The sequence below is a fragment of the Zeus faber genome, assembly GCF_960531495.2.
Source record: "Zeus faber genome assembly, chromosome: 9".
NCBI classification, from domain to species: domain Eukaryota; kingdom Metazoa; phylum Chordata; class Actinopteri; order Zeiformes; family Zeidae; genus Zeus; species Zeus faber.
The window spans coordinates 23,614,546-23,758,724 of NC_137197.1; the positions used below are offsets into that span (position 1 = coordinate 23,614,546).

Sequence of the window (144,179 nt, forward strand, 5' to 3'; positions counted from 1 at the left end):
TCCTCTCGTTGTGCAGCGCTCCGCTCGAAACCTGGAGACGACTCTGGCCGTGGAAGCAGCTTGATGGTTTTAGATGGGATTTTAAAATAATTAAAAAAATAAATAAAATACCCGGCGGCCGGACTGCGACTGGTAAAAGTATTTTTATTATTATTTTTTTTAACCAGGTGAAATCATGTTTGCGAGGCTGGAAAGGCCTTTCGAGATGCAGTGCAGGAAAACCGTGTAACCGAACCAAACCAGACGAGTCAAAGTGTTGTGGTGTTGATTTTCCTGCCTCCTGGCTGTTCACGCAGAACACATTGCAATTCAAATGTGGAGATGAACAACAAAGCAGAATAAAGATCTGTATCTGCGGCTTGTGTTTTGAAGGAACTATGTTTGGCAAACCCTCTGAGTGACTAAGGATAAACAACCTAGTGGGCCGACCCGCACAGAGAGGGCTTTGTGCGCTTCTCAGACCTCGGTTTGTTTTTCCCTCTTCTTCAAAAACACATTGTCCCAATCGTGCTTTTATGGAGGACCTTTGTGAAACTTGACGGTGTAACGATGTTAGATCTGGGCCTAATAACTGTTACCGTGGCACTTTTGGATAACAGACGTTTATTTACTAGTTACAGGATCTTTTATTGGTTCTGCCTGCAAACAACCTGGAATGGATTGAGATTTAACCCAGGGTGTTTAAAAAAAAAAAAAAAAAAAGGATCAGTATTGACAACGTCCCCCATCACTGAGTTTCCTCTTTTTATCAGGATAGTTAAAGTGTTGCCGATGGAGGGAATTAATTTCAGCAGCGAATAACAAAGAAATTCGAAATCCTCCTTGACGTTCGATCTAACTAAGCAGTAGGGATGCAACGGTGTTGTCGAGCCGTTGGGTACGCCCCCTACGGGTCAATACGCACACGTGCACCGCGGCGTCACGGGGGAAGTCCACCGGACGCGTTGAGCCAGCCTACAGGCGCGGCGCCGCGCGGCGTGCAGTAAGTGCCGCTTCCTTTTGAATCCACGGTCGCTGAACTGCGCACGGTTACGCAGACTTTTCAACAGAAAGGTGAGATCAAACAACATGGAAAATATTTTTTGTAAAGAGTGCAATCAATCAAGGCGTCCAGTCGGAAAGTAACCCCCTGGGATGGCCGTGTCGTAAAGAGAGGGTGTCCCCATTACGCACGGTTTCGTTCCATAGGGGGGCGGTGGCTCACGAGGTGGAGCGGGTCGTCGAGTCATCGGAATATTGCCGGTTCGATGCCCTGCTCCTCCTGGTAGCTGCTGACATGTCCTTGAGCAAGACACTTAACCCCCTAACTGCTCCCCGGGTGCCGCTCCATGCAGCCCACTGCTCCTAGGTACGTCAGTTACTGGGATGGTAAAATGCAGGGAGATGCATTTTGCCGCTTCAGTACTTGTACTCTGTGCAATGACAATGAGCTGAATCGAATGTAATCTAAGCTAATACGCACTTGTTTCGTTCCATAAGGAGACGTAAAATAAGGTAATATAAAAAAGCTGCCGTGCGGATCGGTAGTACGTGCATCGTCTGTGCCGTCGGAGAGAGACAGGCGCGCAAAAGGCACCCGATCTCCCCCTCTCCTTTTTAGCACAACTTTGTCCCATTTAATTATTTCCAAATTTGGGTCTGCTGCGAGGGGAAGTAAAGGAAGGTGTGGGCCGTGACTTCCACAGAGCCCGGATGGAGTTATTTAAAGTGTAGGGCTGCCCATTGCGTTGTCCATTCAGAGGTGCTCAAAATTGTCCAATTCAACAGGAAAGCTGATCCCTGGGAGGACAACAATGAAACGGAAAACTGGATTTCACACTGTGGAAATGCATGACGTTATTGGTCTTGGAATGTTGCCATTGAATGACGCAGACGAGAGAGAAGCAAGAAGAAGAGCTCAACTATGAGCAGGACGCAGGCTTTTACTTTCTCTGACTTTGTGGAAACCCGGTGTTTTCACGTCACGGACGGTGAAGAAAGGTGTTAAGACGTGAGAGTGGCCGACGCTGACACGGGAGTTTACTGCGGCGCTGAACTGAAATAAAAGGAACGAATCGTCGGGTCTTCATATCGAGCAGCCAAACCCGATTCGACTGACAGAACCGAGTCGGGCACAGCCCTACAGTGGAAAATACTAAGATCGGACGTTAATCTCCAAAGTGTTAAATCAACCCACAATAAATTAGTAGAGCAAACGTTACCCCCGCCCGATCCCTCCTGTAGACCTCCCAAATTTCCTTTTTTTTTTTTTTTTTTTTCTTTTTCACTCGGGTTCATCTGGCTCTTTGTCATTTGAATCAATTTGCTCATCCGCTTGTGATGTCGGCGGGTGAGTCGAACATTTCGCCCCAGAGTCAAACAGCTTCCTCTGCTTCGTCATCGTGCCGGTGCTCCCCACGTGAGTGGGGGCACCGACGCAGGTGCAGCGTTCTGGTCCCGACTGCAACCGCAATATTTAAATATCACTGATGCAAAGGCCTCTGAGGTGAACTTTTGAGACTCGAGGCGAGGTGCGATGTGCAAACACAGTTAATTATAATTGTCTCAATTACGCCGACCAACTGCCACCAGGAGAGTGAGAGTGTGAGTGAGTGAGTGAGTGAGTGAGTGAGTGTGTGTGTGTGTGTTGCCTTTACTCCGTCTACATTTAACCCACCTCCTCTCCGCAGGTTACGGCCACACCACCCCTCTGTCCGACGCTGGGAAGGCCTTCTCCATCCTCTACGCCCTGGTGGGCGTTCCCTTCACCATGCTGGTGCTGACCGCCTGCGTCCAGCGGCTCATGTACCCCCTGGTCTACGCCCCCATCGGGCTGCTCCAGCGCTCGGGCCTGGACCCCCGGCCGGCCTCGGCGCTCCACTTCTCCCTGCTGGTGGTGCTGGCGGTGCTGCTGTTCTTCGTGGCGCCGGCCGCCGTCTTCAGCTCCATCGAGGCGACCTGGTCCTTCCTGGACGCCATCTACTTCTGCTTCATCTCGCTGTGCACCATCGGCCTCGGAGACTTTGTGCCGGGGGAGCAGCCGGGTCAGGCGTACCGGCCACTGTACAAGGTTGCGGTTATGGGTGAGTCCGGCTTGCATTCCGTCTGTCTGCAAAACTCTCCGTCCATATGAGGAAAAATATGAGTAGTTCTAGGGCTCCAGGTGCAACCCCGTGGACGGTACAGATAACATCTTCTGTAACATTATCTAACTTATTTTTAACCGGACCTCGGCAGAGAGGCCTTACTTGAATATTATTCTACAGTGCGTCTCGTCCGTCCATCTATTGATAAAGAAGGTGGAGCTCATCAGGATCCTGTTGGAGCCGCCGGCCATATCCTCACATGGTCCAGGCTCGGATTCAGAAACGTTGCGCACAATTACAAAAGATGGACCTCTGTAATAAGTTGGGTGTTTCTCGGAGGCGCAGGGAAGCTCGTCGACGATATTTACCTTAGAGGCTGGGCTTGTCATTTCAACCCAGGCCTTATTAAAATGTTGGACTGAGTGAACGCCTCCATGACTGTGTCCAGAAATTGATTGAGAAGGCTGGGATTAAGAACTGGGTTGGGACTGGTTGCAATTCATGATTAGCTGCTGGGTTTAAAATACGATGCCAGGACCGCACAAACAATATCAACATTTTAACAGTCTATACTTTTTTGTGTTTGTGTTTCTCTTTCTTTAACTGATCACCTTCATGTGATTTTTGGTTTTTGAATCGTTTTTGTTCTGACAGCGGGAAATGAACTGACACAGCAGGGATGACATTTAAAAAGTGTAAACTGCGCTCGACTGATTTCACCGCAGAAGACATGATATCCTTTGCAGTTCCTGAGAATCCTTGTTTTCTTTATCTCCATATTTGTTATTTTGGTAGAAATGTTACATTTTGACGCCATGAACCAAAAACAATAATGGTTTATATTTTAACATTTTAAAAATTAATTGCATTTCACTCATGTCACACAACCAGTATTATTCATTCGTTCTCTGTTTTAAAGCCCTCATCCCTGTGATGAGGGCTTTGTGACGTTTCCCGGTGCCGACAGGTACGAATCAGGACGAGACGGCGATTTTTTATTTTTTTTTCTTAATTTTAATTTTATTTTTGATATTGTTTGTTCAAAGCAAAGCACATGGCTCGGGTGTATTAAACCCTTTCTGGATTTCGAACCACCGACCCGCCTGGCCGCGGCCCCCGTTCTGTTCTGCTTAACGTCCAAAGGGCAGCGGCAGGACCGCACTGTGTCGGCGTCCAGATGGAACGTGATAAAAATGTTAAGAGCTCGTACCGTCGGGGTGATCAGGCGCAGACGGGGAAGACGGAGGGGGAACGCGATCGATGACCCAAACTCGGGAAATGACCCCAGTGCTCTTGGCCTGGTCTTGCACCCCTGCATCCTTTCGCTGTTCCATGAGTTTCCTAACCCTGGGGATCAATGAAGCGCTCTCCTTTTTTTATTTTTCCATTCGTGTTCTGTAGGATTCTGCCTCGCTCTTAATAAATAACTAGATAAATACATGACATTCACTCCTGCCACGCAAACCTTTTTCGTTATTTATTTTTTTTTGTCTTCCTGCTGATGATGAAATAGGCCACTTGGTGTCAAACGCGCCATCAATTTGGAACAGTGGCCTGCAGGAGTGATCAGGCCGGGGACACAGGCGACATGCAGGCCGTTCTTATTGTTTGTGAGTGTCAGAACGGTGACGTGACAGAAGATGATGTCTTCGGAGTCTCTGCGTTCGCTGTTTGCCTGGGGGGGGGCGGTCATGGGGTAGGAACGTCCGACTTTGCTCTACAGCAGTTTGAAGGGAAACTTCCCTTCCCGGGTCAAAGGAATCGCCCGAGCCCACGTGCACGTGTTGGGGTCTGCTCTTTGTTTTTTTGTTTTTTTTTATTCCCCTCATAGGTTCTCGTCGGTCTCGGAGCTTAACCCTCTGGAGAGAGGCCCACTCATCCGCAAACAGGGGGGCTTTTTTTTTTTTATATCTTACTTGCTTGGCCCGAGCTATACATTGATAATATTAATGTAGGTCATGCCATGATTGACCTGAATGTCCTCTCACAACTGAAGGAGGATTAGAGGCCACTTTGCTGGAAATCACTTGTTCTCGCTGGCTGGAAAGCACGTCCTGGGGGGGCGGAAATAACATTTTATACCCAAGGTGCTCGTTGCTAAAAGCATTTATGGTGATTCTCTGTCAATCTATGTATTCACACCTAATATGAACAAGTAAACAGTACCACACCTACTTGGTGTTACAATGGAAAATCTAATTGGTGCGGATTTCTAACGGTTGCACATCTGTGAAAACACTAGATGGAGCAAAGTAGTGTGTCCGTAAGGTCAATGGTAGAAACTTTTTTTTTTTTTTTTTTTTTAAACCTGTGCCAAGGCCTCTGTAATCCTTTATTTCAGTTGTTTAATAGTTGGCCTCAATGCAGAGTGGGGGCGGCATTGTGTGGGATGCCTGCTCTGTGGATGTGTGGAAGAAGAATAGACATGTGACTTGCACGGAGACAAAGGAACCAAAGTGTCATTGTCAAACAAAAGTGTCAAAAAAAACAACCCAAAAAAAGCCCCTCTGTACAGTTACCCAGCCACTGCATAGACGCATGCGCATTCAAAAGGGTCGGATGTTGGCAATCGAATATGCATCTGGATTCTTATGATCCTTCAGCCCTGGGCCTCTCTCCACCGCAAAGGACGGCGGAACCAGGGACGTGGTTCCTCGGGCCTTCTGCAACAGGAGGCGCTCGGTAAGTTAGTTCCTGGTCCCCAATAAGTCCTGGCTAGTGCGGTGGTACTTTTCAACGAGAGAAGTTCCTTCCGTGCAGTTACCAGGTCAGATTAAAATGAGGTCACAACCAGCTGCTGACATGTAAGTTCAGAGATGCAGCCCTGCATCATTGTGAGGGTAGCAAGCCGGGATAGAGGTGTCCGCCATTTTGAGGCGTAGGTAAATGCCCCAAAAAGCCGAATGCATGTCATCAGATCGGAAACGGAGCGCCGTTGTGACCTGTCCGGTTTGTCTCCCTCTGCCTCCAGTCTACCTGTTCCTGGGTCTGATGATGATGTACCTCCTGCTGCGCACCTTCCACAAGATGTCCGACCTGCACGGCCTGACCAGCTTCCTGCACCTGCCGCACTGCGACGACACCGAGCAGGAGGAAGGCCGGGAGCCCATCATAGCGGACGGCCCCCGGGACCGGGCCCAGTCCTTCCTGGCGGAGAAGCACGCCACCAGGCCCCTGGACCCCGGGTCCCAGCCCACGTACAACAGCATCAACAAGGGTTGAGTCGCGCCACCCGAAACCCGTCCACTACCTCCAGTGACCAACCACCCGGGTGACCCGGTGGGGTGAATCTGAAGCCTTGTTTTTGTGTTTCTGTGTCGTCTTCGTCTTTCTGTTGTCTCCTCGTCTGACGACGCGGGGCCGCGGGGAGCACGGAGGCCACGGATATGAATTTGAGAAGGGAGATTTGGCAGTTCTGTCAGTTCATCAAGATGGAAACGTTTCTCTGTGCCGCAGGAGAGGGATCCGAAAGACGTTCCGTGCACAGTTGTACCCTCCGATAAAGCACCCAAACTTTATTCGTTGTTTGGCTTTCGACCAAGCAGACTTGGCATTTGTGTCTGAGCCACGGCTCACACAGATCAGGAAGTGTTTTTTTTGTTTTGTTTTGTTTTTTTACACCCAAACCCAACGACTGACAGTGACCAAACATATTTTGTGTGGATGTTTTTATGGCCTTTTATAGTTAGGGTCGAAGGCCTACCTGAGCTAACACTCAAACTGCTGTGTATAATCAAGCCCGGTTGTAGACACATCGTAAAAAAGCACATCTCGTTACCCCCAAAATTGTTGTTGTTGGGTGGGTTCCTGTACCTGAGAAAATGGATCTTTGGGAAGTGTTTCTTGAGCGTACTCAGAACATGGGTGGTCCACTGGTATGCTGCTGCCCCCTGGTGCTTAATGGTCTGTACTGCACCGTGTCGCTGCACCTCCAAAATGGTAATAATAGGGTTAAAACGTTGGTTTGGAGGGAATCGTGCGGGAAGTAGTGCCGATGCAAACCGAGTAAACAGGTAAATGTTGGATCGTGGCAATTTGAAGTGTGACGCTGAACGACGGAAAGCCAATTAGTACTCGTCCATCTCCCTTATACATATTGTTTTGTTATTTGCGTATGACTGTCATCGATATTTTTAAACATTTAATGTGGTGTCATGTTGATTCCTTTTTTCATCCACGATCACAAAAGTAAATTTAAAATCGCACACAATTAGAGAAATACATCTCTCTTGCCATCACCGGGGAAATTGCATCCTGATACTGTAAGTTTGTATTTGTACATATAGTTTTTTCCAGACCACATTGGTGTACACAAGTTATTGGAATGTCAATTTGACTATTCGTATTGCTTAAAATTATATAATAAACTCTGCTTTGTAATATGTTGTCATGTGTGATATCTCAACATCAACACTTGTAGCAAATATTGCTGCGCTTTGCAAAATTTCTGTAAGTCTGGGTTTTTCCAAACAAAATCACTTCCATAGATTTATTAACCTTTAACTTAAAGGTATTAATACTTTCTCTCAATTTCAGAATACTGTAGCTCATGGAGATGGGGGTGAAGGCAAGAGGTACCAACATAGTTCTTCATTCTTTGATGCTCCACTGTTACTTATCCCTTTAAACAAACTGATTCTCAGTATTCTTTTTTGACTAGTTGAGATGTATGTCATTAATGGAAGAAAAAAAAAACACTCCCTCCAATCATTACGTTCCCCTGATCCAAAATTGTCAGTCCAAGTCTCACTGTTGAACTAAAGTAAAGTGGTTTGGATCAGCACCTGATACTGTTTACTGGTCCCAATTGATGGTGAAGTTTTATTGATCAATCCCGAGTATGTTTTGTTTCATGGAAATTAATATGTGGAGATGTAGAACATAAATAATGAAGTTCACAACATATGACAATTTTTATTATTAGAAACAGAACATAAACAAGGTAAAAGACATTCCAGGTTTATTAACCTTAGCCTTAGAAATATACATACAGTATTTTAGATTGGCCAGAAAGCCCAAACTAACCACAAAACTAGAAAATATATTTTAACAAAGCATTACAATAAAATAACTGCTAGGGTGATACGTTAACAATTTTAAAACACTACAAATGTAAAATAATTATAAAATACGAATACAATATTTTATTAAAATTACCCATCTTGTTATCAAGTTCATTTATAAATAATTTGACATTGCAAGATTAAGTGAGTTAAGTGGACCTTTGCATAAAAAGCAACTTTGATCCACAGTAACAAAGAGTTATCTTTACAAAAACCTGTCAGACAGGGCTAAGATTGGGCTTTTCCCAAACACAGGGCAGTGGTATTGGATGCATCTAGTACAGTTTGCGTCTTCACCCCTGAGCCTGTTCAGTCTGAGTTTGACCGTTTCTCTTAACATACTTGTGCTCACTTAAGGAACAAGACATCAGAATCTTACGGGCAACATTTCGATTTTTAAACTTTGCCTCTTGAGTAGACACCATCTTTCTTTCTCCGCTGAGGCAACACAGCTGGATGTCTGAGGACAAAAGGCTTGATTCACATTAAAGGCCATGCATATTTTTTAACAAAAGTGCAACAATTCAGAGACGTAAACCAGACCGAAAACGACCCAACAATTACATTTTAAACCACAAACAAGGGCCGGGAACCGCAGGTGGCCACATGCTGTCGACATGAGCCACGGCTGGCAACATTAACATGTTTCCCCCAGCTGCTGTAGCACGTTATCAGACTTGCCATAATACGTTTTATGGTAGAAATTAAGTCTTGGAGGCTGCTGGTCATATTTAGGAATCAGTTTGCCTGGCTGGTGGACCACGCCTTTCCCTCAGAGCCCTGGTCCAGCTTCGACACAAGTATTCAGTCACAAAAAGCATCAGGTCAGAGGCAGAGCAGGAACCATACAATAATGTATGCCATGCAACACAGCCAGAAACCATTTCATATTCATTTAAAACATTATACTGTTGTTAAAATAATAATTAAAAAAAAGACAGGATACAACTTAAATATATCTCAAAGCAATTCTCAATCTCACTTGGACCAGATATTAGAAGTTATTTCATAACTTGATATATCTTAAAAATACCTTCCTAACATCACTGTTCACCGTCAACCTTGTTCCTCTCATCACATCAACATTTTGCTTGTCTTTCAAAGCCACCACAGGCTCCATTGCTTCATCACAGACCCATGTGTTGCATGTTTGCCCAAACTCCAAGGGACCAGATCAAAATGCTGTACTGCCCAAAAGAGGAGTAGAGTAGTAGATAAACTACTTGCAGTGTAAAAACAGGTTAATTATGGGGTTACATATAATGCAACACTAATTCTGAGCGATGGCAAATAAACACACACCTTTCCCCAATGTCAATTATTTTGTATATTTTACCCTTTGGGTTATACTCCAATCGATTGCCAGAAACACTGTCCAATCACTGCGTCCTCTCAAACTAGCCTGCTTCTTTAAGTTAGATTCAAATTCCTATATCATTCATCTATATATATGTATATATAAAAAAGATTAAATAAATCATTTCTAGCACCAGATAAGAATTTAACAAGGGGTAGTGTTTTCAACTAGTCTGGTGATGACCCAATCTCCTGATAAAACAAGTTCTGCATTCAAATATAAAAAAACAATATTTGATTCTACTAATTGAGTCAGTTTCAAAGTTTCCACTTCAGTCTTTGTTTTGAACCCAAGCCCATGCGGTTGAGGAGAATTTCCTGTTGATTGATCCTCCTCCATCAGGATTCCACAAGGATCTCCATCAGGTGCTCCAACTCCAGGCCTTCCCTCCCGTGACCCTGGCCTGAGGAAGGCGAGCAAGAGGAACTTGCAGGACTGAAGGCGGAGAAGGAGGGCAGGCATATCACGCTCTGATTGAAGGAAAGGGAGAAGGGAGGAGAGGAGGAGAAAGAGATGGCGGACGGAGATAAGGGGGAAGAGGTGGAGGACAGAGGAGGGAGGTAACGCAGGTAATCGTCTCCGCCCGAGTGGCCCCCTCCTCCTGCCCTCATCCCCAGCGCCCCCATGTCCCTCTCTAGCAGGGACGTGTCTATGTCCTGGAACAGGTCATCAACGACCAGATCACCCAAGTAGCTGGACCTCATCACTTCGACGCAACTCTCTATGGCCCTGGACTCACCAACGCTTCCCCACTGACCCTTGACCCCTTGTTTGGACGCTACGTCTCCCAGAGGGACGCCGGCGGGCGCCGACAGGTTCTCCAGGGACCTCAGGGGTGTACACGACGTCGCCTGACCGAACGGGACGCCGGGGTTCCCGTCGGCGGAGGATTCCAGAGTAGTCAGGATTGAGGAGATAGCGGCCGAGAGCGAGAAATCCTGGTCGGACGACATGGACTCCCAGTCCTCGGAGTCATCCTCCATGCGAACGCTCTCATTCGGGATACCCGAGGGGCAGGTGGCCGGAGACCTGCTCGAAACGGTGTTGTGGTGGTTCGACGCTGCTGATGCACCACGAGCTCCAGCTAAATGGGTGTTATGGGGGTGGCGGTTTGGTCCTGCCACACCGTGGCCCGCGTTCTCCTTGGATTGGGGAGCGGACGCCGTGCGGGGCGGTGAGCCACCATTACCCTCCGAGGACCTGCTCGCCCCCAGACTGATTTGCCTGAGGGTGTTCGCTATTAAAACCGACCTCCGGAGACTTGGCTCGGGCAACTCCTGGCCACGCTGGTACTTGTTGAGCGAGACGCAGAACACAAACTGCCGCTGGCTTTCCAGGGCCACCGCGTTTTCCCAAATCTCCGCGTCCTCCGGCTGCAGCTTACGCTTCTGCCCCTTCATGATCATCCTTGAGATGGAGAGATGATAGATACATAAATACATTATGCATCCCTGGAGGTAAAGCGCAGTGTTGCGGCAGCATGCAGAGAATGTCAATAAACCCAAAAGTTTGCTAAAAAAAATGATGTAAAAAAGACAATATACAATGAACCTAAAAATATATATACACACAGAACGGCATTTTACAACTAACCTAAACATTTACAATGACCTTCTGTCTCAACAATGCACATTGTCGTAAATAGGACACTTATGGGACTGGGTAAACTATTAAATATAAAAAAATAGATATAATCCATACTGTGTTACAACAAGAATAGCACGGACCTGTTACGTAAGGAAACGCTGATAAACCCAAAACTCATCCGACCTGTTGATCTCACTTCCCGTCTCCCACTCCTCGTCGATACCGTCGCTCTTGCTAACGTCGTTTCCCTTCGCGGTTTAACCGATTTGAAGTTTAATACTTTTAAATCGCGCAGCAAAAAAAAAACCCAACAAAATCGTCGAGACGAACGGGAGTCTTATATCCTTATATCCTTATATCCTCATATCCTCACCCGGTGACTGGCGCCGCTGCGGGGAAAGGCTCCTTCTCCCGCCCGTGATTTGAGTTTTTTTTTTCTTTTTTTCTCTCAACGTAAGCGGTGGGGGAGGGCGGTGGAGCGTGGCATTGTGGGTAACGGCATTATGGGTAATGGAGTTTTCTTTTGCGTAGCTCGGACGGGATTGGTGGCGGCGGGTGTGGCATGGTGGGTAATGTAGTTCTTTCCTCTTCGTCCTTTTTTTTGAACGATTCTAAAAAGTCTTCAGTCCGACTTTGAGAATTTATATTTATATTTTGAAGTACAATGGTCAAACATTTCGGTCTGCGTTTTTGTCTATGTTCGTATTTGTATTTATAAACTGTTATTATTTTTAATTGCCAAGTGTTTTTTTTTCTCCTCCTTTCTATTTTAAGGTTGTCTTCACTCACTTTAATAGCAACACTTGCCCCTTTTACGTTTTAATTCTCGGTGACACTCTTCACCTGTTTTTCCAGTTCGTTTCGGGGCTTTAAAGGTGTGCTTCCCGTGCGAATAAAGCCCCTAAGAAACATAAAAGCTTGACCCGAACTGGGCCTCGGTGGCTGCGCAGAGTGGCATTGTGGGTAAGTAACTTTAAACGGTACATTTCAAATAACGCCTCCACGTTTTGCAGGTGGTGTATTGCACAGCCTTGAGTGTACGGAACAGGGACGTTGGTTTAAGTAACACAAGAAATGTTTGATTCATTTATTTTCTCAGCGATCGAGCATTGGTTTCCCCATTCCAGTCGCCGATGTCGTGCCAAAAAGTGATCATCCGCCAGAAAGTGCTTGCCGTACGCTGGGTGGGCTATGGTCTGTAAAATATAACCCTCAGGAATGAAACAGTCCTTTTGAGTCCAAAAAAACCTTTCAGTCGCAGGGTAGGAGCTACAATTACCTTTTTTTACAAGGGGAAAACGACACTTTACTGGTTTTGGCCGTTCAAAAGGCATTTCCACAGGTAAAAAGGACTGGGTGGGCTATAAGCTTTGAAATATAACACCCATGAAGTGCGCAACTCCATTTTATGAGTTGTATTGGCCCATTAAACGTATTTAAACTGGTAAAAAAAAGGACTGGGTGGGTTATAATCTGTCAAATATAACCATAAAGAGTGGAACCAAGTCATTTTGAGGCAGAACCAACCTTTCGGCGACAAGGCAGGCGCTGCGATGAGTTTTTGGCAAGGGCAAAATGACATGTTACTGTTTTTGGCCCCTTTTAAAAAGGCATTCCAACAGGCAAAACATACGCGCTGGGTTATAATCTGTAAAATATAACCCCCCTGAATGAAACCAAGTCATTCTGAGGCAAAAATGATGTTTCGGTGACACGGTAGCGGCTGCGATCACTTATTGGCACGACACCGGTCTGTATGATCGAGTTGCATTTATTCATTGATGATTGATTTATTGATTCATCGATGATTGATTCATTGCTGATTACATCACCGGTGGGTGGGTGAGGCATACCTCCAATAACGAAAGTAAACACTTCCTGTCCAGCGGAACCGGACCGAAGTGGTGAGAAGAGTGACCGAACAACGAGGACATTTGGAAGATAATCAAATAAAAATGTTAGTTTGCTGTTCTGCAGATGTCAGTAAAAAAAAAAAAAAAAGTGATCTCGTTTGACGAGCTATGACACGCTACGCGGGTCGTTTCCGAACGAGCACAGGAAAGGGTGAAAGTCGGTGGTAAATGCGGTACTTTATCAGATATGTTTACCTTGCTGCAGGTAGGAGCCGCGTCCCCCCTCCGGAGTGAAGCTCCGTTTGTTGACACCGAGTTTACGCCGAATTACGATGGCGTGACGTCAGGCGGGTCGTCGGTGGAAGAAGGGGAGAGATATGCTCAGAACACCGGAGATATTACGCCGGGATGTCGACACCCATGCCGCGGATGTTAAAGCACTCGTAGTTTGGGGTGCTGTATAACTCTCATATTGTTATAGCCGTTTTGTTTTTCCACCTTTTTGGAGTATGTTAAGTGGCCGCTGTAACTTCTGCGGACCACCGGGTGTCGCTGTGCAGGGTAAGCAGCCTGGTCTCAAACCGGCTCTGGCTCCAGACACTTTACTGTCATGCTGAAGGGCTGATGATCACCATAATGAGTTTATTCATACACAGTGATGGGAGAAGTACTCTGACCTTTTACTTCAGTAAAAGCACGAATGCCATTACACAAAATGACCGAAGTAAATGTACTGCATTGCCATTGCTCCAGTGCCTTGATCTAACTGAGCCTATAATACACCATAAAGTGCTACTGTAATTTTTATTTATTTGCTTTGCTCATCCTGATTATAATTTAGTGTAGTAAAGTGTAGGTGGTGTCAGTCGTAACCAATATTTAGAACTAATGAATCACTGATGAGCAATCCTAGATCAGCAGATCCTCATTTTTATCTGCCAAACAGGAAAGTAAAAGTAGTAAGAAATGTAGTTTAAAAAAAAAAAAGTATAGATATGTGCTTTGAAATGTAGTACAGTCAAAGCTGAAAAGAAAGTACACATACTTGAAAAAATGTACTGAAGTACTTTGCACATCTATTTATACAGTGTAGTGTAGCTTTAATTAGAAGGTGATACACACCGCTGCGTTCCAGGAAATTAATAAGAAAGTAATTTTGGTGAATTTAGTTCACAATAACTGGTTGTTTGAATAGAGAAGTCTATTCAGTGTCAATTGCTGGGTGGTACATGGCAACATCCCCCCATGTGGTTCACACACTTTCAACACAACTTCATGCACAATACGGTCTTTTATTTCAAAAGCTCTTAAAATCACAGACTTCAAAATGCAACAGCAGGCATCGCATGACATCAAGTAATCAACATTCACTTTATTCCATGTACTGGTTTTGGTAAATGAAAGATAACACTGTAAAAAAATAACCTTGGCACATTTCATTTGAAACAATTTGACACATTTAAATGAAATTTATAAATTACAACTGCCAAAGCTGCTCATATTTTATCAGAGATTATAAAAAGAGTGACAGAAACCCTAAGACATGTATTGTATTTTTTTAAAGAATGCTTTAGCTATGAATTGAATAGTCTTTTCTCCTTCATTTAATTTAAGTGTTATCATCCAGGGGCAACTACAGCTTCAAGGGCATGTCCTGATGTGTTCAGGATGAGCTGTACTCCCCACACAAGCCGACCGTCTTGCCGTCCCATTCAGAGGTGGACAGACATTTGACGAAGAAATCTCCCAGGTCGTACTTGGAGATGGCCCGTCCCTTCAGCATGTTCTCCGTCACCGTGTACTTTTCGGTCAGAGGCAGGTTGTCTGCACGGAAAGAAGGTATTCAGCGTTTAATTCGTGCCACCGAATGTCATTTAAAGAGAATTTTCAACAAACAGATGTAGTTAAATACGCTCATTTATGTCTAAACATTACACCTAGATCAAAAACTTTCAATTCTTAAATTCTCTTACGTCGTTAAAGATAATTGCTTCCCGAAATTCCTATAGGGTCTTTATTAATAAATGATAGAACTCTTGTCTTTTAAAAGTAATACTTTCTGGCCAGAGGATGAAGAATGGTCGTGGAAACAAAAACAAATAGTTCATAGACAAAAATGTGATCTTTTTTTTTTTTTTTCCTAAACTGTAAATGTCTTATTTTGTCATAAAGTCTTTTATTTCCTCTTCCTACTGACCACCGATGTGAGGGGGCATGACGGCCACATAGTTGAGCCCAGATTCTTTCAGCACAGCATGCATCCTGTCGTGGTCCGCCGTCACATCACGCAGGCGGGGCGGGACCTTGGTCCGATCCCACAGCAGAAAAGCTGGGAGTGGACAAATTTCATATCAGACGTCCTGTCACACCCTATGGTATTGGACTGATATCCAATACCAGTTTTGATATTTGTGCATATAGAGTCAATGTTTATGTTTTAATGTATATAGTTTAACAACGTTGTTGGTAACCTACCTGACATGCAGCCGATCACCTTGGTGATCCCACGAGCTTTCATGGTGTCTATAATGTTCCTGGTGCCTTCAGACATCATGGTGGTGGGGCCTGGGGGGCACAGAGCAGCACAGATCTCAGCTACTGTCAGTGACTTATTTTTCTTTCTTTTTTTTTTTTTTTAATGCGTCTTTTTTTTTTAACACAGTGACATGTTACCAGTCAAGGAAAACAGACTTAAACAGACATTTGACTTGTTCAAGTCATACATTTTTCCAAGAATTTGGATGTTCTTAAACAGCAGCAGATGAACGATTGAAGGAAGACTTTGCTTCTACGCATTATATTCTACTGTACCTAGAGTTGGATGTGGCCAAAATATTGTATCCATCGTGTCTAGCTTTGTGTTTAATTATCACACTTTATTGGAGGTATTTATATTTCATTGCTCCTGCCTTGATGTAGACTAAAGATACGCTGCGAGCACTTATGTTAAATTGAAATCCTTAAATGGGCCATTGTAGTATAAACGTATAGAGGGGAGTTAACATTAGAAAAAAAAAGTACATTAAAATAGATTGTAGATCTTGAAAAAGAAATCATACTAAACATCTGTTTATGTCAACATACTGTATGTATGTGTGAAGAAGCAGAAATACACAGAAAAATACTTTTGTGTGTTGTTGGACCGTGGTGTATTTGTTTATCATTTCTATATTTATTTGTTTGTTCCACTCTTTGTCTTACTGAGGTCGCTTCTGGTGCCCAGGACGATGATGACGGCGTCCTGGCCCTCCATGGTTTTCTTGACATCGTCTTTGTTCAGCACGTCTCCCACCACCACCCTGCTGGCCTTGTGGTCAGCGGGCAGTCGGCTCAGATCCCGCACCAGCACGGTCACGTTGTATCCTGGTGGGAAGGACTGTGAGTGCGGGGGTTTACTACCGCCTGGTCTCCAGTGGGTAACCATCGAAAAGCAAGACCTCCCCATACTGGACCACTCATTCAACGCGATATGCGCAAAAGCAGCGTATCGTGAAGGGCTGCAACTGACCATCATTTTCATAGTAGATAAAACTTGATTATTTTTCAATACTTTGATTAATTTACGCTTATTAATGTACATCATAGCATTATGGTAAAATACATTTATTTGCTGAATCCTCACTTGAACTTATCCTAACTCATCTTGAAGTCACATAATAAATGTACCCATGTGGATATGGGGAAAGACACCATGAGTGAAAACAACACAAATAAAATTGCACTACTTTAGTAAATATTTTTCTGGCACGTATCAAAAAATATATATAAGACAAATTATTTTTCCAGAGATACCTTTCTGAAAAAATAAATTTTCTACTATAATAAACTATATATATACTATAATAGCTACAGGAATAAAAAATAAAGCTTTAAAGTGAGACAAAATCTAATATAGAAATAAAATTACAACATATAGCAGAAAGATTGTTAAAAAAAAACCATTGTGTGATAGTCTGATTATAAACTCTGACTAGACTCCAAATTGTCAAATAAAAGTTAAAATCTATTTTTCATACAGTATATGCACAGTGACAATACAGCACAAGCATTTGTTTTTAATAAGATGTTGAGTTTACCAATGTTGAATATTCTTAAAGCAAGTATTACCAAAAGTAAACACTTGTGAGGGAGGGCAGAAAAGAGGATTAGACATTGCGTAACAACACATGACAGGATATGTGACTTTTGATAACTCTGTTGGTTTAAATAACTCGGTCAGAATGGAAAATGGCCTTTTCCAGAAGCTCCTACAACTCCAAAAAGAGACATCTGGAACCCACCCAGTCTGTGTGAGAGAGATAGTGAACCCCTATCACTGCCACTATCTGCTATCTGGGGGACAGGCAAGCATGACTCAGAAAAAAGCTCAACGTCTAACATGACCAAGCACTCTGAGCCTGAAGTGACCTGACACAAGGAAATGGAAATGCTGGCAAATCAAAATCAATCAAATGCAAATGAAAAAATGAAAAGTGTTTGCAGATACGTCATTTCTGGTAATGTGCTAAACTAAATATATTTGTTTGAAGCTTTCCCTCTTTTGTATGTAGGCTATAAACAAGAGAGTTCTGAACATTTCTGAATTATTACAGCTCTTAAGTTATTGAAGGATTCTTAAAATATAGGTTATTTTGCTAATTTCTATTCAACCAAGTTTAGAGATTATTTAAAATCATTGGTTGGTTTTTTTTTTTGCCTTACCTGGTTCTGAAAATAATTGAAACTCAACCTACAGATATTATGTTGATATAGTTACTGGAAAAAATAGCATCTTCAGTCTGTACAAAGTCTAACATTTTTGAACCATGAATATTAATGATCTTTTGTCAAGTGTGCCATGTTAATGTTTAGTGTGTTTCATTGGTTCCGCTCCCTCACTATTAAATACTTAGCAAGTTTAACACATTTTTTCGATTTTTCTATGCTGTCCTGCTCCACCTTATTTTTCTTGCCAAATAAATGCGAGAAATTATGTTCAGCCCTTCTTTCTGTCATTAATTTTTCCCTTATTTTTTGCTGTATTGAGATCAATTATTTTTTAATCGATATCAGTCAAATTTGTATTTAATTGTATGCATGCATGCGCGCATTTATATATATATATATATATATATATATATATATATATATATATATGCATATGCAATTTTTATTTAATTGTATGCGAATATATATGCACGCATGCATACAATTAAGTACAAATTTGACTGATATAGATTTTAAAACATCTAAAAGAAAAATAACGACAGAAAAAAAAGATTAAAAAATAAATAAATAAATATATATATATTTTTGTGTGCGTGTGTGTTTTTGGTTCTTGTCGCTGATTGGCTCTTACCTGCAGCCACGGCTCGCGGGACCGTCACCTGACCGGTCATGCCCGTGGCACCAAATATCGCGACGTTCTTGATGGAGTCGGACATGTTGTCGGTCTGCGAGCTTCAGGATGAGAGGGGTCGGCGGTAATGAGTAGTAACGGGGTTCGGGCGAAGGGCTTGAGTGGTAGCGGTGATAAGTAGAATAAGCGTCTCACTGGAAACGCCCCTTTTAGGTAACAGACACCAGCCCACTTCCGCACGGGGCTGCTTCTTCTCCTTGTTCTCACGCGGAGGTTGCCCCTCCAGGTGGACGGGACAGCGCCCCCTAGCGGCGCGTGGAAACCCACACAGCACAGCGCTATATATAGTGCTAATATGCATAATATTAACATGATGCTGACTTGTTTAACTTATTGTGCAGCTATTCATCGGGAATGGCGAGAATTCACACAAAAGGTCTCAAGTCCTACATGTGTGTGTGTGTGTGTATATCATTCGTAGCATGTCATTCGCTGGTATTTGTACGGGTGATGTGAGGTGTGATCAGTCATCTTTCACCTTATTTCCCACCTCGAACCCTACGACCTACATCTAAACCTGAGGTGCAGTTAAGTTCAAGGTCAAGTTGAGTGCGGCATGTTCAAAATAGTATACGGTATCAAATTTAGTTGGATACTGGATGATCATTTTTTTTCCTGTTAACATTCATCAAGAAAGAAAACATGAATGAATAGGTAACATAAATATAAATTCAGTAAACGTATAAAATAAGTGTGTATACACACACACACACACACACACACACACACACCCTTAAAATTAACATGATGGTTATGGTGGTCTGCACCAAATTGATGCGTTTGCCTTTAATTTGTCCCAAGTTTCTGGTTTTGATGACGGACACGCAATCTCAGAGCACTTCGTTTATGTGTTAGAAATTAGACAAACTGCGTTAACAAAAAAAAAACAACAAAAACCTTTAAAAAAAATAAAAAAAAATAAACATCAGTGTCAACGGCGTAGCCCATTGTACTTGCGTGGAAGAAAGAAAAATCAGACGCACAAGCATTTTCCCCTTAATTCATTTATTTTATTTATAGTAGCGTCCCGCCCCCCCCCCCCCCCCCCTCCCCGGCGCCGCACTGGTGCTGATGCTGAGTCCTCCAGCGTCACGAGAGCGGAGCGGGACTCGCGGGCTCGTGTGTCGGGTGGCATCGCACCGTCGACCGGCTCACAGGGCGTCCTTCCCCGCGCGGCTCCTGCGGGTTGACTTGGCGTGGTCGCTGGGGGTCCCGGACAACACCCCCCCTCCCTCCCACCCCCCCGCCGAGTGGAGCGTCGCCGTCCTCCCGATCGAAGAGCACCGGGCTCCCCCGGACCCAGCGATGCGTGCGGAGCCGTAGAAGCGGGGTTGCATGTCTCCTCCGCCCGCCCGCTGCTCCACTGACAACGGGCGGCTCGTCGTTTTGTCTCCGCCGGATAAAAGCAACCGAGCAGCTGATACCGAGGCTGAAGGTGAGTCCGCCTCCCATCTGGAAATGCAGGATCGTTTCTGGTTGTGTGGCTGTGCGTTCTCCGTGCAGAGGGTGGGTTGCACTATGCAGGGGACGCCGGCCTGCATTTGGGTGCAGGGTGCTGCAGTGATCCAAGGAGCTTGTATTGCATATCTTTTATCCGTGTCTAGGTGTGTGATCCGTGGTTTTGACAGTCTTCCTGGACTCGCCACTCTTAATGCGTGGAAGGAGATAAAACGCAAAAATACGTACGGCACGGGGAATAAGGGCCCTCGTTTTGAGAGGTATAGTGTGAATAGACCGAATGAGGTTTCCATTATTTACTGAAGTAAAGACTCTAGGCAAGGAACTCGAATTGCAGATAGTTCTTGGTGTTGTGTCCCGGTTCTCTGGTCTGATATTTGGGCCTTTTAAAGGTAGAAATAGCAACAGCAGCATTCAGAACTTGCCTTCTGGAGCAGTGAGCAGTTACCTTGTCTCACACTGGCTCCTCACTGGACCAAGGGCGTAGATGCCAGGGGGGGATGGGGGTTGTAACCCCTCCAATCTTCACAACCGGCCAATACACCCCCCATAGTCATATTATGATGACTGAAAAAATATGAAAACATCTTTATTGATCAAAAAGATAATTTCTAAACCGACCCCCCTGCATTGTAAAATTTAAGTTGCGCTAGTTGGCATGTGTGGATCATGGTGTTTTGGTCTTGTCTTTTCCCCTTAAAATTCAGGAGAAACCATCAGTGATTATGAACAAAAAAACGAGAAATCTGCCCCCTGCATGCCCACAGACCCTCCTAGAAGGGGGTGGGGGGGCGAGCTCAATGTTCAACCCCAAAGTTATACCCTTTCATCGGACACAGCTGCAGCGAGGAGAGGCGGCAGCCCCAAATCTAAATTGCTGTTAGAGTAAAAACTGACAAGGTTATCGTCCGTCACATGTGCTGTCATGGCGGCGAGCCCTGATCCCCTCGTCCGATTCTTCATCTGACCAGACCTGAAGCACCATGCGGTGATGGCGAGGGGTGGGCGGGCAGACGAGGGCCGTCGGGTCAAATGTGTCATTTTAAGGTTAAATGCCGTGCGCTCCCCACCACAGCGCAGGGGGGGCATTTTGCAGCTCAGACTCGAAATATATGCAGGTTGGTGCGCGCCGGTCCACCCTGGTCCCCCCGCAGGGAGTCTCATCTCCTTGTTATCGTTTCGTCCCGGGTGTCACAGTGAGGATGAGCCGAAATGACCCGGGAACCCTTTGTGCGCTTATTTCAGATCAACTTGTTCACACGTGTGAAACTTTTCCCGGATGGTTGGGTGTCCAGGTGTGAGTGTAAATCTGTGTGTTTGTATTATATAGGTTTCCTCTCAAATCAAATGCTTTAAACCCAATTGTATTACTTCCGGAATTATTTTAATCAACAATAAATCGCCAACAAACCGCGGGAGTTTGTCTTGGGGACATCCAGTTATGAGCAAGCAAGTAGGTGCAGCTCTTATTATTTTGTTAATCAGGGAACTATGCACAGCACTGCACACAGATAGAAAACTGTAGATGTTGGTACCTTATACTTTATGTTGGAATAGCAAATACTTCACTCAGACGCAAACAATGTATCTATATTGTATTTATCAGGCGCACATCTTGAGTTCTACAAAATGGCCACAGGTACTCGGGGAGATATTTATGAGAAAGTTTTTATATATATATATGTTTTATATATATATATGTATATATACATATAAGTATATATACATAATTGCCTATTCCATATACATAACCATATTTCCTCTATCTATTCCATTTTATTTCATTTTATTTTATTGTATTTTATTTTATTCTATATATTTCTATTTTTATTCTATAAGTATTCGACTTACTGTATTACGTTTTAGGAGTCAGTTAGTTGGTCTTTTAGAAATAAATTTTTCCTAGGACATATTGTGTGTTATCACCGGGTGCGTTGCATTACATTTCACTGCATATATGCATGAAAGTATGTATATGTATGTGAGGAATAAACCTCTTGAATCTTGAATCTTGAATCTTGAATAAGTATACTGAAATACCATAGATAGGACATAACATTTTAAGTCCTTGTCCTTGTGTAATTTACAATTTAAAAGGTCTTTATTTTGAGGTTATATTACAATACACAAGCACAAAGACTTGAAAATGTATGCCGCAACTGTAGCGTTTTAGTATATGTTTATCTTAGACTTGGACTTGTGTATTTTAAAGTTTAAAATGCCTCCATTTTGAAACAACATTAAAATACGTGTTTCGTCCGGGGTCAGGGAAATCATTCTGTTCCTGCCATTTGCAAGATATAATCAAACTACTACATTTTCACCAGTCAAACTTTTCTGTGTGTGTGTGTGTGTGTGTGTGCCCGTGCACATGCATGTGTGTGTGTGTGTGTGTGTGTGTGTGTGTGTGTGCCTGCGCACATGTGTGTGTGTGTGTGTGTGTGTGTGTGTGTGTGTGTGTGTGTGTGTAAGTGGGGATGTGTGTTACCATTAACCCTTGGGGAACGGGAGACACTGAGCTGCTGTTTGAGACTTTGATCGTCACTGGCAGCTGTCTGTCTGCAGGGAAGTGTCTCTCTCGCTCTGTCTCCGCTCCATCTATTTCCTCTCCTCCCTCCTCCCTCCCTCTCATCCCTTTCTCCCTCTTGTCCATGTCTCCCTTTTCTTCGGTCTTCATCCCGTTGTCTCAGAGTCTGGATCTCCGTTCGTCTTTCTCTCATTTTAGTTTGTCATTCTTCCTTCAGTGTATTTACTCTCTTTTTTGATCAATACAGTCTCCATTTCTTAGACAGCCCCTCTCGCTCTCTCTCTCTCTCTCTCTGTCTCTCTCTCTCTCTCTCTCTCTCTCTCACACATTCTCTTTCCCTTTCAAATTCTTGTCTTTGTGTGTATTTGCATCTGGGCGTTTGAGTATAACCTCTAAAGGAGAACGAGAGACCCAGATGTCTGCCTGTCAGTCTGTGATCAATGCTATTCTGGTAACATTAGTGCTGGAACGTCGCCGGGGAAAAAACATGCACACACACACACACACACACACACACACACACACACACACACACACACACACACACACACACACCATGTCTTTGATAATCACCACAACTCACGCGGCTTCTTCATGCGAGAGAATTCGTTTTTGTATCGGCCAACACTTTGCCGACCTCCGCTCTTAAAGGGTTGTGTTCTGTAGGCACCAACCCAACAATGCATGTGTGATGTAAGTAATTGTAGATTTGATCCAGGAAAAAAAATGTGTGTGTTTATATGGTGTGTATTAAATTATTTCATTAGTTTACACCAGTGACGTGCTCCCATCCCACTCGCAGGAATACTTTTACACCGATGTGATTTTAGATTACATTTCATTTTAAGTGTGAGACAGGTATTTAGCTTTCTATTGGCTACGAAAAGTTGACGTTGTGACCATTCCTACACCAAATTACCTTGCACTCTCAGTCAATCACATTTGGAAGCATCGCATTTGGAACCTAAACTTAATAAATAAATACATATACTAAAGCAAAACTCAAGCTGGCGCTGATGGGTAATGCCTGTTAAAGGGTTGCAACAGACATACGTACCTATCACGCTGTACCACACGTCACGCAGCGGAAACAGTGTATTACAGGGAGTGGAGAGGTCGGTGGTGACGGACAAAGGAAGAGTGGGAACAACATCTGCTCACCATCTGTGCGATGAGGGTAAAAGGGGAACAATAATCTTGAGTGGTTTAGAGGTGAAAACAGAACCGACACATGCACAAGCACATTTTTTTTACAATAGAGTATCTTGTGTTGGGACGCTGTGATTAACCAGTTTAACTATTAACCGTGTGTAAAAAAAAAAAAAAAAAAAAAAAGATTTCACCAGCCGCAGTAGCTGCGCATTCCTTGTGATAACCCCGCTTCGATGTGGTGTGTGTGTGTGTGTGTGTGTTTGTGTTGTTTCAGCCTCAGATACAGATCTCCATCCTGCAGTTAAGGGAGAAAGCGACACGGTTTGAGTCTTACGCCCCGAACTGTCAAACTCGCCGTGGAGCCGTTCGGAGCAGAGCGGCCGTCTGCGATTAATCCAAAACCTCCCAGTCAGATTGTTAGTTTGTGGGTTTCAAGACCCAGCTGCAGCGAATTGTAAAGCGCTCCGACTTAGAGACGGCACAATGCCCTTTTTTCCTTTTTCCAATACGGACACACAAACTGAGATCTCGAGTATCTACTGATACCAATGCAAATCCAATCACTCTTGACTCTCCTTAATTATTTTTGCTTTTTTTGCTTTTGCTTATCTTAATCTTAATTAATTATGTCGTATTCCTTTGTGTGCTATTTCTGCATCAGTACAGATATAGGGTGTGGGATAGGTGTCATGTATGCACGCACCCACACACACACACACACACTCACTCAGACACACTCACCCACACAATCTTATAAGGATGCTGTCAAAGCAAGCAACTTTTTTTTATTTTAATAAATGTGACTTTTCAAATCTCTTTGTGACAATACAATTTACAACAATTTACAAAAAAAAACATTCTGTCAGTCCGAGCCGAACTGTGGCAGCAAAGATGAAAGACATGTAGTCTCTACGGAGACAGGTCTTTCTTTATATTCTTAAAATATATTCTTATTAAAAATGCCACTCAGACCAAAATAGTGGGTTTTTCCGAATATTTATTTCGTACAAATATTTCAAAAGTTATTTGTAAAAAAAGAAAAATAAATAAAAAAATCATTTTGTCAGTCCGAGCCAAACTGTGGCAGCAAAGATGAAACACATGTAGTCTCTACGGAGACAGGTTTTAGACGGGGAGGTGGAAAGCGAAGCGCTGCTCTCTGAGAATCGGGGGGGGGAAAAAACAAAAAAACGAAACCGATTCAGGCATTCCGGCGTTGTCATGGCATGTGTGCAAAGGCGCAAGACGGAAGGGTTCCGGAATATAGCTGCATGTGTGAAGAGTGAAATCACTAGCGGTGCCGGAGAGGTTATCCCAGTAATTTACCTGGAACTATGTGTGAAAGGGGCTTTACATAAACTTCAACTCAAGGCCACATCAGTGGAAGAGTGGTGGTCTTGCAACCCTGAATGATCATGACTTTTCCCCGTGGGCCCACGTGTTTATGTAATAAATGATTTTCAATGTGCGTCCTATTGTCACATAGAGAATTCTTCATTAAGAATTACCTTTTTCTACATTATTGTGGTTTGGAGTTAAGTGGGGCAGGTATTTACGGAAGGCAAGACAACGCAGCGGACCCTCGGGTAAAAACAAAAACAAAATGGTGGCCATAGTTGAGGTTCTGTTAAGATTTGTTATTCATTAAAAATAAATGCTGACTTAGTCTGTATCCTCGGCTCAAAGTGTATTTAGTACAAAACAGCGACTCCATTGTTGTTTTTACAGTAGACGCATGTTAGTCTGCATATGTGTGGCAATTTGGGTGTCATGGGGGTTTATATGTGCAAATGTGTTTTTTATTTGTTTATCACACACACACACACACACACACACACACACACACACACACACACACACACACACACACACACACACACACACACACACACACACACACACACACACACACGACTCCAGTCTCTGACCTTTCTCATAGCTCCGCAGAGAGATCAGAGACAGTGTTCCTGTTGTAAGGTTTGATCTGATCTGTGTGGGATCAGCAGTCATAACACCCTGCTCTCTGAGAAAGGGAAAAGGGCAAAGGCCAGCGCCGCATCCGGATCAGTCTGCCGATAGATTTCAAATTGATTAAATGGCACTGCTTGTTTCACATGTTCTGGAACTTATTATTGAACGACAGGAGGAATAGGACGGGACGGGAGGGGATCGGTTTTAAAATGCCTCCCAACAGAGTCAGAGTAGGCGTGGCGTTTGTGTTGGGGTCGGGAGATCTGGGGACGCCCCACCTGGGATCACAGCCACGCTCATGTGTAATTACTTTGCCCTCCCTCCACCCGGGAGCACCTGGACTCCACTTGCACCACACACCGCGCAAAAGCCGCCAAAGTCACCCTCAAAACGATGCTTCTTCATACGTTACATTACAATTTCAATGTCCTCTGCCTCTTGATTCTCCTTTTAAGATGTTATTCTGAACCCAGATTGATTACCAGTGACATGACAGCTGTGTTCGAGCGGCTGAGTGTGGAGCGTCTTCTGATGTCTCTGTTGACTCCTCACCAGCGGAGTGTGTTGATTATTAGAATAAATGACGCACATGCGCGCGCGCACAACACGCCGACATATGTACACAGGCGCTCACACAAACAAGTGCATGAGAGTCGCCGGGAGCCGAGTTGATTGACAGACACCAGGTGGCTGAAATCAGGCAAGGACCTAGGCAAGGAGAGCAAAGGACACACACACACACACACACACACACACACACAGACACACACACACACACTAGAAACAAGCTAGCAACACACGCTAGAAATAAGAAAAGTGACATTTCACCATGTTCTCCGATTTTCTTTCCATGTCTCATTTCATTGTCCTATTAAAGACATACCTGAGCTATTTGGCCGTACAGTCTTGCGCCTCCACTCACGTCCCTCACAGTGAGTGCGAGTGCACTTTTATTGTCTCTGTTGGGGAAACTTTAATTTTGTCTCAGCAAAGATATGAGATATTGGATACAAGTATGGGCGTCTGGGTCCCGGAATGCGCCCGGACATAATCGCGAGGACTGGCTCATTCCCGGGGGGCTAGAAGCTCCAGACCAGGGGCTGGCCATAGCTCTAGTCCCCCCCGGGATCTGTGCAAAATCTTGGAGAGATTGGACCAGGGGAAGGCATCGGTCCAGGTCCCGGAACGCGGCCGGACATTGTCCGGGTCAAATTATTTGGACATTTGCGTTCACACATACAGCTCATCCAGGTAATGTCCGGATAATTTCAGCTTTACAGTGCATGTGTGAATGCAGCTTTGGATTCAAGGCCTGCATGCAGCTCCGCTAGGCGTGTCCGGGTGTGGTGCGGTGTTTTGCTTGACGAGGAGAGAGAGAGAGCTGCGAGAAAAAACCCACAAAAAAACAATCTTTAAATGACAGCGCCTCATCTCCAAACGTAAAACACGTTTTTTGTTAACCGGAAGGCCACAGCGCTTACAGCGTGTATTTTTCCCCATCTCTCCCCAAAAAAGCTAATCACCAAAGCGGCAGGTGCACCTTTCCTCAGACGGTCTGCTCTATCTGTGGGAGGAAGCTATAGTGGCGCCCAACATGTCCCGGCGGGGACGTCCTCTCTCCGTCTCGCGGGGAGCGTTGACATTTACTCCGCACAGCTACGCTGTTGTTGCGTTTCAGCGGCGTAAAATAACAGCGCCGTCCACGGCAGCCAGGACGCGGTGTCGCGGGGGAGTATGGAAGGGCTGAGGAGGGGAGGGAGGGAGGGGAAAAAAGAGAAGTGGGGGGAAACCAAGGAGGTGGGGGAGAAAGGGAGATGGGGAAAGAGGACAGGAATGGAAAGAAATAGATTGAAATGTCAAGGGGCAAGGGTAAAGGGACGCTCTCGGTTTTGGGGGATTACATTTTTCGTCGCTCTTGTCCTGACCCAGACGAGAACGTCACTATTGCTTTTGTCATCCCTGTGTGTCTGGAACCGAGATAGTGATGGGGCGCAGGCCAACCATGTTAGCTCAATACAAGGCTGCGGATGGAATCAACTAGCCTTGCTCTTGTGAAATTAAGAAAATACGCCTTCCGGCCCCCCAAAAGCGTCTTCGCAACAAGTAAAAAGAAAAACCTTAAAACAAGGTTGCAAGGTTGTTTTAGTTGTTTTGAATGGAGCTACATTGGGAACTATTTTTATTCTGCTTAAAGTATTTTGGGGGGGTTGCCAGTCACAAACTTCCTCGAGCCAGAACCTGAGTGTCAACAAAACTCAGCAGACTGAACTGGCAACCCTGCAGCACCAACGCATGGACTTGAAAGGGGATGTGACAGGGGGAGATGTGGAGGGAGGTGCACTTTCAATTACACACACGCTTCTCTTTTTTAACATTTAATCTTAATCTTAATCCAATAAACCCATAATCCATGGTTTATAATTGAATCCTGGATAATTTATTAAAATCTTAGGCATGCACACATGTATACACCCAATGTACTAATATTCACAGAAATAATTTTACTCTTATTTTTAATACTATTACTACTTAATACTATTACTTCTTATACTACTACTACATACACCATAACGCTAATTATTTTTAAGATACTAATAATGATGATAATAATAATAACAATTATGATTATTATGATGATTTTCCATTTTGCAAACATGTTGCTGCTTTTGACTGATAGCCTTCAATCCATTGTGTGAAGCAGTTTTTGCTGTGTATGTGTGTGGTTGTGTGTGTGTGTGTGTGTGTGTGTGTGTGTGTGTGTGTGTGTGTGTGTGTGTGTGTGTGTGTGTGTGTGTGTGTGTGTGTGTGTGGTGTGTGGTGAGATGGAGATATGGGGGAGGGGAAGCAGAGGAGGGGGCTGAAGAGAAAGAGAGAAAGGAGAGATGTGAGAGGGGGGTAGATGTGTGTGTTCTTTTGAGCTGCCCAGAGGAAATCCATATGGGCCCCCTGACCACACAAAGAAAATCTGCATCATATGTAAATATGATTTGATCATTTTTGATACTTTCCAATATATATATATATTTGGTGAATTTTTTTTATTCATTTCAAGGCATTTCATATAGTGGTGGGATTAAAAACAAAAAAAAAAGATGCAGCATTGTAATTTTTCAGCTGCATCTGCAGTAGTAGCCCTGTGTTTTGACAGGACACGTACGGTGGAACAACAGAATATTAATAACCGTCACTTGGGCTCCAATTAGCCACGCATCATTCCCTGGACACCACCCTCTCCTCTCTCGGCTCTCCTCCTCTTCCCTCATTTTTTAAATCTCTCTCTTCCTCTGTCTTCTGCCTGTATTTTATTTGCTTTTCTCAATTTTCTCTCCTATATCATAGTCACACTTTTTCACATACAAAGGTGTCAGGGTTACAATCCATACTTATATAGTTCAATGAGCGGCATTACTTGCTCAGTTGCTTCATTGCAGTTGCTTCATTGCTTGTAACAGCATACACAGTGACATTGTCATTTCCAAAGTTTATGAGGTCGTGAGGGGGTCCTTTAATTGGAGAGGTGTTTGAAAATACTGCCTTTTAATTATTTTTTTAACAACTTAATTGAATTGGATTGAGGCGACCGATGTGGGAACAAAAATGTGATCCTGCATTTCGTTTGCTATTCACAACTCCATGAAGGGAAAGTTATTTTTGGGCATATTCTTTGAGCTGTCACTGGCAAAACAGCCAAGTAAATTTTACTGTCTATTTTTAACCACGCTATGACTCATCGATTTGAAACTCTATTAATAGGTTCCATATTGTAAAAGGTCCAGATGTGGAGCTCAGAGAGGTGCTGTATGATTCATGAATGGGAAACGTATTTTTAGTACTGTAATAGCCTACACAGGACTGTTTTTCGGATGGCGGCTTTGGCTGTGTGCATGGATTTTAAATTTAGATTTTTGTAATAACTGGACTACATTTGAATGAGAATAGGAATAAGAAATACTTTAATTAATCCTGAGGGAAATTTAATTGTCACAACAGCACCTTCCTGCACACATCACAGGACAATAAAATACAATAAAACACGTTGTTAAATAATAAATAGAAAAGGTTGTTATTATACATTGTGCAGTAATTATACACATAGTATATAATACAATGAAAGTAGTGTGATAGATGAAGAGTAATTATCATCTATAGTGCAATGATTGTAAAAATACTGTAGTATAATGAAATGTGATTTAAAAAAAACATTTAATGACATATAGTGGAACAAAGCCACTGTGTCAGTTTTGATACTGATTCTGAAGCTCACAAGCACTGGCCTGTTACTTTCATTGGACAGTGTTGATTTAGACCGTTAGTTTACGGTCATTAGAGAATAATGATTGACATATGATAGATTTGTTTTACCCAGGAGACGTGCACGCTTCTAGGCCTCAAAAAAAGCAGAGAATCATGTTGCTTCTCTCTGATATCTGACGTGTTGGATGAGCCTTGAATCAGACCGACACCCAACACCAGCTTTCAGCGTCAGTCCATGCCTACTTGTAATAATAGCTCTTTGTAAAGCCTTTTCATAGCCAGTATGATGTTGGTACTTGTGTGTGTGAGTGTGTGTGTGAGTGTGTGTGTGTGTGTGTGTGTGTGTGTGTGTGTGTGTGTGTGTGTGTGTGTGTGTGTGTGTGTGTGTGTGTGTGTGTGTGTGTGTGTGTGTGTGTGTGTGTGTGTGTGCGTGTGTTGGAGTGGAGAAACTGAGGAGCCGCTGGGATGAAGGTCAGCAGATGCTCCTGCGTTGATCAGACCGACTATCTTTTGAGGTTCCCATCCTCCTCTTTACGGCACAGAAAGTGAATAGTTGACGTCCTTTTTACGGCATGAACTCTACTTAGCCTTGGGAAGGATAAACCGAGTACACATACATCGTACAAGAGTTCACGTTAATATATATATATATATAAAATTCTTATCACAATGAGTGAGATTGTTTCACTGGTTGCACATGAAAGCTTATACACAGAACTAGGAAAGAACGTGGACTTGGAAAGACGGCCTTCCAGTTTCATACTCCTCCTCCCGTTTGGTTCCTTTAAATTCTTAGTTGCTGACGTACTTAATGATGCCAGCGATGGTTTTCCAGCGCTGGTGGAGTAGTGAAGCTCCAAGTAGAAGAAGACGTTGTTTAACTACAGTTTCCAGTAGAGTCTGGTGGTTAAACTATTCAGAAAGTCAAGTCACTTTTAAGAAGTTACTTATTTTTTACTTGTTCATATGTTCGCTGGAGCTCGCCACTTTTGTCAAGGAGCTTTAAGTTCACAAAAACTACTTTTCTATCAGTGATAACTCTGCTGTAGATTAACTATTTTCAGTCTTGAGTCACCTCCCCAGCTCGGATTCTTTTCAAATTGTGTCAGTGTACGTTCACTGATTTCGGACGCTTCAGGGTTGTGATCGTGTGCTTTATGTTCGTCCTTTTCTTTGTGCATTCATAGATTTTGTTCTCGGGTCTCTCTTCTGAAAGCGATTCCAATCTCAGTGAGGGCACCCGATTAAACAGAGCTTTCAATCTGCCTATATGTAGGTACATATTGATGGACATGACACTATGTCTGACCTTATTTGTGTGTGTGTGTGTGTGTGTGTGTGTGTGTGTGTGTGTGTGTGTGTGTGTGTGTGTGTGTGTGTGTGTGTGTGTGTGTGTGTGTGTGTGTGTGTGTGTGTGTGTGTGTGTGTGTGGATCGCAGGGTGTCGGGCGAGATGGCCAATGCCTCCCCAGACCTGGACAACGCCGAAGCCCAGCGCCAGCTCAACAACAACAACCGGCCGATCAGCTCCGGGCTCTGGGAGACGGAATGCACCAGCGCCAAGCTGTTCGAGTGCTCCCGCATCAAGGCTTTAGCAGGTGAGGGAACTCACACCCGTACATCACGGAGACGCGTAGAAGACGTACGTCCCACGCCCACACCGACCCACACCGAGTCCCTGTGAAGTGGAGTGTCCCCAACTAACGAATCCAAGCTTATATAATTATGATTATCCTCATTGAAATGGTGCTTATCGCCATTGGTAAGATGTAGGAGTCAGCGAGTGGGAATATCCTAATCCCTCTCGCAGGGCTTCCTTTTTTTGGGAGAAAAAAAAAATGTTTTAATGGGAACAATTGTATCTTTCCTGAAAGATTATGCAGGTTTAAATAAATCTCAAAAGGAGGATGAAAGCCGCCTCAACGGGAGGAGATGTGACCACAACTTTTCTTATTCCTGCAGGGTTATCTCCTTTTAAAAGACCACGCATTTGTTCCTTTCTTTCTTTCTTTCCCCCTGCATTTTAATATTAAAGTTTTTTATTTTTTTTACAATCCAATTTTCCCATCTATCTATCTTATCGGCCCCTCCAGACGAGCGAGATGCGGTGCAGAAAAAGACCTTCACTAAGTGGGTCAACTCGCACCTGTCAAGGGTTTCCTGTCGCATCGCAGACCTTTACAACGACCTGAGAGACGGATACATGCTCACCAGGCTGCTGGAGGTCCTCAGCGGAGAGCTACTGGTGGGTGCACACGCATACACACACACAGCAGCATAGCACAACACGGCGGCTTTCTTTTTATTTCTTTTTTTTCATTTTTTTATTTTTTCAACATCCGGGTTCCCCCTCAACTTTTCTCAAGCCGGTCACTCTCTTTTTCTCCAAATGATGCCTTCTTCCGATGGATATCATTTTTCTTGGTCACTTGAGGCCGTGGGGATATTTTTTTAATCCGAGGTGTGAATGTTCGTCCATATCGATAGTTTACCGACCACCACTAGCTACGCTGCTTCATCAGATTCACCTCAGCTTCCTTTCAACTTCTGATTTGCCCAATCAGTGCATTTTTGCCGGGAATGGCGCACCCTGCCACCAATATATATATATATATATATGTATATATATATATATATATATATATATATACTGTATATTTACACAGTTTATATAAATATAAATATATATATATATATATATATATATATATATATACTGTATATTTACACAGTTTATATAAATATAAATATATATAAATTTATCTTACTGTCCTCCAGCCACGACCCACGCGGGGCCGCATGCGGATCCACTGCCTGGAGAATGTGGACAAAGCCCTGCAGTTCCTCAAGGAGCAGAGAGTCCACCTGGAGAACGTTGGCTCCCACGACATCGTCGATGGCAACCATCGCCTCACGCTGGGTCTCATCTGGACCATCATCCTACGCTTCCAGGTGATTCAACATAGCAACAAATGACAGAAACATGTATCTGGAAACATCACTTATCCACAGTCAATCTACCACCACTACCTGGATCACACAGTTTTTGTCTTTATTGTATATTGTTTTATTTTATATATTTTTACAATTTACATATTGTGCTTGAAATAGCTTTTGTACTGCCTGTAGAAAAAATAAACTTGAATATAAGAACAGATAATAACAGATAAAAACGAATGCAGAAACACACACGCACACATCAAATACATTAATCACTTCCGATTTCACTTTATTCCCCATATTTTGTGACGCTATAAACAGAAGAATTCCAACACAGATTTAGTCGCTCTATCTATCTATCTATCTGTCTATCTATCTATCTATCTATCTATCTATCTATCTATCTATCTATCTATCTATCTATGTATCTATCTATCTATCTATCTATCTATCTATCTATCTATCTATCTATCTATCTATCTATCTATCTATCTATCTGTCTATCTATCTATCTATCTATCTATCTATCTATCTATCTATCTATCTATCTATCTATCTATCTATCTATCTATCTATCTATCTATCTATCTATCTATCTATCTATCTATCTATCTATCTATCTATCTATCTATCTATCTATCTATCTATCTATCTATCTATTTCTCTCACATCTGCATGCACAGTATGTGCTCACATGCTGACATGCACAGTGTAAGTACCTTCAAGGTATCTCTCTCTCTCTCTCTCTCTCTCTCTCTCTCTCTCTCTCTCTCTCTCTCTCTCTCCCATCTCCATCTCTTTCTATCATACACACCCCCCCACGAGGCCCTAGCGGTGCTACAGGATCTGTTCCCTCCATGTAAGTGCAGCAGCAGCCCAGGGCTCCGTCTCCATTACGCTCCAGTGCCACAGTGAAACGCTTGTTTAGCGTTATTCAGGCCGTCTGTAACAACGTCCCCTAATAACCATCTCATGGGACTCAGCGTCGCAGTGCTATAGCTTCATTATCACTCCACATTACACAGTGGTTAACCAAATTGGCTGCACTTATTCTAAAGCTATGATACGAATCTAACTCTGAGGCTGGCATTCGGCACGTTAGAAAGGCGACGTGGGTCCGGGAGTAAGAGGAACTAACGTGAGTCACAGAGCCAAATGTTTCCCAATACTAGCACTGCATTCACTCTGTTGTTTTGCGCTTGTTGTTGTTCTGTTCCAAAACGCTTTTGACATACAACTATACCACAGGCATGAAGATCATAGTTTTGTGAATTCAAAGTTTGTCTTAAAGAATAGGTTGTGGTCTGCATTGAATCTACTGATACGATGCACCCCTGGCCTGACTTCTGAGAGAAATTTAAAAAAAAAAAATTCTTCTGACACTCAAAGTCCTTCACGGGAACCCCCCCCTGAGTCCCCATTACTGTAACTCCCATGTAAAATTGTCTAATTGATTTTGCTCTTGGTTGCCTGCTGACGTCGTTTTTTTGTTGTTTTTCGTCGAGCGCGTTTAAAACCTTTAAAAGATCGACTTAAACCAAAGCCACGGACATGCGTGCTCACTTGACGGAGGACACGTAACAACATGTATCCGCTGTGTTTATCAGAGGTGATCTACATAATGAGCAGTTTGCTCCGCCCTGCAGCGTCCCCACCTCCAGCGGTGAGCTCGGCTGGAGTCCCGGCCAAGCGGCTCCCGAGTGCCACCAGTCGATGCTCTCATCAATTTTGCATGCGATGGAAAAAAAAACCCCAGAGTGGTACAAAAGAGTGTGTGTGTGTGTGTGTGTGTGTGTGTGTGTGTGTGTGTGTGTGTGTGTGTGTGTGTGTGTGTGTGTGTGTGTGTGTGTGTGTGTGTGGGCGTGGGCGTGCATGGGTGCTGGTGTTTGCGTGTGTGTGTGTGTGTGTGTGTGTGTGGGTGTGTGTCTGCACGTTACTAGGTTTGCATGTCTGGCTGACAAGGCGATAAGGAGCGAGTCAGGGGCGAGGCACACTTTCACAATACAAGAAAAAGAGGACTGGGTGTGGAGCCGGAGCCCAGTACTCAAACCAGGATGATGAAGAAGTGATGAAGGAGAGAGAGAGAGAGAGAGAGAGAGAGAGAGAGAGAGAGAGAGAGAGAGAGAGAGACTTTGAAAGACTGAACAAAGGAGAAGCAGACATACTGAGATGGATAAATAGATGAATAGATGTTTTTTGTGTAATTTTCTTTCTTCCCACTCTCTCTCTCTTTCTCCCTCTTTCTCTTCCTACCCCCCCCCCCTCTCTTGCCCTCTCTCCCACCTCTCGCTGTCCCTCTCTCCGTCTTTCTCTCTCTCTCTCACTCTCGCCGATGAAAGTCAGACATGCTTTGCCCCGTCAGCAGACAGGGCCCGGCCTCTGCAGTCCCAGCACAGCCTGAGCGCGGTGGGGATGGGAGGAGAAAGCGAGGGAGAGGGCGAGCGAAGGAGAGGGAATTATGAGGGGGATGAAAGGAGGAAACAAAGAGGGGGACAAAGGGGAAGGGAAAGTAAGAGGTAATTGTTTTGTGTCTACAGACACCAAAAGCAAATAACAACACAGGCTGTTATTTGAGGTGACTTCAATCACGGCGTGTTTTTAGCGGCGCGTCCGTGCTGCGTGCTCAGCGAACGAGTGCGTGTGTGTGTGTGTGCGTGTGCGTGTCCATCTCTTTGCGCGTCCGTGTTTGCGAACCTGACGCACGTCGCCGGCTTGCCGTTTACGTTCCTTTGGTGCGATTCTGGATCGATGGGCAACACACGTCAATCTGTAGATTCCACTGGATCTATGAATTCACGCAGTGAATTAGGGAATCCAGACAGGCGCTGAAATGTCCCGGGACACATGAAGAGGATAGATAAACACACGGCTTACATGGCTCATTTTAGAGTCAAGCTAACCTACTAGCGTCACAGTTTTCGCACAGGAAAGACGGACAGATGCAGGAGAGCAGGGAGAGTGGATAACAGACAAAATGTAGAACAGAAATGTTGATGACACATCACAATGATAATAAAACAAAGAAAAATATAAAATGTGTTGAGTATTAGTACGATCACATTTGTTTCCAAGACAGAGAACAAAGTCCTTATTTAACCTTATTTCCTCTGCCCAGTATCATTAGACACATGCGTCGTGTGTGTTTGTGCATTGCTGTGCCTGTGACTATCTCTTTTCATGTGCGTGCGCGCGCGCGTGTGCGTGAGAGTACAATGTGTACATGTGTGGATCTGATGTTTGGGTAGCAGCTGATTCCATCGTGTCACGTCCCCAATTAACTTGCATCATGTCAGTGTGATGTGATGGGTCGAATGGCTGTCACTGCCATCGGTCATCAGGCAGCGTGTTGACGACCGATGGATGTTCCACAGACACTCACTAAACATCTGCATTTCATCACACCTCTTCATACCACGGTCACGGCTGTCGGCAGCTGTAGATTTAGCCTTTGTTGGCAACTAATGAATGGAAGCATATTCCACATTTGCGCTGGCCACACTAAGAGGGTCAGGATTTTTCAAAATGGGAAATTGAAACCTTAGGACCTATAGATTGCTCTAGAGTGCTCAGACGGAGCGGCATGTGCTGCATCACCAGGCTTTGTAGTTTGATGCTATCAGGGAGCTCTGAGACAAAGGCGGACACAATATTAGAGCGTCAGACGTCCTCTGATTTAGACGGATTGGCCGATCCATAATGTCCAGTCAACTACTACTACTCCCCTACCTGATCACTGGGCCCTTGAACCGACGTCTCTCCACACGTGTGTGTTTGTGTCCTTCAGATCCAGGTGATCAAGATAGAAACGGAGGACAATAGAGAAACGCGCTCGGCCAAGGATGCCCTGCTGCTCTGGTGCCAGATGAAGACGGCCGGGTGAGTGACGCAGCGGAACAGACAGAAACCTGAGGAAACCAGAGAAGATTGGATTCCATCAGATGATATTGGAGCAGATTAATATTGGATTAGATTAAAATCAGATGACATCATATTAGATCAGCCTCCGTGAAGCAGATACACGTAGCCATCATGATTTTACACTGCTGATGTAGAAGTGACCCCTGACCCCAAACCCTGTGTGTTTCTTTTATCAAGGTATCCCGAGGTGAACATCCAGAATTTCACGACCTGCTGGAGGGACGGCCTGGCCTTCAATGCCCTCATACACAGACACAGGTACTGTAGCTAGCGCTAGCTCACAGAGGCACATGCTGGCTTTCAATTATGCATATGCCGACTCAGGCTAGAAAGCATATTTATGCACATTTAATTGCCAAAACTTTGTATCCGGCTGCTCAGATCACATCTTTGCGTGCAAATCCCCCGTCGACACACCTGCACACATACCATCAGCCTGTATCTCCATCACACATGCACGCACGCACGCACGCACGCACGCACGCACGCACGCACACACTCCAACACTAACTGTTCAATCCATTTGTGTGCTCCAGGCCAGACTTGATAGAATTCCACAAGCTGACGCGGTCCAACGCCACCCACAACCTTCAGCAGGCCTTCAACATCGCTGAGCAGAACCTGGGCCTCACCAAACTCCTCGACCCCGAAGGTTAATTTCAATTTTTTTTTCTTTATTTAATTGAGGCGGTTGAAGTCCACATGGAACGGCCCACCACCGTGTCTGCTTTCGCTTTCTTGGTTTAAATCCTGTGGAGTCCATCCTGCTCTCACTCCCTCTGGCCCTGTGGCGTTCTGTCTAGATGTGAACACAGAGAACCCAGATGAGAAGTCCATCATCACCTACGTGGTTTCCTACTACCACTACTTCTCCAAGATGAAGGCCCTCATCGTGGAGGGCAAGAGGGTCGGCAAGGTAACATACACATACACACGCATACACACATCACACACATCAGATAGACACAGATAGATTCTTGATTCCGTCTCTCTGTCTCCACCTCCCCCAGGTGCTTGACAACTGCATTGAAGCAGAGAAGATTGTAAACCGCTACGAAGCGCTGGCCTCAGATCTGCTGGACTGGATCGAGAAGACCATAGCCGTCATCAGCAACCAGAAGTTTGCAAACTCTCTGACGGGAGTTCAGCAGCAGCTGCAGGCCTTCACCACCTACTGCACCATCGAGAAGCCCATTAAGTATGTACGCCCATTAACATCCTTCAGCCGTGTCTACCTCTTTCGTATTGTGTTGCTGTGTTGTTGTTTTACGTAGGCGGAAATAAAGGATTCCTTCACTCTCTTTCTCTCTAGGTTTCAGGAAAAAGGGAACCTGGAGGTGCTTCTTTTCACCATCCAGAGCAAACTGAGAGCCAACAACCAGAAGCCGTACGTTCCCCACGACGGGAAGCTCATCTCCGACATCAACAAGGTGAAAGGCCAAACCCGGCGCTCCCCTGATGCACAGGCCCAGACACACACAAGCAGACTCCTTTATTTACACACATTTACGGTTAATTGTGTCTTTTGTTTTCTTCAATTACAATGACTAATAACTCTCAGTATTGTAAATGATACCAAATAACGCATAAGAACACTCTACATAGTTTTTTTTGAACCACATCAAACACATCAGGCACATCAGTTTGGAAATATATCATCCTATCACACAGAGCTGTTTTGTGTGTGTGTGCATGTTTCGTGTGTCTGTCATGGCTTTGCGTACATAATCTTTTGTTTCTTTGCGTGTTTTTACCACTCCCAGGCGTGGGAGCGGCTGGAGAAGGCGGAGCACGAGAGGGGTGTGGCGCTGCGCAAGGAGCTGATTCGCCAGGAGAAGCTGGAGCTTCTGGCCCAGCGCTTCGACCACAAGACCACCATGAGGCAGGCGTGGCTCAATGAGAACCAGAGGCTGGTGTCGCAGGTAGGAGACGCAGATCTCCAGGCCCGTGGCGAGAGGCTGAAAGATGATCCTTCCAGAAATGTACAATAACGACTATAAAGTTTGAACGTCCCTCTCCTTTCACACTGTCTCTCTCTCCACTTTTTTCTTTACCTCTTCCCTCTTCCTCCTCTTCCTCCCTCGCCTCCGCCTCTTTTCTCATCCTCTTTTCTCAGGACAACTTTGGCTATGACCTGCCCGCCGTGGAGGCCGCCATGAAGAAGCACGAGGCCATCGAGGCGGACATCACCTCATACGAGGAGCGCATCAGCGTGGTTGTGGAGCTCGCTACCGAGGTGGAGGTGGAGGGATACTACGACATCAGGCGTATCCTCGCGCGCAAGGAGAACATCCTGGGGCAGTGGAGTCTGCTGAAGGAGTTGGTGGTGGGGAGGAAGGTTCGGCTGGAGAAGAACCTGGCCCTGCAGAAGACCTTCCAGGACATGGTCTACATGATCGATTGGATGGAGGACACGCAGGTAGTGTGCGTGTGCGTGTGTGTGCATGTGCGTGTGTGTGTGTGTGTGTGTGTGTGGGTGTGTGTGTGTGTGTTTGTGGCTTTGTGTGTATGCATATTTTCTTTGAAAATGCTCTAGGGAGATAAAAGCTGTGATCACAAAATTGTTTCTATACTGTTAATACATGCGGATACATCTTTTTCTTTGTGCTAATAATCTCTATAAATAAATAAATAAAAGAGAGCTATTCGAAGGGTGTGACGCCCGATGACTTCTGAAAGTTTCTGCAACAATGGAAAAGAATGGTAGAATGAAAAAGGTAAGAGGAGCAGTGGTGTAACGGAATGTGGTTGATCCGTGATCCGTACGGGTCGCCCCCCACAGTTCGCCTCGCATGTGAACAGCGGATCATTTGCAAAATGTAACCAAAATAATAAATCTTGATGCAGAGTAAAAAGAAGATGGAGATGTGTGCTGTGTCGGCTTGGGCAATCCTGCAAAATTCCAGTCACCGATTGCTGGGGGGGGTCTGCACGCATAGAACATAATGTAATGTGACAAGTAAAGTATTTACACAAAAACATCCAGTTTTAACTAAATTAATTCCTATAGCAACGGAAAGCAACGTGGAGACATGCGGCTCCACTGTCCCAACAGTGGGGACGCACAGGTTTTTTTGGAACGGGACAGAACGGGATGGTCGGGTAAATCAGGTGTATTTAAGAAGAAACAAACTAAAATAAATAGATGTCAAATAATAAGACATGCGCGGGAGCCGGCTTGCACCGGTCTGGAGGAGAAACAAAAAAAACAACTCTGCTCCAATTCTCTGAGTAAGGTTGTAGTTTGAAGTAAGACATTTTTTCTCTATGAGATGATATTGTAAATTGCTTTATCATGATCACAAGGTTTCATATGGAGCGGCAGGCACATGCAGAGGGGCAGGGGGGGGGGGTGCCCCTTGATGCCCCATGGACCCCATGGTGTCCTTTTTATGTGTTTTTAAGCGTGAATGGGCATCGTGGTAGCGGACTGACTGGGCAAGATATGCATAATATAATATAATATAATATATATACACGCATAATATATAGTGTAATATGCAAAATGCCTCGAACCGGAGCTGGGCTCCATGTGCCCTTTCTTTTTTTTTTGAGCACCTGACCCTTTTAAAGTCTCTGCACGGGTCTGTAGAGCAGAGAAGTGAGATCCGATCACCAGTGGTTACTCGAGAGCTCTGAGCGGAGAGGGGGAAGAGCCTCTGGCCCCTCTCTCCCTCCCTCTCCCTCTCCCTCTATCTCTCTCTCCCTCTTCCTCTCCCTCTGTCTCTCTCTCTCTCTCTCGCTCTCTCTTCCCCCCTCTTCCCCTCTCCCCCGCTCCAGTTTCAGAACACAGTAAACTGCACTTATGCACCGTTTCAATGCTCATATATTGCCTGGCGGATAAAAAATAAAATAAAATTGTCTGTCATCAATGTCAATCGATGGCCGATGCCGATCTGCCCAAGCATAGTGCTGTGTTTTATTCTGAAACGCAATGATTGGTTTACGGTACGTGGATACAGCCAATGTCGCCACTATGCGTCTGCACGTCCGCCGTGTTGGAGCAGTCAAGATCCGCTCAGATCCGCTAGTAAACAAATACAATGAGTATTGGGAGATGCAGACTTATCTAAAACATCGACTGCAACTCGCTTAATTCTGAACAGACTTTCATGAAATTTTATTTGTTATAAAGGTGAGAAATTGAACATGATACTGTTTTCTTATTGGAATTAAATTCAGTTACTGGGGCGAAGATCCCATTTTACTCCTCAGCCCTCCCTTCCTCTCCCCTCCTCTCCTCTCTATCTTTCCTCTCATCTATCTTTCACATTCCTTTCCTTTTCTCTCCACACCCCTCCTACCTTCCATTTTCCCTCTTCTTTCTATGTCAACTAACATTGTCTCTCCTTTTTTCTCCTCTCTGTATTTCTCCATCCATCCATCCATCCATCCATCCATCCATCCATCCCTCCCTCCCTCCCTCAGGTCCAGCTGCTGTCTAAGGACTTTGGGAAGCACCTGCTGGAGGTGGATGACCTGCTGCAGAAGCTCACGCTGCAGGAGGCTGACATCACAGTGCAGGCGGAGCGGGTGGAGACACTCAACGCTGCAGCACTCAAATTCAGCACCGTAGAGGGTACGAGTCCACATACTAAACATGCCTGACAGTTATTGTTACTGAGCCCTGTAAGTGAAGTAGGGTTTGATATGTTTGGCTTTTTGCACGTGGAAGCCTGATGACATGACAGTATGTCATGGTCACAAATTAACATGTGAGAATGAGATCTTATTTCAACACTCCACAGCTAGTAGAAATCAGACCCGTATACCCTGGATATGTTTGGTTTCGTTTAGTTGGCTTTATATTCATGATCCAATGATCATCGAATGTGATAAACAAAAGTGCCTCACTTGACTGTAGTATTCCCTCCAACTTCTGGCTGGAGATTTTTTTTTTGTAAAAGAGCATAATTTGATGCAGCCTGGAGGTAAAGTAACTGCAACCTCTGTCTCTTTTCTCCATAGTTTTGGCTTCCGTCAGTTACACTTAATGTCATTACCACAAGCGCTTACATTAAGTAGGCTTAACAGGTCTAACTAGGTCAAAGCCATTAGCCCTAATCAATTTTTCCCTTTAATACACTTCCATCAAGAAGATTTTGATATCAAGTGAAAACACAACATGTACATATTATTATCAAGATCTGAGACAGTCCTCACAGGTAGATTGCATTGAAGCAAACGTTAAACAATAACATATTGACATAACATTATGGGAAAAGTTAATCTTGGATCTTGTTTTTCCTCTCCTAGGATACCAGCCGTGTGACCCGCAGGTGATCTGTAACCGAGTCAACCACGTGTCGTCCTGTCTGGAGGAGCTGAAACAGCTCGCCGCCAAAAGACGAGCCGAGCTGGAGGAGTCACGGCAGCTGTGGGCCTTCTTTCAGGTAGGAAGAGGGGAGTCTGAGTCAGCGTCTGAGGGGGCCCCAGGCAGAAAAACCCTTCTTCCTTTATTTTTTCTCGCTGTTCATTGCCGATTTATTCCCAAAGACTCTATTAAATGATGAGACATCAAAAAGCGTTTCCACAATCTTAACAGTGTTTTATTCCTGCTTGTTCACAGTAAACAACAAATGTAACCATATAAAAAATTATAAATAAATAACTGAAAATTACTTATAAAGCAGATTGCAAAAATATTAAAAAGAGTAGACACCCAGGACTACCCGATTGGGATCTCACTTGACATCCTCTATCAACCTCCATGTTCTGTTTTAGCTCAGTGTTTGTTTTAAGCCAATATCCCCCAAAACGTCTGGACGTGCTCTTGCTCAATATATTCTGGGCTCATTGACTTTTGACTCGGCTAATTGGATTCACTCAGCACTCACAACCCTAACCCCAATCCTAATTGTTGTATGTACTTGCTATGATCAGGGGTTAAATTGGGATTCGGGAGGTGGGTGGACCCAAAAATCACATTTTTTTTTTTTTGAAAAGCGATTGTGAACCATTTTGCTCGTTTTGTTTAAACCAATGGAGACGAAGACCATTTTCAGCCATTCCAAAAAAATGACTTTGTGAAAGTTTCACTGATGTTATTGAATGAGCTTCAGAATTAACTGTGAATTTAATGACGGCGTAATGACCGCAGTGATTCGTCCCCGGCAAACGGCTTGTCGAGTTGTTTCACTTTGCCAACCCACTAATTTACAAATGTCACTGATGCATTTTGGATCATTCTTCTCCAGCCATTCACAGAGGTTTGTGATAATGGGTTAAGAAACGGATATGGATTATCGGATGCACTGGATTAATCCAGGGTTTGATTTGTGGGATTTGTTTTATTGTCTGCTCGACTCTATTTTACTCTTTTTTTATTGTTAATGCATTTTCCTTTTGAATTCATGTGTCCCCCTCTTAATTTAGTTTTTCCTTTGTTTTTCATTGCATTATCATTATCATTACTACTACTACTATTTACTACTATTCTTTGATTTTTTTTTTTTTATTCTGCATTAAGTATAAAATAAAAACTGCCTTCTGTTGGTTTTCCGCCCACTAGGAGCTGGAGGAGTCGGAGGTGTGGATCCGGGAGAAGAGCTCCATCCTGGGGGCTCAGGGCTACGGAAAGGACCTGAGCAGCGTCCTCAAACTGCTGCAGAAGCACAAGACTCTGGCCGGGGAACTGCTGGCTCACCGCTCACTCTTGCAGGTGTGTATGTCTCTGCATGTGCGTGTGCGTGTGTGAGTGTGTGTTTGGCGGTCACACTTGACTTGGTGCTTGTCCTTGTGCAGTGTGTATCAGTGTGTAATGAGTGTCTATGTCTGTTGGGGTTATGTGTGTCTTTATGTTTCTGTTTGATATGTGTGTGCGTTTTAATGTCTATGCAAGTTAACTGTATGTGGGTGTGTAATTGTGTGTATGTGTTTGCCTTCCTATTTATCAATGTAATTTTATTATTATTATTATTATTATTATTATTATTTATTCACTGGTTTTGTCTTAACTGCCATATCTATTCCAAAGTAAGACTTGAGTAGAGATATGAAAAAAAATTTCTCTTTCCTTTGATTTGGGTAATTTTCAAGCGGTCAAGTTCAATTCAAAATCCACATCTTCTTCCCTAAAGTCAACAAATGTTTTAAAATCGTTATAGTTCTGTGGCTAGTTGCCGGTTTCAATAGCGTATTTTCTTCCATTTCCACAACACACTAGAGACCCACCAAAAGACTACAAAAGTTATTCTTGTGAATTAAAAATAAAGGGAGTGATCTTGGGCATCACTGATGAAAAGAAATGGCCCAATGCTGGTCAGGACAGCTGCCATAGTTAAAACCATCAAAGTCAATCTGAGTCTGAGAAAAATCGTAGAAAAACAGAAACTTTCTATTTTTTTCAGCCTTCACCATTTCATCTATTTCCATCCCCCAGAACACCATGAAGCGCGGCAAGCAGATCCTGAGCGAGAAGAGCTTCGGCACAGCGGGGATCCAGGAGCACATCATGGAGGTGAAGGGCGAGTGGAAGCGGCTGGAGGACCAGGCAGCGCAGCGTCTCGGCCACCTCCAGGAGGCGCTCAACTTCTTCCAGTTCTCCACGGAGATGGACGACGTGGCGGCCTGGCTGCAGGACACCTACCGCCTGGTTTCCAGCGAGGACTTTGGGCACGACGAGTACTCCACCCAGTCACTGCTGAAGAAGCACCGGGGCGTGCGGGAGGCCATCGACAAACACCGCCTCCATGTGGTGGCGCTGCGCAAACACATGGTGGCGCTGCCACTTCCGTACTGCGAGCAGGAGGTTCGCAGAAAATAGGATGAGGAGTGATGAATTATTTTATTTTTATTTTTTGCTTTAGTCGTTATTCTGCCTTTCCTCTCTTTTCATTATTATTCTCCAATTTTTCTTTCTCTCATTCTTTCCTCATCTTTCATTCTTTCTACTCCGCCCTCTATTCGACTCTTGTTTTCTCACTTCTCTTTTCTCCTATCTATGCTCTCCACCTCTCCGATTCAATCCCTTACTTCTCAGGAGGTGCTGGTGCGTATGGGGGAGACGGAGCAGCTCTATACGGAGGTGGCGGAGGTGGCGGTGCTGAGGCAGCAGTGGCTTCATGACGCCCTTGCCGTCTACCGCATGTTCAGCGAGGTCAACGCCTGTGAGCTATGGATCGACGAGAAGGAGCAATGGCTGGACAAGATGGACGTTCCCGAGAGGCTGGAGGATGTGGAGGTGGTGGCGCACAGGTGAAGGCGGAGGGAGAAGCGTAGGGAGTGCAGAGGAGGAGTTACAGGGCAGTATGTGGGGTATGGGTCTGCTAGGTGAGGCCGAGGGGGTCCAATCATTTTGAATCTATTGCTATTAACTGTAAAATAGTGAGGGAAGATATTGTAATTGAAATCAGTGGTTGTAGTGGGAGGCTTGTATAAAAAAAACTACTGAAACTGTAAATGGTATCTACCCTTAAACCTTTTTTCAACTTTCCTTTCGTAATCTTGAGGCACTGATAGGGACGTGTTTCATGTTTGACACACATATTTTACATATTCTAACCGTAAACATCAGTATGAAGATCTGCTTTGAGCACAGATAGGGAATTGAAGAAGAAATTCCAAACTAATATAAACAACTAACAACTAATAAATACAGCCTTTTATATGTTCTATATCTTCTTCGTACAACTGTTTTCCCACAATGCCCCTGTGTGTAGGTTTGAGAGCTTGGATCAGGAGATGAACAGCCTGATGGGAAGGATCCTGGACGTCAACCAAATCGTCCAGCAGCTCCTCGATGGAGGACATCCGTCCTCCACGGAGGTCCGAGGTTGTCAGGACCACCTCAACTCCAGGTGGGACAACACACAAAAAAACAATAACCAACAACAGAAAGAAAAGCAACAATCAAAAATAGTATTCACAGTAACATAATTACTTAATACAACTCAACTCAAAAGTGATAACATCAGAACAAAATCAAATCACCAAACAATTACACTCATACTAATACTAACAGGAATCATACTTTAAGTAATAACTACGGCTGGCAGCTCCCTGCCTGGTGGGAAATGCATTGATAATGCAGTGTCCAACATCCTTATGGGAGAGGAGTGGGTAGGAGAGAGGAGGAGGAGCCTTGCTCGGGGACAGAGAGAGAGGAGAGGGAGACGGAGGTGGGTGGAGAAAGGGAGAGAGACACGATAAAGGGCTGCATAACCCTTCAAGGGAAGTTCTGAAAGTATTGTGGTTCTACTGGGGAAAGTTGACGTAGATAGTCCGCCATTTGGTGATGATGGTTTGGTGCAAACCTACCTCGACTAAAAAGAAACAAATAGAATCTTTAATTAAAAATAAAATCTGAAAGATGAGCGGAAACAACCTATTTGGGTGTTTTCGCAGCATTCTTTATGATCAGGGTCACCATATACTGTAATTAGGGAGATAGTGCCGTGGCTAGTAGTCATAGTCATTCTGCTGCACTCTCCGTTGCACCCAATGTGTTTACCAAAAGCCGTTTTTATTGTTTCCCTGCCCCCTCTGCCAAGGCACTTACCGGTCAAGGCAGTGTCATTCACCCCTAATAAGAGACATCCACTAATTGTGCGTAAAATGGAAGAATCCAATCCTAATCCCACCAACGGTCGAGATAGGTGCCAAAGTAAGGGATTGCCCATGTCCTGTTGGCCCAGTTCTCATCTCGTCTGGTCGCCAAAACAGTCATCAAACCAGTCGCCAAACTATTGTTTGGGGGAGGAAGTTCAGGCGAGAAGCCGGCTTTCTTTTTTCTCACGTCCTAAACTACGCTGAACAATATTACGCACAGGGAGTGTTGTTCAGTGATGTAATACGCAGTACGCCATTTCGGCCACAGGGGCCTTCTAAATAGATGCTCTACCATGTTTATCACCGTTTATGCCCTACCTCCACCAGCCGGGCATTGAAGGGGATTGGCAGGTCCCCCGTTTCCCCTCGTTTTGGCTGGCCATGAGGGCTGTCTGTCAGGGGTAACCATTTCAACCTGGCTCTCTGTGACCCTGGCACGTGTCTTTCTCAGCGCGGCCATCTGTGCTGGCGAGTACCACAGCTAGGCCTACGTAAGTGAGGCCACTTCTAACCTGAAAAAAAAAGGACCTCATCCCTTGTCCTTATTTCCCCCTAAGACCGACTTTTATGCGCTTTTCTATGGGTGCATGATGGTGCTTCCATCCATCGACTTCCTGTCCCATGATTCTCCTTCATCCCGGTTATTATAGGTTTATCAACACTTTCCCAACAGTATTTATTGGTTCCTAAAAAAGGGTGAATACACTATGAATCCCAGTCAGTGTAAAGAAAATAAAATCAAGAGAACCAAATAGATTCTTACAAGAAATTCTGACAGCAACTGATAGCAACCTACCACCCATTTTGATATCAGTACACACAGGCGTTTAAAATACCCTAGGAAGATGTCATCTGCCGAGAAAGGGAGGTGAACATTAAAACAATTTTAATTACAAAATAATACAAATACTCAGCAGGTAAACAGCCTATATGACGGTATATGACATCACATTTTTAGGCTTCACGTAAACATTGGCTCCCAGTTGGATTTATCTTTGTATTATGAGATGTGTTTGGCAGCTATGAAGTCATAATGTCAGCATGTTGTCCTTCTGAGCATTTTCTCCCATTACCTCAGACAGGCCGCTGTGTGTGCGTGTTCAACTGGTCTGGATCAGAATCAGAGGAACATATTGTGTGACTATACTGAGACCAGACCGGCTGCTTTGATCCGCAGAGCAGAGATCAGCCTATTCAGTTACCGTTAATTTTAAACAGTGATGGTCCTGTTTGAGTATCACCTCTAAGTGTAACAAGGACTGGAATATGTGATTAAAAATAAAAAATAAATACTCGCCTGTGGTATCGTGGTCAGAATCAGTTTTTTGTTCAAATTTGATTGATGGTCATGTTGGGAGTTGCCCATAAAGAAAATGAACCCAAGTGCTGCTCCTACTAGAGACAGTGATCAGGCTTAATATGTACTTTAGTCTGACTTTTGATTATGTTTCACTGAAACTTTATTTATTTATTCTGAATTTACAGAAATGGCACAGGAGAGTGTTTTGAATGTTGCAGTGGATGAGAAACACCTTCACAGCTGGAACAAATCATTTATAAACCAAGTCTGCCACTTTTTCCTCCATATTCCTCCATTCCCCTCCTCCATCTTTCTCTTCCTTCTCCCTCCCCTCTCCCGTCTCCCCTCTTTTTTGTCCCCCCTCCCCTGCCTCCCCGCCCTCCCCTGCCAGGTGGAACCGGATCGTCGAGCTGGTCGAGCAGAAGAAAGACCACTTGGACTCGGTTCTTCGCCTCCAGAACTACCTGCTGGAGTGCGCTGAGATCAAGTCCCAGATTCAGGAGAAGAGGAAGGCCATCGACGCCACCCAGTACGTGGGCAGCGACCTGGGAGGGGTGCTGGCCCTGCAGAGACGCCTTTCCACCATGGAGGGTGCTCTGTCCGTCCTGGAGCCCAAACTGCTCCACCTACAGGTACGGGGAGATGGGAAAAGACAGGCAAATGAAAATATATCGGCGCAATATTTATTTTCTTCAAGCTAACATGATATGTAGTCAGTGCACCACAGAACACCACATCCGTGATAACTAAAAAAAATGGGATACGTCGGAGTTCACAATGTACTTATCCCCCTCTCCTATCCCATAATCCAGCTCTTCTCTAAAAGCTACGTTGCCTGAGGAGAAACAGCTTCATAGACATAGATGAAGTCTTGTCCGTCAATACAAAGGTCTTCCCATGTGCACTCAATTTCAACTGACCCATTTTGGGACCCTGCCTCTTTATGAACTACAGATTGGATCGAGGGGCTTTCAAATGTTTCCTGTCCTCCATCACACACAGATACAGATATACTGTAGATGCAGCTATAGGAATTACCAGAGATTTTAAAACCATAGTCGAGCAGAGTTTTAACATTACACTTCTGGATATTGTCATCACAAGGCGCACAGGGACACACACACACATACACACACACACACACACACACACACACACACCCCTTCTTCAGTTAAATACATCCTATATAACATTCATGATGCAACTTCCTCCTACTGTTTTGCCATTCCCGTTCTTTGTCACACTATAGGAGGAGGCTGAGCATCTGGCCACCGCTCAACCGGGGCAGGCTATGGAGGTTCTGGTGCCATTCGAGGGCATCAGCGTGGAGTGGGAGGAGCTTAAACGGACCCTTCAGGGCTGTGAGGACTCTCTGATGGTGGCTGGCAGATTACAGAGCTTTATCCAGGTACTGTAGGAGTACGGCACAGACAAGTAAATGGGCGCCCGGTTCCTCTAAAGAATGTTAGACAAAAGGAAAACAAACATACTCTGTTAGAGGGGTAAAATTTGATTACAACACAAAAGTCAACAGCAGATTTTAATGTTCTACTTGTCCTCCTCTCTCCGCCCCTCTCCAGGACCTGGACTCGTTCCTGACCTGGCTGGTTCAGACCCAGACGGCCGCTGCTTCGGACCAGCTGCCCAATGCTCTGGAGGAGGCAGAGAGACTCATCAACAAGCATGCTGCCCTCAAGGAGGAGATTGGACGGTAGGCTCTACAGTGGACATCACAGTATGTGGCCACTGGGGCAGTCTGGGACAGTATCTGGTGAAGGGAGGGTCTTTTTGGTAATGGGGCATTGGTTGCAAAAAAACTCGGAGGTGGATAATCTGAAGAGAAATTCCACTTCAGGATTTTGAGTCAATCATGTGGATTTTCTAATTAGCATCAGCCCAGAGGTCCAACTCATGAGTGAAATCAGCTGATCAGTGAACGACTGAAGCAAAAACCTGGCAGGACCTTTACTTTTGGAACCTGGAATTTTCTCGCCACGTTTTTCTAAAATAAGGGATGGGATGGGAATTGTGATTCAATATTACAACGTTATCTTGCTGGCAGTTTGATATGCATTGTGATTCTTGGAGTATCATAATTGTGTATTTCAATTCAGTTTTTTGAAAAATTGCAAAATGAAAGCGATATAAAAACAGAAGGTCATTCCCAGCTCCACTGACCTTGTAAATAGTGGAGTGCAATGATTGTCTACTTTTTATCAACATTTCACAGATTCAGCTGGAATCTCTGCACGTACAGTATTACCAGCAATGTTCTCTGTTCGTGCAGCTGTGGATGTTTGCGTCGTAAACCAGGCCACTTTCTGACTCAACACACTTAAAACAATCTCCAACAACGCAAAATTCACTCGTGATTTGGGAGTCATGATAACTTTCTTAAAAATGAACAAAGTAAAATAGAACCACCGCAACATTTAGATCCCCATCTCTTGTTTCGTATATATCAGAACAGCCCCTCTCCCTCCTTTCCCCCCAGATATGAGGAGGACTACGAGCGTCTGCAGGCGGTGAATGAGCTGCTGGAGACTGAGGAGGCTCCTCTGCCCCATGCCGCCCTGCAGCAGTGGCTGCAGAAGCTGGACGTGGGCTGGAACAAGCTCCTGGAGATGTGGGAGAGCCGGCGAGAGGTCTTGGTCCAGGCGCACATCTTCCACCTGTTCCTGCGGGACGTCAAACAGGCCGAGTCCTTCCTCAACAACCAGGTGGAGGGAGCGGCGGGGTGAAAGGGGGAAGGACAGGGGGAGTGTCGGGGCGGAGTTTTCCCAGTGGGTTCCGGGAGGGGTCATTGCTGGATGCAGATTATGTCTGGGTTCGACTTGTAGGATCGAGGGGCAAAAGACACACACATGCACTTAATGAGATGCTGTGTGTGTGTGTGTGTGTGTGTGTTAAAGTGTGTTTAATGTGTTTTTTGGTCTTTATCCATCATTTTGTTGTATATATGTGTGTGTTTGTATGTGTACAGTATGTGTGTGTTCTAACTGCTCCCCACCATTGTCTCTGTTCTCTCTATGAGCCTGAGGGTCTTTAAATAAGACAGAGGTGCAGTTCATCGGCAATAAGTATCAAAGACCTCACACACACTGTCAACACCCAAATTCAACTGTCACTCCCTTATTTTCTGCCTTTAACTCAGCTCTTTGCCGTGGTTTTGCCTCAGATAAACATTTAGGTATTGAATTATGAATTGTGCTTTTTAGGGCGCTTCTGTGGCATGCATTTGAACTGATTTATTCTGTATCAAGCCATCCAGTTTTTTGAAAAAAAGTGAAACTTTCCACTTTTTTATTCACACGATGCCTTGCAGGTGTCATGTGCAGGTCCCTCAAGTCACGTTTTGTCCTGTCTTCATCCCTTCAGGAGTCGGCACTGGCCCATGTGGAGCTCCCCACTACGGTGGAAACAGTGGAGGCGTCAATAAGGAAGCACAAGGACTTCACCACCACCATGGAGCTGAACCTGCACCGCATCAAGGCCGTCATCGAGGCCGGGGAGAGTCTGATCAGCCAGAACAACATCTACTCAGAACGCATCAGGGAGCGGGTCGACACGCTGGCCAACAGGTGAGCGCTGGGTTCAAACAAACGCAGAGGAAATATAAGAAGGTGATTGGTCGGGAGCAAACCTACAGTGAAGCAGTTTATACAGGATGGAAATCCAAGAGGAAGCAAGAACCTCTTAGCATTGACCATTATGTCAATAAAGCGGTTAAACATAGATTTCTAACATAAATTCTTTGCATCTTCATAATGTAAAGAATCCCTCCACAGAATAAAACAAAACAAAATAATATAAGAAAAACCTTGGTGATAATAAATGTATTGATGTAGTTAATTATATGTCAATTTATATAAAATATATTTTTATGTGATCCAATTTTTTCTATGATTTTATTCAAATAATGATACATTTCAATAGTTGTGATACAGAGCCCACTTTCAAATATTATGCTTCTTAAATTATAATGTTTTTGAGGTGTGTACATGCTTGTCCATGATAATTAATAATGTCATATAATAAAATCTCATTTTATGTGATCTACTCTAATCTAATCTTACACTTCATTTAAATTGTATGCTTCTCGGTGGCCTCACTCCAAAATTCTATTTATCCACTTGGGGGTGGTTGCTGGAAAAATAACATATTTAAAAATTCTCACTATGTATAAAGTAGATTTCTTTAGATAACATAACTTTATCCTTTGCATAGTAAGTAAACGTTAAATGCCAAAAATCTGTGTAGTCGTCACTTTTCTTTTTCAAATATTAGAATTTCCGGATTAGTTTCAGATGCCTCATTGTTAACAATAAGCTGTGTTGGGGTTCTGGTCTGAATCGAGCACCAACTGAAATGCCAAAATACTACTAAGTGTGGTTGTGGTAGGCAGCTGGCCAGCAGAATAGAATAATAACCATGAGAATGGGGTCCGAGGATGACGGCGCTGCGCCGTTGTTGAATATGAATGAAACAAAGACGGTTGAACAGAGCTCGGCCTTGTTTGGGCCAGACATCACACCTGACCGTGAAATCTACATGAGAGGTGGGGGACTGCAGCGGGTTGTGTGTCTTTATATGTGTATGTGTGAGCACATGCACAGACATGTGTGTGTGTGTGTGTGTGTGTGTGTGTGCGTGTGTGCGTGTGTGCGTGTGTGTGTGTCTATGTGAGTAAGATAGGGGTTTGTTTGTAAATAGCATATGTTTTGGACTCATTATTTTGACAGAGCCTTCCTCAAAGTTAATCAAAGTAAGTAACGCTTCATGATGCAAGAGATCCAATGCATCCAAAACAGCAGAGCTTCATTTATACTCTTATATACACTTATACTATATAATAATTTCACCAGCCTAAATATCAACGTAAATATAGTGACCCTTTTGTTCATCTCAGCATATAGTATTTTACATATTTACCATGCAATTTCTCTCGTGCTTTTCTTTTTTTTTGATAATGATAAACATAATATGGTAGGTAGCCTACTTTTTATTCAGTGTCAGTGTTTTTAGTGTCAATGTGCGCCTAGAAACATTTTTTTTTTCTCCCACAGGGGGAACCAGAACAGAGAGCTGGCTCAGCAGTGGCTGGAGAAGCTTAATGTCCAATGGGAGCTGCAGAGGTTCCTACAGGACTGTCACGAGGTAGGAAACAAGTGCACCCGTTTCTTGTAAGAAATATTGTAAGACCTGCACTAAAATCACCGCTGTTGATTTGTTAGAACAGCAAGGTGATGGTTGCAGAGGGGAGCTGAGCGTCACACCAAAGTAGAAGGAGAATTACTACTTATTCATGGCGGCTGTTCCATTGTTGACGCTGCCGTAGCATGAGTGTTATTGGAACTGGAGGCCACTACTTCATGGAAATAAACTGTCAATGAAGGCATCAGAGGCTTTTGATCCCCGGGGGAGAGTTATGTTTCTGACCTTGTGGCTCGTACTGCAAGAGTTTGATTGAATGCTGAGGGTTGATGCAATCACCTGCTCGGCGACACCCACTGTGACACCCCTGGGATCAGAGTCAAGTCGAGCGATTCCAGATTGATGCGGGGAGTGAAAGGCAGTTGAACGCAGCCAAGTGCACGCCGCACGCTGGCCGGGCCGGTGAAAATAAAAGCATAGTGGTGTTGTCGAAGGTTAAAGACCGGCAAGAATTTTGTCGAGGTACAGATTGTAAGTTACAAATGCAGCTGATTATCTTATCCAGAGAGATATTCAACGTTGCGGTGGAGTTGATGGTAGGGCTGGTGCTACTGCTCGTGGTGTTGGTTGTGATGGTACTCTTGGTGGTGTTAAGTGTCTAAGCTCGGTCTAATTTCCTAACTCAACCTCAGCGGCTGCGTTTGATGCAGACTGGAAGGTGTAATGATTGAAGGCTGTAGGTGGATCCAGTTGCCTGCTAAAGTAAAGGTGTAATAGGGATGGGCATGATTAGTCGACTAATCGACTAATCAATGACAATAACCATTGATCTATTAGTTTTTATTTTAATTTTTTTTTAAGTTTCCCGCCCGGACTCGAATAAGCGGAGCACATTTCTGCCCAGACTCTGGTAAGTGCAGCACAAGCCTCACATTATAACTGCAGTTATAACAACTGGGCAGGTGGAGAGGAGAGATGGAAACTACCTGTAAATAAACATAGAAGAAAGTGCTTGTAAGTGAGAGAACAACGGCGGCGAGACAGAGCGAAGCGTGGCGTTGTTTTACCCAAGCCGAGAGCCAAGTAGAGCGCATGGTGTGTGGGACTTAGCTGTCTTATCGCAGTTCTGCTAGTGTCATGGGGAGTCATCTTCTGCGGCAAAGTATTAAACTGAAATGCAAAGTGGACGAACGACAGAAGCGGGTGTAGAGAAAATTGGTGGGGGGGGGGGGGGGGTGATGGCATCATGGCGAGTAAACTTTTCTTCTAATAGACTGGAATTCTTGTTAGTCGTCCACCACAAAATTGGTTTTTAAAATGTCCGTCCCGAAGGTGTAGTCCAACCCCGTCCTGCCTCCCGAGTTCCAGCCCGTCTCTCCTGCTCTGCACAGGCTAAAACCTTATTTAGTTTCTGCAACTTTCTCTCTTCGGCTGTCCTGAATAATTCACCAGCACATCTTCTCATCACTAATTCAGAGGAGAAAGTGTGCTGCTCATTGTGTGTGTGTGTCTGTGTGTGTGTGTGTGTGTGTGTGTGTGTGTGTGTGTGTGTGTGTGTGTGTGTGTGTGTGTGTGTGTGTGAGTGCACGCATAAAGCTCTGTATGTGCATATATGTAAATCTGCCCATCAATTCATAGGTGAATCTCTGTGTTTCTGTCAGTGAGTGCATGTATGTGATTGTGTATGTGTTTCTGGTCTTTGTGTGTGTGTGTGTGTGTGTCTGTGTGTGTGTGTGTGTGTGTGTGTGTGTGTGTGTGTGTGTGTGTGTGTGTGTGTGTGTGTGTGCCTGCGTGTGCGTGCGTGCGTGCGTGTATCTGTGGCAGTGACACTGCAGCAGTTGGTAGGACTTGCATCTTGTGTATTGCCACATCCTACCAGCAAAATATAGATTCCAGTGAGATCAGATGATATCGGCATCTGGAAACCTTACACACAGCACTATTTATGTCTGTTCAGGCGATTTGGATTTGAGGTTTTTTTCCAAAGGCTTTTCCCCACTGGTCTGCATCCAAGCACAGTGAGAAGCTGCAGCAGAGTGGTAAGTTTCTCAGTAGTAAAATGTCCAGTCAGGTTGTGCTATGAACAGTGGTAAACGATGGGAACCAACATTTTAATCAGGCCTGGATTGAAGAACAGCAAACTGATCCTTTGGGCCACTCAGGCTTCCTTAACGTTGTTTCAGGGTGTATGGACAGAGAGTGGTTCATTCCCAGGATGTGGCTTGTGTCCCTGAGCACTCAGTCCTCAGATCATACATGGGCAGGTCACGCAGGGCTCCGTACCTACAGTAGAAGAAGCCATCGGCAGTCAGATATTTCCATCGATGTTGAAACCGGCGTTAAAAGATGTGTGTGTGTGTGTGTGTGTGTGTGTGTGTGTGTGTGTGTGTGTGTGTGTGTGTGTGTGTGTCTGTGTTTGTGTGTGTTTGTGTGTGAGTGTGAAGAGAAAAGCTTAACTGCCCTCAGGTAACTATCTTTTAGGGAGAAGAGAAGGACTGTGGGATGATAGAGGGGGAAGGTGCAGTGTGCACTCCAGTGCTTTATATTTTGGAGTTGGTTGCCAGGAGTTGCCTATTTTTAAAGGAAGTAACAAAGGAAGTATAATAATAATAATAATAATAATCATAATCATAATCATAATCATAATCATAATAATCATCATCATCATCATCATCATCATCATGTAAATACCACTTATTACCTTTAATGACCAAATAATATTTTTTCCAGAAGATTAATTGTGAACAGGGAAGTCTGTTTTTATTTATTATTAAAATCTTGCGTTCCCTCCAATTATTAGCTTTGGTGGCTAAATTCATTATTTTGGCCTTTAAATCTTCCTACAGTATTTTCCTTAGTTTATTACCAGTTCTGTGACACTTAATGACACTAATGGCACTTTCTTTATCGTTATTGTAGATCAGATGTTCAGGGCATTCCTGGCAGAGCAGAGATGATATTATGCTGAGTGTGTGTGTGTGTGTGTGTGTGTGTGTGTGTGTGTGTGTGCTTGTGTGTGTGTGTGTGTGTGTGTGTGTGTGTGTGTGTGTGTGTGTGTGTGTGTGTGTGTGTGTGTGTGTGTGTGTGTGTGTGGTTATGTGCGTGCGTGCATGCATGTGTGTGCACGCACGTCGGGTCAAACCAGGCAGCGGTCTCTCTGGAGAGTTTACACCCCGGACCGCTCGTGTTGTGAGGAAGCGGTGATCAATCTTCCTGCGCCCTCCTCTTCACCTCTTCTGCGCGTTATGTATTCATACCCCTCTATTTTCTTTCTTCTGCTTTCATCACCATCCACTCCGTACCTTCCCTCCCCCTCATTTTGTTATATTCCCCCATCAGACTCCGCCCCTCCCTCTCTCTCTCTCTCCTCGTACCTTCCCTCATTCAATTCATTTACAGTCTCGGGGGAGCCATCAAGCCATCAGTGCGTGAACCTCCCTGACCTCCACAGATCCAGCGAGACCTGTGTGTGTGTGTGTGTGTGTGTGTGTGTGTGTGTGTGTGTGAGTGTGTTTGTGTGTGAGTGTGTTTGTGTGTGTGTTTGTGTGTAAGAGCTTTTTTATAGCTTTTGTCTTCTCTATGTTTGTGTCAACGAGCACATTCTTACAATTGCCTTCATTTATAATTCTGCGTGTATGTGTGTAAGTGCCTACAGCTAAATGACTGTTGTTAGTGTTTCATGTCAGGAGTTCATCTCAAAGGAAGGTTTCTCACCATATCGTTTGAATTTTCCAAAACCACAAAGACAATGGCGACCTAGTCACCTTTAACATATATTGTCACTTTTTCCACAATTTCATCCACGTAACTACGTGACCGGGTCATTGAATTTGTGCACATCAAGTTTTAAAACACTGCTTGTCTTCCTAAATAGATTATAATAAAACTTTTGCATTGTTTTAAAATATAATATATTATCAGATATTATTGTGCAATTTTCACGGATGAGTTACTATTATTATGAAAAATGGGTTTTAGACTGGAGTTGAAATGCAGATGAAAAGCAACATATTTCATGATTGTTTTGTTGCAATATGAATATATATATATATATATATATATATATATATATATATATATACATACACACAGTATATACATATATACAATATTCTAACAATCGTAATATCTAATTATATAAGCATCACAAAAATACAAATAAAATAGTCCTAGTGTACAGTGGCATATTGATGTCATTACAAAAAAGATTAGATTGTAACGTATAAATCAATACGTCAACATGAGGGAGCACTATGTTATTACAAGAAATGACATTAAAATGTAAAAGTTATCGTGTTATAATATAATCATTTATATGTAACGGCATATTCTTCTACCACGAAACAATGTGACCTTTTCAAGTTATAACCTCATAACTTTATAATTTAACGTGTTAATACCATCTTCAATAACTTATATAAACATCATGATGATGATCACTCATTTAGCATAATTGCATATTAACATCAAGGTGTCATACAATGATTTTTGCAATTGCATCAATAACGTACCACGATTTCAATCAATGTGCCGTTGTAATTAATCACTATCAATGAAAAAAAAGATTTTGGAAACAGCAGCCTCCATAATCCAGGCGCTAGGCGCTGAGTGTCCACACGGTGAAAGTCTGGTTCCGTCTGCAGCTTTTATACATTCTGCCCACACCACCCTGCTCCCTCCCCCAAACCCAACCCCCTCTGCTCCTCTGGCCCTCCTCTGCCAGCCAGCCAACTAGAGTGGGGGGGCGGTACCCATTTCTGCATCCCAATTTCATTGTTTATTTTTGGAGGGGGGGCGGTCTCCCTCTCTCCTCCGCTGCTCTCCATCCTCCTCCGTCTCTCTCTCTCTCTCAATCTCTCTCTCTCTCTCTCAATCGCTCTCTCTCTCTCTTTCCTCTCCTCACTACCACCGGTCCCCCTCACCTCCGCCTCCGATTCCTCATCATTGCCGATGAAATACCCACAACTGCCAACCCTCCCCCTCCACACACACACACACACACACACACACGCACACACGCACACATGCACACACACACACACACACACACACACACACACACACACAGGCTCGGTGGACGGAGCCCGGATAGTCCTCAATGACAGCAGCAGCGAGGAGTAGAGAAGAGGGGAAAGCGCAGCCTCAGTCTGGATCTGCTCTCACTCCCCCTCTTTCTCTCTCTCTCCTTCTCCCTATCGCTCTCTCTCTCTCTCTCTCTCTCTCTCTCTGTCAGCGCCAGCACGGTTGATGTCGTTGTGTCATTCTCCCGGTCGCCTGGCGCATTCCCAGAAATGAGCCATTCTTTGTGACACCTCGGTTTTGCTTCTTATTTTTTTGTCTTGGCTCCCTCTGAGCTCCAGAAGGCATTGGATCACCTTTCTTCCTCTGTTGAGACCTTTAGCTCTTGTTCTCTGGTGCTCGCTCTCTTTTTTTTCCCCTTTTTTTTTTTTTTTTTTTTTTTTTTTTTTATCTTTTTTGCCGTTCTCCTGCGTTGGAGGGCGAGTGTGTGAGTGTGTGCTGCGCCGGGAGCCGAGCGGCGGCACGGCGAGGCAGGGATGCAGAGGGCAGCGGCGGCATGCTGCAGCCACTACCCTGCGCACCGCTGCTGCTGCTGAGACACGACCGGTAAAGCACACTCGCACACACACACCACCGCGCGGCTGCAGAGGCTGGCTTAGGATGGAGGGATGGATGGAGGGAGGGTGGGAGGGAGAAAGGGGGAGAGAGAGAGAGAGAGAGAGAAGGTAGATGATGTTTGTTGTGGAGGGGTCGGGCTGGTTTGGAATAAAAAAAAGAGACAAGTTCTTTTTTTAGGATCAAGAATTGACTCGCGTCGCGGTGTTGTCAGGGAAGGGCTGGCGGAGCAATGCGTTTTATATGAATATTTTATGCACTACATTTTACGTATTTGAACGTAAACTTCATCTTTATTCGTCATCTTTATTTTGTGTGTTGCACAATTTAACACACACACACACAGATATTTTGTGCGAGTGTATTGTAAAGTGACTGCTCTGCGTTTTGTGTATACATGTGGATTCCTGTTGCCATGCTTGTTGCTACACGTGTGTCAGGACACATGTGACTGCTGTGCCGTCATTAAATATACATGATCCTGTGTTTGACCTTGTTTTGTGTGTGTGTGTGTGTGTGTGTGTGTGTGTGTGTGTGTTAGGTGTAGCGTCTTTCAGATGTGTCTGTCCTTTACCAAATATTGTTATGCACCATAAGTTTTCTACAGCGTGTATTGCTCATTTAAGATTGACACCTCTCTTTCTCTCTCCCTCCCTCTCTCCCTCTCTCCCTCTCTCTCTCTCTCTCTCCTTGCTCTCTAACCTCTCACGCCCAGCTGGGTGACTGGGTGTGCGAGAAGATGCTGATGGCGCGAGACGGCAGCAGAGACGAGACCCAGAAGCTCCACAAGAAATGGCTGAAGCACCAGGCCTTCATGGCCGAGCTGGGGCAAAATAAGGAGTGGCTGGACAAGATCGAGAGGGTGAGTGCCGACAGTCCTCTGGACCTTGTATTCACACACTGGACACACACACACACACACAAACACACACACACACTGGCTGTCTGTTCCTGTTCCTCTCTGTCTTGCTCGCTGAAGCTTCCGTTGGCACTGTTTTCCTTTGTAGAAAAGAAGAATGTGTGTGGGCTTGTATGTGTGAAATTCAAACTTGAAGTTTATTTTGGATAAAGAACATATCTGCAGGTTACTTTACGCTCATCAGTTAAAGGGGGTGGACTCTTATGGGACGTCATTTAAAAAACTTTTTTTACTTTATTGATCAAACAGCATTGCTGTATCAAAATTCTTTCTGGTACCTTTTATTTAGATGGCATTTCTCTCTTTAAAGGAGGTAAATACGATCGGACTTGAGGGTTAATCTCATACACTCACATGGAGGGTAAATTGATAAATGCACGGTATATACATTGAAGGTTGTCACCGTGTATACAACACAAGAGAATCTCACACAGCGTTGCTTCAATGATTTAAAGAAATATTGTACAGTGGAAGAGTGGCTCACTGACACTGGCGGTGCGTTGTTCAACAATGAACTGACCATAACTGTAATTGAAAAGCATTATTTACACAAGAATCACATTGAGATCATAAACAGTCCATACAGCTCTTGTTGCTGAGGTTGGATGTCTCAGTCTGGGAGCAACTTGTCAATCATCTTCTGTATCATGATACCTGTACATGCAGAGAGGTTTTCAAAACATGAAGAGAGGTTTTAGAAACATGAAGAGAGGTTTTAGAAACATGAAGAGAGTTTTTAAAAACATGAGAGGTTTTAAAAACATGAAGAGAGCTTTTAGAAACATGAAGAGCTTTTAGAAACATGAAGAGAGGTTTTAGAAACATGAAGAGAGCTTTTAGAAACCTGAAGAGAGGTTTTAGAAACATGAAGAGAGCTTTTAGAAACATGAAGAGCTTTTAGAAACATGAAGAGAGGTTTTAGAAACATGAAGAGATGTTTTAGAAACATGAGAGGTTTTAAAAACATGAAGAGAGCTTTTAAAAACATGAAGAGAGCTTTTAGAAACATGAAGAGAGGTTTTAGAAACATGAAGAGAGCTTTTAGAAACATGAAGAGCTTTTAGAAACATGAAGAGAGGTTTTAGAAACATGAAGAGATGTTTTAGAAACATGAGAGGTTTTAAAAACATGAAGAGAGCTTTTAAAAACATGAAGAGAGCTTTTAGAAACATGAAGAGAGGTTTTAGAAACATGAAGAGAGCTTTTAGAAACATGAAGAGCTTTTAGAAACATGAAGAGAGCTTTTAGAAACATGAAGAGATGTTTTAGAAACATGAGAGGTTTTAAAAACATGAAGAGAGCTTTTAGAAACATGAAGAGAGCTTTTAGAAACATGAAGAGATGTTTTAGAAACATGAAGAGAGCTTTTAGAAACATGAAGAGCTTTTAGAAACATGAAGAGAGGTTTTAGAAACATGAAGAGGTTTTAGAAACATGAGAGGTTTTAAAAACATGAAGAGAGCTTTTAGAAACATGAAGAGAGGTTTCAGAAACATGAAGAGAGGTTTTAGAAACATGAAGAGAGGTTTTAAAAACATGAAGAGAGCTTTTAGAAACATGAAGAGAGGTTTTAGAAACATGAAGAGGTTTTAGAAACATGAAGAGAGGTTTTAAAAACATGAAGAGAGGTTTTAGAAACATGAAGAGAGGTTTTAAAAACATGAAGAGAGCTTTTAGAAACATGAAGAGCTTTTAGAAACATGAAGAGAGGTTTCAAAAACATGAAGAGAGGTTTTAAAAACATGAAGAGGTTTTAGAAACATGAAGAGAGGTTTTAGAAACATGAAGAGATGTTTTAGAAACATGAAGAGAGGTTTTAGAAACATGAGAGGTTTTAAAAACATGAAGAGAGCTTTTAAAAACATGAAGAGACCTTTTAAAAACATGAAGAGAGCTTTTAGAAACATGAAGAGAGCTTTTAGAAACATGAAGAGAGGTTTCAAAAACATGAAGAGATGTTTTAGAAACATGAGAGGTTTTAAAAACATGAAGAGAGGTTTTAGAAACATGAAGAGGTTTTAGAAACATGAAGAGAGGTTTTAGAAACATGAAGAGAGGGTTTAGAAACATGAGAGGTTTTAAAAACATGAAGAGAGCTTTTAAAAACATGAAGAGAGCTTTTAGAAACATGAAGAGAGCTTTTAGAAACATGAAGAGAGGTTTCAAAAACATGAAGAGATGTTTTAGAAACATGAGAGGTTTTAAAAACATGAAGAGAGGTTTTAGAAACATGAAGAGGTTTTAGAAACATGAAGAGAGGTTTTAGAAACATGAGAGGTTTTAAAAACATGAAGAGAGCTTTTAGAAACATGAAGAGAGCTTTTAAAAACATGAAGAGAGCTTTTAGAAACATGAAGAGAGGTTTCAAAAACATGAAGAGAGGTTTTAAAAACATGAAGAGGTTTTAGAAACATGAAGAGATGTTTCAGAAACATGAGAGGTTTCAAAAACATGAAGAGAGGTTTTAAAAACATGAAGATGTTTTAGAAACATGAAGAGAGGTTTTAGAAACATGAAGAGATGTTTTAGAAACATGAGAGGTTTTAAAAACATGAAGAGAGGTTTTAGAAACATGAGAGGTTTTAAAAACATGAAGAGAGCTTTTAGAAACATGAAGAGAGCTTTTAAAAACACGAAGAGAGCTTGTAGAAACATGAAGAGAGGTTTCAAAAACATGAAGAGAGGTTTTAAAAACATGAAGAGGTTTTAGAAACATGAAGAGAGGTTTTAGAAACATGAGAGGTTTCAAAAACATGAAGAGAGGTTTTAAAAACATGAAGAGGTTTTAGAAACATGAAGAGAGGTTTTAGAAAGATGAAGAGATGTTTTAGAAACATGAGAGGTTTTAAAAACATGAAGAGAGGTTTTAGAAACATGAGAGGTTTTAAAAACATGAAGAGAGCTTTTAGAAACATGAAGAGCTTTTAGAAACATGAAGAGAGGTTTTAAAAACATGAAGAGGTTCTAGAAACATTGAGAGAGGTTTTAAAAACATGAAGAGCTTTTAGAAACATGAAGAGAGGTTTTAGAAACATGAAGAGAGGTTTTAAAAACATGAAGAGAGCTTTTAGAAACATGAAGAGAGGTTTTAGAAACATGAAGAGAGCTTTTAAAAACATGAAGAGGTTTTAAAAACATGAAGAGATGTTTTAGAAACATGAAGAGAGGTTTTAGAAACATGAAGAGGTTTTAGAAACATGAAGAGAGGTTTTAGAAACATGAAGAGAGGTTTTAAAAACATGAAGAGAGGTTTTAAAAACATGAAGAGGTTCTAGAAACATTGAGAGAGGTTTTAAAAACATGAAGAGCTTTTAGAAACATGAAGAGAGGTTTTAAAAACATGAAGAGAGCTTTTAGAAACATGAAGAGAGGTTTTAGAAACATGAAGAGCTTTTAGAAACATGAAGAGAGGTTTTAAAAACATGAAGAGAGCTTTTAGAAACATGAAGAGAGGTTTTAGAAACATGAAGAGAGCTTTTAGAAACATGAAGAGAGGTTTTAAAAACATGAAGAGAGGTTTTAGAAACATGAAGAGAGGTTTTAAAAACATGAAGAGGTTTTAGAAACATGAAGAGATGTTTTAGAAACATGAGAGGTTTTAAAAACATGAAGAGAGGTTTTAGAAATATAAAGAGAGGTTTTAGAAACATGAGAGGTTTTAAAAACATGAAGAGAGGTTTTAGAAACATTAAGAGAGGTTTAAGAAACATGAAGAGAGGTTTTAAAACATGAAGAAAGGTTTTAAAACATGAAGAGAGGTGTTAGAAACATGAAGAGCTTTTGGAAACATGAAGAGAGCTTTTAGAAACATGAAGAGAGGTTTGAGATATATAAAGAGGTTTTAGATGGATAAAAAGAGGTTAATTAGGTTCAGACGCACCTCGTTGATCGTCCCTTGGCCTTGTCTGACGCACCTTATTGCTTCTGTCCTGTCTGGATGAAAAAGTTAACCTTTATTTTTGCGTTGGGGCTTTTTTGGGTAATAAGTCGATCTTTGTAACACTAAGTGACCTTGAAAGATGGTAAAAGGCCTTTTTTTAAATTATAACTCAGCATCAATGAAGATATTTGTATTCTTCATCCAGAAATGGTTAAACACTTGGTGATAGTCACAGTCACAGTCATATTTTTCTTTCATAGTTTTATGGACGTTTTCTGTGTAATTTGCAGCGTAATGTTCGGGCCAGACACAGGAAATCAATGGAGAGGGAAATAGATAACAGGAAAAAGAAAAGGATTTGAAGCAGGTTCTTCTTCCCCAACATTCATTGTACTGAACTTGTACCCCAATGCTCAGACTCCAGACCTGCCAACCTGCACGCATTTTGTGTACCAACCACACAATTCTTGGTTAAAATCCGCAGGTACAAAATGCCAGCTGAAACTACGCAAAAAAAAGAAGAAAATATATATACTGTATATATATGTTTATATATTATTGTAATTTTGAATTAATTACCGAAAACAATAAATCAAGCAATACAAAACAATACCATACATCTATTTGGTATTTAAACTACATGGGATTGGACCTGGGTAAGCCCTCCCCTCCCTCTCCTCTCCCTAACTCAACATCCACTGAGCGCCAGCGGTACTTTATTATCCACCGATGCTGCATTGCTGAGGTAAAATAGGAAGTTCAGGAGTAATAAGCACAAGCATGTGACCGTAATGTTCATGTATAAAGCGCTGGTAATAGAGATGCACCGATCGATCAGCCGGTTTTCAGCTTGATCGACCAAGACGGGTGACCAGCCAATCAGATATATTTCCCTATTCTGTGCCGGTCAAATTTACACACCGGACACAGTGCTCAGGTCCTGGTAAAAATGCTCTGATACTCAAACCTGATACCCACATAATGTAAGGTGGTTGCGTAGTCGACACTCAAAAAAGAGAGCGAAAAAAAGAAAATGTCGGCTGTTTGGAGGTACTTCAAGGAAAACGAAGATTGGAAAAAATCATTTATCGCCTGAAAAGTTTGACTCTTTTTTTGAGACTCGGTTCTGGACGAGTCACTCAGTAAAACGAGTCGTTCCAATAATTTTTTGGAATGCATTTACCATCTAAAATATAATATAAAGTTATATTTGCACTTAAGAGGTGAAAGAGACTTTCATTTGAAGTTTGAACTGGACATTTCCATGTTGTGTTCTACTGAAATGCAGTGAGAGTTACGGGTTGCATTATACATAAATTTGCTGACAGTCCCATTTTCTATTTTGTTGGAACTCAGGGACCGTTTCATGTTGTAATTTATTTTATTGGAACTCAGGGACAGTTTCATGTTCTTTTATTGTTCCACAATGAATAATGAACAATAATAAACACAGTGTCAAAATCAGTAATCTCTCTATTGTGGTGACTAAAAATTACAGCGGTATTCTGTATGTGCAGCTGTCCTGTCACGTGAGCATGATCAGATCACACGATGTATTTGTCGTTGACGTACAGCGGATATACTCAATAAGACCAAATGATGAGAGAGTTTGATTTCTCCGATCGCTGATATAAACTTTCAATAATCGGACAACAATGTAAAAGATATTTAATAGTCAATGTTTTATTATGAACATACAATTGAATTGAAATCTGAATCGGGAGGTCAGACTTTGGAATCAGAATTGACGAAGAAAATTGCAATCGTTGCATTTCTCGTTGGTAAACATGTTCGGTGTCTTTACTAGATAATGTATAAGGTATATCCTTATTATATCAATTTTGTAAACTGTATATAGTTAGCCGTAGCAGCTCGCATACAATGTGATTAGCCTCGTTACGATATGGCTATGGTGTGAATAACTGATGGAGTCATTTAGCTGCAGTCAAATGGCACTCAAATGGCACAAAAAAACCCCACAAATCTGTTCCCATCATTTTGAAGTTGAAGTGCATCTTTTATTTTATTTATCTAAATTAGTCATTGTTTCAACTCAGGGTGACATTACCGGGGTGAAGGCAGCGCCCTCGGTCACAGCGCCGTATCCTAATTTCTTTCCTTTTGTGTCAAGGGGGCTTAAACAGCACAGTAGCTCTTTGATTAAGGTCATGAATTCAGGGGGGACAGTTTTCTATTGTTAACCCAAACACAAGTCCCAGCTTGTCTTTCAGCTTGTGCGTGTGTTGGATTACACCACAAAGCTGCCAAACCTAAGATGGCAGGGTAAACAGGGAGCTTTGACAAATGTGTATGAAATGTGCGATACAAACAAACCTGTCTCTCCTTGAATTGTGCTGGAGGGGCTCAGAGTTTTTGGGGTGGAACAGAGCTCGCTGGATTTAAGGCTTCCGGGATGTAATGGTAGCAAGGGTCGAATGGGCCCCAGGCTTTGTTGGTTCTAAGCAGCGACAACGTGTTTCTGGCTGGGTAAAGGAGGCCTACTTTTGGGCAAGTGGGGCTGAGTAAGCACCATTACTTTCAGCTATCTTTCCCTTTTTTTTTTCTTCCCACCTTTCCTCAGAGTTCTGCGTCTCCCAAAATTATGACCCATTTTAGGATTGGCGGCACAGAGCGCGTGAGTGCATGTGACTGTGTGTGTGTGTGTGTGTGTGTGTGTGTGTGTGTGTGTGTGTGTGTGTGTGTGTCACACGGTCATTATTTGGGCCAGCGTAAGCATACATCATAGCAGTACTGTACTGTAGGACATGATGATGTTCTATCGGTTTTGTAACCAAATTTTTCTTTTGTCTCTGGAAATCAATCAGGATATCGCATTAATGAGTGCCTATGAAATGTGGATTCCTGAAGGACCTCTCAGGTCAGGGAAGTTTGGCAAAAAGATGAAAATGGTTTCCGCTTATTGTTCCACTTACAAAGTGTCCCTATTTTAGCTCCAGGCTGCACGAGAACTCATCTCTGAGTGGAGGAATGGATGCCCACACACTGAAGCGTGTTCCCTGTAGAGGCTTTAATTGAGAAGTGCTTTTACAGAGCTAGACTTTCTCACAGCAGTTGAATTTGCCCTCGAAAAATGTTCCATGTGAGCAAAACACCAAATCCAAAATAAATATATTCTAAAAGCCTTATCGTGATGATTAAACGGGACGCAGGTTTCTCCAAACTTACCAGGGTTCCTTTCTTATCTAATGGCCAAATAAAGGCCAAAAATCCACGTTTACTCACATATTCAAGTATTCTGGACACATTTACATCATAGTAGGTGATTTTCGATGAAGCATATTTTGGATTTACCCTGCAATTATTACATAAGACAAATTATTTTCTAGGCGTGTCACTGCAGAACTAAAGGAATCAATAGTGAAATCCAAGATGATCCGACGTTCCCACTGAATCATCACAAAGTATGTGGATATCCAGGATGTGAAACATTTACTTTCCCCTTTGGAAAAAATATATCAATAATGTATAATTGTCATAGAATGGAATGGAATACAACCACATCATTTCTCCAGTTTTTCGTGGTATCTGCGCGATGGTCACAGGTGAAATCATTGTGTTTGTTGGATGTTGTTGGTTGTCGAGCGTAGTTGACCTTCTTCAGGACGTATCGGTGGCAGTAGAGCCATGTCTGTATTTTCTCTTCTCTAGTGGAGACATACTGTAGGAGGCTATGGTTTGAGCAACGTGTGTGTGTGTGAGCGTGTGTGTGTGGGGATTGTGAGGGAGCGGTGGAATACAGTGACATGGAGACAGCGAGGGCTCTCAGCCACACACTGAGTGCTGGGCGGCTTCCATTATAGATTCACACGAGGGTCATGTGCTTCTCTGGTGAAATAGCAGCTGGGTTACTGGAAAGTGCTTACAGCAGAGGAAAGAAGGGGGGGGGGGGGGGGAGGAGGGCGAGAGACAGACGGGGTAACTCAAAGGTATGTTCAAAGTGAAAAGGAGGAAATAAATAGTGAGGGAGAGGGAAGGGGGAGGAAGGTAGGTAAGGTCAAGGAGAAGGAAGGAGAAAGCGGGGGGGGGGGGCAGCTGAGAGAGTAGGAGAGAAGGTGGTCGTAAATTGTCAGGGAGGCAGAGCGTAAGAAGGCGGGAGAGGGAGGGAGGGAAGAAAGGAGGGAGTGTGTGAAAGAGAGAGGGAGAGAGGGATCCACCTGTCTCCTCCCGTGCGCTCGGTTGTGGACACGGGAAGCTGACTCATGCAGACCCAGCGGCAGGGCCAGAGCCGAGGTCCTGGGAGCGGTTATGCCAAGAACGTGTATAAATGAACCGGCTTGCATACGGATGAAGTGCCCCACCGTGGGAATCAAACCATCAAAATGAGTTGGACTTGCGGCAACATTTCCTAAACTGTGACCCAAATTCCCGAGCTGGACGATCTTTGGATGTGTGACGTAAGAATGGATTTGCGTTCTTGTCTGATTTGCGCGATTTCTATTTCTGTCACACACCACAGTCTCGTTCATCGACTTCACACATTGATGCTTATGAAATAAAAGTAAAGAGTTTTATGTTGTATTACTCTTCATAATGGAAAATTAAAGAGTCAAATCATTTCATAGATGTATTTTAATCAAAATATTTTAAAAATGTGTCAATTCCCTCATCACCATAGTTTCACGATAGTACTATAGTGGAGGTAGAATAGAGGTAGTTGGAGTAGACCTATTTTACTGGAGAGCTATCAATTGACATTGAATATAGGAGCATAGTTCCTAGAGTTTCATCAATCCAACTGATGGATTTTAGATTAGATTAAATTAGATTAGATTCGATTGAACTGTCATTGCACGGAGTACAAGTATGCATGTAACATGATTGTGGAATCTTACAATCATTCACAGCTTAATTAATTGCGATCATAATTTAGTGGAAATAACAACCAAAACCCAGTTCCAAGAGGGACATTTTCTGCTTCACCACAGAGACACAACTCCCAAACTGAAGAAGACGGTGACAAAAACTGGGTGTGTCTGTGTCCATGCCTGCGTGTCAGTGTGTTTGTGTGTCGCAAACCAGATTGTAGGCCCACCGGGCCGCATATCAATTGGCAGACGACCAAACTTTTTACCCCCGTAGCTAAATTCTGTCGGCCATATTGGCTCCACGGTGCTGCTTGGTTGCTGTTGCTAGGCGACTTGGGAATTCAGATTCCTTGCAAACGAACTTGTGTAGAATATTGGAAGTTTTGCCAAGGCTCCGTCACGCAGGACGCACTCGATATTGCAGAGAAGTGGGATGGATCTGCTTCAGTCCACAGGGAGTATCCAGTGTATTTCTATTTTTAAGAAGGCTGCATAATGCATAATACATTGTCTCCACTATTTAGGATGGTGGTGTGCGTCTGTGTGTGTGCGTGTGTGTGTGTGTAAGAAGACCCTTTGTAGAGCATTGGAAAAACTGTTGTACTGTACATGCATTATCCCCACCACGTCTATGCCAAACAGAAGGTTTTAATTGTAAATATACATGTATCATGCATCCATATGAGATTTCACATGACATATTCACCACAACAGATGCAAAGTACCAGCCTGTCACACACTATTAGGGGGAAAGGTCGCAATTTGGCCAACCGCGGTATAAAAATTTCTGCCGTACGTATTGGCCGCTGCTCCATGAATCCAACTGTCAGCATCACGGCCACATCGTCCATCACAACCCTCCGACAGCTTGCAACCATACAACCCCGATTTTAAGTCGGAGTGGATCTCCGTACCGATCTTATCATTTTGTTTTGGACTGGTTTCGAATGATTTTCAAGTACTCAAATTCTGGATCCAAATTACCTACTACTAGTGACACTAAGGGCTGTGACAGCTGGTGGATTTGAAAATGAACCACACCGTCTATCTCCCATGACAGATAGCTTGGGCCTTGAGCAAGGCAGTTCAATCTCATCAGGCAGAGCTCCTCCGTGGCGGGCACTGCATAAACATAATAAAATATATATATATATCTTTTCCATTTGATTTCATGTTTTTAACAAGAATGAATGTCACTGTCATTTTATGGGGGCAATTATAACAAAGATAGGTATGTTAGGCCAGTCTCACCTGTGGGTGGGCCTTATTCCATCGGGTCCAATCACAGAACCTGTTCCCCAAACTCCAAATAAAGAGTGGAGTCTGCACCCCGGCCTGTTTTTGAGCTTATAGGCCATTTGAGATGACCACCGTGAAACTTGTGTACTGCACCGGTTTCCTTGATGACGTCAAACAGCTGCTGGAGCATCCAGTGCTTGCAGCGGTTGCTAGGCAACTGTCCTCCACCCCCACCCCACTTCTTTTTCCTCCTTGAACGGTACAGCTCATGTGTGAAGGTCATTCCTCTCATCTGTCTCTCTCTACAATGTTTCTTCTCCGAGTCTCCTTCTTATCCCGTCTCGCTCTCTTCCCTTTCACTCACACTCAGGAAGTAGATTCGTACTTAACAGGAAATGTTGTACGTGACGTCACGAAAATAAGAAACGGGGGGGGGGTGGTTCTATACAGGACCGTTGTTTTTCGGCTCGGCAAGCCTTCACCAGGAAACGATGAGGCATTCAAATAATAAGCTTAAGTACGCAGGGTTATTAATATATAATGCATATCTGCAGTACCGCAGCGTGACTAGGCCAAACAATGGACCAAACAAACAAACAAAAGCAAAAAAATGCACTCCACCCTTAATATATCTTTAATTTTTTTTTATTTTTCATTTACTGAATAAAATGTATTCATTATATTACTATTAAAAATTTTGTTGAACTTTAGCCTCTTATGGCGGGCTGCAGCCTGACCCACCCAACAGGAGAAAGTTTGTGTGTGTGTTTTGTTTGGGCCCACTTTTGTCATTGTGTAAATAGTTTTAAACAAAACAGGTTTCCTGTTCTCTCCCCCGCTAGTCATAGTAAGTAATTACCCTTGTTAACTCATTAAGAATGATCAGCATCTGTCTCGCTATACCTCCAGATCCCCCCCGCTGTAGTGTCACGCACCTCCGACACCGACCACAGAAGGAGTCTATCCCTTTATTTGGGAGTTTGTGTGTGAAGGTATTTAGGAGGACTAATTAAAAAGAATGAAAACCACGCCTGGGGTGATCTGTTCCACGTGATCTAATGTGATCTCCCTCTCGCTCACTCGCTCTCTCTCTCTCTCCCTCTCCCTCTCTGTCTCTCTCTCTCTCTCTTTCTAAATAGCATTAAGCTTTGACCTGTAATTATTTTGCTGGCTCTGCAATACTGTACGTGCATGTGTGGGTGGGTGTGCTCTATGTGTGTGTGTGTAACAGAGAAGATCAATGGAGCAGTGATGATGTTGGCAATCTGAGGTAGAGCGCTTTGTAAACAGGGAGAGAGAGAGTGGGGCTGTAGTGTTGGCCCCGGAGGTGGGTGTGCTATTAAGAAACAGGGTGGATTACTGAGTCAGGGGGTGGGCACACTGTCATTCGGCAGAAAAAGAGGTGGGTGTACCTGCGTCTTGTGTATACCTCCCACTACACGACCAGGAGAGAGAGAGAAAACGTCCCATTCAGTATTCAGGACAGTAAACGTAAGTGAATTTAAACTGCACTTCAGAAAATGGTTTTTAGATGCTCCTTCAGAAAACTTCCAAAGTTCTCACTAGGAAAACAAAGTCAATAACATTTTAAAGAGTTTGGGGTCTCAACATTCTTATGGGCTTCTGGGTTCTGCTTTTGAAATGTATTGTTGCCTGAAGGGAATATTGAGGCTTAATATTATTAATATATCATGGTATATTTGGGGTGATAGTTGCCTTGATTGACAGGTCTCACCTTCGCGTCAAGGTGGGTGTGTTTCCTCCTTGCCCCCACCTCAGAACACCAACACCCTCCAAATCTTTGAAGTCCTCGTTCTCTTTCCAGCGTAGCGTAAACCCAAACCCGAGGCCCCAAAGTGTCTCCTCGGAAACCGACGGGTGACTTCACAGACGCCGCGTCCAGTTTTCTTGTTCTTCTAGAGGCGTGATGTGATTTTAATTTACCAGCTCAAATATGCTGCCAGCCATGACTAAACTATCCACTAAGCACCACGCGCTGATGTACCCGTCAACACTCAACTCTACTGACATCTGTAGTTGCAATAAACGGGGATTCCGAAAATAAGCCTGTTAAGTTCCAGTTAATGGGTTAATAATTTCAACTTAACGTGAGTTTATAAAACAAAAAAACAACTGTTGTGAACCAACGGTTGAAATCCCACTATTTCTTGTCAAATTTGCCTCTTTTCGACAGGGCGCAGCCAGCATGTAGTTTCCTCTGCGTGCTGGTTTAACCTACTTTCTGCTCCACCCCACTGGTATCTGCTGTATCTATACCAGCTACTCCTGACCTGAATACGTCTCAGGATGATGCTCCAGTCTCCTCCGCCCGTGCTGCAGTCATGCTGGGCGGAGTCGCGAGCCTTCAAAGGCCAGTAGCCCCGTCCTCCGCGCCATCTCTGAATTGTTACATTTCAGAATAGCATGTTTGTGCACGAGGCTTTAAGTGGTGCACACTTTCATGTTACATCATAAACACTTCAGATGAAGGCTGGTGTATGATCCGTAAAATGTTAATGGGAGTTCTGAAATTCTGCAAGAAATTATTCACAAATTGTTCCCCTTACTGTGGATTTAGGGCAGTGCACAGTTAGTTAAACAGACATTCAGTCTATGAAACCAGTCAGGCGGTGGAGTTGGGTTGAGCACTGTGGGGGCACATCGGACGACAGAAGTCTTCTCTGCTACTTGCTGGGCACCGTCTGGCAAATATGTCACCCCCAACAGTGTAGTGTGTGTGTGTGTGTGTGTGTGTGTGTGTGTGTGTGTGTGTGTGTGTGTGTGTGTGTGTGTGTGTGACCATTTAAAATGTGCTCTCTCTCCCACAACATGAATTTGGCTTCCTGGCATCTAATTTAAATTCATCACTAATACCTGCGCATATTGCATTAGAATCTACCGGTAATTCTAACTGACAAAGACTGCAATATTCATTTGTGTATTGTAAGGATCCCCATAAGCTGACGCCATGATGACCAGGTAGAATTCCTGGATCCGAGACAACATTGCAACGTGACACACAATAATATTAAAAAAAACAAAAAAAAACAATAAGCTGGTATGCGGTTGGTTCAACTACTAATGGAAAGTTCACTTGTTGTGTGTCGCCGTGGATAGACAGCGTTTGGTAAAATGATTTAATGTAGAAGTCCATGTTCCATGGGTGATTCAAGAAAATATCAATTCAATGATTCCAATTAAAGCTCGTTGCAGCTGTTTACGCTGGAAATGCAGCCTGCTTTGTGGCCCCGTGGGTCCTCATTGTTGGGGTGTAAATATTGGGGGTGTATTGACGGCGAACCGGAGCGGCGGCGGCCTGGACCCGCCAGACGACGCCGGACAAGCCGGCAGGGTAGCCGGCGCTCGCAAACCGGGAACAGATGTCAGCGACAATGTATAGTCGCATTATCAGAATTTGGACCGCCTGTTTCAACCGCCCATCTACTCGCGCTTCACACAGCGCCGTGACACGATGCGCCGTGTCTTTGCAGATTGTTATTATTGTCAATATTATGAGGGGGCGTTTGAGACGGAATACTAGAAATCAAGGTATATGCACTGTTATTGATAATTAAGGATAGATAAATGCACCGAGACCACCCTATCCACGGTGGATTAGGATAAAAGAGTTGACACGGGTGGCTTGGAATGGTTCGATTGATTTATTCAAAGTCCGGAGGTTGGTACAGAAGGTACATGGGTATCTGTCAAAAACAAACAGGAATATATCGGATCAATTACCGGTAATTCAGATCAACTGTCATGTTTTATTTGCTTATTTTCTTTTGCTGATTTTCAGTTGCTGATGTTATTATTTAATTTGAAATGTAATCAGCGGTACATGTAATTGTTAATATTTTATTTTCCTGGAAACAAGCCAAATTCTTGACTGTGATGTTTTATGCATAATCGACACGCAGACACACACACACAGAATCCATGAGAGAATAATCTGATATCCAGGCCATATGGAAATATATTAGTTTACCGTGTTTCCGATCCACTGTTTTGGACAAAATATGTAGAGGAAGCTTCACGACATTCTGTCTTTTTGCTCCTGTATCAGCATCCAGTTACTCATTTGAAATCTCATATGGTTACGTCAATGTTTGAACTCAGAGAAAACCGTTGAGTTTGTTACTGCGGCGACTGCTGCTGCTGCTGCTGCTGCTGTTGTTGTTGTTGTTGTTGTTGTTGTTGTTGTTGGTGGTATCAGTCGTGTACTTTTCTCATTTTGAAGATGGTTTTTCGGCGTTTAGAACGTGTGTGTGTGTGTCTCGGAGCGTGGAAAAACATCCATTTTCTCGCCATGAGTTTGGTTCCAGCAGCCCACTCCCGCCGCCCACTCTCCAGGGAGGGCTGCACGGATCGGTGGCTCGGAGGGAAGCTCAAGGCCCTGGTGAAGGCTGGTGGAGCAATAGAGCTGATGAAGAATCAGGTCTATTCAACTCCGTCTGTCCTTTAACCTGTGTGTGCATGTGTGTATTTTTCTGTGGTTCTAAGATTGATAAGCAGTGCATTTGTGAAATTGTCAAGTAGTTCAAGAGATATATCTATTGAAATAACATTGTATCTAGAGATTTATTAAATGCCTGTATTTCTTTTTAGTTTCGTTTTTTTTTTTCCATCTATTTGAGGATTTATTCATTGGCGCGTTTTATTATTTGCCTATTTATTCTCTGCAGCAGAGCAGTAATATGAACAAATTGGAGATATCCAACAGACTGTACTTGGTTGTATTATTACTGGGCTGAGTGGGAGGACATCCAGCGAGGAGGATGATTCAGTGCGGAGGAGACTACTACAGTTCTACAGACTGCAGTTCTGCTCATAAACAGTATTAGAGTGGTATAATTATGGGATGCTCGCTGAGTCTGTTCCGCTCGCGTAGGGTTAGCTGAGCACCAGGGAAGCACGAGGTGAAATACTTGGATGGCAGGAAAAGGTAGACGAGAACACAGATCCTTCCTTCTCTCTCTCTTTTTCTCGCCTTTCCATTCAATTCAATGGTCATTTTCACACACACACACACACACACACACACACACACACACACACACACACACACACACACACACACACACACACACACACAAACACACATATATTACTCTCTTTCCCAAACTCATGATGCTCCATCACACAGGTACACACACACTATGAACACATTTTTGGATACATAAAATATATTAACCAATGTTATTTGAATACTTATTATTTATTTAACACATGTTCATACAACCACACTCCCTCTCACGCATGCGTGTGCGCACACACACACACACACACACACACACACACACACACACATACACACACACACACACACACACACACACACACACACACACACACACACACACACACACACATACACACACACACACACACACACACACACACTCACACAAACACACAGAGGTTATACTACAATTGGATGGGGGTGGGGCTCTATATTTTTATTGTGGGGGAGGTGCAGTTGCGGGTGGAGCAGGTGTACATAAATAATGGGGGTAGAATTGGGTGGGGTACAAAAAAGGGGACGGAGATATGAAAGAAAAAAAGAAAGAAGCTGGAGAGACAAGAGGGGGTGGGTTGGTTGTGGGGGTTGTGAGAGCGGGGGAGAGAGGGAGAGAGAGAGAGAGAGAGAGAATTGGAGAGGGAAAGGAGGGGGTTTTGGACATATTTAGATACGGTGAGGCTTAGTCTCGCTCACACACACACACAAACACAAACACACACACACACACACACACACACACACACACACACATATACACACAGCTACCTCCTAACCCAGTTCCATAAGGTTATTATTTACCAATATGATCCTGTGCTTCAGGATACAGTTTGACTACTCTGGGGTGTGAAGGCACCAGTATATGAAACGCTACGACACAGAACATTTAAATCAAGATGATGCATTTAGAACAATAAACAAACAATACACAGTGTTATCAGTATGTATGTGGAAAACTATTCCCCAGTTCACAATTTGCAGATCTCCCGTCATCTGCAGTTGGTCCAAATGTTGTGTCACAGTCAATTGAGTGGGGAACAGAATTTAAATGTCCTTTATTGTTTAAATGAAGTACCTGGAGTTTGTGTTGGTTGGGGACATGTGTACTTTTTTAATTTGTATACAGCCTGCTAAACAGAGACAAGGTCTCCTCACACTGGAACTCCATGAGATTTTAAATGGACACACACACACACACACACACACACACACACACACACACACACACACACACACAAACACACACTTTAGTTTAAGTTTAACCATATTCTGCACTTTGTTCGGCTTCAATTTAAGAATCTATCTTCATCATCGTTAGTTGTCATGGACCAATAGGTAGATTTTGTGTTTTCTTCTTGGGCCTCCATGCTGTACAGTATGTGCACATACTGTACAGCATGGTCTCTCTGTCTCCTCCCCTGACTTGTGCTCTCGTGCGGGACTTCCTAATTTCCCTCGTGCTCAGGACCTCTAAAATGTGCTATCACCAGAGGGCACCCACCACCAAGAAACCATAGCCCGAGACCAAATCTCATCAATTTAAGATGCTTTCTAAATCATCTTAATGCCGAATCAGCGTTTCTCCACACTCAGGGTTCAGCAGTGATGGCAGGCGCATGCAGCCGTTGTCAAATATGATTCTTAATATAATAGTCCCATATTTCTAATGATTATCACTTCTTATAAGACATTTTTTCAACATTCAAACTTTTGTGTTGTTTTTAATGTATTTTTTAATGAATAAATTACTTCAATGACCCCCTCTTTTGTCCCTCCAGGTAACCACAGTTTGACGACTCTCACAGTTAGAATATGATTCAATTAATTATATGAAATAAAGTAACAATAACAATATATATGTATATTAATAAAACAATTGAAATAGCTATTACATAATTAAACTTGGCTGCTTGTCTATGTTCCTCAAAACAAATCCTCCAGACAGTCCCGGTGACGTCTTTCAACACCAAATTCTAGTCAAGTATGATTAAAAAAAAAAAAAAAAAAAGACCTCCAATTAACACCACCTCTGCCCTCTGTTCGTTTCTCTCCTCCTCTCCTCCTCTCCAACTCCCTCCACCCCTCCAGGAAGGCCAGCAGCTGATGCAGGAGAAGCCCGAGCTGAGCCCCGTGGTGCGGAAGAAGCTGTATGAGATCAGGGAGTGCTGGCAGGACCTGGAGAGCACCACGCAGGCCAAGGCCCGCCAGCTCTTCGATGCCAACAAGGCCGACCTGCTGGTGCAGAGCTACTCCAGTCTGGACCAGAGACTGGGGCAACTGGAGGGCCAGCTGGTCTACGTGGACCAGGGCAAGGACCTCACCTCCATCAACAAGCAGCTGAAGAAGCTACAGGTGCCATTTACGTCCAAACTTTTATTGTTATCAAAGGTGATTGGCCAGTGGCTTGATTTATTCTTTCATATTGAGACTGCAAAATAAATAGACAGCCACAATTAAGGGAAACAGGAGAGGTTACATCATAGGGAGTTCTAGAATGATGCCCTTGGATGCAGTTGCTTATCTGCAGGTGTTCCCCGCCACACTGTGCTGTTTCCTGTTTACATTGTTCATGTCACACAGTGACGGCTTCATCTCGTTAATGTCTGAACATGGCGGCATGTCTGAAAACTACAACCAGAAACATTGCTGATGTTTTTGCCATGCTTTGCTCTCAGTGCAGCTCTTTATTTCATTTCATTGCGAGCCAAACCAGACTCACACCTGCATGCGTGCACAGCTTACTGCTCAGTTTGGATTTTTGTGTTCTGTCTATTTTGGAGGCAACATTAACCAATAGACTTTGCAACTTCCTCATTAAACACACAGTCTGGAGATTTATTCCAAAATGCTATAAATCTGTTTTATAAAATGCAATAATGAATCATTATTTATTTTTAATACACACATACTGTATCAAACATATATTATTATTATTTTTATTATAATTATTATTAATAATTTTATTTATATAGCAGTTATCACAACAGAGTTTACAAAGTGCTTCATAGATTTAAAAGTCACAGATGAAAGACATTTGTGTAAGATGAACAAAATATATTAAATAATTTGCAGCGTGGTAAAAACATTTCAAAAAATGCACCTGCAGCAAGATGGTTGTTTGAACTTTAAGTTGGTTGCCTCGATGCTGTGAGTTTGCTCTGCAGTCTCTAAAAACACTGCACCGTGCCCAGCAAAAAACACACAGAATGTACAAAATGATCGGTGAGAATCAAAGTGCTCCCCCCATTTCCCTACATCTTTTGAACTGATTTGAATTGTTGCAGACACATTTCGGTGTAAAAACTTGTCACCGCGGTGACAGCGCCTTACATCCGGCAGACTCCATCCGTTCGTCAGTAAAATAATTTCACCACCTCTCTCACTCTCCTCTCCTACAGCATGCCGTTTACTGCTTCATTTAGCAGCCACCATTAGCACTGCTTTACCAAATCATCCAAACTCCATTACCCAGCATCCATCACTCCAAGGGGTACAGTAACCTTCCATACATTACATGGTCTGTCCACCTCATTCCTCCATTTCATCTTCCTGTGCATTTTCGTTCTCTTCTCTCCTTTTTTTCAAATATTGTTTCAAGGATGATTCACAGATATAGTGATGTGGAGTATTTATCCCAACACACAGAACGTTTTTTAGAAACTGCTTTATTTCTGCTTCTCTGGGTCGCTCCCCCACCAGACGTTTATAGATCTCACCCACCGCCGTGAACCAATTCCTACATTTATCTTTCTTTTTCATATATTTTTTTCGACTCTCCCTCGCTGATGCTGTCATCCCATCCTTTACTTCTCTTCCAACCGGACCTCCTTCGCTCCTTCCTCCTCTCTATCTACCGTCCATCCACGGCGCGCCTCTCCTCTTACCTGTCTTACCGCTCTGCCCCGCCTCTCCAAACCCCACCTCCCCCCCAGACCATGGAGTCCCAGGTGGAGGAGTGGTACAAGGAGGTGGGGGATCTCCAGATGCAGGCGGCCTCCATGCCCCAGGAGGGGCAGGTCAAGGAGACGGTTGCCCAGCGACAGGTCGCCGTGGAGACAAGGATGGTGCGTCTGATCGAGCCACTGAAGGAGAGGCGACGCATCCTGCTGGCCTCCAAGGAAGTTCACCAAGTCGGGAGGGACCTACAGGACGAGATGGTGAGTGGAACCAGTTGACATACACACACACACACACACGCTCTGTAAAAATTCATTATGAAATATTTTTTTAATAACTTGCCGAATTGTGATACATTTGACCTTTATTATGTAATAACTTGGCACATTTTGTAATAACCGTCTGTGTAAGCCCTCTGGGGAAAGTACTGGAATATGACACTTGATATAGGCAACAAATTGTATGTCACACAATGTAATAAATATTCACATAATGGAATCTTTGAGGATTGAGAACAAACTGCAAACTGTCATGAGAACTTCTCTCTCTCAGTCCGTCTCTTTTATAAACAGTTTAAATCCTCTCCGTCAAACACTCATACTGAATTGTCTGTTGTTGTTGTTGTTGTTGTCGTTGTTGTCGTTGTTTTGTTGTAGTTGTGGGTCCAGGAGCGCCTTCCCTTGGCCATGTCCCAGGAGCACGGCTCCAGCCTGCAGGCCGTCCAGCAGCTCATGAAGAAGAACCAGGTCGGCAAATCTAAGGCTGATTTTCCGTAGATCTACCTGTCCGTTTATGACGTACCATCAAAATGAGAGGAAACGTGCACAGACTGGGTGGCAAGTCGACTTTGCCACGCCATCAACTGTCACATTAAACTGAGAAACTCAACACCCGTCACTGAATAATCTGGCGATGACAGAACTCTCTCCAGAAGAGCACCGACAATATTCACTGTATTTGTTTTTTAAATTTTAAATGGTGCCCCCTGGTGGAACAATCTCTTCTTTTTCTTATTTCCTCCTTCCCCTTTCCCTCGTTCACGTGGTTCTCTCTTTGGACAAGCTTCCTCTCGTTGTTTCTTTCTATTTTCCCGTCTGTCTTTGACTTCAACTTTCTGTTCATCTCTCTCTCTCTCTCTCTCTCTCTCTCTCCCTTTACAAGTTGGATTAGGGGTTTAGCTACGGCAATTCTCCTTGTCTCCTTTTAGAACAGTTAATTCTCCTTATTAATCTCTCACCTTTCCTTCAAAGAGATTAGTCGGTCCAGTCCCTCTGAGAAAGTTTCCCTCTATTAACGCTTGAGATGAGTTCAAAAAGGGCACAAGAAACAGATAAATCTCAGCCAAGATTTGATCCCAGGCCATTGGGGACGTTCTCCAGAGGAAGGCAGAACCACTAGACTGTCTGTGTGCACTCACTCGTGATGATTCTTTAAAGCCATCGTCTGCAGGTGTAGGTAATAAATGCAAGTACACAGAAGCCAAAAAGCAGCAGTTTGTTCCACAATAAGAATGATCTTGGAAAAGACCACAATGGGCTCAAATGCAATGCAGTGTTGTCATGTTTTCTGCAGGCCCGGTTTGCTTGGGAGCGATCGAGTATTCACAAGGATGAAGTGAGAGCAAAACAATAGAGACCCAAAACAATAGCGCGAGAAAGAGAGAGAAAATCTGCACAGTTTGCCTTTGACAGACATCAATCGCTCACGTGGCTCTCTCCCTCTTCCCATCCACCCCTCCTCCCTTCCCCTGCCGCGGCCCCTCGCCCAGACCCTCCAGAGAGAACTGCAGGGCCACAGGGGCCGAGTGGAGGACGTCTTGGAGCGGGCCGGGATCATCGCCTCGATCCGCAGCCCCGAGGCGGACTTCACCCGGGCCGGTCTGGAGCAGCTGGCCCAGCTTTGGTCCCTACTGTGGGCCGAGACGGAGCGCAGGCAGCTGGTGCTGGACGCCATGTACCAGGCCCAGCAGTACTACTTTGACACGGCTGAGGTGGAAACCTGGCTCAGCGAGCAGGAACTGCACATGATGAACGAGGAGAAGGGAAAGGTATGTGTGTGTGTGTGTGTGTGTGTGTGTGTGTGTGTGTGTGTGTGTGTGTGCGTGTGTGTGCGTGTGCATGTGCGTGCGCGTGCGCGTGCGTGTGCGTGCGTGTGTTCCACAAAGAAGGACTCACCCTCACTCCAGCACCAATACCGGTTGCTTCTCCTCCTAATGAGTCGGTTCCATAATCGGGCAAACTCTATTCGTGCTGCTGTGTGGATCGAAGTCTCAATCGATAGGTGGTGTGCACCAGTGCTCGATCCTCGTGCTGGTATCTGTGCACCCCTAGTGTCATGCTCACAATACGTAATGTCACTTTGTTTATTCGTCATCCTGTTCCGGACAGGACGAACCCAGCACGCTGCAGCTCCTGAAGAAGCACCTGGTGCTGGAACAAGCCATCGAAGATTACGCCGAGACCATCGGCCTGCTCTCACAGCAGTGTCGGCAGCTGCTGGAGATGGGCCATCCAGACTGGTGAGCGTCCAGACCAGATAGTCTCAACCTAGGGGTCGTAACCCCAAATAGGGGTCTCTTGATGTGCACAAAGGGTCGGGTGACAATTCTATCAATCTGTCTAGCCTTTCTCTCGCCAACCTTTAACAGCTTTCTTGTCATTTCTTGTCATTTTTTATTCCTCTCTCTTATCGACTCTGGACCTCTATTTCTTTCTTTTACCCTCCTCCCTCCACTCTTCTTTTTCTCTCCCCCCATCACTTCCACAATATGGCCGTCAGTGAGAAGATCAGCAAGCGGCAGTCGCAGATCGACCGCCTGTATGTCTCCCTGAAGGACCTGGTCGAGGAGAGGAAGAGCCGCCTGGAGCAGCAGTACTGGCTCTACCAGCTGAACCGCGAGGTGGACGAGCTGGAGCAGTGGATCGCGCAGCGCGAGGTGGTGGCCAGCTCACCCGAGCTCGGACAGGACTACGAGCACGTCACGGTGCGCCTGATTTGGGGGAAATTAAATGATTCATTTGCCAGTGAAGTGATTTATAGAGCTACAGTCTCTTTACTGGCACTCTTTTGAAATGGCCTTAAACTGTAAAAACCCTCAGTTGGGCGAAGGAGGTTTATCAGGAAAACTTATTTCAGTAAAAATGGAAGAAATGTTTAAAGCGATTTTAAAGAAAAGTCTTATTTTTTTTGCGATTTTAGGGTGCATTGTGTTAAGGTCATGTGATCAATATACAATATTACAAATAGACATGAATATAACATAACATTCATTTTTACAGAAATAAAATAAATAAAAATGCTAAATGCATAAGTCAGTCGAGATTTATTTATATAGTACTTTTGAAAATTAAACACTGGAATGGAAGATAAGTTAAAACAGTGTGCATAAAACAGCAAAGGTTGGATTTTATCATATCTGAAAAATCTTGCGCTATCCACAACGTGTCCCCCTGCAGGTTCTCCAGGAGAAGTTCACAGAGTTTGCCTCGGAGACGGGCAGCGTGGGTCAGGAGCGGGTGACGGCGGTCAACCAGATGGTGGACGAGCTCATTGACTACGGCCATGCCGAGGCGGCGACCATCGCCGAGTGGAAGGATGGCGTGAACGAGGCCTGGGCCGACCTGCTAGAGCTGATGGAGACCAGAGGGCAGATGCTGGCCGCCTCGCACCAGCTGCACAAGTTCTTCTCCGACTGTCGGGAGGTGGGTGGAGCCGGGCGGGCGCGGTTCTACATGGGGCGCCAGTGACTATTGTCACATGATGCATTCTATTCATTTTTCCATACATTTGGCATTTGGTATCAACAAGGCCATTAACAAATCTAAGTGAGGCTGGATGTGGGGGGGGGATCAAAACTTCAAAACGGAAACGTATTCTTCCCTCCACAAGTATAAATTGTGTTTATGCCCCCTCAGGTTTTGACCCAGATTGATGACAAACATCGGAGGTTGCCGGAGGTGAGAGCGCGACAGGGTGGAACTGCCAACACCAGCACGCTGCAGAGACTCATGCACAGCTTCGAACATGACATACAGCTGCTGGTCACGCAGGTAGTTTTCCCATCTCCCATCATATCTTTAAACAAAGGAAACTTGTATGAGTGTGCTTGCCTTCTCCTGAGCATTCAGTATAACCCTCATTCTGTACCTCTGTACCAAATTTTTGGTCCATTTCTGATGTATCGTTTTTGACATTTTTGACATTTTTATGATGCAATCATCAACCATCAAGGTCTGAAACCAACTTGGCAAGTTGCAGTCAAATCCTGTATATTTGGATAATTTGCGTGCATGTTTTTCGACCCCTCCAGGCTGTTGTGTGTGTGTGTGGGAGAGCACAATGCAAACGTTTTTATTTCACGGGCATTTAAGGTTTTATTGTTTGTGAGGTGTTTCCGTCTCTGTGTCTTTATGAAAATACTGGATCCTGACGCGGCAGTACCTTGTTGTGTGTGTGCGTTATCATCTCCTCTGCCCTGCACCTGGGGCACAGCCACAACGTTACAAGAAAGCGAAGAGCGATGCCAAATCACAGCTGTCCAGCATCATCTCTGGCGACGGGAGGCTGAGCGTCGAAGCAGCTGGAGGTTTTCTGTGTTATCAGGAAAATAGACCCTCGTGGCTCTCTCCGTTGAGCAACTTTTGTTCCTTCCGAGTTCGACCGGATGTGTTTTTCTCTCCGGCTCCCAGGTGCGTCAGGTTCAGGAGAGCGCGGCCCAGCTGAGGACGGTGTACGCCGGGGAGAAGGCCGAGGCCATCGCCTGCTGCGAGCACGATGTCATGCAGTACTGGAAGGAGCTGCTGACGTCCTGCGAGGACTGTCGGGTGCAGATCACCACGGCGACAGACAAGCTGAGATTCTTCGGCGTGGTGCGGGACCAGATCATGTGGATGGACTCCATCATCTGCCAGATAGGCACAGGGGAGAAGCCCAGGTACTAACAAAGTACAAAAACACCACAAATATAAAGTTAGGACATGTTTATTTACTCTTAGTCTTCAGTACAGTTAACTGATTTAATAGTTTAGTTTTCACATGTACTCTACAGGCGTTTTTTTACCGAACAGAGATGTCAAAGATGTCACTTTATCTATCATAAGCTTGTATGTTGTATGTTGTATGTTGTATAAGCCCTGAATTGTATGTCAGTGTTTTTTTTTTTAAGCCTTTTTTGGGAGGACCTACTTTTTAAAACAAGTCAGTGATCTCAACCCAATGTGTGCGTAAATGAACATTTATTTTTCATTCTTGTTTCATTGGTAGAAGAAGCAGCTTTTGCCTTCACGGGCTCCCTTGTGTGGCATCATTTTTACAATACTAAGGGGGAAATTCTGCAATTTGATTTGGCGATTCAATTTAAATATCTTGTGCCCTTTTGCCACTTCAAATGGAACAAACATTTCCAAGTTTGCAAGTTTATTGGTCTAATCCCTGACAGTACAGCCAGTATAATGTAAGTGATGAATGTTCTGTAACGTTTCCCTTGTCTTTTCATTAAAAGCTGATAGCAAGTGACTACTGAATCTGCAATGCATCAACAAAGTGTCCCGTGAAACAGAACACGGTAGTCAGCGTTTACAAGGCTGATGAGAGCGTTTGTCGTTGCGTCTGGCGGCTGCAGGGACGTGTCGTCGGTGGAGGTGCTGATGAACTACCACCAGAGTCTGAAGAGCGAGGTGGACGCTCGCGGGCGAAGCCTCATGGAGTGCATCGAAATGGGCAAGATGCTGCTGGCCGCCCGGAACCCAGCTGCCGAGGAGGTGAGAGGAGAGGAGAGGAGGTTGAATAATATGATATTAGTTGTAGCACAGTTAGGCAGGGGTTCCTAAACCCTAGGGGTGCTTGAAGTAATTGCAAGGAATTGAATTGTGATCGGGTGATTCTGAAAATGTGATTCGGATTCTCAGATCAAGGAAAAGCTGGACAAGGTGGTTGCTAAGCAACATGAACTGTCTGAGAAGTGGGACAATCACTGGGAGGTGTTACAGCACTGTGAGTACACACACTTACAAATATGGACAATTACAAAAATATAAACACAATTTGTTATAAAGACATATTGACACACAAATATATCCCTCACCTACCCCCACACACACAATAATACACATACTGTACATAGAAATACATGCTGCCTCTCTCATTCTCACCATTATGTCTGTCTTCTTGATAACCAATATTGTCATTTCCTTTCCTCTTCTCCATTTCGTTTGAATACACCTGTTCTGTACTACCATATACTTTCTTCTCCCCTCCTCTTCTGCTCCCTCGCCTCCCCTCCTCTCTCCTCTCCTTTTCTCTCCACCTCTCCTCTTTCCAGTGCTGGAGGTCCACCAGTTTGCCCAGGAGGCTGTGGTGGCGGAGGCCTGGCTGACCGCCCAGGAGCCGTTCATCAACAGCAACGAGCTGGGAGCGAGCGTGGACGAGGTGGAGCAGCTGATTCGTCGACACGAGGCGTTCCGCAAAGCCGCCGCCACCTGGGAGGAGCGCTTCAGCTCGCTGCGACGACTCACCTCGGTAACGTGTTGCCCACCGTGTCTGCTGCTGCTCAGGTGGTCAGGGAGGCATTTGTTTGGAGGGAAAAGGTGGAGGGAAAGCAGGGGACGTGCCAGGGTTCAGATCGCCAAGTGTGGGCAGTGTTTGGAACCCTGTCACGGTTATTTATTACGGTTAGTTATTTATTGGGAAAAGCAGTCTTGGCTAATCATCCACCCTGACACCGGTTTTTCATCCAAGGTGTTTATATGCTTTGTTGGTATTTAAGAAGACCAAATTGACTTTTTGAGTCAAACTGATGAGCTTGGTTCTGTTCCTTCCTCACCAGGTGGAGAAGCTGAAGGCGGAGCAGGGCAAACTGCCTCCAACCCCCTTGCTTGGGCGTAAAGTCTTCCTGGAACCGCAAGACACCTCCCCCAACTCGGCCACCCTCGCCCGTCTCCCCCTCTCCCCTGTCATGAGACAGACCATCTACGAGCAGAACGAAGTCAGCTCCCCCCCGTCCCCCTCCCCGGCCACGCCCACACCCTCCCCCTCCTCCGTGGCACGCCGGCTCGGCTCCACCATCGCCAACTACACCCCAGTGATGAACGGCTCCAGCTACCGCCACACCCTGGAAGTGGGGCACCCCAGCGTGGTCGGCATGGCCGTAGGGCCGTGCCAGCCCGCCCCTTCCTCTATTGCTTCTATTGCCACGGCGGCCATGTTGGTCTCGGCCAATCAGGCGAGAGAGAGCGCGCGTGCGTCGAGGGACCAGGCGGTGAAGGTGTTAAGTCATGAGGTTCCCGTAACCCCTTCGGCCCCTTTGCTCCCAATGCTAGTGATCCAGGCAGCGAGTGAAGTGGAGACAAAGTCTTCGCCGTATCTGCGGCAACCCAAGATCAAACACATCGATGGCGTGGTGACGCCACTGCTCGTGGCTAGCCGTCTGGAGAAAGCCAGAGAGAGGGAGAGGGAGCGGGAATTGATCATGGGAGAGATCGGAACAGAGAAAGGGGAGGTGGCCGTGATGGCAGAGGTGGTGCTCCAGGATCCGAGCAGGGAGCGGTTGCAGGGCGAGCCCAGCAGGAGGGGTCGGGGGTCGGGCGGAAGGACGGACCCGCTGGCTCAGGCTGAGCCCCAGACCCAGACCCAGACCCAGCCCAGGGAACACAGGCTGGAGCGGCAGCTGTCCAGCGAACAGATGATCCAGGCGCGCCGGGACGAGTTGCCCCAGGAGGTGTGGAGGGAACAGGCCGAGAGACGAGAGAGACGGACGCTGGAGAGGCAGACGTCCAGCGAGCAGGAGGGTCACGGGGGACACGAGGGGCGGCGACGGGAGAGAGATCGACACCGGCTGGAGAGACAGGAGTCCAGCGAGCACGACACGGGGAAGGAGCACTCCGACAGGCGCTCGGGAGGAGGGTAAAGACCGACAGATAAACAGAGTATCTAAGACTCGCTGGTGATGGTTGTGCAGCTGATGAATCTTGTTTTAACAGTCAGATGTTTCCACCGAATTTGCACACGGATACGATGAATCCTATTGTGAATTGTGCATATGATGTTATGTACTTGCCCACAGAGAGAAGAGATCAACGCTGGCAGACATAGTGGAGCAGCTGCAGGAGAGGGAGGCAGCGCAGGTCTGGAGACCCCTCACACCACAGAAAACAAAGCCGTTCACTCTTTATACCGTGAAACACATGACTGATACTGTGCACTGATATACCTGCTGACAAACTGAATCCACACATAGTTTACTTCACAAACAATACACCATTGGCATGCTGACCCAACCCCTCTGTCTCAGGCACGCGGTGAGGTTCCTCGCCTTCCTAACGGCGTTCCAGAGAAGTCTTCCCGTCCGGACCGGCCTCGAGCCCGGGACCGACCCAAACCCCGGCGCCGGCCGCGGCCCAAAGAGCCAGGAGAGACGACGCGGCGCTCCCGGTCCGCCCCCGCCCAGAGCTGCCCGGCCGCGCCGCAGCCGCCCACACACGCCGCACACCACGAGGGCTTCCTCTTCCGCAAGCTGGACATCGAGAGCCTAAAGAAGAGCGCCAACAGGTGGGCGTTCAGGGTCATTTCGGCCGAGCTTTTGGTCCTCGGCTGCGGGATTAATGAAGGAGGTCGGGCACCAACGGTGAGGGAATCAGATTTCAGGTTGTGGGACTATGGGTTGAAAGAAATTTGACTCATTTAAAACTTGGATTAAAAATAATACTTTGCTCAAGCAGGTGGAGGTCAGATATTTGCAAATGACTGAGCATTTACGTTAAAATCGTCAAACACCAGTGGTTTTTTTTTTGTTTTTTTCTGAATTATAAAGGTCCTATAATTTGAACCGCTCTGTAATTGCCGAAGCTTTCCTTATGCATAGGATCCATAATAATACCCCACTGATCTGGAACGGGAAATTTATTGGAAACCTCAATACTGAATAATCTCCGTCAAGCTCAGTTTGTCTCCCTCTGGGATTTGATTTCCCCCTCCTTCATTTTCTCAAGTCAGATGACAGGGGCATGAGTACTAGCATGGTAGGTTACAAGCAAACACATTCAAATGACACGACATTTGACTGTTGAGATTTTTAAACAGGCGCATGACACCGACGCATTCTGGATGCTGCTCCGGTCACGTGACCTTCCTACTGGTGTCCTATTGGTTGGCCCAGCATCTGAGTATCGACGCAACACAACTAATCAGTAGTTAATCTATAGATTGTTATCACCTGCAAATGTTTAGTCTATAATCCATCCAACGTATTGACCAGTGACTGGGTTTACATATGTGCATATCTGCCTTGAATGGATACCTTTGACATTTTGAATTTCAAAACAGTACAAATTGCAGTTGTCCTTAAGATGAAATATAAATCGTTTCATGGCACTGTGCCTCATAAACCGATGTAAACGTATCCATTTAATTAGATACTTAGATATGATACTCCTATATCATCCTTCATGTTCTGATCGTGGGGATCAGACCGTGCAGCTTTCTGAACACACCGAGCAACCACAGCATGCATGAAGCCTCTGACGATGATTCCTAATCCAACACGAGCCCACAGCATAACGCACAGCAGGGGTGTTTGGATGGCAGGCTGGCTGGCTGGATGACTGGCTAACTACACAGCTGACTGGCTGGCTGATTTACTGTTGGGGAGAAGGACCACCCGAGGATGTCGTGCCCGGAGGGGAGGCCATATTGGTTTTCTGCTGTACACATACATATATGAATGAAAGACGCACGCATCTCTCCCTCTATCCATTGCGCGCTCTCTCTCTCTCTCTCTCTCTCCATCAACTGATTTGATCGAACACACAACACATCATTTTGCATCATTTTTGAAGCCGCAGCATCCGAAACAGCCTGGGCTCTCCCTGCACTGACCCCTAGTGGCTCGGCTGACACTGCACAGCTAAAGACTCATCTCTGCTTCCTGTGGATGAGTGCTTCTCACATGGCAGCCCAAAGACACTGGATGAATGTTTCATATGTACATGCCCTGTTACTGTATGTACATACCAAGGTAAAGCATAATACTGTGAATGGCTTTTTACCTCGACTGGTGTTAAGACCTCGCCTCGACTTCTTGTATCCTCCCTTTTGGCCTCCTGCTTGAATTTGATTGGAGGAGAGGAGCTGAGACCTCAGACCTTCTCATCCAATCACAGTCAAGGGAGAGAGGTCAAAAAGAGAGTATAAAGAGTCAACTTGTCTCTGTTGTCGAACATAACCGCGAAGCAAAAGTTGCGTTTACGTGCACATTGATTATACCAATACCGCTCCCCGGAATAAAACTTTAAAGTGTAATGAAATAGAAAAACATTTTCCATTCACGAAGGCCCACTCCAGCCCTGATTGAGGAGAAACCAGATTCATGGCTTAAATCAATTCATATGAATTCACCGAATCCCTTCGGCCCAATAGAAATGCCTGTTTAGTCGTAATTGATTTTTAAAGGTGGGTGAGATTCTCTAGTGATGCACCTCTAGTTGTTTGCACGGTGACTAAAGAACCGTATATTGCAATAAATGTATGAATGTACCCTCCCTGCAAGCGTACGTCCAATCAGAACATATCTTCTGTTTGTTACTTAGACTGCTCAGGATGAACGTAGAACAGTATCCTCATGTCGTTAATTTGAATTGTCATTTTGTTTCATCAGTTACCCTTTCACTTCTTCAAATTGAACACTTGCATTGCAGTGCTTCGTCAAAGGGAAGATACATTCACAAATGTATTGCAATTGAAGTTTGTTTACCCGCTGTTCAAACAGCTGGAGGCCCAAGGATGCGACCCAGAGCTCCTTTGAAATGCTGTTATTTTATCCCCCTGTTTATTCTCGGTGTCACAACAACTCCGGCAAAACGCTCTGCTGTCGTCGCTTTTGTCCACGTGGACGTTTCGAGGGGAACGCACGGTGTGCACGTCAACGCTCTCGCTCAGAAGCATGTGGTGTGTTAGGGTGGAGACGCCGCCCCGAACGCCATTTAACCAAACTCCTCCGTCTCTCCTTTCTCCTCCACCCTTCCCCTGCGCCGGATGCTCCTCTTCCTCTCCTCCAAGGTAAGTCCTATATCCACGCCCCCCCGCCCCCGGGCTGCTCAGTAACCTCCCTTCCCACCCTCCCATCTGCCATCTCCTCCCTCCGTGCGTGCGCCCGCCTGCCCGCCTGCCCGCCCGCCCGCCCGCCTCTCCCCCCGTCTGTTTGTTCGGCAGTGTGTGTCGTGGTGTGCCGGCCCTCCATCCCGCCCGCCGACCTCCCTGCTCCGGCCAGGTGAGTGCGGTGGTAGCTTAGCGCGAGAGAGCAGTTCTGCGGTTCTTCCTGACTCGCCCTGTCTCCACCCCCTGCCACACACCCCCTCCTCACCTCCCTCCCCGTACTCCCCCCCCCGCCCTCCCCCCCCCCCCCCCCCCCCCTCACTTCCCGCACCACAGCAGGTCCTGGGTCAACTTGTACTGCGTGCTGAACAAGGGGGAGTTGGGCTTCTACAAGGACGCCAAGAACACCAGCACGCCGTACAACAACGAGCCCATGCTCAACCTGTCGCACTGCAACTGCGACATCACCAACGGCTACAAGAAGAAGAAGAACGTCTTCACGCTGAAGTAACGGCCTTTCCCCTGTTCCCTATCAGTACTCGGCACTAGAGGGCCGGCATAGGGACAGCACTGTCGGCACAAAAGCCTGTTTTGTGAACCTTTCTTTGGCTTAGACTCTTAGACTGAGGTGGAAAATCCGGGTTCAGAGGGTAAAAATTCCGCTTCGGGATTTAGAGTCCGCCATGTGGATTTACTAATTGCCATCAAACTAGAGCTTCAACTGAGTGAAATGAAAAACATGGCAGGATTTTACTTTCTCAACTTGTAATTTCTAGTGACAAATAACAAAATCTACCAAGAAATATTTAATATAATAATATGATACTAAATGGGGTACTAAATGAGGGTTACACGGTGTGCCCCAAGAAAATTCCTGGACAGTGTACGCCTTTCTCTCCCTTCCTCTTCTTTTCCACCTCTGTATTATGATGAGGACATTCCTTCTCACTTTAAAGAGCATTTGTTCTACATATTGTACAAGCCGGGCAATTTAGCATAGGAAATTATTTTTAAAATAATTTTTCAAATTTGGACGAGATTGCCATACTTATACTATACCTCGGCCCCCTTTGGTAAAAACCTGCCGATCTTTTACGGTAAACCAAGACTTAAGTATGAAAACAATGTCATCCCTTTCCTATTATTGTCCAAATTCCCGCGTCTCCGAGGAACCTGTGATCGATGATGCACACTGATCTGAGCCTTCTCCTCTCAATGCAGAACAAAGGACGGCAGTGAGTTCCTGTTCCATGCAAAGGACGAGGTGAGAAGCTCATTTGTCCGTTACTAGAACAAAATAACAGTTGTGCTAATAGTAGTTGGAATCGTCATTTTGAAAGTAGAATTGTGTCTTGCATGTGTCCGATCAGTGTGTACTTGTCAAGAAAGGCGGACCCCGCCACCAACAATGGCAACAGCATAAGTTTATAAAGAAGCACATGCATAACACAAATACACTGAATGGCTGTTTCTTATAGTGCCAGCTAAATAACGTATCAAATGTGGGATTCTTTTAAACAAACTAATCTTACGTATTACCACTTTAACACTGAATAATCGTAAGTAATGTTCCCCATCTACTAAAAGAAGATAACTTGTGCTTCAACTGCCTTGTCCATGTGGTCCTCTTCCTTCTCCACCTCCACCTCCACCCCCACCCCCACCTCCCTCTCTCGCTCTCTCTCTCTGACCCGGTGTTCAGGACGACCTCAAAACCTGGGTCAGCAACATCACCACCAGTATTTCGGAGCACGAGGAGATAGCCAAATGGGGGCAGCCCCAGCCAACTACCTCATCCACCGACGAGGGCACCCGGGGCGAGGGCAGCAAGGGGGACATCCGGTCGGAGCGGGGCGGCGAGCGCTCCGAGCGGGAGAGGGAGCGGGAGAAGGAGAGGGAGCGGGGGGAGCGCTCGGAGCGCTCGGACCGAGTGGAGAGGCTGGACGTTAAGCGCTCGGAGAAGTCCAGTAAGAAGAAGTGAGCCGCGGAGCCCGGAGCCATTGTTGCCGTCGGAGGTGTGTGAACTCTGGAGGAGGCGGGGAGGGGCTTTTTTTTGGGGGGGGGGGGGAGGGGGGGGTGGAATCATCATGGATTAGTAGTAACATCCTCCTAGCTCTCTCTCTCTCTCTCTCTCTCTCTCTCTCTCCCCCTCCCTCTCCCCCCCCTCTCTCTCTTCATGCCGAGGACATCGACGTGTTGGGAATGTGAGCTACGCACGGAAAAGTACTGATCCAGGCTCACGGACGGGTTTGGAGCAGGGCGTGTCTCTCTCTCTCTCTCTCTCCCCCTCTCTTTCTCTCATCCCCCCCGTCCCTCCGTGAGGACACACAGGGCGTGCGTGCCGGCGCCCCCTGGTGGCCGCCTGCTATAACAAAGAGGGAGCGGGTTCTCGGCCGAGCAGGATCCCCAGAGAGAGGGACGGACGCTCACACAGGAAAAGGTCCGTCTCCAGGCTGTGAACGGACACATCTCTGACCGTTTCCACGTCCGCCAGAGGCTTTTTATTTTCTACGGGACGAGCTGTACCTTGTATGCACTCCCTGTCTGTCCGTCCTATCTATATATCTGTCTGTCCGTCTTGTACGTCAAGGCGTCCCACGCTCAAGTCTTACTTCTCGAGAATTGAATTATGCCAAAACCTTTTACACTCGTAGAAATGCTGAGAAATGTCCCCTTTCCCCCTCCGTTACGCGTCTCCTCTTCTCCGTTCCCTTTGCCTCCATGTCTCCGCCAGCCTGAAAGGATTGCAGATTTATTTATTTTTTTCCTTTCTTACGCGGCAAAAAAGAAAAAGGTTCGTCCCAAACGCGCCGAGGATCGGGGTCGTGGCGGTGATCCTGCGGGGGGTGAAGGGGGAATCGTTGAAATTTAAATGAGAGAGGAGAAGAGCGGAGAAGAGGGAAGACGTGGAACGCCGAGATGACGGGAGTCCCCGTTCAACACGGAGGGTTAGAATCAAGCACTTGCTCAAAGGCACGAGAATCGAACCGGTGACCCTCAAATGGAACGCATGGGGTTTTCCCGGAGCGCCGCTCTTTCGTCCCCTGTGACAGAATGGGGATCCAGCTCGATGATCACGTCAGAGAGGGTGAGCGGGGGAAAATAATTAAAACGTAAAGGTGTCCTGCTGGATCCACCCGTCAAGGCATCAAGTTGGGGGTTTTTATGAATGAGATATCGTCAGCGTTCTGCTCGTCTTTCCTCTTAGAAATCAGACCAGATATAAAGAGACACATGAACCCGAAAGACATCTCCGTTGGTTTACCTCCCAAAATCTGTTGCAATCTTTTTATGTCATTTTTAAAACAGTGCGTTATGTGTGCGTGTCTGTGTGTGCATGTGCGCGCGCTCGCGTGTGTGCGTGTGAGTGTGTGTGTGTGTGTGTGTGTGTGTGTGTGTGTGTGTGTGTGTGTGTGTGTGTGTGTGCCTGCGCGCTGCTACTCTCTCCGCCCCCCTCCAGGGTCTCCATAGCTCTCAGGTTATTTATGTTGGCGTGTGCTTTGTGTGTTCTCCGTGTTCTACATGCTCAGTCTCGAACGTCCCTCAGTTACCACCTCAAGTCTTCCAGACGCACACACACACACACACGCACGCACACACACGCACACACAGTGGACAATGGTTATTTTGTTATTTTGTCTACCAACCAGAGTTTAAACCGTTTTCAAGCTTTTCAGGTCTGTAGCAAGAATCACACACAAAGAAAGAACAGAATTGCAGTAAAATAGAGGAGTGAAAGGTCGACTGGGAGGGTTCACCAATGGGAAAACGGTTCATATACAGAGTATTTAAAGATAATGAAAAAAAAAAAGAACAAACCACAACAATAGTTTGAGAGAAACCTGATGTCGGTGTCACACTGTAAGTAAAGCTGTGGAGAGATTGCATGTCCTGCTTGAAGAGGAGTCACTGGTCAGAAGAAGCCTGTCCTTGCAGCCCGTTTACCCAGCGTCCCCATCTGTTTTGGTTTTCCTGTACGACGACGTGCGTCTCCGTCACTGCACCGCAAAGCCATACGAAGAAAGAAAGAGGAGTGAGATTCCCGCGCTAGGGCGAGGAAAGGGATGGGAAGGAAAAGCGGTTTAACGTCCTTCTCACGTACGGAGGCTTTTTATGATCGCCGGCATCCCGTAAAGGCCTCGCAACTTCAGCTCCGATGTTGAAAGCGTTGATATCGTCTTTTTCGGGCGCCGACATTTTCCCACGGCGGAGTCCAAAACATCGATTCAAAATCTCTTGTTTTGAGGCGATAAACTGGGTTGTGTACGTTTTCCAATATCTTATGACGATTGTTTCCGACAAGCAGTCGCCGTTAATGACCTTTCATTTTATTGGAGTTACAAGGTTTTTTTCGTCCGACAGCCTCGGTATTTCTTTTTAATCAGGGCGGAGGAACATCGTTTGTCTTCTACGTATTCTGTCACTCCACGGTTTTCTGGCAAACTTCATTTATACAACTTGAACACACGGGTCGGGATTTACAATTTTATCTCGACTCCACCTGTTGTAGGTTATGACAACTCATAAGGTCTATTTATGGTTTAAAGAAAACATCCTGATGCGGTAGCTTTTCTACCCTGATTTTTAAAAAAATATATATATCTCGACACATTTTATGTATCTAACCTAGGCAGGAATGCCAAACCAATGCAAACCATTACATGCATGTTGGAGCAAGCGAATCAAGACGCGAGAGACGTAGAATGAGCGGAATGAGTCCTTCACACGGAATGTGACGCGACGCGGCCCAGTAGATCTCCCAGTTGCAAATCAAAGGGCCTCATAAACTGACGCTTAGTTTATTGGCGCATTTTGTTACGCCAGGTCTGCGTTCTTTGAGATCAAAGTGTACTCCCTCAGCTTGACGGACTGCGGCGTACGAGGGGGGGCCCCTTGAATCCTTTTGAGCGTTTTGAGGTTGGGATTTATTGATTGCGTTCCTAATCATTATTATTATTATTTTTTTTTTTTAAGGTGTACCTCTTAATTTCGAGACACAGAATTGTCCTGGTGGCTCGGATGCCCTGTCGCCACTAAAACTGGTTCGGTGCAGAAGTGCGTGAAAAGCATCTGCCGTTCACGGATGTCACTATTAATGGTGCAAAGCCATGTTCCAGACGCCCAGGGGCCTCTGACAGCCATGCCACCCTCCGACCGTACGTTTCAGCACTACAAAGGATTGCATTTGAAAGCGTGGAGACAAACTGGGTGGAATTCAGTGTCAAGTCCAACAAAACGTCAAAAGGGTCGTTTTAAATTTGGGGCTCATCAAAGGATTTTCAACGCACGTGTATGGGATGGATGTTCAGCCGCTGGCGTGTTAGCGCTGCTTGGCCCCGGCGGTTCAGGCGTATTACTGCTCCGCTCTGCTCTGCTCACAAGAACCTTGTATGTCAGCGTAGACAAAATGCTCAATAAAATATGTTTTTGTTTATCACAGGTGTACGTACCGTCATTCTTGTGCCGTTTTCTGTTTCTTTTTCTTCTGCTTTAAACGACTGAAACCGTGAAATGACTGAACTGTTCCAAGACAGTCCTGCAGCATCTCAAAGATCAAATTGATGACTCTACAAGTAAAAAATTACTTTTTTTTTTTTTTACAGTCAGAAACAAACACCCACAACAACACACACAACAAGCACTCCCCGCAGGAGCCCCATGGTCCCTAGACTTCGTTTTGGGATCCATTGGAGGACATTTACATATAAGCATTTTTTCCTAAACACATCATAATATACATTTAAAGTATTGATCTCCTTGTCATCTGAGCCGATACATCACACTCGCCACAAAAACTAAATGTCATTATTCATGGTGCCTACGTGTGTACAAGATAAATATAAAAAATGGAAACAAATAATAGACAAATAATATTGCTATGGACCTCATGCAATTCCTTAAATGACCCATAGGGGAAAGGCGATACCAGTATGGGAAGCCCTGGCCATACATTCACAGACCCGGAATAAAAAAAAAATATATATATATATATTTTTTAAGTGAGTTGTCGGAGATTCCTTGGTAAATAAAATGTTGATACGAATGCAAAACATATTTTAGGCAGAGCCGCTGCATGAACGACAACGATCCTGAAGATCTTGGAACTAGACTTTTCAAAATAAAGGTATGCGACAAAGCGGACCGAACACCTCGACTCTGGGAGTTTCGTCCGTTTAGTTGCTACTTTTATTTTGGAATTCCCCCCTGTCGTTGCCGATACATATAGGTACTACATCCGGGTCAGTGATACGTGGGAGGGAGACGTGAACATGGACGTCAACACATTGTCTTGGAGTGCGAAAGCGACGCTTTGAGCGAGGATGGCTGAAAACGAGGTGTTTCGCACCGAAACCATGTCCATACTGGAACTCGCCATCGAGGCCACCGTGTCTGCGGCGATCCGGGAGGGAGGCAGGAAAGCTAGTTCCTCCGGAGCGCCAACTCCGAACCCGCAGGTCAGCCGTGCTGCGCTGTTGTCGGCTGGGATGGAGGCTGCTGCTGCTGCTGCTGCGAGATAAAACCCTGTCACGTCGCCATTTAATAGAATCATGTCACCTCGACATTCTACGCTGTGCGTCGTCCCTGTACAAATAAAGAATAACGTGTTAAAAAATCGGGATGAACCGTCTTGTGGTCGCACGATAATCAGCAGATGCTCAATAGATAAGTCTGAGTACCATGTACTTTGTGTTAGTGAAATGTTAAGTTGGTCTCAAACTGTCGTCCTTCTGTTACATTTAACATCTCTTAAATGCTAATTCAATCTATAAAATATCACATTTTAAATATATGTATGTATGTGAACTCATCTCTCGAAAGACATCTTGATCTCAATCGGACATTACCTGTATAAAGAAACGAAATGCTGCTACTACTACTATTATTATTATTATTATGATAAACGAAATAAATAGTAATAATGAACCTCATTTGGATTCTTTCACATGGGGTTTTGAGTCTATAAGCTCTAATATATCAACATTTCTCGTGTTTCATAGGTGGATTTTGCCGGCTTCCCACACAGATTGGCAGAGGAGGCAACCCGAAAGATAGACGCGTTGTTCACCCAGCTCTCCACAGCCCTGCGGGGTGAGAACGAGACTCTGAAAGCCCGAGTGGTTCAGCTGGCGAGAGATCTGAAGGCCATGACTGAGGATTTGGAAAATGCCAGGACGTGGAGAGAAAATGTCTTGAAAGGCTGCCCAGTCCTGTACGAACAGACTGGGTTAGTCTATACTCTAAAGCCGTTTGGGGTATTTAAAGGTAAAGTGTTGGACAAGGGACATGAAGTTGTTGCAGGAACACCCCCAGCTGCACTGCCAAGTATAATGACTAATGGTGAGTTTCTTAGACCAACAATTACACCGTCACAGGTGTATCTCTAGATACAGTGTGTCCGCTTTCTCACAAGAGTGACACATTTTAGACCTCTAGGTGTTTATATGCCTATTATAGTTGCTAAAAGTCGACGCTACTTTAGGAGTTGCAGCAGTTAGAGTTGTAATTTGCCGGTTCAGCTTCTATTCCTTGGCTCTGCTCCACGTCAAAAAGCGTCAGGATGCCCTTGAGCAAGACGCCTACCCTGTAACCACTCCCGGAGAGTTGGTTGTCGGCCAGCGTGGCTGACTCCACCCCTTGTGTGGGAATTTGGAATACAACAAATGAAATGCAGACATGGATAGCAGCTTATCCAAGAACATCCCAACATGCATACAACACTGCCAGTGAAACTTGATTGACATTGGTTATTTTATTTTAATCTTTCCTTCTCCCCAACAAGGCCCTGCAGCAGAACACACAGACAGCAGTGGCACAAAATTGAAAAACACTGACAACCAAACTACGCAGGTAGAGGATTTTGAGAAGAAAGGGAAGCTCTTTGTGTGCAACATCTGTGGCAAGAGCTTCAACCGTCAGTTCCACATTAAGAAGCACATGAACACGCACAGAGAACCAGTATCTTGCAGCGAGTGCCCGAGAAAGTTCCACAACGTGAAGACCTACGAGAAGCACTTGCTCAGCCATAAAGAGAGGAAGCAGACCACGTTCAAATGCCCGGTGTGTGAGAAGACATTCAAAACAAAAATGAGTCTGAACTCTCACCAGCTGGTACATACAGACACCAGGGCATTCAACTGCACCAAATGCGGGAAGTGTTTCAAAACCAAATACACCCTGAAAGCCCACCAGGCGGTTCATACCGCAGAGAAGCCGCACAAGTGCGGCGACTGCGGGGAAAGCTTCAGGTACGCTTTCACGCTGCAGTGCCACAGGAGCGTTCACACCGGGGAGCATCCTTACAAGTGCACCGTGTGTGGGAAGTCTTTTGTGGAGAGGAAGTCGCTCAGGAACCACCAGGTGGTCCACAAGGGGAAGGTGTATACCTGCGACACATGCGGTGCAGGCTTCACGCTGTCCCACAACCTCAGGAGACACATTTGCATCCACACGGGCGAGAGGCCGTTCAAATGCAAGGTCTGTGGCCTGGACTTCATGCAGGACAACAAACTGAAAGCCCACATGCTCGTGCACGGCGCAACAAAGACGTTCATGTGCGACCTGTGCGGCAAGACCTTCCTCTACAACTGCCACCTGCAGAAACACCAGAAGGTGCTGCACAGCGAGAAACACGGTCATGTCACCAGACGGCAAATGAGACAGCGGCACGGAGGGCAAAGCAGCCGCCGCGTGATCTACCGGAGAGACCAAACGACCGTTGACATGACGCCGTTCAGCTGCAAGACCTGCAGGAAGGGCTTCGACTCCAGCGACGCGCTGAAAAGACACGAGTCAATCCACCTGGGTCAGAAGCAGTACAGCTGTGGCGAGTGCGGGAAGACGTTCTTCTACAAAGCCACCTACGACTACCACCAACGGATCCACTCTGGGGAGAGGCCGTTTGGCTGCAGCGTGTGTGGGAAAAGGTTCATCATCCTTCAGGCCCTCAAGTCGCACGAGCTGCAGCACTCGGGAGAAAAGCCACACAAGTGCGACCAGTGCGGCAGGGCCTTCAGGATCTACACAAACTACCTCCGGCACCAGCGGATCCACACGGGGGAGAAGCCCTACGAGTGTGAGGTCTGCGGGGTGCGGTTCCGGCAGCTCAGCCACGTCAAGTTTCACATGCAGGTTCACACGGGGGTGAGGCCCTACTCCTGCGGCGCGTGCGGACAGGGCTTCTCGGATTCTAGGCAGCTCAAGAAACATAGCTGTGCTGAGAATTACAGGAAACCTCTGGGGAAGATGATTGCCACGCTCTGAGACTAAATGTGGGACTTTGGTACGGCACCGTCGCAAGAGCATTAACATTAGAATGTATGACAAACAGCGCCTAATGCCTACATTCTCTTCGCCCATTGCCGAATAAATATTTTTTATGAAATATCTGAAGAGTGTTTTGCATTGTAGCAGCATCATAACACCATTTAAAGAGTTAAAAGTTCAATTGGAGTTCTTGAACTTGAGAATTACAGTCGTGAAATAAATGCTGCCGTTACTATGCAATAACTGTTTTGACCTTCAACCCTGGAGGTTAAATGAAGGTACGTTTTCTCAAATCTATGAGGCTTCCTTCTTGTCAGACTCTGAATAATCAACTTAACTTCCGTGGCCTTTACTTTGAAAATGATCAGACGCTCAGGAGAACTGCCGCCGCCGTTCGCCACAGGAGTTTAAAGTCGATGTTCTCAAGTCCAACGCGGCGCGGGTCTTGGGCGCGTTGTGGGCGAGAAATGTCCGGTTTGAAGGCAGTGTTTCGGTCCCAGGCGGAGTCCATCCTGGCGGCGTTCGCGGAAGAAATGCTCCGGCTGACGTCCCGTGAGGAGAGCCACGGCCTCGTCGTGCAGCGGCTGGTGGGAGAAGCAGTCCGTAAGCTCTGCTGCCTGTTTGCAATGTGCCGTTGGGATCGACACCGCGAGTTTGAGACCGAGGAGGAGAAGGCCCCGCAGACTGGAACATTTAAGGGAATGGAACGCCAAAGTAGGAGGTGTTACGTTTTGACCTACTTTAAGCTGGCGCGACTAGCCTTAGCAGCTCTGCGAAGACGTCATGTGCATGCGACATCCTCAACGCCCCAAAATTAGTCATGATAATAATTAATAAAATAAAAAAGTTTTAGCCAATGTTTTAAAATATACAGTTGTTAAAGTAGTGACCAGGATTTATTGTTCTTATGGCTTTTAGAAAAAAAATACTTCAGTATGCCTCATCTCTCCTGTACAATTATTATTATTTTATATATATATATATATATATATACTCCTTATATTTACAATATTGAAGCCTGTAATCCCCTAACAGGTCTAAAGTGACTGGGATGGGACGGATCAGTACTCGGGTTAGTTTGCTTGTTGCCTGACATGGCGACTGATTAAGTGCTTGGGTCCCCAAGGAGTGGAGTTGCAAAAACACCAACTTAAATTTCTAGACATGCTTATAACATTGGAAGGAGGCACTTTTAATAATCAAGACGATGATACTACAAACAGGTCGTGGACTGTCAGACGACCACGCATAACCATTCCATTTGGCTAAATGTAAATAAGTGAAATAAATAGTTTGTGTCCACGGAGGTTACAGAGCTGATGCAATGGGAAGGGAAGATGTTCCAAAGTAAAACAACAAACCAAGAATTGTTAAACAGGACCATAAACAGGACATTACTGTATCTTTCATCCTCCTGTATTTCTCAAATGTCCACAGATAGTGAACGTGAGAAGACCGTGGGGGCCGCCTCAGACGAGACGGCGCAGAATGCCCTGCATGGAGACAGCGTTGATGTGGAGGACGGAATCACAGAACCCTTGTCACCGGAAAACGACGTGTGCCCTGGAGACCTCGGCACAAACCTCCCGGAGCCTCCGGTGAAGGGAGGCGACGGGTTCAAAAGAGCTGAGCGAGGGAATGAGACAAAACACAGGGATTCACCACAAAGTAGCGTGGAAGAGACCGGAGCCGAGCAGGGGAACCCCGCTGATGAACGAGTGATTCGCAGACGTCATCATTTCAAATGCCAGGGCTGTGGCGCAAGCTTCCGTCTCGGCTCCTCCCTCAGACGGCACCAACGGATCTGCGCCGGAAAACAACTCTTCACCTGCTGTCGATGTGGGAGATCGTTCTCCGCCAAAACAGCCCTCGACGAACACCTGCTCGTATGTAGCGAGACCACCTTTGACAACAGGTCGCTGAAGACCCACCAGCTCCTGCACACTAACACCCAGCCATTGTCCTGCGGGGTTTGCGGAGCAGGGTTCACCACCAGAACCAACCTGCTGGTTCACCAGAGGGTGCACACGGGGGAAAAACCATTCGGCTGCACCACCTGCAACAAGAGCTTCTCGCAGGCCGGCTACCTCCGGATACATAAGAGGACTCACTCCTCCGAGAAGCCCTTCCCCTGCAGCCAGTGTGACAAGAGCTTCATCACCAAGCACGCCCTGAAGCTCCACGAGGTGGTCCACACGGGCGTGAGAGCGTTCGGGTGCGAGGTGTGCGGCCGGCGGTTCGGTCACTACGTGAATCTGAAGAGGCACCGGCTGATCCACACGGGGTCCAAGCCCTACCTGTGCAGCGTGTGCGGGAAGAGCTTCAACCAGTCCAGCATCCTCAAAGGACACATGCAGGCTCACGCGGCTGACAAACCCTTCATGTGCGACATCTGCGGAAAGTGTTTTGTCTACAACCACGCCCTGAGGACGCATCAGCGGCGCCACCTGGAGGACGGCGAGCGTAGTGACAGACGGGTGGCGCGTCAACGCTGCGATACATGTGGGAAGGAGTTCAGATCCTTGGCGGCGCTCGAGACCCACCGGCTGCTTCACACGGGCCAGGGGCCTTTTGAGTGCGACACCTGCGGGAAGTCTTTCACCCAGAAATACTCCTTGGTTGTTCACCAGAAGGTGCACACGCAAGGGAAGTCCCACGTCTGCAGCATGTGTGGAAAGGGTTTCAGCCTCTCCAGCAGCCTTAAGCTTCATGAAAGGTGCAGTATTGTCTTCTAGTGTCGTGGATTCACGTATTAACTTCATTGATACTGTAAAACATTCAGTTGCCCAGTGGAATCCAACCCGTATTATTGTTTGAAGCTGATTCCGGTTACGGTTGTCTTTGACTCAACTTGCTCTTATGTTGTTGTTCTCTTTCCAAGGACCCACACAGGAGAGAAGCCCTTCGCATGTGAGACGTGTGGGATGTTTTTCAGCATCAGAGGGAACCTTGCACGGCACATGCGGGTCCACACAGGGGAACGGCCTTTCAGCTGCAAGGTCTGCGGGAAGACGTTCAGTCAGGCCGGCAACGTGAAAATGCACATGCGGGTCCATCTTGGAGAGAAGCCATACCAGTGTCAAATATGCTCCAAGACCTTTGGCTACACCAGGAACTTTAAAGAGCACAAATGTGTTGTCATTGGCTTATTATGATTTAAAGTACTTGAGACAAGTTTGCAGGAAATAAAACTCACGGCTTGAGCGACCGAGCTAAGACGAGAGATGGGAGGGGCCAACGTCAGCAACTTGATATTAACGAGAGAGAGAGAGACCAAAAAAAAAAAAAAAAAAACACAACACGGACATTCATCTTCACATTTGCCACCACTTTTTATATCTCAAACCTGTTATGATCTAACCAGGACTTTGCGTACGTTTAAGCAATAAACCTTTATTTAAGATCAAAGACCACAGTTGCCACGATAACATTCCACTGCCAGGCTAGTGCAAATGTTACTATAGAGAATAAAATGCACATTCATCAAAGAGGGTGAGTTTGTAAATGTGGTGAAAATATATATATTAAAAAAAAAAAGTAAAACCCAGAAAAATCAATAAAAAAAATGTATTTTGATGTGGACTTCCTGCTATTCCCCCGCGGGCCCCTAGGGGTCCCCCGGCACCAGCCTGAAGCGCCAACAGACGCTCGGGAGCAGGAAACGGGGACCGGCGGGTTCGAGCTTTGACTTTGAAGGAAGCCGTTTGTAACCCGGAAATAGAAGGGGATATCCGCGTGACAGGCGGCGGCAGGCGTTTCCCCGTCGCGATGGAGCCGCTGCGCTGAACCCGCTCAGCGAGGACCCCGCGACCCCCGCCCGGCGACGCCTCAAGGTCGACAGCATGTCCGCGCTGGACGTGCAGATCCGCTCCGTGCTGGAGCTGATGGTCGACGCGTCCGTCGCCGAAGTGACCAAAGTTATCGGGGGGCCCGACTCAACAGGTTCGGGAGTCGCGTCCGTGGCCGAGAACGCAGCGGGAGCCGCGGACGAGAAGGTGCGTCGCAGCGGACCCGGATCGACGCGCGGGGGCGTGGGGGCGTGGGGGGGGGGGCTGGCGGTGCCGTAACCCCGGAGACGGTGTCGTCGTCGTCGTCGTCGTCGAGGGGGCGGGGTCGCTGCGGCGCGAAAGATGGCGGCGCTCGTTGACGGCGGATGGCGCGTCACAACCCTCCCCGGCCAATCACCGCGCCTTTTGTGTTCGCGCCACCGACCAGGCTTGAGGCGCGTGAGCGTCGCCAACCGGCGAACGACGGCGGCGGCGGCGTTGCCCCGGGAAACAACGTCCGTGAAACGGCGTTATGTACAAATAACACGTGGCTTGAAATAGAGCGTGAATCGAGACCGCTCGGGTGAGAGTTGTGTCGACCACGAAACCCCCGCGTTGCCGCGTGTACGCTCAAGCGACGCGACGTGATCTCCAGGCGGCGTCAACGTCTCGGCCCGCGCTGCCTGGCGTTCTGACAAGCAGCTGATCATAGAAATAGAATGGCTAGCTCTCGCTGGCCGCTTCTACAAACTATTCGACCGCGTTGAATGCACTTGCGGGGGGTTTTTTTTTTTTTGGTTTTTGTTGTTTCCTCTGCGACCCGTCCAACGTAATGTGCTCAAAAAAAAAAAGTGGCGCGCTTGCCGCGGTCAGATCATAAATAAATGATCCGTCGGCCCGTTTTAGGACGCCATTTTGAAACGGTCGACCGACGAGGGCGTTTCTGTTCGTTCTATGTCTGGAGGGGGAGGGGGGGTAGCGTCCGATAACAACCCTTCGCGCGGCCTTTCTGTCTCCGGAGTTTTAAACAAGCGTTCATCTCAAGATGCTGTTAACGCGTCTCACGATTGCCGTGCATACGCCGTATATATTTTTTAACTATCATGCGAAAACGATGATCTGATATCAAACCCCTTGCTCCTATTTGAATATGCATGAGTAAAGCAGAATGTTTTATTAAAGTGTCCCCATGTCAAAACACCTTCAGTGCACCTATGTGATTTAAAACTCCCCATTTATATATTTTTTTCACTTAATTCACTAATTCAGCACTTGAATGAAAGTTTCATATTTAAAACTGTCCCAACCCAAACACCTCACCCAGCCTGGGTGAGGTGTCTGTTTATGTTATCACTTCCCTTCTGTTTTCTCGTGGCAGTGACGGTAAATTACCGTTTGTTTGTTTGTTTGTTTTTTGCCTGCGTCTCACTCTGCTTTTCCTTGCCTCGCCTGCAGGTTCTCCAGCTCAGTGTCTTCATGACCTCCCTGGCCAGAGAGGCTGTGCAGAAGATCTGTCAGCTCTTCCACGAATACTCCTCTCTGCTCAGATTAGAAGTAAGACAGTCCCGTAAACAGTTTTTTGTTTTTTGGGGGGTTTTTTTCCCCCCCATTACACTCAAAACCAAAACACCGTTCCTCCACCGCTTCCTTTTCTGATTGATGATTTTTAACCAGTGCTAATGGTCTCCTTAGGAGTAGACAGTCACACATTCGTGGCACCACAGAAAAAGCTTTAAATAAATCAAACATTTAAGGATGTCATCAAAGCCCACTAACTACTAAATCAGAATTTGTCTTTTGCATGTACAGATTTAAACTTAGCATATTCAGATTTTAGTTGAGTTGTACTATACTTTTTATTTTATTTTATTTTGTTGATATATTCATATTTGTTTATATATTTAATATTATAGCTCATATTTTTATTGCATTATTTTATTATATATATTTTTAATTTAAAAAAATCAAATTTTCTGTTTTAACGATACGCTTGTTCATTTATTTTAGCTGCAATTGTTCTTACTTTAAATGGTGTATTATTATCCATAATATTATAATCTCCCGCTCCAGGTAACACAGAGTACTGCGGAGAACGAGGACCTGAAGCGGAGGCTGGAGGTGGCGGAGTTGGACCTGAGGATGGTGCTGGAGAGCAGCGGGGCGGTGGGTGACATGGAGGAGCTGACGGAGGGAGACGCTCCAGGCAGCATGTACGTGGGGGCGGAGCAGGCGGAGGATCAGTTCTCCCCCGACGCTGGGAGGAAGACGAGCAGAGGTAGTGGAAAAGCCTCGACTCCACTCTTCTTATTTCCTTCCTGTACAAGGCCGGGTATAGATGATCAAACTGGACACAGATGCACGTTCCAGTCATGGTGATTTGGTTCATTATTTTATCCCCTTGTTTTCTATATCTCCTGGTAATACAAATGTTCCAGTTCCCACAAGACCCGTACAACATCAAACACAGAGAAACTCCTTCAGCAGCTCTCTTGGGTCATGGTTTAAATATGTTTGTCTTACAAGTTATTTCAGGTCTTTCAGAGATTTGTGTCTTTATCCATCTTACACCACAGTGCTGTAGTTTACATTTTTTCAGCTTTGCAAAATTAGACAAGTTTGGATTGCACTGATCTATCGGTGGACTATCGGTCAAGGCCAGTTTTGGGCTTCCAAAAGCACGAGCAGAATCTGCCTAGTTCTAAATCCTTTTTCTGTCTTTTTTTTGTTTGCAGTTGTGCCTGGCAGGGATGATGGAGTCAAGCGCTCCCCGATCATCCATCTGTGGAAAGGCAGAGCTTATCAGGTGAATTTCTGCTCTTTTCACACTGGGTGGTGTACCTGTACACCTTGCTGCAACATGTTTTCATCCGTTCACACAGCAGAGCTTTAAAGCTGCCTTGCCCGGTGGCACTGTGTCAGTTATTCCTGAGGTCAAGGAGGTTGACGCGGAGGTTACTCCAACTCTAGAGGGCGCTGTTCTGCACTTACCCCTCTGCTTCCGAATCCAGTCCTCAAATCCCCCGTCCTTCATGTTTTAGCTCCAAAATGCCCAATCTAAATGTCATGTACAAATAAATGTCTTGCACTTTTATACATGCTTTTAGCTTGACAATGTTTCTCTCTTATTTGGGAGTCGTGCCCCTGGAGAATGACCTCTCATGTTTGACGTAAAAGTAAGTAGCGTAAAGTTGTTCTCTCTGTTCCTCCATCTTCAGGAGAGTGCTCAGCCGGTGCTGGTAAAGGAGGAGGGTCTGGAGTCATACCCCAGGTCGGATCAGTACCTGGACGAGACGGGGCAGGACGACGACAATGACCTTGACTACCAGGTGAGTTTTATTGGCCCTAAAAAGGATGCAACCTGCAGCTCGACTACACTGTAATGTCAATTAAAGACACCAGCAAAGCAGAGCTAATATCGAAATCAGAATCTGTCCTTTTTATTTTCCAGATTCGCTTCTTTTGTTTACCATATGCACTAAAAATATATGAATGTGACAAATAATCTCTTGAACTTGAAAAGTATATAAACTATAAACTTTGCTCATGTTCTGATTTCAGGTGGAGCCAGAGGTTTCGGAGGAGGGCGACCCCATGTACACCGCCAGACCGAAGCGCGTTGTGAAGCCCAAGCCGCGGCGCGGGCACCACAGGAAAGACGTCCCGGCGCGGCACCAGAAGTCTCTGAGCTGCAAGCTGTGCAGGATGAGCTTCACCACGCTGCTGCAGCTGAAAGCTCACCAGGCCATCCACGGAGCCACCGCGGAGAAGCCCTTCAAGTGTCCGCAGTGCAGCCGGGGCTTCTCCTTCCAGAGGAGCCTTGACACGCACATGCTGCTACACAAAGGTGGGAGCTTAGCCTAGTGTTGAAGTCGTTTTGTCGGTGTAGGTTGATTTTAAGACACTTTTTTTATTTTTTTATTTTTTTATTTAATCCTAGGAAATTCAGGTGTTAGAGCAGCAGGAGTTGAAGAAAAAAAGCGGAGGAAAAAAAAATGACAGAGAGAAATGACAAATATATGTAGAACTCTATGAACAGAATGTACAGGCAGTAGAGCTATGTTAACTAGTGATCCCAATTTGAACAGGATGCAGTTACGCTCAACTAAGTAAAATAGTATACACCACAGTGCAGTAGTGAAGAATAATGACCTTGAACTGGGGCATAGATTTCCAGACTTGCCGAGCCTTTCATTCCCCATCCCCCCTTTTCTCCTTTATTGTTATCAAAGTGGACGTGCATTTCTTACACTCATTGTTTTGCTGAACAGGGGAGAGACCCCACGTGTGCGACGTGTGTGGGAAAGGCTTCACCATCAAGCAGCTGCTGACCAGCCACCAGCGGCTCCACGCCAAGGTCAAGCCCTACCACTGCGACCAGTGCGACAAGAGCTTCTACCGCGCCCACGGCCTGAAGATGCACCAGATCGTCCACACGGGCGAGCGGGGCTTCAACTGCCAGTACTGCAACAAAAGCTTCACTATCCAGGGCAACCTGCAGCGCCACCTGCGCATCCACACGGGGGAGAAGCCGTTCAGCTGCGAGACGTGCGGGAAGAGCTTCAACCAGGCGGACACGCTGAAGGGCCACCAGCGGATCCACACCGGGGAGCGCCCCTTCAGCTGCGACACCTGCGGCAAGTCCTTCATCCAGAAGAGCGCCCTGAAGATGCACCAGAAGACCTCGCACTCGGGCGTCAGCGAGCTGGTGTGCGTGGCGTGCGGCGTGACGCTCAGCTGCGTGAACTCGCTGCGCGTGCACACGCAGACGCACGCCGCCACCATCCCGTGCACGTGCGTGCTGTGCGGCGTGCGGCTGAGCTCCATCACGGAGGTGCGCTGGCACCAGCAGCACCACACGGTGCAGCGGCCGCACCACTGCGCGCTCTGCGGGAAGGGCTTCAAGTCGCCCAGCTACCTGAAGATCCACCTGAAGACCCACACGGGGGAGAGACCCTTCTCCTGCAACATCTGCGGACGCATGTTCACGCAGCACAGCAGCCTCAAGTCTCACCAGGTGGGTGATTCCAAACCTTAGTCTCGTAAACATTTCTTTCTTTTTATACTATATTGTGTACAATATACTGTAATATAAGCAGCCATCATATTCCATGAACTTAGAGACATTTTATTACATTTAACAAAAAAGTGACATCTTATTAGTTAGAACAAATCTAACACTGAAGCTGATTGATATAACTTGGCTACCAATGATGGAAAAAGAAAACAGAAACGAAAAAAAACGTTGAAGCCTTGTAAAATTATGTTGAATATTATTGGAAAAGCAGGCTTATGGCTTTTGCACTTCCGTAAATCAGCTCTTTTGGCTTCATCCTAATGTGAGACTAGAAATAGGAAGTTGCACCACTTTCTACTGGCAATCTGCTGTAGCCAGCGTTACGCCCTTGATGTGTAATGACTAGACTATAATGCTGTTTTCTGAAAGGAACTTCAGTCAGTCGTTTAACATTTTTGCGGCTTAAAACGTCTTTTAAGCTCAAACTCTCGCCGCCGCATCTCCTCCTCCTCAGGTCGTCCACACGGGGGAGAAGCCGTTCAGCTGCGACACGTGCGGGAAGAGCTTCAGCAACACGGGGAACCTGAACCGCCACCAGCGCATCCACACGGGGGAGAAGCCGTTCAGCTGCGACCACTGTGGGCGCAGCTTCAACCAGGGCAACAGCCTGAAGGCCCACCTGCAGATCCACAGCGGGGAGAAGCAGTACATGTGCGACAAGTGCGGCAAGAACTTCTCCTACCTCAGGAACCTGAAGGACCACAAGTGTTTCTACTTGTGAGGGCGGAGGCGGAGTTCACCGCGACAGGCGGCGCGAACGAGCCGAAAGCAGTGGCGCCGTCCTGCGAGCGGGTTTTTGTTCGCCGGCTGAGGGGCAGTTCCCCAGATCCTGACCGCGAGGGGACGACGCCGTGCAGATCCTCGACGTTTGAAGTAATTAACAAATTAATCAACGACTGAGGGAGGAGCAGAGTGTGTCGCTCTCGCATTCCAAAGCCTTTTTTTTTTTTTTTTTTTTTTTTTTTCTCCAAAAAAGCCTATTATGCTAATTCCGTTTACTTTTATCTAGGTTTTCCCTTTGGTGCAGCTCTTTATCCAGTAAAATTAACCATTACTGTCACTAGAATATTTACTTCCTGGTTCATGTACAGTTTATTTAACTCAAAAAAGTAAGTGTTGAAGGCTGTGTTTAGACTTTTACATGATCTTGACATGGACAGAGTGAATAATTGGGGGACGATGCAGAGCAAAAAAACTAAACCTGAAGGCGAAAATTAAAAGGATTTTTATTTTTAACAAATTACAAAGGGGTGTCGGTGAGGGGAGGGGGACGTGAGGAGTCGGTTCTTGGTCCAAAGATGGCTGACCGCTGGCCTCGCAGCGTGGAACAGGATGGCCACAGTTCAAGCAGATTTTGTTCTATTGGGGAGTACGACTGTCTTGGGGGTTTAAGCCTGGAACACCACAGCCTCGCGAAATGTCCTAATCACAATTTAAAAACAAAAAAAAAAAATATATATATATATATATATATATTTATATTCGTAAATTAAACTAAAAGAAGGAAGGAAAGACATCGATCTCCTAATTCACTGTGGTATTTATCCTAATTTATCATTATAATATCGGGATAAATTACCATTTATTCTTACAATACCCCTCTGTAATGTCATCATCAGTTGTTATAATTTCATCATTCTTACAGTTCTTTTTTTTTTTTTTTTTTTTTAAGTACACTACAATAATTTTAACAACCCATTTGCCAAATGTCGAGCGACGGAGTTGTACACCTCACTAACAAACAGGACTAAAGCCGTGCAGCGATCCTGTCGATGGAGGCGACGACATTTGGGGAAAAACTAAGAAAGATGATGTGATAACGATGGTGTGCTCTTCTTTGTCCCTTGTTGCTGAAATACACAACGTGCCAATAGTTTCCTGTCAATGTCACCAGCCGACAACCAGACGGTTCACACGTCATGTTTATTTTCGATTGCTGGGACAGACGAGAGTTGCTGGTTACGGTAAAAGGCGGTCGAGGGAAATGCCTTTATTTGTGCGATGCTCAGGCACTACTGTGAAACACTGGTACAGTTCACATATTTGGTTGAAACATTTATTACCTCCGATTTTCCCGTTGAAAGAAAAAGCCTTTCCTCCCCTTTCCAAGGTGCGTTCAGTAAAGGTGTCGCCTTGTTTGCCGTGAACTGTGCCGCCGCCTCGGAACAAACGGAGGGGGGGGGGGGGGGGCAAAGAAAAACGTGCTGTTGGTGAGAGTGTTCTTCTCATAACCCCTTTGTCTTTTTGTGAAGTGCTAAATGTGTGGTTGTCTGACAAACTGTGATTATAAAATAATATAAGTTATTTGACCGCTTCCGTACTTTATTCTCGTCCGGTGTGGTACAACTGAACGCTCTCACAGGAAACTCACCTGGAAATGCTGACGATCTGTTTGGCTTTTATTTTATTTTATTATTATTGTTTTGTTTTGTTTTCAACCCTTTTCTGTTGGAGAAACGAATTCAAAGTTCTGCTCTGTTGCTTGGTTTTACTTTGACATTGTCTCACCAGCGGAGGTTTGCTCGTAGACGACCGAACTACCACACCCGCTACTAATGTTTTACATAACATGTATTATCTACTCTGTGGATCAGAAAATAATAATAATAATAATAATAATAATAACTGTCAGTGTCTCAAAGCGTCCAGCGTCCTTCGCCCGGAACCCAGCGCGCGTTCTCATTCTAACAGCACCGGTGTTTCCCTCTTCCACCGCCGCCTCCACGGCAACCGCTGGACGCAACCGCCTCGGCTCCGTCCGACGACGGCCGCCTGAATCCATTGGAATCGTCTTGGAGTGAACCCGTCTTGGGAGTTGTTTGGCCTGTGAGCCGTGTGTTTAAACACGCCAATTATGCTGGGAACTACCGGGGCGGTGTCCGAATTCTCTTGTTATTCCTGTGGTTAATAAAAGTGTATAAATTCCATTAGTTTGATTGTTAAAGTTCGCTGAAACACACACCAGTAAACTGTTAAGATGATGTTGTTTTCTTTGTATTAGTTCTTTGACTTCTGCATCTTCACTTTGGACAAAAAAAACATATTTTTGGCACATTTTGAAATTCAGTCTTTTGAAGCCATCGGTTATTATTTGCACCCTAACATTAAAAAAAAAAGTTGGACAGTGTGAACAACCCGAACCAGGCTGTCACCAGCACATACGTTTAAATCACATTCTTTTATATTTACTCTACTGTGGACAGTACATCTATTTCCACCGGCAGGTGGCGCTAGAGCACCAGGCCGCAGAGGCCCCTGGAACCTGATCGGATGACGCTGCAAGTTTCTACTCTGGGGGAGCGGTACATCATTTCATTTGTTAAAATCACCTGATTTGTGATTCAAGGAATGTGATTTTTTTATTTTTTTTATCAGTAATTATTATTATTCTTTGCCAATGCAGCAGCCATTATTTTTAATTATTAACGCACGCTGTTTAGGGGTCTCAAGCTCAAATTAGTTTTCCGTATTTTATTCTGTTTTAAATTCTAAAAAAACAAGTGGAGTGGATTCATGAAGCATTGTTATTTGTAAATCGATTCCATTTCATAAACCGGTAGCAGGCCGCATTTAATTGTCCCGGGCCTGTGGTTCGAGACCCCTGTAGTAGTGCCTTTTCCTGAGTGTCAGTCTCAGACTTTGTGAGGGCCCAACGCAGTACCAGGTGACGGGTTTGCTGTCTGTCTGTCTCTCTGTATGTCTGTCTGACTGTCTGTGTCTGGAGAGGTGGTGATTGGCACGATGGCCTCCAGCGCCTGCTGGGTGTATAATCCCTCCCGGATTACAGGTTGGAGGCGTGTGTGAGTGCTCTCTCTCTCTCGTCCTCGGGGTCGGCATGAGCCACCACACTGGCCAAATCAATTTCCCCCCCGTCCCGTCCCGGCCAAAGCACAAAAAAAATCACTAGCCCTTCTATCTGTTGGGTGCACACACAGCCTGCGAATGCGGGCGGCAGATGTCCCCCCTCAACCCGTTCTTTTCCAGACCCCATTAAATGTATTGACGATTCCACATCCAGTATTCACTTTTTTCTTTTTGAGCTCTAATTGGTTTATCCACAGTTGACCGCCCCTGGTGTTGATGATGCTGATGTTACGCGGTCCGGGGCTGTGATCATTGGGGAGCCGCGGTGCGACGCCCGGTCGGACTGTTCTTTTCCATTATCGACCTCCTGGGTTTCGCTCGCAGCTCCGCCGCCCTCGCTCTGTGTCTCGGTGACTCACTCGGCTTCCCCAGCGTCGCTGCCCGGCTGCCGGCCTTGCCGCTCCTCGCTCTCGTGTTCGGTGAGTGACGGCGGACGGACGGACTGACGGCTTCCATCGCCGAGAAGCAGCTGGCGAGGGCAGAGGATGAGGCCGTGGATCAGGTCCGCCAGGAGCAGATCCGTGCAGGTAGGACTCACCTCTTACAATTACCACATATGACATCACACTCAGGGTGTTCATTTTATCCTGTTGGACAAGTGCCAAAGGTCAGGCTCCATAGGTCACTGCAATATTCATGCATTTTATGCTACAAGTGGCTCAAATCAGTCATTTTGCCAAATCAGTATCGGGCAAAGATGTTTTGACTGAATGCGTACAGAGCTATGATGACAGGAACTCACTCATTAGATAACAATACAGTGCCAGATTGGCAGCACAACATCAGACGTGTTCTGGCAGCATCCGATCGAACATTATTTAGAAAAAACGGGCTTTATTTACCAGAATTGCATTTTCTGGGTATGTGGTGGATCTGAATTAGTCATTGGGAGGCAGCTACAATGACTTAAAACGGGACCTGGTCGAGAGAGAGGTTGCGCTATGAACAGTTACTGTACGATGGGATGAAACATCTTAAAAATAGCAAAGATAGTGAAAATATCCTTTAAATTCTGTTTTTTTTTTTAATCCTTTCTTGCTTTAACTATGAGTGAATAATTCTGGTCCAAACACTGGATTATTCCCCATCATCATACATGCGTTATCATCTGACCTGGAGCAAACCTCTGTTTCAACATAACACTGTGCAGATTTTTTATCAGTATTGCAAAACTATTCAGAAATGACAAGGCAATATGAAGACGTCCTTCCCATGAAGGCTACATCTTCAACGCAATACCCTTCCTGGTCACAATAAGGTTTGGTTTAATTTGGATACAAAAATAAGTATCTATCACTAGGGATCCTTAATATAAGGTCTACTTAATAAACATTTGGTGTGTGTGTGTGTGTGTGTGTGTGTGTGTGTGTGTGTGTGTGTGTGTGTGTATATATATATATAACCATTATACTGTTGCCTATTTTTTTCCAATGAAAAAAAATAAACAAAATAATTCATACGAAATAAGAATTTCACACATTAACCACTGCGCGCCGGCTGACGCGCTACACAATGAATGGGGAACTGTACCTTTAAGAACATTGGGGGAAGGGTGTGTGTGTGTGTGTGTGTGTGTGTGTGTGTGTGTGTGTGTGTGTGTGTGTGTGTGTGTGTGTGTGTGTGTGTTAGGTAGAGAGAGAGAGAGCGAGAGAGAGTGGGGGGAGAGAGAGAGAGAGAGCGAGAGAGGAGCCGCAGCGTGCAGCCCTGCCTTTTATTCCCATTGACGGCCCCTTCCTCCAGCCCCTGCCGCGGCTCTTGTGTTTTCCTGCCGGGGGGGAGGTGATGCTGGTCTGGGTAGTTCGGGTCAAAGCGGAGAGCAGTTCACTCGGCCATTCCCCGCGGCTGACGCGACGCTCACTTCCATTCCAGCCGTTCCAAACGTCAATGGAGCGGCGGGGCTGAGAGGGGACCGGGGAGGGGGCGGCTCGCCGCTTTCTCCCCCACCTCCCGCCGTCGGTTCCTCAAGGCCTTCGCTTTCGATTCCTCGGTCCTGAAATATCGCCGCGGGTCCGGACAGTTTCGTCTTCGCGACTGTCGGTGTTTTACCTTTCCCGGGGACGACGCCGCGTCGCCGTCTGGCGCACGGAGCGGATCGTCGCCCGTTTTGTTTTGTTTCCATCGATCGCTATCGAACAGCACCGAGCGGAATGGTGCGGTAGTGTCTGGGGTCGGAAAGGAGGCGAAGGACACCCGACGGTTCAACATTTTATTCCAAAAAATGAGGCTGCCTGGGACAGGGACGCCCCCGGCTTTATCCACCCGACGCCGCCAGTCTCCTCACCGCGTCGCTAAGCGGTGATCGGCGGCCGCCTTTACCACAACACGACCATGCGGATCGAATCGGGGGAGAACCGCGGATAGCGCCCTTTAAAAACCCGGTTCCGCCGGCTAACGAGAGGCGTCGGTCGCCGGGGAGCCCCCGACGGACCGGCTGGCGGGGCTGTTGTTGCTGCTGCAACTTAATCCGGTGAATTGAAAGAGGCCCCGATCCTAATCCAGCACAATCCCAACAGCCGCTCAGGGAGCATGTCTTCACGCACAGCACTGCCGGGAAACGAGCGCATCTCGGACCATGTAAGTGGAGCAACATGGGAGGTCTGGGTTCCGGATGGCTGGGGAACGACATTGTTATTGTTAACATTATTATTTTAGTGCATGTGTATGCAAACTTGCACAATTTCCTATTTTTGACAGTGAATTGTTCATACAGAGGTTTATTGTATATTGCCATTTTTTATTATTCTTGTTACTTTGATATTATTGCCTTTTTATATGAACTCTATTTTACCTATGGCTGTGCATTTAAACCAATGTATATAAATATAACATATATATATATATACGTATGTATGTATGTATGTATGTGTGTGTGTGTGTGTGTGTGTGTGTGTGTGTATATATGTGTATGTATGTATGTGTATATATATATATTTAATCTCTCCTAATAAGACAGTGTGTCTGATATCCCATATAGTTCACTTGGAAAGGTTTGTACAGTAAATAGACAAATCATCTATCTATGAGAAATAGTGCAAAATGATCACCAATGAGTTGCCAAAAACAGGGACCACCATCTCCTGTAACCGGTGTCTCCACTGCGCATGTCCGCTCTCCCCACAAGAACTGCCTGAGGATCAATAATTAATGCATCTGATGTAAGGCCGCCCAATCTGCTCCACACCCTAGTGCATCCCCCCCCCCCACCCCTCCTCGAATATCTTCATCAATTCCTCCTTCATTGCATCTATCCGCTCGCCCACCTTCGCCCTGTCCTGTCAATCCCTCCCTCCATCAGTTCCTCCCCATCTGCCCATCTTCCCAGACCCGTCCTCTATCTTTCCCCAGTAATCACCTCATTTACTCTTCGCTTCTTTCACCTTCCCCCACCGGTCACCCTTTTATCTCTGTCTCCATCCCTCTGTCCAGTTTTACCCACCCATCAGTCTGTGTCCCTATAGGCCTCCCCTCCTCTTCCTCTGGTCCTCTGCTCAAACCAGGACACACCTCATTGGGAAGCATAATATCGTTAAATCCACTGTGTCCGCCCAGCCCAATCTGTCCCGAATGCCTTTTTTTTTTGTGTGTGTTTCTTCATCTGCCTGTGGCTTGGTCTGTTTGGCTCTCTGAACAATGAATCAGGGCTCTCCTATATATTCCAAGGCCCCACAAATAATACCCGAGCTCAGAGGAATACTGTTATGTGTCACCCGAAATATTTGCCTTTGTTTTGTTCGGCCTTGAAACGTGATGCAGGCTCACATCTGCAATGTGCAAGGTGTCCACCAGTGGTATAACTACCACCCACAAAACAGTTCCACTGAGAGATACTCTGTAAAAAACAGGGTATTTCCACCCCTCTGGAGCTCATGGACTCCAGCCTCTTAGCAGCCTAAACATCCAAATGTGCTATGTTTGATCAGATGGTCAGATTCTACAGTCCACAGTCTTTGCTCTGATTGGCAACAGACAGACCGTCAAGGGCTAGCCAGGACCTCATCGTCATCGTCCCTGTTTATTTTCACACAGCCGGATGCTTTGACAGTGTCCCATCACAGTAAACATCTCCCTATTAAATGTAATGTTTCTTGGTGAATTTATGAGCCGAGCGATTATCCAAGGCCTATCGTTGGGGCGGGCTGGAAGGTATAAATATACGTGTTAAGTGTCCTTGCTTAAGGGCTGGCAGCGCACCTTTGATCTCTTTACTGGAGATCGAACTGGCAACCTGTTTGGACACCGGTTGTCCTATCGCATCGCACCAGGCTGTGTTCTCCAGAGCCAGGCCGGCCTGCTGCGAGCTGTCACACCGAGCTGTTTATTGCCTCTGGCCCTTTCCCCGTCCAGCGGGTATGTTGGTTATTAGACTGGAGCCTGATGTGGTCTATTTGGATAGTTTGTGTAAGACCACACCCAGATATAGGCCTAGCACCTTAACCCACTATACTATCCAATCTCATTTCTGGCCTTGAAGTCTTGTTTTGATGTGTTTAATTCCATTCTATGCTCTATTTTAGATTTTAGATTCTCTAATCTATTCAAAGGTTAGTGGATATTATAGATCTACACTAGTCTCCCGAATGTAAGTCAGTGTGTAGATTGGATAATCTTACAGTTTATTTTATATTGGGGTGAAATTAGGGCTGGGCGATTTATCGTTATAATTTCGATATCATGATATGAGGCTAGATATTATCTGGGATTTTGCTTATTGTAATATTTAATGTTGTCTTTAAGGCCGGATTACAGTAAAGTAAAGCAATTTCATGGACTGTTCTAACCAATCCCTCTACCGGCTTGGTCAAAATACTTGTTTCTTGTAAAATATTTCCTGTGTGTTAGTATCTTACGAATGCACCAATTGCCAACCCCCAAAATATCGTCATATTGTGAATATTGAGGTAGAATGTGATTTAGTCAGCATTGGCCAGCGCTGGGTGAAATCAGATGTACAGGCTATGAGGTGCGGATGAGGTGTGACCCTCCGTGAAGGCAGAGAGCAGCGTTACGAGGTGAGTGAAGCAGAGGAATTATTGCTCTGCTCTCTATCACACGCCGCTCTTGTTTGCAACCTCACCATGGCGACCGGCGTGGGGGTGGGGGTGGTCCTCTACAGCGAGCTGCCCCTCTCTGGACACTTGAATATTCAGAAACACACACACACACACAAAAAAACATTCTTTATCAGCGTGTTATCATCTCTCTGCATATGTACACGCAGCAACGTGCTCGCGCTGATACACTCTGGCACATGTGTGCACGCATTCAAATGCCGGTGTACATACGTTTGGTTAAAAGAGACGTCAGCTAAGGGAGAAAAAGAAAATGGACACGTCTCCTGTGTTGACCAGCCTGCTAAGTTCACCCCAGAGGCCCCTGCGGTCCTTGTGGGTAATTAAATGCTCCGGGATTGCTGCCTATTCCAAATGCAAATAGTGAAGTTTAGCGAGGGAAGCCAAGGTGCAGACAGGCCGAGGTAGTATTGCAAAGGCTGCAGTAAAGTGCTTGGTTATTCATATTCCAATACTGTGGGAGTGTGGCAAGCCCATCCTGTGTTTGGATGCACGTATCTGTTGGTATAAATAGATGAATATTGTGATATTTTAGTGGATGCTTTCCTAATTGTCCGTTTTGGGGTTGCTATGATGCCGAAAATAGGATTGTGCACTGCTGTTTGACATATCCATTTCAACTGTGCACCAATGCTCCATCATAAGCTCAAATGGACATGCCCGACCAGCATGGGTGGAGATATAGTGAATAATACGCCACGTCGTGCCAATATGGTGTTAAACACCTGGCTGGCAGCGCTTCATTGAAAAAGCTCAATTGGGCAGAAAGAGGTCTGTGATCAAGAGCAATGGAGCTCAAAAATGAAAGGCCAAAATGCAGTGTTGTTAGAGACAGTCATGTTTGTAATCTATGGACTGTATATTTAATTATGCAGAGGAAGTGTGTGTTGGCACTACATGGTGCTCGCCATTGTGGTTGTGCATGTTGTTTGGTATGTCCAATGTGGACCGGGAGGCCCAGTCATTTACACAGCACAGATGGCGCTGCTTGTTTTCCTGTTGCTTCATTATCTCTCGCAGATCATAATCGCCACATTGAATTGTGATTTCACAATGGCGCACATGACGAGGCAGCAATGCTTTTAACACGCCGCTCTGAAAATGTCATCTCGCTGTTTTTTTTTGTTTCGTTTTTTTTGTCCCCCCCCCCCCCCCCCCCCCACCTCTTCGGAAGATGACGATGTGCTGTCACCGTGGGGGCCTGATGATCCCTCCCCTCCCCTCTCCACCCGAGCTGCTTTCCTCTCCTCTCTCTCCCCTCCCCTCTTGTCCCCTTCTCCCCTGCCCCCTCCCCACTTTTTGACCCCTCCCCTGTCACCTTTTGGCCCAGAAGTGATTACCTCACCCCTGTTTTCATGTGCTGTTGTCTCACGCTGGATAATCTCATGAATCAAGTTGAAACGCCTGAGACAGGCATATTGTGTCTGGAATGGTGGTGCTGTGTTCGTCTGCCCTTGCTGGAATCCCTGTTTCCACTCACTCGGGTTGCCGTGTGATCGCACGACCAACCACAACGCCCAACCAGCCCAACCTGTAGCTGCTGCAGGCCTGTGGCACTTTTTGTATGAATCCGTCTTCTCTCCCATGGCTGTGTGGCTGTGAGCATGTGTGTGGTTCATCGCTTTGTGGCTTTTTTAGCTGGGGGTTATTCATGAGGTGTGTTTTTGTGTCTTAGTAAGGACCCGGCAGGAGAACGTTTAATTTCTTGTCTATGTGACTGTGAGCAAGGGAGAGAAAATGTGTATTCTGTATGTGAGAAAGATCTTTCAGGAGATTAAACAAAAAAAAATAATTCTTGAGTACGTCAGTATGTCTGTGATAGCATCACTACACATGCATGAGCGACTATTTCAGTAAGAAACTGATTTGGCTCTGATCCACTGCCTGAGTCTACCAGGCTTTTGTGTTCCCCGCACCAGTGATAGATTGACGAGCTCTCTGCCCTGACATGCCGCCCAAACCCTTGGGAACCTTCGGCGATGCCCCCGATTGCATTCACTTCACCTGGAAACACGGCCAATACAGCTGTAAACAGCTCCGGGCTCTTGATTAAACGCTTCGTTGACTTTAATTGAGCTTTGCATGATGTGACTGTTTGATGTTAGATGACCTTTATGTTGCACAATACCCAGCTTCATTGAGCTGCCGGTGCTCTAGCTAAACCCCCCTCCCCTCCTGTGGGTCTTCTGGGGCAACAGTTGCATAAGTGGTTGTGGAAGAAATGCGACGGCTACTAGACGGTTGGTGACTTGGTTTCCAGGTCCAAGTAGGTAATGCAGTGCAGGGATAATTGACCGACCAGAGACCTCCCTTCTCCCTAGCAACCACCAAGCAACACTCGGAGGTCGCTGGGGAACAACAATGCCATTTATGCGGCAGGAAAGGGTTATTTGGCCAAGAGAACCAACAGAAGAAGGCCAACAGTGGCGGGCAGCTCCATGCGTCAGCAGGGAGAATGTGGTGCTGGGCGTAGCTGAGGAGGGGCATAAGTCCTCACCCGAGCTTCTCTTTAATTGAGTTGCTCAAGGGCAGCCCAACAAAAGTTAAAGTGCCAGAAAGAAAAAAGTGTTACTCATTGACTTTCCAGCCCAGATTAGCAGCAATTGCCCAAACACACTGACCTCAAAGTGTTTATTTAACGCCCCCACAGTGATGGAAAAGCATAACAGTTTGGCTAAAAGGCCATGGCAACGTTTAGCATATTTCTTATTTTATTTTTTTTGTGGAAGAAAACATAGTCTTCACCCCGTGGTTGGATTGTGGTTATAATCAAGGCCACACAAGGTAACGACTGAGGAAGATGAATTTCAGATAAACAGAGGCCTGAACTGGTTGGATGGGGGCCCCCAAAAAGCTTTACTATTTCAACCCCTGTCTGTGCAGGCTCGACTATAGCAGGTATTATAATCCTGCAGTTTAGTGAGAGAGTGCACTGTGCATGCGCGAACGGCTGTAGTGATGGTTGGTGAAGTGGGAATATTATTAAGAATGGTGTTGGATTTCTATGAAGCGGGGGGAACTCCGTCATATATATCCCCACAGATATTCTCCATCAACAGTGAAGTTATGAGATTCACATTGTCAAATTTTGAAATTTGACCATAGCTTTGTGTAGCTGCCTGTGTCATCCCCTATTGTTTTACTGCCAGCTCTTATAATTCAAATACTCAAATCAGATATTAAAAATCGTAAGTAGACTTTACAAAGTGCTTTACATATGAAAAGCCCAAATGAAAATGAATAAAACGAGATGTTATAAAATTGTATGAACTAAAGATGACCAAAAAATACATGAAGAAACAGGCAGTCAAAACAAATGTGTTTTCAGTGGTGAATGGTATAATACTGGTTGGAGGCTAGTCAGAAACCCATACTGAACAGGTGGGGCTTTAAGGAAATTTTGGGTTTCTGGGTGAAGAATGGCCGCCTGTCTGTTCACGCTGCTCTGTTCCCTGTTCTCCTCTGCTGGAACACAAAGCAAGTACACACAGGGAATCTCTCTCTCTCTCTCTCTCTCTCTCTCTCTCTCTCTCTCTCACAGCAAAATAACCTATTTGTTTTTACATTGCGGATGCAACAGAATCAGTGCAGAATCTGTGCATGTGCAGATTTCCACACAGGTCTAAAAAATGCACATAAACTCAAACTCACCCACATTTTATAATCCAAATATATGCCCAAACACACACCATTGTGTCAGTCGCTCTGTTGCATCTATTACATAATCAGGCTCCTTTGCCGTGGGGCTTTTCAGGCGTCTGTTTACTTCCCTCTTTGTCTCCTGAGGCCAGAGGTGTAATCTTAGCCACGCAGACACCAAATCTGCCTCCATATCCACCATCCACTTCTCTCTGTTTTCTGAATAACCGGGCTGTTCCTGCCTGTACCCTGCTGCAAGCGAGGTCGTGTCAAGGTCTATCCACTTGTTGCTGTGGCTGTGCAAATGAGCTGGCATGTGTGCTAACCAGAGGAGTGTCACATTAGAGAATCACAATGACTTCCAGTCGACAAGACCACCGGCAGGATCTCCGGAGCCCTCCAAGGTCCAGTGCTTCAACTCTAGCTCTGGGTTGGAAACGACTCCCTTCGCTCCAGCCAATGAACGGCTGCGCCGCAGGGAAATGGCGCCCATTTGACCACCAGATCTCATTCACAGCATTTTACTGAGCGGCTTAAACTTTTTCATGCCTCTCTGTTCCCACTGAGAGAAGCTCCTCTAACATCCCTCATGGTTGGCCTTTCACATGCAGCACTTTGGGAACGAGGAAGAGCGATTGTTGTGGGCGGTTATACAAAGCTTGTCTGGTCAGAGAGAGCGAGACTAGTGGTGAGAATGACGTGGATGTGGATGAAGAGAGGGGGTGCTTGGAGGGAGGGAGAGAGAGAGAGAGAGAGAGAGAGAGAGATGCAGGAAAAAGAAGTGTAGAAAGGTTGAATTATAGTGTGTTGTGAATGGCGGAATGGGTCCTCAGGGAGTTCTGCTATTGCTTGAGTAGGATGTAGGACAGGTGTAGAACATCCACAGAAGTCTCATGTATACAGGGCTCGACAGTAACGGTTAGCCGGTTGCCCTTGGCAACCACCTTGAGTCAATTAGCAACCATTTTGTGGCCTCTGGTTGCCCCGTTTGTCAATCTCTTTTTAATATAAAAAATGGGAAGAGCAAAACGTGCACCCCAAAATAAATAAATTTATTATATGTTGTGATGCTTAAATATTGCTGTTACAGTCTGGACCAGAACCCTGCACGTGTGTTGCTATGTTTTTACTCACATGTGCACCCGTGCACACAGGCACCAGTGGATTGCAGCAGAGCAAGGTTATTACAGCCAGAGATGCAAACAACTCACTTCTCAGCAAATGTCACTCTTTTCTCATCAATTTGGGTGACTTGCATGAATCGTCCAAACCAATCCGAAGAAAAAAAGTAAAATTTGAATATATTTTTGCAATATATCTTCCAACCACTAGTTGCAGCAGTGAGCATCTTGTTAGGGAGCAGCGGGAACAATGCAGTCTACCAAGATGATGCCATCCGGCTGACACTTTGAATGCAAAAATTGTTATTTATATCGCTTATTTTTTGGAATTTACACACAACTGACTTATTGCGCCATCGCAGTTGATTCACAATTATGTTTGAGTAGCAATTTGCCAACCACAGGTGCTATTTTGACAGGACTGTGCTTTGCAGAAGTCCCAATTGAAATGAGTGGGAGACCATTACGGGGATAGTTAGAACTAGACGCGGGCATGGCTCTTGTTTCCGGTTGAAAGCGCACCAAAGCAATGCCGCGTTCACAGGCTCGGAAAATTGTAATACGTGTCGGAAGTGATGCAATCATGGGAACCTGGAAAACCGTCGGCTACCACCATAAGTATATTTCAGACCTTTTTTCACCATACAAGTGTCTGAATCCCTGTGCAGTAAACTAAAACTAAACTTACAACTAAAACTAGGTATGAAAAAAAACAAAACTGTAATGAAAACGATGTGTACTAACAAACTAAAATAAAATAAAAATTACAGGAAATGTTTTTAGTTTTAGTCTTTGTCAATTTGGTCAAATTTGTCAACATATAGCCGTCCCAATACAATAACCAATACTTCTGTAGACAAAGATAGATCTTTGTAGGCAGACAGCATTAATAATGAGCATGGCTCAGACCTCATCTGGTGGGGAGCTACTTTTAAATGGAAAGATGCAAATTAGAACTTACCATTGTTAAACAAGGAGTTGGACTGTTGAGATTCTTATTGTCTGTGTGGTGAGCGTATACATGTGGATATGTAAAGGAGAGACAGAGACACAGGCTAAGTGTTCTTCCTTTGCATTTATTAAAAAAATAAAGGTCTGCTGGCCCTTTTATTGATTTAACTGCATCCCCAGACACTGTAGAGGGCAGAGAGGTGACCGTTGAACGAAGAACGTGGAGAGAGAGAGGAGAAGGATGGCGTTATGGACAGGGGGGGGCGGTATATTTTCTGTAAAAACAATAGAAACCCAGAAAAGAGGAATTGGGGAAGGGAGGCAGTAGGTAAATGGTATGAGAGAGAGAGAGAGAGGGAGTTGAGACAGCGGAGGTATGTACGGGGAGTGACTCAGCTCATAATTGGCTGCAGCTGATCTCAGAGCCGCATAAATCTGACGTTGCTCCGGCAGGTCTGATGACCGCAGCTCCGGCATGAGCGATAATACGCTGAGTAAAGATGGCAGCCGTCCAGAGGAACGCTGGCAGTTTCCCTCCGTCTGCCCTGCGCAGCCCGCGGCCCCGACAGAAATCTGGTTGCGCTTTGCATATAGGAGTAAGGAAACTCCAGACGAGGAAGGAACATGGACCCACTCCCCCGCCTCAAAGCCTCATGGTTTAGGGCCATCTAAAGGGCACCAGAGAATAGAGATACTGTCTTAGGTCGACTTAATAGAACTCATCACAGAATTTCAAAGTATAATTGTAAATCAATTTTCTAAACCAGACTAATCGACCCCAGGAGGTTTGAAGGACGACCCAAAAAAATCATAATTCATAATCATGATTTTTTTTTTTTTCTGTCTGCAATAAATAATTGAATTGGTGTTTTTTGTTCATTTTATGCCACGATTCTACTCTAAGCCTAGGATAGTGATATAAAACATCCACCTTATGAAAAAGAGACATTTATTGCCATTGGATATGAGGACATAAAAATTCAGGTAGTAATTTTCCTTAACAAATGGAAACGCACCTAATTCACATTTTATTTATTGCAATGTTAACATTTTCCCTTGATATTTGAATGAATGAATAAAAACATAATATTATGGAATATAGCGTTTTTCCAAAAAGATTGCGATCAGCTCGGATAATTAGAATTGGGTGATTATGTAATAATATAATTGTGACAGCTGTAATCATAAGTGCTATGCATAGTTTAAGGGATCAAAAGGTAGTATTTAAATGTTTTTAATTAGCATGTTTCAGGTTTGCATGGTTCTGAATAAGTTGTTACGTAGGTCTTAAAATCCCATCATTAAACTGTCAAAATTCCCTTTTCAAAGCAAAACATTTACTTTGAAAAGGGAATTTTTGACGGTTTAATGATGGGTTTGGTTTCCTATATTCTAGATACGAGCCAGCGTGGACGTCAACGTTGGTATTTCGTTTTTCTGCTCACAACAACACAATGTGACTGTTTTAGCAGTAGACCCCGGAGGTAAACTTATATAACAGTTTGAGCTCATGACAAAACTTGTCTGTCAAACTGATCCATCTGATAGATATGGGTAGTGTTTTTTTTTAGTTTTTTTTTTAGGAATGTTAACAGTCAAGTAGGCCTTGGAGCTCTTATATCATTTGTCCTGTGGCTTTATTGGACAATGGGGGCGGTGTAGCTGTGGTGGTATGTCGCGCTAGAATCGCGTGCTGGGTTCCAAACGGTTCCAAATAAAAGGAAAATAAAAAATCAAACCTGTTTTCCAGTCCTTTTTCACATTTTTCATCTATAATAATGCTATGTATTCTACGACATTTTCCTCCTGGAGGTGAAAATTGTTATTTCCCTACATTTTGTGTTTATGGTTGCGTATATGGTTATGTAGTGCATCTTTTTTTAATGTCAACTGGAACACCCAACAAAATTGCCGGCCCCCTCGTGATTCCACTTATTGATTTGGAACATAGAGATAGTGATGTTTTACTGAAACAAAACATGTTTGCCCTCTTTGTAGGGGTCATCGAGGGGTCGTCAACAGGGCATTTTTTTCTACGTGGGAAACTTGCTTTTAACTTAAAAAAACCCAGTCGACAAAACCCTGTCTGACCCGTTTCAGTCAACTCAAGTTTATTATGAAAGTCTTGTATCAAAGGTGTCACCTTCCCATGTTTACAGGATAGATGATGACAACTCAGACTTCTCAAGGAAGAAACCTTGAAAGGGACTTGAAAGAGGGATCTGTCTTCCTTTATACAATGGCGGCAATCTTAATAATCTTAAGACCAAAAGCCCTGTGAAAATAAGGCAAAATCAGCCAACGTTGGGTGTCCAGCTCCAGCCCTGAAATGATGGAGTAGCACCCTCCACTTCACGGAACACATTTATGTGGGAGGCGTGTTTTCATCATGGCCTCTGAAGGTTCCGTCGAGAGTTCAGCGCGAGCGACGTATGAACCTGCTGATGGCGTCCTCTGTGGGCGATAAACCTTCACGCAGACTTTTCACCTCAGAGCTGCAATGTTGATCAGTGGACCCCGGAGTCAGGAGGTCAACATGTGGCTTTGGGCCCCGACATTCAGAAGGACGATCATCAACAGATTACAAGTATGTTCATTTTAGGTTTAAAGTTGTAATCCAGAAGATAAATTTGTATAAAAAAAATAATCACATTTTTAAAACTTTATTTAATATTTTGCTCCTATATATGTCGTTTCCAATGTATTTGGCGCGGTCCGCCACAACACAAGGAGTGAAAGGCAGCCGCAGTGAATTTGATAAAGCAGCGTAGCTAGTTGTGGTCCATAAACGGTCGATATGGATGAACATCCACAAAAAATCTACCCAGGAATGGAAAAAATATCGCCACCGCCACAAATGACCAAGATAAAAACCCCAATCAATCATTCAGAAGACAGAAAAAATCGGAGAAAAAGTTTAAACCTGGATGTTGGGGAGGGACTTTTTTTTTTTTTTTTTTTTTAATTAATGCAATTTTTGGACATGTCGGGTAATTGACCCAATGCGGTAATTGAACCAACGAGGTTTTGGTGGATTGCAGTTTAAATATACTCACTTTTCACTCGTGATTCGATGACTATGCAGAGCACTGACAGCAACTTTCACGGCCCCTTCCAACTTCCTTGTGTTTGAAAGAATGTGCTTTAAAACAGACAACCACCAAGTGCAGGAACAGAAAGATTTCTGTTTCTGCTGCTTGTGGAGAAACATAACGGCAAAGCAGCTGTTGCTGTTTGTGTGTGTGTGTGTGCGTGTGTGCGTGTGCGTGTGTGCGCGCGCACAGATCACGTGATGTCTGTGGTCAGCGCGGTCACTGCTCTGTCTTCAGGACAGGAAGTGACGTGCGCTGAGTTTGCGCAACTTCCTGCTGCTCTTCAATGCTCCCGTTATTCGGCTGAAACGTAAACAGCAGCTGCACTACGCTACGGGGGGAAGGTCTGTGCTGTTTGTCACGTGTGTTTAATTTAGTTGCTCGGGCCTTCATTTTGGTTGAACAGTGTCTCTTTGAGTTGAGATGGAGGGATATAAATATTATGGGGTTGTCAGCTGCTTGGTGAAATACATTTCCAATAAAAAAAAAACATAAAAAAAAAAACTACTTGAAAATGATCCCATGATGCCAGGCACTGAAGGAAGGAGAAATCACATTAAGGCCGGGTGATATATGGATATAATATTGGTATCGTGATATGAGTTTACATATCACCTGGGATTTTGGTGATATCGTGACGGTAACATTGCTTCTTGTGTGTAAATATCGTAAGCACCAATAATCATCCCCAATATATTGTCAAATCATCAATATCGTAGTATTTGTCAAAAAATATTGTGATATATGATTGTGTCAATATGGCCCTGCCCTACGTCACAGTGACCTTGTTCCTGTAGTGTTGAGGGTGTGACGGTGTGTTTGGGCGCTGGGGTCGGTGTGTGTGTGTGTGCGTGCGTGCGTGCGTGCGACAGGACACCCACGGGGGCCACAAGGCCAAGGGCCACAGCAGCAGCAGGAGAGAGAAGAGGAAATTGGAGCGACGCTGGGGGTCACGCTGTGTGGAGGGTGTGTGCGTGTGGATTAAGTGTGTATTTATGAGCTTATATACTGTATCGCTCAAGGTTAAGAGCGTTGGTGTGTAAGCTGGGATACATGCACACAACAGGTAATAAGTGTGTGTGTGTTAAATGAATGGCTTGAGGATGTCTCAAGGTTACACCATCCCTCTGCTGGGGACCTACATCCTGCCTTTCACAATACCCCTTGCCATCACACACGCACGCACACGCAGGCCTGCATCCTGGCCAGGGCAGGGCTCCTCCCTTAGGGTGAGGTCCACTGTTTGGAAACATTTTGCGCGTCGTGTCTTGTCTCGACGTTGCACTAGTTTCTCCTTCTCTGACTGAAATGATCAGAAAGGGATTCAACGAGGAAGGACGACGCCTCCACGTTCAGATTTTAACAGTTGTAATAGATTGCTGTCACAAATTATCGTTTTCATCTAAGATTCGGTTGTGAAACTTGATACGATCGCTGTTTGGATTAGCTATCAGTGGCCATGCAGCTGTCTGGCTTTCCAAGCCGGGGAAGAAGGATTGATTTAAGGCAGAAAACCAGAAGATCAACAGAGAAGGTGGTGCTCAAAGTTTCTTTCATTCCTCAGGTACGGTGGAGCACTAAGTGTTATTCTATAACTATTATTTGGTTGTAACTCTCGCATGGGCTAATTATAGAAACGTCAAACATCCTAACTTGGATCGCAGGGGTTTGCTGAAATGGCCGATGTGGGAGGTTGTTCAGCAGGTTTACAGTGTCTACAGTTCTTTTACTTTTTGTCCGTATCTGATTTATTAGCCGCAAAGTGCCACTTCAACTGAGCTGTGGGTTGCCAGGTGCGAACCGCAATGCCTCGCGAAAGACCGTTAACGGCAACAATACTCAACTGGCTGAACTGGCAACCCTTCAGCAGCAGCATGTTGTGTTTGAGCGGCTTACATCTGATAATCACTTATGGGTGAAGGTTATGTGTCAGAAATGGTTCAGATTGAAGATGCATATGCTATTATTTTAAGCTGCCATATGGTAGATGGTGTCGTTCCCTAATTTCACAGGAGCTAGGCTAGTTGAGCCCCTCTGCAGCCTTGCATTGAGAAAACACAGTTTACGCAGTTGGCACTGCTCATTTGCAGGAGAACACTAAGCTTCCTGATCAACTTGGCTATATTTGTCTTAGCAGGTAGATCCTTTTCTTTTTCGCCTCTTTTTTTTTGTCACGCCGATCAGATCCTTGGGTGAAAAGATCCAAGTTCCAAAATGTTTGTGTTGTTAACACAGAATCAGAATCATCAGAATCAGTTTATTTCCATATACACTAGGAATATGTTCTGGTGAGGGTTGGTGTGTTACACTGCAGACCATGAGTATTAAAAAAAAAAAAAAGCCAAACAGTCCGAAAGAAAAGGAAAATGATATATAATAAAATATAATAATTTTTATATAATAAAAATGTAATGGTCAAATAGCCCAAATATACAATAATATTATTTATAAGTGTTGTATGAAATTTGTTTGACCATCCCTTGCATGGATTAAAAACCACACTCCACCATCGCAGCCAGCAGCCCGGTCCGTCCTGGGGGAACTGGTTTAGAACAATAGGTGTGTTTTGGGGTGAAGAGCGGAGCGCTAAGGGGATTGTCACAGCAGAGGAGACTCCATTCAGTGCACATGCACGAGGCGTGGCTGCTGAGCGGAATATTTAAATTATATTAATTAAAATTACATGGTAACCCCCCCAAAACACACACACACTGCTGTTTGTCTTCTGTCCTAGTTTATTTTCCTCACCATTAATGTAAAATACACCAGCAGGGTTGTGTGTGTGTGTGTGTGTGTGTGTGTGTGTGTGTGTGTGTGTGTGTGTGTGTGTGTGTGTGTGTGTGTGTGTGTGTGTGTGTGTGTGTGTGTGTGTGTGTGTGTGTGTGTGTGTGTGTGTGTGTGTGTGTGTGTACACACACCTGCACATTGTCTTAATTGTGCATAATTACACTGCAGGCATTGAGATAGCTAATGATGTTCTTGAAAACTAGAAACAATGAGTGTGACAGTAAAAGTGTGTGTGTGTGTGTGTCACGCACACACAGATTGCCCTCCGAATGAAACTGCACGGCAATCAGACAGAAAGGTTGAATCGATGGACTCCTTGAAAGGACGATAGCGGCGGGGGAGGGGAGTGGGTGGGTGGGTGTGTGTGTATGTATGGGGGGGGTCCCAAATTGATGTGAGGTCTCTGAAAATGACGATACCGGGGAGGGAGACAAAGGAGCCGCAGCGCAGGGCGTGGAGGATAGAACAGTGGAGAGGGCGATGACTCTGGGGGAAGGGAGCGCTGGAACAGGGGCGTAGCAAGGGAGCCATTTCTCCATCATCTGTGTGTGCGTGTGTGTGTTGCTCCTCTGAATATCTCTCCTCTTTCTCCTTTTATCGTGATCATACGTGATCTGTTTGAGCCTGGCGGTGTGTGTGTGTGTGTGTGTGTGTGTGTGTGTGTGTGTGTGTGTGTGTGAGAGAGAGAGAGTCATCACGTCTTGTGATCAGGCTTCACTGTGGGAACCGTTCATGCAGGGTTCTTTCTCACACTGGACTTTTCAAGGTGATGTGGTTTCATCAGTTGTGTGTGTGTGTGTGTGTGGGGGGGGGGGGGGGGGGGGTGTGCGCCGGAGCATTTGTGCATCTGCGTGTTTATGCAGACTGGGTGTTTGTGTTTGGTTTGGATATGAGGGGAATAATAAAGAGCTCGGGGCCAGATATAAGCTGCATTTCATCCTGCGAAGAAACGGGTACAATGTTGATGGCATGTGACCTCCAAAACAAAGCTGTTTGGCTCCGATGGCGAATATGATACAAATCTTTCCAAAATTGTACGAAAAACATTTCTTAGAGTAAATAATTGACCCTCTGTAAGATTATGTATTAAAAAAAAAAAAAAAAAAGTAATTCCTTTCTCACTATGGTAGAAAAAGTGAACATAAAATGAGACAGTTCAAGGAAGCTTGTTTTGTCTCTTGTTTTTACCCAGTCTCCCTGCCCCCCGTCTCCCCTCCTCTTCCTCACCGCAGATGAAGGCTTCCAGTGAGTCTTCAGTCTCATGAGGAAGGTGTTGTGCTCCGCTCATTGCTGAGGGCGAGAGAGGTTTCGGGATACATCTGTGCACCGCTTGACCCAAACTGAACAAAACGATTCAAGACAGAAATGAACAAGCCTTCCAGCGATGCATCATGAGTGAACGCTTGCACTTTGGGGCTTGGAGTTGACTTTGGGCTGCCTTAAAATGATCGTGAAACTAGTTTTTCCTTCTGTAGAGGACTATTTGGCACCAAATGGGGACACATCTTGAAATTGTTTGTGTGTTTATTCAACAGCAAACTCTTTCAAGTACCATTTAACAAATGTAATACGCCGAGGATGAGTATTTGCTTTAAAATCCATTCCTCGCAGGAGAAGCCCCTTTTTTTTTTACGACGGCCTCCCCGCCGTTATTATCCGCTCCCGTCGGGCCGACCCCGCGCTGAGCTAGTCATGCGTGGCAGCAGAACATTATGCGTTCTGGGACGGATTAGGAAGTCGATGCCATTTGGTTCCTGTCGACCGCGAATCACATGTCTCACGCCGACGACCGCGCAGCCACTCGTGCATGCCAGGAATGCGGGCTTGAAGGGGAGCGAGCGGGTCCTCGGGTCGCCCGCTATCCTCTCCCTCTTTGTCTCTGTGGGTCTAGGCCGCGGTCCCGTAAAGAAAGAAAGAGCGGAAGGCTTTGGAGTTTGGGGGGTGGTGTTTGAGTTTCCACGCACATTCCAGTGAATGATACCACGGCGGCAGAGCCCGTGGATCGCGGTCGTCATCGTTTCCACGTTCCTCCTCACGTGCCCCTGTGTAACTCTCTCTCTCTCTCTCTCTCTCTCTCTCTCTCTCTCCGCAGCAGCACACCTCGCTGTCAGCCAGCCGCTCGGAGAAGGGCACTGGCTGGTCGAGCCGCTCGCTCGGCGCCCGATGTCGGAACTCCATCGCCCTGTGCTCCGACGAGCAGCCGCACATCGGAAACTACCGGCTGCTCAAGACCATTGGCAAGGGCAACTTTGCCAAGGTCAAGCTGGCGCGCCACATCCTGACCGGCAGGGAGGTGGGTGCGACGGTTGATTACAGGTGTTGACGGTGATGTGCGAAGGTGCAACGATGTTCATCTGATGTTCTGTGTGTCGCCGGAGAGAATTGTTGGAAAATGGAAAACAGAGGGATGGAAAAGGGTGTTTTCCGACCACCTAACGCTGCCATGTTGCACCTCTAGGTTGCAATGGAAGGTAGAATTCAATCTAGGAGGCACCGAGGCGTTGGAAAACAGTTACATTCTGTACATAAAGCAGGAGATGTCTGCAGCTCTTTGATATTTCCGTCCGGGCGTCAGGATGTGATTACATCTGGTGATCGGGCTTCACAGTTTTACCGTGTGGGAACTATTGACTATTCACATTAATTTTTTCACATCTCACCTTTCCTGCTTTATTTTAATCCTCCTGCACACGACGATGGGGTCATATAAGTACTTGAATGAAACTTGAATGAAATTGACTTGTTCCACAAAGTAAATCATTCTTTCACTATTGGCAAATCGATTGCGCATTTTCTTCCGTATCTTTCAGAGAATGACATTTTAACCCGTATTAAAAAACAGTATTACATGTTTGAGCCGCACCTTTTACTCGCTGTGTCTTGTGGACCTGAATGTAACTATTGTAGACGGTTTAACTCTTATATATATAAACGAAAAGAACACACGGGAGTATTACTCCTGTTTTTAAAGGAGAGTAACCTTGTGATCAAGGCTACCGACAGACTTTTCGGGGGTGTTTATGTGCTGGGAGTGTCGAGGTTGAATAAGAGGTGGATAAGACAAGAGGCTCGTTTTTTTTGTTTTTTTTTGTTTTGTTTTAAACGAATGGGGCAGGAATCAGGGCCATAAAAAGGGGTAGGGTATGGATTTTTGACTTCACCATGGCAACCAGCGTGGCTTCTTTTCACTTTGCCTATCTGTGCCTTATGTGACGCCGGCACAAATCAATAAAGGCCGTGAGAAGGCCTTGTCGGCTTGTTTAGGAATAAAGAAAGATTACGTCAAATATTTAATGACATTAGATCAGATTTAAAAATACATCATTAATGGATAACTGTTTCCGAGGGGCTGGGCGATATTGACAAAATCTAATTTCACAATATTTTTCAGGGATGACGTTTGATTAAACAACCACTAGTGATGCGGATATTATGACCAAGCAGGGAGAGACTGATTGGAACAACATTTAACTATATTACCATCCCAGACCATAAACAGTAGAATAGAACACCTCCTGATGGTAGAAGTAGGATGCAAGAAAATCTTTGTTGGGGGGAAGCCGACACAAACACGGGGAGAACGTGCAAACTCCACACGGGAAAGGACCTGGGAGGGCCTGGCATTGGAACCAAGGACCTTGTTGCTGCGAGGCAACAGTGCCGACCTCCGAGCCGCCCCGCTGCTGGATCCAGTCTTGCATCGCGGCATTGATATTTTATCCATATACTGTCCAGTCCTCCTGTTTTCCCATGAGTTATGGTGGCTGCAGGGGTTATTTTGTGATGGGTAACACAACCAACCACTGTTATTGTTCTATAGATTTTAGGTCGCACCCTCCCGCTCTGATCTGATTCTGCCACAGATGGATTGTTAAAGTGCTGTGTGTCTCTAATAAACCAGAGCCCAGAGAACCCTCCCTCCGTTGTTCCGCAGCGCAGGCCTTTTAACCACTTTACAGAGAGACACATACGGTCGTGTGGGCAGAGGAGGGCTGTGTCTTTGTGTGTGTGTGTGCGTGTGTGCGTGTGCGCTCCCTTCTGTTTGAACACCCTCTTGTCCTCCTGCCCATAAAGTCCTGACCCACATCGGCTAAGTTGATAAGACTCGGGGCCTCGGCGGAGGATCGCGGCCGCTGGCGGCGTCATGCGAGACTCGCCGTCCATCCCATAACGCGAGACAGTGTCGCGTATTGTTGTCGCCGCGCGGCTGCCCGCTTTGACGCAGCCTCTGGCGGGGCGCGGCGCTAAGCCTCTTATGAAGCCTGCGAGGTTTGTTTAGTGGGTTCCAGCTTGTGTGGACTTAACTCGCCGTGGAGGAATTTCAGTCAACCATCTGATTCGCCGGAGTTCTTGACATGTTTAATCAGACGCTTGTAGGTTACGTGTTCAACTCCCAGCACAGCCATACACTTTCAATGGGGGGTCGGGGTCAGGGGCGGGGTATGTACTCCGAGTAACCCTGGGGTCACTCGGAGGTACTGCAGTCCGTCCGTGACAGAAAGTGGAATTTCTCAAACGTAAATAATAATAAATTATCATTAATTAATGAAATTAATGATAATTTAGAAAAGCATTTGATAATAATTGAATAAGAGTTGCTGGGTTTCCAAAATTTCTATCTATCAAAATGTTCAAAACTGATGTTTTCATCTGGTCTAAAGGTTAATGTTTTGCACTAACAGTTATCATATGGAACTTTGAAAGCACTCTTTTTCAATATATATTTTGGGTTTTTTGGGTAAATTTTTTTTTTCCCTCTGATCTTGTCTCACCCTTTCTGTCTGTCTCCCTCTCTCAGGTTGCAATAAAGATCATCGATAAAACTCAGCTCAATCCAACCAGCCTGCAGAAGGTGAGTGAGTGTGTGAGTGTGTGTGTGCGTGACATATTTACAGTTTGGTCAACTCAACGCTTTCTGACACTTCTTAATTTGGCGAAAACGTCTTTTTTTTGTATAGTTGAAGAAAACTGCCTCTGTCAAAAATACTGTAATCGATCTTTGTATTGACTTTATTATTATTCTGATTGATAATGTTGAGTTTTGGCTGGGCACCCTCAAGGTTTCAGTTGGCTTTTACTTCATTTTGATTCAATTTATTTTTGGGTGATGGTGGACAACATGTCAGCTCATTTAAATGTTCCGATGTGAGCTCAGCTGCAGGTGAAAGCTGCTCAGTAAATCGTCCCGGGAGACGAGGCTGAGAATCCCTCTCATCCATGTTCATTCTCCTCCAACCCTGTAGTCACATATTGAACGTCTCGTGTCACAAGGTCTGCGGCTGCGATCTGTTTGTTCCACTATCTCATGTATTTCTTAACAGGCGGTAAGTCTGTGCGTGTGCGTGTTTGTGTGTGCGCGTGTGTGTGTGTGTGTGTGTGTGTGTGCGTGTGTGTTGCGTCAGAAGCGTCCAGCTCACACGTCGTTGGCTCCAGCTGTTGTTTTTCAACCGTTTTTTTTTTAGTTTTTTTTTCGACTCTCAAATGACGCCGGCATTGAATGACATTTTGACCTCTGACCTTTCTGTGTCGCTGCCGTGCGGGATTTAAATAGTTAATAGTGGGTGGGGGGCTTCGTGGAAACTGGGCAAGAGCTGACAAACGTCAACAACTGTAAACTCCTTATTTAGACGCAGCGGAGGCAGGGCGGGGTTTCGGACGCCATTTCTGGTTTTAGGTTGCGGAGCATCGGCAGTGCTGCTCCTTAGATAACGTGACATGACGGGACGCAAACAGGAAGCTGCGGCCACATTTTTTCCCGAGAGAGAATGCGGTTTTTACTTGAGGCTCTGTGTGGATTCCTGTTCGGTCGGGGAGGGACACTTATACATTTTTTTCTTACGTGTCAGAGGTGGTCACCACTTCATATCCTTCTACATTCATACATAGAGCGGACCGTACTGTCCCGAACCCTTGAGAAATTGGGACGTTGCGGCGAGAAACCTTCCTGAAGACGATCTCCCTCGTCCCGCCAACAACTACGTATTTTCGTCAACGGTACTTTATTTGGCCGTGTTTTTGCATTTGTTAAAGCAATGGCCGTCTATTTTATTTTTATTTTTCGGGGGTTATTAGGGTGAGCAAAGGTGGTTGCCGCCTCCGTGTTCTAGACTCGTTGGATCTTAAAACCTCTCAAAGGATAAGTAAATCCTATTTAAATCGCTGTTCTTTAATTAAACCACACGCATGCGTTAAACCCTGCCAACACCTAAAAAAAAATGGACTTTACACTTTCCAAAATTCCTCGGAGCTTCAATTCCTCGTCACATTTTCGTGAAGCGATTGGCATGTGGTTTCCTGGCCGCGCATCTACCCCGCCCAGACCAGTGGGGGTGGAAGTCTTTTAATTGAGACGGTTAAAGGGGAGACGGGCTTCTTCTGGACACAGACGTCCCGTCCGATAAGCTGAAAGAATTACGCAAGGAGAGTGGAACCCGGTTTCAAAAGGCCGCACCTCTCCTTCGTTCTCTAACGCCCAACGGATCCCTCGAGCCCCGTCCATGTCTAACGTTCTTAACGTGCCACTGAATCGACTCCTTTGGCGCCGGTCACCTCGCGGACGCTGTGATGTCACGCTGTGTCACTACGTTGTCCTCTGTGGTTGAAAACTACTTTTCATTCAAAAACAGTTGTTAGAAATAGCCAATAGGATCAAATCGCCATGACTCACTCACACACACACACACACACACACTGGTTAAATGGAGGGCATTCATGTATTTAATGAGATTAGACCCAGCCATGCCCACGTTTGGCCAGTGTGAGCACACACACACACACACACACAACGCACAAAAAAAAATGAAAAAACAGCCCCTTTGCCCGACTCTACTAAAATGGATCAAATACCTTTTTTACAAGGCGAAAGTCTTTTTTCTCATTATTGTACACCTGATACGTGTGTGTGTGTGTGTGTGTGTGTGTGTGTGTGTGTGTGTGTGTGTGTGTGTGTGTGTGTGTGTGTGTGTGTGTGTGTGTGTGTGTGTGTGTGTGTGTGTGAAAATGTTTACAGATTTTTTTCTTTCCCCACTATTCATGTGAGGGTCGGTGCTGGTGACATCATCTACAGTATGTCGCCCTTGCTATCTTAGCTGCTATGTGATCGTTTTGACCTTGCAGGTGTGTGTGTGTGTGTGTGTCTCTGACCGCCATGGCCTCGCATTTCTCACGATTGGTAGAAGAAGGTCTCTTTGTTCAGCAGAGGAATCTGTAAACCACACTTTGGCCTTGTCTTGTGTGTCTGCCTTATCGGTAAACTGGCGCGCGCACGCACGCATCCACACACACATGCACACACACACACAGACAAACATGACCAAAAACATCAACACACATCGACACACACATCACTCATGTACTGATTTACACACCTGACACATGATGTTCTTCTCATAAGCACACTCCTAGAAACACACACACACACCCATGCACACACCTTGCTACACACACACACACAGGGTCAGGGCAGTCCTTGATAACAAGTTGGCTAACAGGGAATGTATTGATGCGATGGAGGGACTATTGATGGTGTCTGCAGCTCCATCTGGCCCAGATAGACCGACGCGGAGCGGAACAACGCCCCACACTTTCCAGAGGAAGACTGGCTGTGTTTCCGCAGCTCCCTGCTTGCATTGATGCCGCTGGTGTCAAACTCCATCTAATCGCAGGTCACGCTGGAAAATGAAAACCATGTAACGGGAGAGACTTGGATGTTTCCCTATTAATTTTCGTTGAACAAATGTATTTCGTCATATCTCCCCATCTCGGCCTTTGGCAAGACATGTTGATTCATCCGCACATGACGACCTCGGTCCACGTGACGGAACGCAGGAATTACAGTGTGTACATCGGTGATTAGTCTGTGTCTATAGCTTGTACTGAGGGCCTGTGTGTGTGTGTGTGTGTGTGTGTGTGTGTGTGTGTGTGTGTGTGTGTATGTGTGTGTGTGTGTGTGTGTGTGTGTGTGTGTGTGTGTGTGTGTGTGTGTGTGTGTGTGTGTGTGTGTGTGTGTGTGTGTGTGTGTGTGTGTGTGTGTGTGTGTTTGCGCCCACCCGCGCGCGCGCACATGTCGGTATGTAGGTGTGAATTCTGCCGCATTAGCTCATGGAGCGGTGCAGCACGGTGCAGTTGTGTGTCAGCGTTTGGGTTCCCAGTCGTATAATGTCCCGTCAGCATTCTCTGATAGAACAGGACATGCAATCCCCTGCCAGGTGACTCCCTCGCTTTCATTATATGTATATATATATATATATATATATATATATATATATATATATATATATATATATATATATTCACACACATGCCATTACTCAAGGTCTTCACAATGGCAAGTTAAGTACAGATGAAATACAGACAGATTTATCACTTTAATTCTCTCTCTCTCGCTCTCTCGGGCTGCAGGAATAAAGTTACAATTGGTGTTTCAGTCCCGTCTCTCGTCCAGTGTCTCTCGTCCAGCCGTCGTACCTTTGAGCAAGGGAGCAGTTAGAGCTGCTAACAGACAATACCGAAACGCGCTGGACGTGATTTCAAGGCTGGTTTATTCATTATATTTTAATATTTGTATCTTTCAGTGGAAAATGGAACAGGTAATTAAATGCATCTGTGGAACTACCAGGAGAAAGTTTGTAAGCCCGTGGCCGTGTCGCTGATTGCCCGGTTGTCGTAGCAACACAGTGTGTGAAGCGGGAGGATCAGAGCGCTGCACATGGAGGCTTTTTTTATGTGTTTGAGGGTCCTTCAGTCGTACCTGAATCCACGTTAAGGCAAGAAATGTAGATGTGTGTGATATGTAGAAATTTGTGTGTGTTTGCGTGCGTGCGTGTTTGTGCGTGCGCCTCTCAGCAAGTAGCTGAACTCCAGACAGGCAAACAAAAAGGACAGCCGAGTGTGTGTGTCTGTGGGGGGTGGGGGTAGGGGGGCAGCAGCGGAGCAAAGACCCTCAAAATGACAAGATAGTGAGTGAGTGTTGTGTTGTGTCCTTAGGTCTGTCTCTGTTTGTGAATTTCTTGAGTGAATGTTTTTTCAGATGTTTGTGTGTGTTTATGGAAAGTAAGAGTATTTATTCTGTCAGGATGTATTCTTTAGTGTGTGTGTGTGTGTGTGTGTGTGTGTGTGTAATTGGCGCAAATATCACACAAATATAAAATACACTATTTTTATCCCTCCATCTCTATTTTATCTATCTATTGCTCCCCTGTTAGTGCATCTTTTATCACTCCCTCTCTTCATCCCTTCTTCCCTTCTACATCCTATTATCTTTTTATTTCCCCTTGGTTCTCTCGCAAGTTTCTGTGGCTCCACTTTCCTTTTTTTTTTTTTTTTTTTTTTTTTTCATAATTTACTCGTTCTCATCCATCTGTTCTTCTTTCTTCTTCTGATCCTTGCGTTTTCTTTTTTTTCTCTCTCTCGCGGTCTCTCATCTATCCCTTTCTCTTGCTCACTCTTGCGCTCCCATGCTCCCTCGTTCCCCCACCCCTCTCTCTCTCTCTCTCTCTCTCTCTCTCGTTCACCCTCTCACTCTCGCTCTGTCGTTCTTTTATCTTTCTGTCTGGTTTACTCTTCTTTTCTCTCATTACCCCTCTTCCTGTCGCTCCCTCTATCCATTTCATTTGTACCCCCTCAATACATTCCCATCTCTCTCTCTCTCTCTCTCTCTCCCCCTCCCTCTCTCCCGTCACAAACAGCCACACTGTTGGTTTTTAATTCCTCTAATTCCACGGAGCCGACTCCAGCTTCCCTCGCTGCCGCTTCATCACTGGCTCGCCTGGCCGCCGCCGAACCCGCTGGTTAATGTTCCACTGCGGGTCAGAGATCCAGGGCGCTGCGGTTTCACAGGCCGAGCGTTTAAGGTGTCGTAAAACAGATAACGCTCCCTCTTTCCCCCATCGTCAGCAGTAGCGCTGAGGGGATTATTTCACCGTTTCACCATAAGTCAGGTGATTACAGACGCACACGGACTCGGCATTTGGGCCGGAACTTCCGGTCTGACCTTTGAGAATAGACGTTTTACCGGCAGCAGCTGTAAAAGAACGAACAAACGAGAAAAAAAAAAAAAAAAAAAAACACCATTAAAAAAATGGCTGCAGCCGGCTGGCTACGCAGGTTAATCGGAATGATGGGTCAGACAGTTGGCCGGCCTGCCGGGATTCATTCAAAGGTTTCAACATTAATCACGCTCAGGTGCGGAAATAATAATAACAACAACAATAATAGAAATAAAGCTCACGGACCTGGATAAACAAGAGAGGGAGGGTTTCCGGCGCCAGACACCGAGCGCTCTCTCCGGCTCTCGCTCTCCCCCTCCCTCCCTGAAAGACAAAACACACATTAAGAAGCCTCTCCCCAGCCCACGTGGCCATGCAGCTTCATTTGAGCCGGTGACGTCGCCCGACACGGCGAGAGCTCGTCGACCGACCTGACTGCCTCTCGCATAGAGCCATCCCGCTCCACCACGCCCACACCCAATGTCATATTAACAAGGAGACATACAAGTAGGAAAAAAGCAGGTAAACCACGTAATCAAGCTGAAAACAATGTCTTAACTTTGAGTTCTGTAATAATATATATATAATCATATAGATAGTGTCATTCAAGGTATTGGGGAAAAAAAACTGAAAATTCAGTCAAATACTCAAATCAGTCAAGGAGTTGTATATTTTTATGTTGTGTTAACAGAAAGCAGGGTTCAGGGTTCAGTTACTACTGAAATGTAATGTATTACAGACTACGGATCATTATTTTGTAAATTATAATTAGTAATGAATATACTTTATATAATAGAGTATTAAAGGGATTTCCTATCAAAAAATAGTTCTAATAGCTTCGGATAAACCATTAAAAAAACAAAACAAAAAAAAAACACATGCACAGGTGCCTTTTCTACATCCATGAGTCTCAGGGAAATCAAACTAATCCCAGTGCAGGCGAGCAGGCAGATATCTGCTTTCTCTGGCCAACAGACGCAGAAAAAGCAGGTGTGACAGGAAGCGAAGTGAGTTTCATTTCAGCCGTAGAGGGCAGCGCTCGCACAGCCAGCCAGTTCCGAGCTTAGCTAAATTAAAAACCAACAGGGGTTTAGCAGCAGAACAGGCTTTGGATTACCGGCAGAGGTGCCGGCAAATTGGTCGTGGAAAATATAAATACTGGATGAAATTTTGCCGCTGGACTGAGGCCACATTCGACACATTTTACTTTAAAAGGTGAAATGCTGCAGTAAATGCATTTCTGTCGGACTAAACAACAGTGAATTCAACTGTGACCCCTTTTGGTCTGAAAATTAAAATTAAGGTGAAAGTGAAAACCATCAATCAGTCATTTTGTCATTTTTGTGACTTTCTTGGGTTCTAATTCCCATAGTTTCTCTATATCCGTAATGGGTTACAGCTACTATTTTATAACACAACACCGCTACACGCCAGAAAAGAAACCCTGCGCAACCGCACACTTCTAGTCTGAGGTCTGAGTTGGGTTACATTTTTGTAGTTATTTTACAAATCCTTAATTTTACCCTGAAAGACATCCTCAAGCGAACACTGTGGGAAATGTGGATCCCTCCACAGTAGCTGTGTAATGAAGTTTTACAGTTCTATTACAGCTATTATCGCAGCCCCTGATGGCCTTCAATTAAGCCGAACAGGGTCACACACACAAACACACACACACACACACACACACACACAGGCTCATTCACTAGCTCTGGTCTACTCGCATGTGGGAGAGGGAAAGAGGCATTTTTCTCTACATAGAGATCCTTCTTTTCTTCCCTCTGACTCTCTGACCTCCATCTTCTCGGGTCTGGTCCATGGCTGCTGTCTCAATGTGGGAAGCGTGTTGCTCTTCATGTTGCGCAGCAGGGTTTGTGCAGTATGTAGATCTGTTGGTGTAGTATCTATTGCTTCCTTTAGTGGGCGCTATTTGTTGCTAATTTTTCCACCGTGAAAGATTGTGACTTTAAATTAAAACTGTACATTTTAAATGTGTATATACCTATAATGCCTATGAAATATAGTTGTGTTATTTTTTGTCTTTCCATTTTGTGCTGTTGCATAATTGGTTATTCGTTGTGTGCAGGTGGAATAGTGTCAATAAGGGCTTGTTTGTGTGTGCGCGCGTGTGTGTGTGTGTGTGTGTGTGTGTATGTGTTTGTGCGAGTGTGTGTGTGTGTGTGGGCGTGTGCCTGTGAGGAGCTGGGACACTCTGCAGGATTAAGGGGTCAGAGGTCGACAGACTGGCAGGTCATGTCAAACACAGAGAGAGAGCAGGAGTCAGAGAGCTGCTGCGTCTAAATACTCCTCCACAACACAGCAGAGCAGAACACCAGCTCTGACTCGACTTTCGGGAGTAAGAGGGAGGATGAAACATCCGGGTTCGGACATAGTCAAAAAAAGGATGTGAATTTTCCAGTTACTTAAAGCCTTGTAATCTGGAAAGTGCTGGTTAAAGGGGCTCAACATGTCTGAACAGGTGAAGAAAGAGTCGGAGCTGATGGAACATGATTTGAACTGTTCGAACGGAGAGCAACAGGGGTGGGGGAGGCGAATGAGTTTAACGGTAGGGGGTAGGTGTGTGTGTGTGTGTGTGTGTTTGTGTGTGTGCGGGGAGGGGGGCTGTTATTGGATTATTCTCCTTAAAGCTCAGGTGAACAGCTGATGCTCCATGGGATTAATTCAATCACACACACACATGCGCACACACACACACACAAACTCCCTGGAGAGGTGTGTGTGTGTGTGTGTGTGTGTGTGTGTGTGTGTGTGTGTGTGTGTGTGTGTGTGTGTGTGTGTGTGTGTGTGTGTGTGTGTGTGTGTGTGTGTGTGTGTGTGTGTGTGTGTGTGTGGTTATAAATCGATATTAAGTCGATGGGATTTAGTAATGATGTGGAATGATATGAATCTTGAATATTGACTTAGGCTGCTTTCCATAAAACTGACCCAATTTTCTTGAATGTATTTGTCAAGTATTTATTTTTTGCAATATTTATTCATATATATATATATATATATATTACTCACATTATTCATATTGAAGTAAAGTATCAAATACATATTGTTTCTCATCAGACTGGAACCTTCATCCTTGAGGCCTCTTCAACACAAATCTTTCCCTTCTTACGCGTGTATCCATCCATCCCATTCATCCTCCTGGTGTTTAGCTTTTCAAATCAGAGCAGTCGAGGTGGTGTTTTCTGCATAACTTGGCCGAGCACCGAGCAAAAACATTTTACCTTCTATTTTGAGTAAAAATGTTTGTTTATTCACTGATAATCGTACACATCTCTGCGTAATGGGCTATTTTGTGTTCAGAGCCTCCACTCTCTTTCCTTTGTTGAAAAATAACTGGGTTTTCTTCTTCTTCTTTTTTCTTTTTTTTAATGATTGGCACAAAAATATGGGGCGTGATTAACTTGTATTAAAATAAACACCTTGTTTTGTTGTAATACTGGTTAGAAACACATCACTCCTGAAGCATCTTGTTTGAGCTGTAAATCACTCAATGAGGTGTGTGTGTGTGTGTGTGTGTGTGTGTGTGTGTGTGTGTGTGTGTGTGTGTGTGTGTGTGTGTGTGTGTGTGTGTGTGTGTGTGTGTGTGTGTGTGTGTGTGTGTGTGTGTGTGTGTGTGTGTGTGTGTGTGTGTGCCTGCCTGCCTGCCTGCCTGCCTGCCTGCCTGCCTGCCTTGCTGTGCGTGTACACAGTTTTCTCCTCTAGGCCAGTGAATACCAGGAAACTGGCTCTGTTAAACATACACATGCACACACTCTGCCTCAGGCGGCTGTGTGTGTGTGCTAGTTATGTCATACTGGAGCGGCTGTTTCCTTGTTGTGAAGAGGCTGATGCCTCGTTAACTCAACGCTCATCACCAGTAGAACGCAGCAGTTAAAACAGCAGAGTGACACAAACATTCAGGCTAAAATAAACAAATCAACGGTCAGTCACCGTGCTGGGCTCTGCCAATAACTCACCAATAATCTACCATTATCATACAGTGTCAGTAGTTGTAGCCTCCTTAACCACGGTGGGGGGTAGAGGACAAATATATATGGTTGTACAAGGTGCAATGCAACGGCATACCAAAGACATTAAACCACAAAACAAAAGCGTGGGAGAGTTCATAGTCACGATGAACAGGATTAGACATGAGACACACCATTCGCTCTCTGGAGCCACTAAGCACTATGGGTGGCCTCGAAACGACCCAATTTGTTTTCTTGTGGGGGGAAAAAAAAAAACGAAAAAATGTGAAAGTTTCCCTTCAAAAGAACCCCTTTTCATGATGGGGGGGGAATAAAAAAAAAGACTGAAGAGTGTGTGTGTGTGTGTGTGTGTGTGTGTGTGTGTGTGTGTGTGTGTGCGCGTGTGTGTGTGTGCGTGTGCGTGTGCGCCCGTTCCTCTGGCAAGTTAAGTACAGATGAAATACAGACAGATGAATCACTTTAATAGCCAGTCTCTGCCTCTCATTGGCGGCGTAGCCTGGTAGCTGTGCTCGGGACACGCCGGACACTTCCTTCCTGCCTTACATCAACACTCCTGAGCCTCGCCAGACGGACGTCTCGGGCCGCTGACTCAGGCTTTCTTCCACCGCCGCGCGGCCTCGCAGCAGAGAGGGACGGAGCCGTAGAGAGGGAAACAGAACTAAAGAAAAGAAAACAGAGCTTCAATGGGTCGATAGATAGAAAGACGGAACGGGGGATGGAGGACGGTATGATGAAAGGATACCATCTTCAACAGCAGTTCCACTGTCTTTCCCTCTTGACGTCTTTCTTGCGTCGTTATATTCCTGTTGACTTTCTTTTTTGAATCTTTCTTTCTCTCTTTCTTGCCCTCTTGGCTTTTATTTCTCCCCCACCGTTCCTTCTCTCCGCGCTATGGAATGTCTCACCCTGTCACCCACATAATGGATCAACCAAACATGTCGCGCTTCTGTCCCACGAAGCACTCCGACGTCGCGACTAAATAAAGACAATGGAAAAGCCTGGTTTATTTTTCTACGCTTGTGTTCATTCTGGTACTCTGAAAAGAAAGAAAGCGCAGTGACAATAGAAACCCTTATCTGCCTTGGTGACTGTGCTGTTGTGATGTCGTCCACTCCAAATTGAATCTGATCTCAGTTCCACTGACGAATCTTCTTGTAGTGAGGTGCTTTGCCTGCGACGCTCCGCCGAATGAATGCAGTTATTGAGGCGTTTGTCATTTTAAAAGGCCCTGAAAGTGTCTCCAATGGAGGTTTTGGGAGCGGTCCGAAGCGTGGTGTCAGACGACGTGTCGGCCGTCCTTTTGTTTAAGGTAGACTTTCCAAAAACATGCCGCTGTAATTAGACGGAGCTTCTGTGCGTCACTCTGTGAGGTTCTTAATGAGATGGAGGTCTGGGACTCTGTGATGGATGAGGGCACTCGTGGAAGAGGCTTTACCCAGGGGAGGGAGGCCCACTGTCGGGTCACATATGCCCCTGGGTGGCCTCCCCTGTGTGTGTGTGTGTGTGTGTGTGTGTGTGTGTGTGTGTGTGTGTGTGTGTGTGTGTGTGTGTGTGTGTGTGCGTGTGCGTGTGCGTGCGCGCGCAATAGGGTGGAGTCTGAATCATCGGCGTCACATGATTTAATGAATGAAGTCACATGACAAATGGATGACAAATCATTACAGAAGACAGGGAAACATCTGTCACGGGAAAACCTACAGTATATCTAATATCTGTTTATATCCAAAAAATGCAGTCCATTCTAAAAGCAAAATGTTAAATATACCTCAAGACCTGAAATATAAATAAATTAACCATGATAATTGTATTACTGTTTTCTGATATTTTACGTGAAAATTGATTTTAAGCATGATTTTTTTTCTTTTATGTCAACATTTTGTTTTTGTTTTAATGAAATCTTTTGAAAACATTTCCAGAGTTCCATGTTGCATTCATGTGCTTTATACCATTGTACTGTATCCATGAGAAATTGTTGACAGCTTACATTCAGAATACTGAGGTATCATTCATTATACTTTGTGTTTATCTTCTCAGCTGTTTCGAGAGGTGCGCATCATGAAAGGCCTCAACCATCCCAACATCGGTGAGTCACCCAAATGTGTGTGTGTGTGTGTGTGTGTGTGTGTGTGTGTGTGTGTGTGTGTGTGCGTGTGTGCGTGTGCGCGCATCTCTATGCTCACGTCCCTGCCTCTGTGTTACAGTCCAGCTGTTTGAGGTGATTGAGACGGAGAAGACTCTCTACCTGATCATGGAGTACGCCAGCGGAGGTCAGTGACATCATTGTGCTCTTTGTCATCATCATCGCTCCGACGAGCTCAATCTTATTTGTTGAGCGATTTGGACGCTTCACCCCTTATTCCCTCCCAAGATACAGTTTCTGACATTAGCAGGAACGCCTAGATCAGGGGTTCCCAAACTGAGGTCCACAGCCCCCTAGGGGTCCTTGAAGGAATTGCAGGGGGTCAGCAGCAAAATTATTATATTATGATTTATTTCACATTATTTATATATTAAATTCTTCACTTCAACCTCAC

General features: G+C 45.2%; 6 protein-coding genes across 6 annotated transcripts in view; 4 read left to right on the forward strand and 2 right to left on the reverse strand.

Moving 5' to 3' along the window:
* The window catches only part of kcnk6 (potassium channel, subfamily K, member 6), a 9,517-nt gene extending 2,090 nt beyond the window's left edge, over window positions 1-7,427 (forward strand). The window contains exons 2-3 of the mRNA XM_080007539.1: window positions 2,670-3,062; window positions 6,037-7,427. Of these exons, the coding sequence (XP_079863665.1) occupies window positions 2,670-3,062; window positions 6,037-6,287 (644 nt within the window). The 3' untranslated portion in view covers window positions 6,288-7,427. The remainder of the gene's footprint in view (window positions 1-2,669; window positions 3,063-6,036) is intronic.
* Window positions 7,428-9,823: 2,396 nt separating this feature from the next.
* Window positions 9,824-13,268, reverse strand: sertad3 (SERTA domain containing 3; the record flags this gene model as incomplete). The annotated part of the gene is made up of 2 exons (XM_080007099.1): window positions 13,181-13,268; window positions 9,824-10,892 (listed from the first exon to the last, which is right to left on the reverse strand). Exon 2 carries the CDS (start codon window positions 10,889-10,891, stop codon window positions 9,824-9,826), a length of 1,068 nt encoding a protein of 355 aa, XP_079863225.1. The 5' UTR covers window position 10,892; window positions 13,181-13,268.
* A 929-nt stretch (window positions 13,269-14,197) lies between these two features.
* On the reverse strand, window positions 14,198-18,482 carry blvrb (biliverdin reductase B). The gene is made up of 5 exons (XM_080007216.1): window positions 18,264-18,482; window positions 16,127-16,288; window positions 15,401-15,490; window positions 15,123-15,254; window positions 14,198-14,749 (listed from the first exon to the last, which is right to left on the reverse strand). Exons 1-5 carry the CDS (start codon window positions 18,346-18,348, stop codon window positions 14,589-14,591), a joined length of 630 nt encoding a protein of 209 aa, XP_079863342.1. The 5' UTR covers window positions 18,349-18,482; the 3' UTR covers window positions 14,198-14,588.
* A 12,655-nt stretch (window positions 18,483-31,137) lies between these two features.
* sptbn4b (spectrin, beta, non-erythrocytic 4b) lies at window positions 31,138-91,026 on the forward strand (the record flags this gene model as incomplete). Its single annotated transcript, XM_080007525.1, has 42 exons — window positions 31,138-31,282; window positions 31,778-31,929; window positions 32,463-32,636; window positions 36,409-36,500; window positions 36,720-36,800; window positions 37,079-37,194; window positions 37,346-37,458; window positions 37,553-37,740; window positions 37,855-37,972; window positions 38,306-38,464; window positions 38,659-38,961; window positions 40,971-41,121; window positions 41,799-41,935; window positions 43,054-43,203; window positions 43,924-44,292; window positions 44,524-44,738; window positions 45,203-45,340; window positions 47,783-48,023; window positions 48,641-48,799; window positions 48,972-49,102; window positions 49,886-50,111; window positions 50,770-50,972; window positions 52,458-52,548; window positions 58,895-59,041; window positions 76,152-76,415; window positions 77,996-78,220; window positions 78,617-78,706; window positions 79,729-80,007; window positions 80,348-80,478; window positions 80,739-80,943; window positions 81,416-81,661; window positions 81,875-82,009; window positions 82,649-82,893; window positions 83,581-83,719; window positions 83,867-83,951; window positions 84,280-84,476; window positions 84,784-85,859; window positions 86,020-86,080; window positions 86,248-86,504; window positions 89,382-89,552; window positions 90,267-90,309; window positions 90,748-91,026. 42 exons carry the CDS (start codon window positions 31,138-31,140, stop codon window positions 91,024-91,026), a joined length of 8,127 nt encoding a protein of 2,708 aa, XP_079863651.1.
* Window positions 91,027-102,084: 11,058 nt separating this feature from the next.
* Window positions 102,085-108,082, forward strand: LOC307234856 (uncharacterized protein). Its single transcript, XM_080006720.1, has 8 exons — window positions 102,085-102,304; window positions 103,532-103,630; window positions 104,147-104,351; window positions 104,809-104,879; window positions 105,292-105,402; window positions 105,635-105,920; window positions 106,345-107,090; window positions 107,605-108,082. Exons 1-8 carry the CDS (start codon window positions 102,152-102,154, stop codon window positions 107,869-107,871), a joined length of 1,938 nt encoding a protein of 645 aa, XP_079862846.1. The 5' UTR covers window positions 102,085-102,151; the 3' UTR covers window positions 107,872-108,082.
* A 5,222-nt stretch (window positions 108,083-113,304) lies between these two features.
* Window positions 113,305-144,179, forward strand: part of mark4b (MAP/microtubule affinity-regulating kinase 4b) — a gene marked incomplete at its 3' end in the record, with an annotated part of 49,414 nt that continues 18,539 nt past the window's right edge. Inside the window, 5 exon segments of the mRNA XM_080007375.1 lie at window positions 113,305-113,588; window positions 129,769-129,966; window positions 132,472-132,525; window positions 143,680-143,728; window positions 143,847-143,912. Of these exon segments, the coding sequence (XP_079863501.1) occupies window positions 113,541-113,588; window positions 129,769-129,966; window positions 132,472-132,525; window positions 143,680-143,728; window positions 143,847-143,912 (415 nt within the window). The 5' untranslated portion in view covers window positions 113,305-113,540.

Coding starts and splice junctions, on each gene's coding strand:
- blvrb (XM_080007216.1), bottom strand. CDS start 18,348: ATGTCCGACTCCATCAAGAACGTCGCGATATTTGGTGCCACGGGCATG. Junction 15,491..16,126: donor GGGCACCAGAAGCGACCTCA/GTAAGACAAAGA, acceptor TGTGCCCCCCAG/GCCCCACCACCATGATGTCT. Junction 14,750..15,122: donor CATGCCCCCTCACATCGGTG/GTCAGTAGGAAG, acceptor CTTTCCGTGCAG/ACAACCTGCCTCTGACCGAA.
- LOC307234856 (XM_080006720.1), top strand. CDS start 102,152: ATGTCCGCGCTGGACGTGCAGATCCGCTCCGTGCTGGAGCTGATGGTC. Junction 104,880..105,291: donor GGAAAGGCAGAGCTTATCAG/GTGAATTTCTGC, acceptor CTCCATCTTCAG/GAGAGTGCTCAGCCGGTGCT. Junction 105,403..105,634: donor ACAATGACCTTGACTACCAG/GTGAGTTTTATT, acceptor TTCTGATTTCAG/GTGGAGCCAGAGGTTTCGGA.